This window comes from Eretmochelys imbricata, chromosome 4 (assembly GCF_965152235.1).
Source record: "Eretmochelys imbricata isolate rEreImb1 chromosome 4, rEreImb1.hap1, whole genome shotgun sequence".
Taxonomy (NCBI): Eukaryota; Metazoa; Chordata; order Testudines; family Cheloniidae; genus Eretmochelys; species Eretmochelys imbricata.
The window spans coordinates 1,115,477-1,259,655 of NC_135575.1; the positions used below are offsets into that span (position 1 = coordinate 1,115,477).

A 144,179-nucleotide genomic window follows, 5' to 3' on the forward strand; every position below is an offset into this window, starting at 1 on the left:
GGCAGCGGAGACTGCGGGAATTGCGGGATAGCTACCCACAGTGCAACGCTCCGGAAGTCGACGCTAGCCTCGGTCCTGTGGAAGCACTCCGCCGAGTGAATGCACTTAATGCACTTAGAGCATTTTGTGTGGGGACACACACAAATCGACTACCTAAAAAGGATTTCTAAAAAAATGACTTCTATAAATTCAACCTAATTTCGTAGTGTAGACATACCCTTAGAATTTAGTAAGTAATCTAGCTAGGTATGTGTCAGATTATGATTTCTTTAAATGGCTGAGAAAATAGCTGTGCTGAAGAGAATGAATATTCCTGTCTGTGTGTCTTTTTTGTAACTTAAGGTTTTGCCTAGAGGGATTCTTTATGTTTTGAATCTAATTACCCTGTAAGGTATCTACCATCCTGATTTTACAGGGGTGATCCTTTTTTTTTTTTTTACTGTTTCTTTTATTAAAATGTTTCTTTTCAAGAACTGAATGCTTTTTTCATTGTTCTAAGATCCAAGGGCTTGGGTGTGTGGTCACCTATGCAAATTGGTGAGGATTTTTACCAAACCTTCCCCAGGAAGTGGGGTGCAAGAGTTGGGAGGATTTTGGGGGGAAAGACGTTTCCAAACAGCGCTTTCCCAGTAACCCAGATAAACTTTGGGTGGTGGCAGTGGAAGTCCAAGGGCAAAGGGTAAAATAGTTTGTACCTTGGGGAAGTTTTATCCTAAGCTGGTAAGAGTAAGCTTAGGAGGTTTTCATGCAGGTCCCCACATCTGTACCCTAGAGTTCAGAGTGGGGAAGGAACCTTAACACCAGTGGATGCATCCGATGAAGTGGGTTTTAGCCCATGAAAGTTTATGCCCAAATACATTTGTTAGTCTCTAAGGTGCCAGAAGTACTCCTCGTTTTTCGGGGGTTTTTGCTGATACAGACTAACACGGCTACCACTCTGAAATAAATTAGTGCATCTCTCCCCAAAATCGATCTATAAGCACAAAGAACACCCTGGAGGCCAGGCCTTTAAACATTAGGAAACATCAGAGTTAAGGTGACGTGTATATACTTTGCGCAGTGCTGTTGTGCATGTGTGTTATGATATAGACTCACCAATGTAGCCTTGGGGTCAATTCCCTGCCCCCCACAGCATCAATTTCCTCCAGACTCCCAAGGGAAGTGGTGCTTCTTCCATCCCTTGATGAGATGCCTTTCTGGAGTCTGCTTTGGTCCAAAACGCGCTACTGCGCCATACAGGAGGCCTGTGATGTGTAGGGGGGCCAGATGAGATGATCTAACAGTCTCTTCTGGCCTTCAAGTCTCCAAATCTCTGCAAAACCGAGTGCGGCACATTGAGCATCCTCTGATGGTTCCACGTGTGGCCTGCGTGAACCCTTGCACAATCACTGAGAGTGTGGGGGTGACCCAGGGGGAGCAGCTCAAACATTCAGAGGAGCCGGCTCGGGGCAGGACATGAGCCCTGCAGGGCAGGGGTGGGGGTGGCAGTGACATCCCAAGGGCCTTTTGCAGCACTCAGCTGATTGGTGAAAGGAGGTTGGGAGGCGGTGACCTCACAGAGAGTCCACGACAACGGCCAGGGAGGACAGGCTGCAGGGCAGGGGGATCTCAGAGACCCCCGGGGCTTTGCTGCAGGGAGTCTCCTTCTTGAGGTATCTCCTTGAGGACTGAGAGAGAATTCAGGGTCTCGTATGTGAGCGCGAGGTGGAGCCTCTCTGGAGTTTTCTCCTTTCCCACTGCTCACTGAGCGAGAAGACAGACGTCCCTGTGGAGAAGGGAAGAGCCCCAGAGAGGTTGGGTACCGAGGCAGCCTGATCCGCCCGGTGCTGTCCAAATTCTCGGCATGGAAAACAGGAGGTTAAGGTGGGACAATTTTCCCCCAGCTAGGCCTTTGTCCCTTCGAGTCATTGGGGTTGTTGGTCTGTAGCTCATTGCAGGTGACTTTATTCTGATCATTCAGTGTGTGAAACTCCAGACTGATGGTTCGTTTGAAAGTCAGGACACCCGGGTCCTGTTCCCAACTCTATCCCGACAGGTTGTGTGATGGAAGACGAGGCCCTTCACCTTTCTCAGCCTTTGTTTCTCCCTCTGTCAGCTGGGGAGAACAATCCTCTCACACTTGCCTCCTGGTGGAGGGCGGCTGGGGAGCTGTGGGGACCTGTTTGAGAGCGTCACTCAGAGCAGTATATCGTAGGAGGTGTCCTATCGGGTTGAGTCATTCCAGAGGATGATGTTGTGCAGCAGAAGCCCGTTTTCCCAACCTGGCATGACACAGCTTTGCATGTGAACCGAACGAAGTGTGCACACAGGTCCAGAAGCTGGCGATTTCTCCTTTGGCCGCTAGATGGCGCTGCAGACTCCCACTTCCCCCTTCTCCTGGTCAGCACAATGGGGGTTAGTCTCCCCAAAAAGAACGCCCGTCTCGCTTTGAACGTTCCTTGATGTGCACCCTGTGGACTGTCGGGATACGTGTCCAGAAGTTGCAGGGCTTGTTTCATGGTCTCCACAACGACAATCTTTCTTCCTTTTTAGACGTGACAACCTTTTTGGTCAAGATCCTTGATTATTCGGGGACTTATCCCGGAAGACCCAAAGTATATGGGACATAAGACTTGTCTGGAAGGGCGCACAGAGCTAAATTGTTTTGGCCATAGCAGGTTCCTTGTCGCAAAAATGACGTCAATCCACCTTCCAAACAAGCCCCAAATGAGCTTTTACCAGAATTGCCCTTTACCTTGGGGTACGCCCATTTGTTAGGGTTACTCTTCTGGTAGGGGGAGATTTTGCAATTCTGTCAATGTGCTGCTTTTGTCACTTGTGTTTCCCTATGGATCGCTACTCCTTCCTTCTGCAAGTTCCCTCCCAATGGAGCTACCCTGCAGGACCTCGGTTCCCCAGGGCTGGGGTCTTCCAGCCCCCAAATGTGATGAACATGAACAGACACACAGGCACACACACATGAACATAGCATGTCAGAGAGGACTGGGTCATCAGCACTCGCAAGCTGACCCCTGGTGTGTCCCGGGACTCAGTCGGCTGGATTGAACAGCAATTTAAATCTGGTCCCCTAATACGTCCTTGGACTCAGCGGGCTGGGCTGAGCAACACCTTAATCTGCCACCCTCCTCTGCCCCCAGGTTCAGCACCTCCCTATCCCCACCTTCACCCCACAACCATTCTGCTAGTAACCCACTTGCTGAGCAAACCCCCAAAGATTTTTGGGGCTGTAGGGATCTTTAGCTTGAGTACAAGAAGCGTTGCTGCAGAGTGAATGGAGAAGCCAAAAACACCCATGGAGGTGGGGTGGGGGGCTAGCAAACTATAACTGATCACAGGAGGCAGGGTCAGGAGGCTATTCCTAGAGAGAGACAGAGGCACAGAAAGAGACAGATGGATCTCAGCACTCCTTGAAGCTGGAATCGATCAGGGTTCCCAGGTGGCCTTGGTAGTTGAGGGACGAGAGCGCTGGAGCCAGGCAGAGCCCCCAGCACAATCAGTCGGGAAAAGCGAATGAGGAGGACTTGTGGCACCTTAGAGACGAACCAATTTATCTCAGCATAAGCTTTCATGGGCTAAAGCCCACTTCATCAGATGCATGCAGGGGAAAATACAGCAGGAAGATATAGATATACATGCTATTTTATATCAATGTTTGTTTAAGAAGTTTGCTCTTGTGACTTCGCAGGAGTTACTAACTCCGCATACATGAGTGAAGTAGTTGAAGCCTTCGGCCGAGGTCGAGCTGACCTGCGAGGAAGGCTGGAGAAGCAGCTGCCAAACCAGGCGAGGCCGCCCGTTATCCCCGGAGCTAAGGGAGAAAGGCAAAAAGAAGAACTCATCGTCCTCAGGAGGCGTCTGGCACCCGCAACGGCCTGTCCACTCAGTCACAGAACTGCCCGGTCGGGAAGAGCAGAGACCCCGACTCAGATGAGGGGGTCGGACTTTGGAGGTGGGCGAGGGCAGTGTTACCAACCGTCGAGGGTACACACGCGTGCAGTGTCTGGGGGGCGGGGTCCCTCTCCGGAGGCACCCAGCTCGGGCTGTATTTCGGTGGCCTAATACAGGACGCTGGTGGAAACTGGACTCAGAGTTGAGAAGTTCGTGGGATCCTAGAGTCGAATCTAACACCTAAATTGGTGAGAGACCGGCTAACTCATTTTTCCTTTGACAGTCGTGTTGTCTGTGTTTGTGTGTGTGAGCTGTTTTGTGTCTCGTCTTGTGTGCGTCGTGATATGTGTGTGTGTGACAGGTTGTGTGTGTATGTGACGTCTTGTGTGTCGTGTTGTGTGTGTCTTGTGTGTCGTCTAGAGTGTTGTGTGGATTGCGTGTGTGGTGGTATGTTTGTGGTGACATGTGAAGTGGTGTGTGTGTGTGTGAGACGTGTTTTGTGTAGTGTTGTGTGTGTGTGTGATGTGTTGTGTGTCGTGTTTCTTTGCGTCTATCTGTGTGTCATGTTGTGTGTGTTTGTGTCTGTCTGTGTGACATGTGTGTTTTATTGTGTGTGACATGTGTGTAGTGTTTTGTGTCTGTGCGACGTGCGGTGTGCTGTGTGTGTGACATGTTGTGTGTGTGTCTTTGTGGTGTGGTGTGTGTGTGATGTGTTGTGTGTGTGTAATGTAGGCCGTTTTGTGTGTCATATTCAGTGTGTGTGTGGTGTTGTGTGTGTGCTGTCATGTTACATGTTTTCTGTGACATGGTGTGTGCAGTGTGTGTGTGGGTTGTGTTGTGTATCGTCTTGTGTTTGTTTGTGTGTGTGACATATGTGTGTGTGTGATGCGTTGTGTGACGTGTTGTATGTGTTGGGTGTCATCTAGAATGTTGTGTTGAGTGTGTGTGATGTTTTGTGTGTCTGTGTGTCTGTATGGGTGTCTGTGATGTGTTGTTTATAAGGTTGTGTGCCTGTGTTGTGTTGTGTGCTGTGCTGTCTGTGTGATGTGGTGTGTGTCGTATTGTGCGTGTGTGAGACGTGTTTGTGAGTGTGACGTGCGACGTGCTGTGCGTGCGTGCGACGCGCAACGTGTTGTATGACTGAAGTGCGATGTGCTGTGTGTATAACGTTCGATGCGACGTGTTGTGAGTGTCCATGCAATTATGTGATGTGCATCGTGCGACAGCTAACGTGTTGTGTGTGTGCGTGTGAGGTGCGATGTTTTGTGTGTGTGATGTGCACGTGTGTCGTGTTGCGTATGTGATGTGCGATGTGTTGTGTGTGCGTGCTGCACGCAACGTGTTGTGCATGTGACATGCGATGTGTTGTGTCTGTGCGTGCGACACACACCACGTCACACACAACACGTCTCATGACACCACAACCACACAACACACACTCAACATGACACACAACACGGCACACAAGTCAACACACACACACAACATGACACACAACACATCACAGACACACAACAGGTCACACAACACTCTAGATGACACACAACATACAACACGAAACACAACACATCACACACACACTGAACACAAGACTCTGCACGACACACAGCACACACACAAGACATCACACACACACAAACGTGTCTCACACACACACGTGGGCAAACGTGGCTGGTTGCTGTCAGGGTCTGCGTCTCCCTGCGGGTCCAGGGGCCTGGCTGCAGCTCCCGCCCCAGCCCTCCCCCCGGGGGCGTTTGCTGCTGCCCCTTCCCGTGTCCCGGCCCCTCCGGCCTGGGTGTGTGGCTGGGGGCTGGTCTGTGGAAACGCCTGTGGGATGCGGCTTCCTTCGAGTTCCCAAAGGGTTGGTTGGACTCGGGCACGAGTCTCCGTTCCCGTGCGAGAGATCCCGGCATCACCTTTCCACCACGTCCTTGCCAAGGCTCTGTGCGCAGCTGAGCCGGGAGGGTTTTTTCACCTGTGTTTTTCTCCACCATCCTGCCTGCAGAGGGAGAGCTGCATTCGGGTCTCACTGTGGTGTGTTGGTCAAGGGGTCGGATTCTCACTCGGGGCGGGAGAGAGTGTGGAGAAGACCTTGGAAAGGTGAAGTCGGGGGCAGGACTTTTCAGGTGCCTGTTTTTGTGGGGGTTCGTTGAATGTTGTTTTTTGCTGAAATGGAGAGAAAGGTTGTTGGCGTTTCAGCCTGAAGGCTTGTTCTGTCTAGCAGCCCAAAGTGCCAGCCTTGTTTCACCTCTTTAATGTTGGACGGGGACAGGGTCACGTGAGCACCTTTGACTCTTTTGGAGCCCCTTGAGTCTATTGAAATGACCACAAAAGTTCCCACCCCCTGTGTGAGTAGCATGTGGGACTGAGCCTCTTTTTTCCTTTCTCCCTTCTCGGATGTCAGAAGCACCCTAGACAGGTGCATGGCTCCTTCCCCTTCACATGGCATGATAGTGGGCAGAGGCTGAGAGAAAACAACTATCCCAGGGCCAAGTGCAAAGTGGGGAAGGTGACTGGTGGGGTCGGACTCTCCTTTGGGTTATTACAAACCCGGGGTTCCTGCATTTCCTCCAAAACAAAACCTGTTTTCTAAATCGCTTCTCTGCTAAGGCTGCGTCTACACTCCCCCTTGTGTCGGTAGAACGTATGTCGCTCAGGGGTGTGAAGAAGCCACCCCCCGAGTGAGACAAGTTACACCGACCTAAGTGCTGGTGTGGACAGTGCTCTGTCATTGATTTCCCTGCAGTAATAGGCTTCATCTCTCGCTCTGCAGAGCCAAGCCTCTCAAAGCCTTTCAAGGAATCCTCGGGTGCTTCAGGGGTGTCTATGCTGAGGACACCTGAATTAATGTGAACTGGCTGAGGCTTGGTTTTTCTCAGCTCAGGACCCTGATTTGTCTGGTGCTCTGGGTAGTTCCCCTGATCACACTTCCTCAGGCTCTTCCTTGAGCAGAGATTTATCATGGGAATTACGCGGCGAGGAATGATCCTGGGGAAATCAGTGCCGAGCCTCCCAAATCTGCACCTTTGTCTTTCTTTAATGAACAGATGGAAGATCAAATCATTGTATTCAATCCTTGAAGTGTCCATCCCATTTCTGTGCAGATTGGACTTGAAAAGTTGTCCTTCTTCGTCTGTACACCACACGTGTACATTTTAAATCAAAAGATGCATGATGAGCCATGGGCTACTTCCCTATGACACAGAGGGTCACAAGCATGGTAGTGAAGAGGACAGATTACTAAGTAATCACAGTGGGTTTCAGGCCCGTAGGATCACCTGGAAGGATTTTTCCTTCCTTTAAAAATGGCAGAACCCAAACCCCATTCACAAGCTGCAGGGAACCTTACAGTAAATTCTTCCCACATGGTCCCCTTCGTAAAACCCGTCTGTCAGAGCTTGCCTTAGCACAAGAAAATAACGCCAGGCAGTGGTAAGCACACAAACAAGACTTTATTTACGAGAGGGAAAAGGACTAGGCTAGGCTAGAGAAGGGGGGGATTAACAAAACTTGAACTGTGGAAGTGCTCCAGTCTCCCAAACAATTACACCCAGGAGGTCATGTTGATGTTCTCTCTCCCTTCGCTTGCAGGGACAGCGATGGACGGCTGCTGCTCTCTTGACATTGGACGCCAGGGAGGGACTCCATGATGGACACAGGAATGGGTGAGTAGACCTAACTAAAAACCCTCCCTATCCCTCTTTGCGTCGTCTCTGCCTGGATGTTAGACCCTGTCTACGCGGATTCAATCCGTGCGTGGGAGTGTGCTCCCCAACCCCAACCTCTTCCTTAGAGGTTTTTAAGGTCAGGCTTGACAAAGCCCTGGCTGGGATGATTTAACTGGGAATTGGTCCTGCTTCGAGCAGGGGGTTGGACTAGATGACCTTCAGGGGTCCCTTCCAACCCTGATATTCTATGATTCTATGATTCTATGAAACTAATATAGCAAATGGCTAAAGGTCACCAGCTTATTTTCCCAAGTCCAAGATGGCCACCTGACAGATAACCCAAAAGGTACGTGCCTTTCTTCCCTTCTTTTAGGAAAATTTGGCAGGGGCAAGCAGCATTTTACACACCCGGAGACTGGATTTGACCAATCAGGGGACGTTGCGGGGCAGGGTGACCCACGCAGAAGGGGGTTGTATATCCCCTCTGAGAACTCCTCCCTGTGTCCTCTACCAATTGAAGTGGGCGTCAGCCCCGTAGGACCACCCCGAGAGGGGATTTGACCAAAGAAGGGAAGTGCTGCAGTGGAGTGACCTGCCTGCAACAGGATCCCGTGGTCCCTCTAAAACGTCCCCACACCACCCTCTAGCGGTTGGCGAGGGTTTCACTCCCACCTTAGGCCCAACAACACTTCAATGGTCACTGAATGAGGGGCCTGTGGAAAAAAATAGTACAATTGTGCAATTAAAGACTGTGTCAAAATGCACGTGCACAGTACTCAGACTCCCTGAATCCTGGCATTTCCGAACTTTCCATTGCTCAGTTTTGCAAACTTACTAATTGTTATTTTAATGCAGATTTTTATATATTTGTTGGGCAACTAAAGATATAAAAACACAGACATCGATTCATATCATTGTCTTGCAAACATCCCCATTTCATTGTTTGTTTTTAAAGAAAAAAGTACAGGACTAGGTTCTGGCAATTTCTGTATTGATCTGTAAAGAAAGATATTTTTAAGGGTTTGAACTGTTGAAACAGAGGCACAGAGATTGTCTCACACAGGGAGGAGTGGGTGATGCAGTGCACACTTTCCCAAGCCAGCAGAGTTGCTGGACCCCTCTATTCCTGAGTCAACCTTTGCCAGAAGCAAGCAGACAGAAGGACAAAAGTAGCTCTCCATTTTAATAAAGGCTCTTGTAACTTCCTGGGTAAACTGGTCCCTTCCATTCTTTAGCTGACTATTACTCAGGCTCTTTTCTTACTGGCAAACTTGAATTTTGATTTTTCTACGTCATGGCCAGTCTTTATCGTCTCTCTTGTAAACTTGAATGTGCCAATCCCTGAGAGGACATGCTTTCTTGTTTTTTCCTGATTCAGCAATCATAGCTCTGGGGATTGAGCTCCCATTTAAGGTACTTTTAATGATGACCCCCAGTCCTTTATTTCATCTATCAGGATGTTCAAAGAGAGCAGCTCCCCTTCACTGAACGCTGACTCTGACTTTGGATTCCCTTGTAGAATGTGTGGGGCTGGGGTCGTTGTCTCAGCTGGATTCTTAATCCAGAGGAAAGACGCTCCCTCCTGTTCAATCAAGATCAGGAATGGCACATAGATTTGGGAGAAAAAGTACATTTTACTTTTACTCTATTTTCTTATTTCTCAAAAGGAACAGTACAACAAAGATAAAAACCCCATTGTGAATAATCAATATAGGTATTGATGTATCTTGTCTGAAATGGGACAGCTGCTCTCCTACTCTCGGGATGGATGCCATATCAATAGATAAGATAAAAAGACAGGCCTAACTGAGAGACTGAACCCATATTAGAGCCAAATTCTGCTCCTCGGTTACATGAGTACGTCGCTCTCTGACTAGGGCCCAAATCTGTGTAAAGAAGAGTAAATCTGGTCCCGAGGGAGTATCGAACAACTTCCAAACTGTTTAAGAAGGGTGTTTGAGTCTAAACTATAAAGACAGTTCCAAATATGGACCGCAGTTCAGGAAAGCAGCCTTATTCATCTGAGCATATGAATGATGTAAGAAAATTCTGAAAATGTGGATCTTAGATCATGGTCATAATTTAAAAAATTAATTGACACAGCTGGACACCATTCACATTTGAAACATAAAGTAGCTTAAAACTGTCCTAGCTTGAAGTGGTTTGAAACTGCTTCAGGAAATGTGGTCCTCTTACAAGTGTAGATGGGAGGTTGCATATATGGTAAAGCCATGGATACAGAATACATGCTGATTTTAATCCTACACATTTCCTAAACACTGTACAGACTATCTAATTGCTTATTTTTAAATCCTAATCAGAGAAAAATTAAAATGATTTGTGCAAATAATTGAATTCTAAGGATTGTGTAACAACAAACACTCTTATTTTCTAGATCTACTGAGAGCTAGCTCTGAGAGAACAAAACAGTATTTTCAGTGTTTATGGTTCTTTACTGAAGCAGGTCTATTCTTTATCTAAGAACAGGAAAACAAAAGAATTCACAATATTGTTATCCCTTTTGACCTGAGCAATTAGTGACTATTTTGGGTCTTGTGAGTTGTTTCCATGAGGGGGAGAAATGGATGATGGAGTCAGGTATTTTTTTGACACAATCCTGCTTATTTACAAAGAATGTACCCAAAGTTCTATTTCCCTAACGACAGCAGGAATAGTTTCTTGGCTCACAATTCCAAGCCTCTTTCTATCCAGCAGTCTACCCTAAAGCTCTCTCTCTCTCTCTCTCTCTCTCTCTCTCTCAACTTTTTCTGAGATCACACTACAAATACTTCTCTGGGGCTCCTTTGTGCTTCTGCGGTGTCACACTCCCTCTCTTCCTCCCCCCCGCCCCGAACCCCATCCCCCTGGATTTGCATTCAGACCCTAGTGAAAGCCCCTTCCACTGTATGGCTCAACTACTATTCCAGCTTCACTTGATGGTGACTTCTTTAAGTCAGCCATCTATTCCACAAAAGAGCTTTATTGTTTTACATTGATCCTGAATAAAGGACAACTGGTATGCCCACCAGCTTCAATAAGGCTTCCCCTTTCCCCAGCATAGCTATCTGTTTTCATGTTGTTTTTATAAATCTGTATCTTGTACACGTCCACAAAACCCACAGCATTCTTTTATTTTTACTAACCTGAAACAGGATATTGAATGCATAATTTCAGTTACACCAATGTAAATCTGTGGTAATTCATTAGAATTATTCCATCTTTATCCTGGTGGCAAAATATGTTAGCACGTCACTAGAGAAAACATGACACTTTTTGATAATTGTTATTGTTGCCGGCACGCAGTGCCGAGAGGCTAAACAACAGCTGGGGTTGGTTCGCTACCCGGTGTGCTACACCCAATAATCACAATGGGGTGGAGAAGCGGAAAAGTTTATTTGCAGCTGCAAAAAGATCCAGGGAGAATAGAATCTCAAATCCTGCACCCAGAGCAGGAAGTTACACAGGCTTTTATACATCCTTTTTCCCAGCATACCCTAAGTATCCATCTAGCCAGCCAATCCCGTTCCCAGCTAGTTCCCTTGTTCTCTGTATCATTTGTTAACTTATACATAAAGCTGCTTTATTCAGCATTGTTCTTCCATATCTGCCCTGTTTGGCCTTGTTTAGTTTCAGGCAGTCTGACTCTGCAACATATTGTTGCAGATCCTCAGCATAACTGCTGCGAGTGCCTCCAGGCGGGGGGGCCAAGGACACTTGGGCCTAGTGCGAGGGGGCTTCATCGACACTCGTGGTCTTCCATCCCCTCGAGTTACCCAGTGGCCATGCCCCAGGGTCCCCAACACTAGTGAAACAAAACTGCAGGAACTGAGGGGTGGGGTGTGTGTTTAGTGGCTTGGCAGCCCTGAGCCAATCCCCTGAGCCCCAAGGGCCGGCAGCGCTGGCAGGGCAAGGGCAGGGCTATCCTGCCCTCAAGCCTCTATCTTCATCCAGTGCCCTGCCGGGGCAGCCCCGGAGAGGGGAGCTCAGTCTCAGGGGCACATTCACCCCTTTGCTGTGGGACCCTGTCGGTGCCGCTCGTCGTGCTGGCTTCTGGGACACAAGTGCCCATCCTGCAGGGCTGAGCCCCCACCGACAGCTGATTTCACACAAAGACCCTAGCACCCGTCATCGCAAGCAGCTCTTCAGAGATCCCGCTCCCAGTCCAAACCCTGCCAGGGCTGAACCAGCAGAGCGGGTACCTCCGGGGGCAGGTCTCATCCCCAACCCAGGGTGAAGTGCCAGGGGCAATGGCAGATTAGCCACTGAGCCTGTGCCCAGGGGTTGCCAGGCAGGCAGGGCAAGGAAAGCCCCCACATTCTGATCCCACTCCCTGGCGGAAGCTGTGGGGGGAGGGCCGGAGAAGCCCCTAGTGCCCCCTGAGCCCGCCCCGTGCTGCAGCCCCGGGACTGGAAAACCTCTTGCTGCCTGCCCCGGCCTCAGCTTCTCCAATATGGGGCAAGCGGGGGTGGGGGGAGGCTGTCTAGAACAGGGGCAGGGCCCTGGGGAAGGGGCAGAAAGGGGTGGGGCCATGGGCAGGGCCACAGGCAGAATGGGGGCAGGACCACAGTTGGAAGGGGTGGGGAAGGGCCCCGCACTTGTTCTGGCCCAGAGCCCCAGGAAACCTTAATCGGCCTCTGGCTGTGGGGTGGCCCGTACAGGGCACTCAGTGCCCCCCTTCCCCGTTAAGGCAGGGCCCAGAGCAGACCCCAACCCTTTCAGCTCCCCTTAAAATCATAATGAGCTGCCTCTTTTGAGGCCCCAGGTTTGATCGTTGAGGCCATTGGGCCTGTTGTGGGGACCCAGGCCCTGGAGGCTAACACTGACATTTAAAGCACTCACATCCTCATCCCCTACAGGATTTGGCCGACCCCCACCGTGCCTCAGTGTTCTGTTAAATGGGCGCAGAGAAGGCAGAGGCCACCTCCCCGCTCCATCAGAGAGCTGGCTGCTCTGCACAGGCCCTGGCACCAGCCACTGGTCTCTGCTCCTCCTGCAGCACATGGCTGGGGAGGCACCAAAGCCCTAGAGGGGGCCCCACAAAATCACCTCCTTCTCCCAAAATTCTCTCACCAGGGCAGCAGGGTGCATTTACCAAAGTAACTGTGATGCCCTTGGGGCCAGCACCTCAGACCAGGGGAGCCCAGGACATGGCCAGCCCCACTCTGCAGACTGGGGGCAGCTGGCCCCAAGCTCTCCTGGCTGGCTCCTTGTCCCAGCTAGACTCAGGAGCTGTCACTGGAGTTTCCAGAGCTTGGGTATCTCTCAAGGCCAGGCTGATGGTGCCCCTGAGGGGCCGAGGAACCACCAGCAGCTAGCCCAGCCAGGAGCAGTTGTGGGGAGGGCAGGGTGGCAGGGGGCAGAGGTGCTGGCTTGGCCCAGCAATGGGATAAGGACATAGACCATCTGGCCACGGAGGCCCCATAACTGACTCCTCTGGGACCAGGTCCAGCCCGTGCAGAGCCTGGGGCTGGGACATGTGTGGGGAGGGAGGAAAGGGGGAGAGACAGGGCCTCTCAGCAAGGCAAGATTTGCTCTGCAGTTCTGGGGTTTGTCACCATACAGGGACATCCCTCGGTGGGTCCCTTGGCGACAGCCCCTGGTGGCTGCTCTTTGCCAGGCTCTCCTAGTGCTGCAGTCATTGCTCTATTGCCCTCGCCTCCCTTTGGGTCTGGCTGGGGTTTCCTGCCGGTCCTGAGGGAGCAGAGAGGAGAGGAGGGATGGGCCAGGCCTCTCCTCCCCAAGGGTAGTGTGGGCAGAACAGCTGGTAGTGGCCCCTACACCATGGCATGGCTAGCTGTGCCTCAAGCAACCAAGCCCCTTAGGCCTGTCAACACCACAGTTCGGCTGGCATACATTGCCTTGCATTCACCTCGCTGTGCCCAGGTCTGCACTCAAATTTGTCTTTGGCCAATGTAATTGCTCCCTTACGGTGATGCCGTAAAACCACCTCTCCAGATGGCATTGGCCTACATCTACCCGAACCATCCTCCAGCAGCTGTCCCGCAATACCCCATTCCCTGCAACAGTGACCACAGTGGCCATGTTGTAAACTCCACGCAGCACCCCTCGCCCCATGAAGTGATTCCTGCACTGCAGGGAGCCTGGTCTGCTCCCCGGGGTTCCCTAAACCCAAAGCTCATGGTAACTTTACTCTCTGTGAGGCCGTTGTGACGTTGCACTCATATCCTTTATGAAAATATGCTTATGACAGGAATATAACATGCCTGGAATATGCTTTATGCTACATGCCCCATGTAATATATCATTAGAAAGCTTAAAATCTACTAAGTGTGTACTACTAGGGGCAGATCGGGGGCATCCCAGGTGCTGGGGGAGGAGGCCCGGGACCCCACTGGTGCTGGGGAGGGGGCTGCAGTGCGCAGCCTGGGAGTGGGACCCCTGCTGGTCCTGGGGGGCGGGCACAGTTCCCATTGGCCAGGAACCTCAGCCAATGGGAGCTGCGGGGGCCAGGGCCTGCAGGCACGGGCAGAGTGATGTGGAGACACCCCCCCCCAACCCCTCTGCCACCTAGGAGCTGCAGGGCTATGCCGGTGGGAGCTGGGGAGCCCCCCATCCCGAGGTAAGCCGCCCCGCATCCCTCAACACCCTGCCCCAGCCCCCTCCCACACTCCTGTCAAGGTTCCTTCCCCACTCTGAATTCTAGGGTACAGATGTGGGGACCTGCATGCAAACCTCCTAAGCTTACTTTTACCAGCTTAGGTTAAAACTTCCCCAAGGTACAAACTATTTTACCCTTTTGCCCCTGAACTTCCACTGCCACCACCAAACTTTATCTGGGTTCCTGAGAAAACGTAGTTTGGACACGTCTTTCCCCCGCAAATCCTCCCAACGCTTGCACCCCACTTCCTGGGGAAGGTTTGGTAAAAATCCTCACCAATTTACATAGGTGACCACAGACCCAAATCCTTGGACCTTAGAACAATAAAAAAGCATTCAGTTTTCTTACAAGAAGACTTTTAATAGAAGTAAAAAGAATCACCTCTGTAAAATCAGGATGGTAGATATCTTACAGGGTAATTAGATTCAAACATAGAGAATCCCTCTACGCAAAACCTTAACTTACAAAAAAGACACACAGACAGGAGTAGTCATTCTATTCAGCACAGCTATTTTCTCAGCCATTTAAAGAAATCATAGTCTAACACCTACCTAGCTAGATTACTTACTAAGTTCTAAGACTCCATTCCTGTTCTGTCTCTGGCAAAAGCATCACACAGACAGACACAGGACCTTTGTTTTTCTCCCTCCTCCCAGCTTTTGAAAGTATCTTGTCTCCTCATTGGTCATTTTGCTAAGGTGCCAGCGAGGTTACCTTTAGCTTCTTAACCCTTTACAGGTGAGAGGATTTTTCCTCTGGCCAGGAGGGATTTTAAAGGGGTTTACCCTTCCCTTTATATTTATGACAACTCGCGACTGCGCCATGCAGGAGGCCTGTGATGTGTAGGGGGGCCAGATGAGATGATCTAAGAGTCTCTTCTGGCCTTCAAGTCTCCAAATCTCTGCAAAACCGAGTGCGGCACATTGAGCATCCTCTGATGGTTCCACGTGTGGCCTGCGTGAACCCTTGCACGACCACTGAGTGTGTGGGGGTGACCCAGGGGGAGCAGCTCAAACACGCACAGGAGCCGGCTCGGGGCAGGACATGAGCCCTGCAGGGCAGGGGTGGGGGTGGCAGTGACATCACAAGGGCCTTTTGCAGCACTCAGCTGATTGGTGAAAGGAGTTTGGGAGGCGGTGACCTCACAGAGAGTCCACGACAACGGCCAGGGAGGACAGGCTGCAGGGCAGGGGGATCTCAGAGACCCCCGGGGCTTTGCTGCAGGGAGTCTCCTTCTTGAGGTGCCTCCTTGAGGACTGAGAGAGAATTCAGGGTCTCGTATGTGAGCGCGAGGTGGAGCCTCTCTGGAGTTTTCTCCTTTCTCACTTCTCATTGAGCGAGAAGACAGACGTCCCTGTGGAGAAGGGAAGAGCCCCAGAGAGGTTTGGTACCTAGGCAGCCTGATCCACCCGGTGCTCGCCAAATTCTCGGCATGGAAAACAGGAGGATAAGATGGGACAATTTTCCCCCAGCTAGGCCTTTGTCCCTTCGAGTCCTTGGGGTTTGTCTTTTTTGGTTTCCCTTTTCCTGCTTTCCTCCCTCCATGGGCGAGGAGGGGGCTGCTCTGTAACCCTCATGGTGGGAGGCCTCCCAAAGAGATGGGACAGGAAGCGTGCTCTGAGAGTGATCCTCACCGGTGACCTGAGCCATCCCTGGGCCATCTGGGGAACCCTCAGGCCACCGCCAGAGTCTCCACGCTGATTGGCTGAGCAGGGGGTCTCGTGGCAGGGAGGAGACTCAGGACTTTGTTGTTCTCCTTTAAGGCCCAGCAAATAAGCCAGAACCAATCATCTGCTTGGTGAATTGTTCTCCTTCTCGCTGCTGATGGTCTCTGAGCTGTTCCTGGTTCTCGCTGGTGTTCTCGTGCTTCTGAAACACTTGCTGAAGAATCAGTGTGAATGGTTGTTGGTCTGTTGCTCATTGCAGGTCCCTTTATTCTGATCATTCAGTGTGTGAAACTCCAGACTGATGGTTCGTTTGAAAGTCAGGACACCCGGGTCCTGTTCCCAACTCTATCCCGACAGGTTTTGTGAGGGAAGAGAAGGCCCTTCGCCTTTCTCAGCCTTCGTTTCTCCCTCTGTCAGTTGGGGAGAACAATCCTCTCACACCTACCTCCCGGTGGGGGGAGGCTGGGGAGCTGTGGGGACCTGTTTGAGAGCGTCACTCGGAGCAGTGTATCGTAGGAGGTGTCCTGTCAGGTTGAGTCATTCCAGAGGATGATGTCGTGCAGCAGAACCCCGTTTCCCCAACCTGGCGTGACACAGCTTTGCATGTGAACCGAACCAAGGGCGCACACAGGTCCAGAAGCCGGCGATTTCTCCTTTGGCCGCTAGATGGCGCTGCAGGCTCCCACTTCCCCCTTCTCCTGGTCAGCGCAATGGGGGTTAGTCTCCCCAAAAAGAACGCCCGTCTCGCTTTGAATGTTCCTTGATGTGCACCCTGTGGGCTGTCGGGATACGTGTCCAAAAGTTGCAGGGCTTGTTTCATGGTCTCCACAACGACAATCTTTCTTCCTTTTTAGATGTGACGACCTTTTTCGTCAAGATCCGTGATTATTCAGGGACTTATCCCGGAAGACCCAAAGTATTTGGGACATAAGACTTGTCTGGAAGGGCGCACAGGGCTAAATTGTTTTTGGCCATAGCAGGTTCCTTGTCGCAAGAATGACGTCCATCCCCCTTCCAAAAAAGCCCCAAATGAGCTGTTACCAGAATTGCCCTTTACCTTGGGGTACGCCCATTTGTTAGGATTACTCTTCTGGTGGGGGGAGATTCTGCAATTCTGTCAATGTGCTGCTTTTGTCACTTGTGTTTCCCTATGGATCGCTACTCCTTCCTTCTGCAAGTTCCCTCCCAATGGAGCTACCCTGCAGGACCTCGGTTCCCCAGGGCTGGGGTCTTCCAGCCCCCAAATGTGATGAACATGAACAAACACACAGACACACACACATGAACATAGCATGTCAGAGAGGACTGGGTCATCAGCACTCGCAAGCTGACCCCTGATGTGTCCCAGGACTCAGTGGGCTGGATCGAACAGCAATTTAAAGCTGGTCCCCTCCTATGTCCTTGGACTCAGCGGGCTGGGCTGAGCAACACCTTAATCTGCCACCCTCCTCTGCCCCCAGGTTCAGCACCTCCCTATCCCCAGCTTCACCCCACAACCATTCTGCTAGTAACCCACTTGCTGAGCAAACCCCCGAGGATTTTTGGGGCTGCAGGGATCTTTAGCTTGGGTACAAGGAGCGTTGCTGCCAAGTGAATGGAGAAGCCAAAACCACCCATGGAGGTGGGGTGGGGGGCTAGCAAACTATAACTGATCACAGGAGGCAGGGTCAGGAGGCTATTCCTAGAGAGAGACAGAGGCACAGAAAGAGACAGATGGATCTCAGCACTCCTTGAAGCTGGAATCGATCAGGGTTCCCAGGTGGCCTTGGTCGCTGAGGGACCGGAGCGCTGGAGCCAGGCAGAGCCCCCAGCACAATCAGTCAGGAAAAGCTAATGAGGAGGACTTGTGGCACCTGAGAGACGAACCAATTTATCTGAACATAAGCTTTCATGGGCTAAAGCCCACTTCATCAGATGGAAAATATCATATAGCAGGAGAAAATACAGCAGGAAGATATAGATATAGCGATACAGAGAAGACGAGGAAATGGTGGTTGCCATAGCAACTCTTAACGAGACCAATCGATGAAGGTGGGCTGTTAGCAGCAGGAGAAACAAAATTTTGTTGTGATAATCAGGCTAATCTGGGGGGACTAAAACTGCAGGGCAGAGAGAGCAGTGAGTGTTGGGGGGTCCCGATCCAGTCCCCCAGCTTCTAGCCGCCCACCCCCTTAAGGCTGCCATTGCTGGGAGCCCCCTCCATCACAACTTCAACTTGTAAAGATTGTAGATAAAACCTGTACAGCTGTGTGCCTTTGGGCAAAAACTTACACACAGGTACATGAAATCCATGCAAAAGAAACCACAGTGGGTAAAACCAGGGAACAAAAGCCTGAGCAGCCAAAACCCCAGCCAGCTGTTGCTCCCACGAAGAGGGAACTGTTCCAATATCTCATCCTTCATATTTCTCATCGGAACTACCAGGGGCCGATTGAAAAGTGTGAAAATATTTTTTCAAAGTAAAAACATCCACAACTTGATTCCATTTTATTGACAGCATCATTATTCGTACTGGCCTGGCTTGCCTTCTGTGGCAGAAGAGAGGCTGACAGACGCGGATGAGGACCACCAGCTGTGCCCCCACAAGACTGGGCTCTGGGCCAATCCTCCAGATATCTGAGACCCACGTCCTTCCCCAGAGCAACCGCCTTCAAAGTGGACCAGAGCCACATCCCTCCCCAGAATGACCATCCGTGACCTGGACAGCGCCCCCAGCTCAGCCAGGAAGGAGAACTCTTGAAACTTTCTTTGGCTTTTCATCTCCCTGTTCTTCCCCTCATTGTTGGGGGCTGAAAATACCTGGCCGTGGGAAGCGAAGAGGCAGGCCCTGGATTCTACCTCTCGGGAGCCCACAGCTCACCCCCAGAGGGTCACCGACGGTCTGGTGAGACGCTAGAAGGGCCATTTGCAAGTGGTTCAATTTTCCAGCTCGATTTGGCGGTTGGTTTCTGGCCCAAAATGCGGAGGCCTGAGAGCGTCAGCACTGGGCAAATGTGGCTCGTTGCTGGAAGAGTCTGATTCTCCCGTCGTCTTCTCCCTTCCGAGGGATCCTCCGCGTCTCTCAGCAGCTCCTGGGTCCCCAGCCGCTGTCCCCCCAGCCCGGTGGCAGACTGACGGCAGGGCAAGAAAGCTGACGCCGAACCCTCTTTGCTGTTGGCCTCCGGGACATCGCAATCAGCTTGTGCAGAAACACACACAGACCCCACCCGGAGCAGATCGCACGTCACACACACAACACGTCCTGCGTCGCACATCACACACACAAAACATTGCATGTTGCACACACAACACGTTGCACGTCACACTTCAGACACAAAAAACGTTGCATGTTGCATGTTGCACTTCGCACACGCAAACAGAAGACGTCGCACGTCGCACATCATATGTGCGTGTTCTTGTTTGCTGTGTTGAGTGTATGTGTGATGTTGTGTTTGTGGTGTCATGTGACATGGTGTGTGTGTGTGTTTGAGATGTGTTTTGTGTAGTGTTGTGTGTGTGACATGTTGTGTGTCATGTGTGTGTTTGTGTCTATCTGTGTGACATGTTGTGTGTCGTGTTGTGTGTGTTTCTGTGTGTGTGATGTGTTGTGTGATGTGTTGTGTGTGTGTGATGTTGTGTTTGGGGTGTCATGTGACATGTGTGTGACGTGGTGGGTGGGGTTTTGTGTGTGACATGTGTGTCATTTTGTGTGTGTTTGTGTCTGTGTGACATAATGTGTGATGTTGTGTGTGTGTGACATGTTGTGTTTCATGTTGTGTGTGTCATGTTGTGTGTGTGTGACGTGTTGTGTTTCATGGTGTTTGTTTACGAGAGACCTGCTTGCGTTGTGTGTGTGTGTTTGTGCGACATGAGACGTGCGACATGTATGTGCGATGCGCAACGTGCAACATGTGTGTGGAACGTCCGACATTTTTGTGTGTGACGTGCGACACGCGACGTGTTGTGTCTTCGACATCCAGTGTGCCGAGTGTGCATGCGACGTGTTGTGTGTCTGACTTTCGTCATGTTCTGTGTGTGACATGCGTCGCGTGACAGATTGTGTGTGCAGGTGTGACGTGTGACATGCTACGTGCGATGTGTGATGTGTGAAGTGTTTGTGTTACGTGCGATGTGCGATGAGTTGTGTGTGTCCGTGCGACATGCGACATGCGACATGTGATGTGTTGTTTGTGTGTCATGTTGTGTGTGTTACGTGTTGTTTTTCGTGTAGTGTGTGTCTGTGTGTCTGTGTGAGACAGGTTCTGTGTCGTGTTGTTTGTGCCATGCTTGTGTGTGTGACGTGTTGTGTGTTGTGTTGTGTTTCGCATTGTGTGTGTTTCTGTGTGTGACGTGTTTCTGTGTGTGTGTTGTGCGACTTGCGTGCATGTGTTCTTGCGATGTGTTGTGTGTATCTGTGCAACGTGTGACGTGTTCTGCGGGACATGCAATTTGTTTCTGTGTGTGTCGTGTTGTGTTGTGTTGTGTGTGTGAGAGACGGGTTGTGTTTCGTGTTGTGTGTGTGTGAGACTTTTGTGTGTGTGTGTGCCATGTTGTGTGTGTGTGATGTGTTGTGTGTCGTGTTTTGTGTCATCTACAGTTGTGTGAATTGTGTGTGTGGTGTTGTGTTTGTAGTGTCATATAATGTGGCATGTGTGTGACGTGTTTTGTGTAGTGTTCTTTGTGTGTGTGTCATGTTCTATGTCAAGTTATGTGTGTTTGTATCTGTCTGTGTCACGTGTTCTGTGTCGTGTTGTGTGTGTTTGCGTGTGTCTGACATGTGTGTCGTGGAGTGTTTGTGTGATGTGTTGTGTGTCATATTGTGTGTGTCGTGTTATGTGTGTGTGTGTGAGACAGGTTGTGTGTCTTGTGTGTGTGTGTATGAGATGTTTCTGTGTGTGTGATGTGCTGTGTGTTGCGTTGTGTGTGTGAGAGATGTGTTTTTGTGTGTGTGTCGTGCAACATGCAACGTGTGACATGCATGTGTGCGACGTGTTCTGTGTATCCGTGCAAGATGCAAACTGTGACGTGTTGTGTGAGACGTGCGATGTGTTTCTGTGTGTGTCGTGTTGTGTGTGTTTCTGTGTGTGAGTCGTTTTGTGGGTCGTGTTGTGTGCATTGTGATATGTGTGTGTTGTGTGTCGTCTAGAGTGTTGTGTGGATTGTGTGTGTGGTGGTGTGTTTGTGGTGACATGTAACGTGGTGTGTGTGTGTGTGTGAGAGACATGTTTTGTGTAGTGTTATGTGTGTGACGTGTTGTGTGTCATGTTTCTTTGTTTCTGTCTGTGTGAATCATTTTGTGTGTCATGTTGTGTGCATTGTGATATGTGTGTGCGTGTGTGAGACAGGGTGTGTCTGTGTGTGACATGTTGTGTGTCGTGTTATGTGTGTGTTGTGTGTCATCTAGAGTGTTGTGTGGATTGTGTGTGTGGTGGTGTGTTTGTGGTGACATGTGACGTGGTGTATGTGTGTGAGACGTGTTTTGTATAGTGTTGTGTGTGTGTGACGTGTTGTGTGTCATGTTTCTTTGTGTCTCTCTGTGTGATGTGTTGTGTGTCATGTTGTGTGCCATGTAGAGTGTGTGTGTGGTGTTGTGTTTTGGGTGTCGTGTGATGTGTAGTGGGTGACGTGGTGTGTGTGTGTGAGATGTGGTGTGTGTTCTGTTGTGTGTGTTTGTTTCTGTCTGTGTGATGTTGTGTGTCGTATTGTGTGTGTGACGTGTGTAGTTTTTTGTGTCTGTTCAACGTGCGGTGTGCTGTGTGTGTGACGTGCGGCGTGTTGTGTGTGTGTGTCTTTGTGGTGTGTTCTGTGTGTGTGCTGTGTTGTGTGTGATGTGTGTGTGTTGTGTTCTGGGCCGTTTTGTGTGTCATGTTCAGTGTGCATGTGGTGTCATGTTCCATGTTTTGAGTGACGTGGTGTGTGTAGTGTGTGTATGTCGTGTGTGTGTTGCATTCTGTGTGTGTTGTGTGTCGTCTAGGGTGTTGTGTTGAGTGTGTGTGATGTGTTGTGTGTCATGTTGTGTGTCTTTGTGTGTGTTTGACATGTGTGTAGCGTTTTCTGTCTGTGTGACGTGATGTGTGTTGTGTTGTGCGTGTGTGAGACGTGTTTGTGAATGTGACGTGCAACGTGCTGTGCGTGCGACGTGTAACGTGTTGTGTGTATGAAGTGGGATGTGCTGTGTGTATGACGTTCAACATGCGACGTGTTGTGAGTGCGACGTGCGAAGTCTTGTGTGTGTCCGTGCTATGTGCGATGTGCATCGTGCGACAGGCGATGTGTTGTGTGTGTGTATGCGACGTGCGATGTTTTGTGGGTTCGATGTACAACGTGCTACGTGTTGTCTATGTGATGTGCCACGTGTTGTGTGTGCGTGCTACACACGATGTGTTGTGTGTGTGACATGTGATGTGTGTGTGCGTGTGACATGTGTGTGACGTGCAACATGTTGTGTGTGCGGTGTGTGATGGGTTGTGTCTGTGCGTGCGACACACACCATGTCACACACAACACGTCTCATGACACCACAACCACACAACACACACTCAACATGACACACAACACGGCACACATGTCAACAGACACACACAACACGACACACAAAAGATCACACACAACACAACATTCACCACACAGACACACATACAACATGACACACAACACATCACACAACACTACACACACACTACACACTGAACACAAGACTCTGCACGACACACAGCACACACACAAGACATCACACACACACAAACGTGTCTCACACACACACGTGGGCAAACGTGGCTGGTTGCTGTCAGGGTCTGCGTCTCCCTGCGGGTCCAGGGGCCTGGCTGCAGCTTCCGCCCCAGCCCTCCCCACGGGGGCGTTTGCTGCTGCCCCTTCCCCTGTCCCGGCCCCTCCGGCCTGGGTGTGTGGCTGGTGGCTGGTCTGTGGAAACGCCTGTGGGATGCGGCTTCCTTCGAGTTCCCAAAGGGTTGGTTGGACTCGGGCACGAGTCTCCTTTCCCGTGCGAGAGATCCCGGCGTCACCTTTCCACCACGTCCTTGCCAAGGCTCCGCGCGCAGCTGAGCCGGGAGGGTTTTTCACCTGTGTTTTTCTCCACCATCCTGCCTGCAGAGGGAGAGCTGCATTCGGGTCTCACTGTGGTGTGTTGGTCAAGGGCTCGGATTCTCACTCGGGGCGGGAGAGAGTGCGGAGAAGACCTTGGAAAGGTGAAGTCGGGGGCAGGACTTTTCAGGTGCCTGTTTTTGTGGGGGTTTGTTGAATGTTGTTTTTTGCTGAAATGGAGAGAAAGGTTGTTGGCTTTTCAGCCTGAAGGCTTGTTCTGTCCAGCAGCCCAAACTGCCAGCCTTGTTTCACCTCTTTAGTGTTGGACAGTGTTGCCGGCACCCAGTGCCGAGAGGCTAAACAACAGCTGGGGTTGGTTCGTTACCCAGTGTGCGTCACCCAATAATCACAACGGGGTGGAGAAGCAGAAAAGTTTATTTGCAGCTGCAAAAAGGTCCCAAGGACACCTGGGCCTAGTGCGAGGGGGCTTCATCGACACTCGTGGTCTTCCATCCCCTCGAGTTACCTAGTGGCCATGCCCTAGTGTCCCCAACAGCTCCCCCCTTTGAGAACACTCAACAGCCTTGGCTCTGAGTTTTCTCACTTGGGCTACTTATTTCTTTACAATAGGACTTTGCATAAGCACTTTGTGATAGCCCTGAAGAGAATGACTTATTAACTTTTGCAAAAGGGCCCTAACGCATGAGACTGCACAGCAAAATACCATTAATACAAGCAATACAGGAAAGAGAAGTTTCAATAACAGGCTAAATAAACCACCCAGCCAAGACGACAAACCCCAGCCTGAAAACAAGGTTTGCAACCAATCGCTCTCGGGGGCAATATAGGCAACCTGTGCTGTGGCTCGGGCCTGGGCCTCAGCCTGTACCACCTTCTCATAGATCTCATAACTGCTATCATTGACATATACACAACATCGGAGCCCGACGAGGGCACAAACCCCTCCTTGGGATGCCAAGAGATAGTCCAAAGCCAGCCTGTTTTGGAGGGAAAACGTCCTGAGCTGCTGAACCTCTTTATTTAATGTTTTTACTGCTGACCCTAAATCACTAACCAAGTCCTCTAACTCTAAGGCCACTTTCTCAAGTACCATTTGCAGCCTTACAGTATAGCGGCCTATGCCTGTCATGGCTGGCCCGGTAAACAGTGGCGCTATTCCCAGTACAGAGCACCCTACCAGCTTCTCGGTTGTGAGGGGATTCTTCATCTTGCCCTCCAATGCCGTAGTCAGTCGCCGCAGGGTCTTTTCTCGTGACTCAACAGTGGTGTCTCGGGCATTTCTAATCTTTCCTTTGGGCAGCGTGGCAGTTATGGAAAGATGAGGAACTCCACGAGCTATATAACAGCTACCTGTCCAGTTGGCTGGCAGCACCTTGTAAGCCTTTCGGCCACATACAAAGTAGTGACTCTGTAGGGCCCAGTAAGGACTGTTTCTTAAGGGGATTCCTGGGATATTTAAGGCTGCTTTGGCTGCTTTTCCAAAAAGTTCATATGCCCCTAAGGGGGCATCCCATCCTCCTGATTGGGTACAAGTGGGGGCGTTTCTAATTGTGCCGTTCAGATTACACTCGACAAAGGGACCACTACAAACCCACCATTGGCTTGCTACATTGGAGATATTAACTGGATGGCAAGTTACATTTCCAAACCTTTCTTTTGTGGTAAGATTATTTGTAAGAGTTTCCCTAAAAGGGGAGGAACCATTACACCCACACTGCTGGCCTCCCCTTTTGGTCTTTATCCAATACCCATCAGCCCACTGTGTAATAACAGAGGAGCTTTTTCCCACAGGACGCCCATAGTGATCAGATTGGTTTCGGGTAAAACATAACACTCCCTCAGTGAGTACTGCAACCGAATACTCCTGGTCCTGATAGGTGGCTTGCTGTAAAGAGGTCTTATTCCAGAATGGCGAGTCCGTTCTTTCCTGCTCTTTGGTGGCGGCTAATTCTGCTAGGGTCAAGGGCAGCATGTCAAGGGGCATTCCCGTTTTGGGGGACAGTGGAGTCGGAGCACATACCCAGCAATCAGTCTGGTTTGTTAAAGTAGCAACATGGTGCTCAAGCGAAACAAAGGAGTTATGCTCCCGATATGCACAGTTTGGAAATACCAATACAGAGAATAACAATGTTACCCAATTAATTATCACCAGGGTCTTCCCAAGCCAGGGTCTCCAGTACCTGGGTGAGCCCATTTTAGCATTAAGGTGCCTGCTATTTGTGTCTTTTAAACAGTAGCTTTAGCCCGAGATCGTCACTAGATGAGGAGTCAGCAGGTTGGACGGTCCACTGTTCTGCTGACGAGGGGGCGGGTACTGCCTTCAGACGAGAGTGATGGATCCGGTTCTCGTGTCCCTCGATCTTTGCCGCTGTATGGGAGATCAACAGGACGGCATAGGGTCCTTTCCACTTTTCCTGGAGAGGTTCGTCTTTCCAGGTACGAACAAGCACGGAGTCACTGGGCTGTAAGGAGTGGACGGGAGAGTCCAAGGGCAAAGGCTGGGAATCCTTGGTATACCTGTGAAGAGACAAGAGAACAGCAGACAGGGAACACATATACTGTAACAAAAAACCATTACCCAACTCCCATTCCCCTGACAGAACCGCGGTGCCATTCATAGGCCATGCCCTTCCAAACATAATTTCAAAGGGACTGAGCCCTAATCTACCCTTTGGAAGAACGCGGATATGGAGTAGGACGAGGGGCAAAGCATCAGGCCATCGCAGTGAGGCTTCTTGGCACACTTTTGAGAGATGCCGTTTAAGGGTCTGATTGGTCCGCTCCACTACCCCACTGGCTTGCGGTCTCCAGGGCCTATGGAGTTTCCAGGGGATCTGTAAGGCATGTGAGATGCTTTGGATGATTTTTGACGTGAAGTGTGTCCCGTTGTCAGATTCCATCCACAGGGGGAGTCCAAAGCGAGGAATGATCTCCTTAACAAACTTGAGGGCCACTGTCCTGGCAGTGCAATTACGGCATGGGAAGGCTTCCGGCCATCCGCTGAACCGATCCACTATGACAAGGAGATACTTGAACCCTTGGGTCTGGGGAAACTCAGTAAAGTCTATTTGCCACACTTGTCTGGGGCCCGGAGTGGGTTCTAGGGCAGCTGGTGGCACAGGATGTCCCGGTCGGGGGTTATTCTTTTGGCAGACTAAGCAGTCCGCTTGTACCTGGGCAGCCAGGGGTCGGAGTCTGAAAGTGATAAAGTATTTTCCCATTAGCTGGATAAGTGCTTCCCTGCCAGCATGAGTGGTTTGATGTAGTTTCTGCAGCACTGGCCGGATCAGGCCCTTTGGTAGGAGGACCTTCCCTTCCGGGGAATGGAGCCATCCCTCGTTTTCCCGGAGATCGAGTTTGTCAGTTAGCTGTCTCTCCTCCCCAGAGTACTGAGGGGTTGGAAGCTCCCCTACTGATGGGATAAGGGCAGCATATGGGCGTTCTCAGCCTGAGGGGATAGCAGGGTGGCAGCATGCTTAGCCTCTCTATCTGCCCGGGCGTTACCTCTGGCCACATTTTGATTTTCCCTTTGATGGGCCTTACAGTGTACCACTCATAATCTGCATTTGGGAGGGGTACATCCTTTAAATCCGGACGGCTGGAGTACTGGGCATCTATGATTTCTAAACAGTCATGTTTCTGTTTCTCTGTTTCTGGCAAGAGGGTGGCTGGGTTAAGGGAGGGGCAAGGCTGTAAGGTGACTTCAGAGTTCTCTAACAGCTTAGCCTGGTACCGAGCAATCCGAGCCTGGGTGAGCCAAAGCCCTCCCTTTGCATCCAATATGGCTTGGACCATATGGGGAGTAAAGATTTGCATAACCCCTCCCAATGTTAGCTTCTTGGCTTCCTCAAGCAATAGGGCAGTAGCTGCGACTGCCCATAAACATGCCGGCCAACCCTTTGCAACCTGATCCAGTTGCTTAGAAAAATAAGCCACGGGACATCTCCATGCTCCTAATAGCTGTGTGAGCACTCCTAGGGCCACCCCCTTTCGTTCATGTACATACAACTGAAACGGCTTAGAGAGATCCGGCAGGCCCACAGCCGGGGCTTCCATCAACTTCCTTTTCAGGATTTTAAATGCCCTGTCAGCCTCCGGGGTTCAATAAAAGGGGTCATGATCTGCTCCTTTTACACAGTCGTACAGGGGTTTAGCCCACAGTCCGAACTCTGGGATCGATATTCTGCAAAAGCCTGCCATACCCAGAAATGCCCTGAGCCACTTACGATTACTTGGAGTAGGAACTTGACAGATAGCTTCCTTTTTTTTTTTTTTTTGCGTGAACACTGACGCTCCCCTTGCCTTAGCTGTAACCTGATTCCTTTACCTTAGACAACAGAGTTCTTTGGAGGATATTACAGTTGTCTCAAACCGGCTTGTGACTACTGCGGCACCCCTCAAAGACTGAAATAAACCTGCTTGGGTTCGTTGAGAATTCCCCAGCCTGTGTTTTAAAAGCTGCTAAGTCTATTGGATTGAATGGCACATGGGTGTAAACTTGCATAGTGGTAGCCTGACGTCCGTCTGCCCCTGTGCAAGCCACAACAGTCTCGGTAATCATAGAATCATAGAATATCAGGGTTGGAAGGGACCTCAGGAGGTCATCTAGTCCAACCCCCTGCTCAAAGCAGGACCGATCCCCAATTAAATCATCCCAGCCAGGGCTTTGTCAAGCCTGACCCTAAAAACTTCTAAGGAAGGAGATTCTACCACCTCCCTAGGTAACGCATTCCAGTGTTTCACCACCCTCCTAGTGAAAAAGTTTTTCCTAATATCCAACCTAAACCTCCCCCACTGAAACTTGAGACCATTACTCCTTGTCATGTCCTCTTCTACCACTGAGAATAGTCTAGAACCATCCTCTCTGGAACCACCTCTCAGGTAGTTGAAAGCAGCTATTAAATTCCCCCTCATTCTTCTCTTCTGCAGACTAAACAATCCCAGTTCCCTCAGCCTCTCCTCATAAGTCATGTGTTCCAGACCCCTAATCATTTTTGTTGCCCTTCGCTGGACTCTCTCCAATTTATCCACATCCTTCTTGTAGTGTGGGGCCCAAAACTGGACACAGTACTCCAGATGAGGCCTCACCAATGTCAAATAGAGGGGGACGATCACGTCCCTCGATCTGCTTGCTATGCCCCTACTTATACATCCCAAAATGCCATTGGCCTTCTTGGCAACAAGGGCACACTGCTGACTCATATCCACCTTCTCGTCCACTGTCACCCCTAGGTCCTTTTCCGCAGAACTGCTGCCTAGCCATTTGGTCCCTAGTCTGTAGCTGTGCATTGGGTTCTTCCAACCTAAGTGCAGGACCCTGCACTTATCCTTATTGAACCTCATCAGATTTCTTTTGGCCCAATCCTCCAATTTGTCTAGGTCCCTCTGTATCCTATCCCTGCCCTCCAGCATATCTACCACTCCTCCCAGTTTAGTATCATCCGCAAATTTGCTGAGAGTGCAATCCACACCATCCTCCAGATCATTTATGAAGATATTGAACAAAACCGGCCCCAGGACCGACCCCTGGGGCACTCCACTTGACACGGGCTGCCAACTAGACATGGAGCCATTGATCACTACCCGTTGAGCCCGACAATCTAGCCAACTTTCTACCCACCTTATAGTCCATTCATCCAGCCCATACTTCTTTAACTTGCTGACAAGAATACTGTGGGAGACCGTGTCAAAAGCTTTGCTAAAGTCAAGAAACAATACATCCACTGCTTTCCCTTCATCCACAGAACTAGTTATCTCATCATAGAAGGCGATTAGATTAGTCAGGCATGACCTTCCCTTGGTGAATCCATGCTGACTGTTCCTGATCACTTTCCTCTCATGTAAGTGCTTCAGAATTGATTCTTTGAGGACCTGTTCCATGATTTTTCCGGGGACTGAGGTGAGGCTGACTGGCCTGTAGTTCCCAGGATCCTCCTTCTTCCCTTTTTTAAAGATTGGCACTACATTAGCCTTTTTCCAGTCATCCGAGACTTCCCCCGTTCGCCACGAGTTTTCAAAGATAATGGCCAATGGCTCTGCAATCACAGCCGCCAATTCCTTCAGCACTCTCGGATGCAACTCGTCCGGCCCCATGGACTTGTGCATGTCCAGCTTTTCTAAATAGTCCCTAACCACCTCTTTCTCCGCAGAGGGCTGTCCACCTAATCCCCATGTTGTGATGCCCAGCGCAGCAGTCTGGGAGCTGACCTCAAAGGATAGAGTCCCATCGAGGGGGCAATCTCTGTAACCCGAGGCATCCTACCCTTATAAGGTGGGGGTGTGGGGGCCGAAGGGGACACTGGCTCTGCCATTACAGTGGGGGTGGAGGTCTGGGGACTAACATTAGCTACTACCGAACCAGTTGGAGTCAAATTACAACTCTGCAGAATTACAGCTCTGTTCTACTTCTTAAAGCCATAAACGCTTGTGCATACAAATATTTATTTTATTTATTTATTTACTGACAAAACAAAACTAATTGGAGGATCGTGTTGTAATTAATTGACCCTCCTGGTGGCCACCACTTCTGGTCCTCTAGTTGATATTGAGGCCAGTCAACTGTACAGAATCATTTTAATTGGCTCTTAGTCATCGGATCCACACCAAATACCTTCCAGTTTGCTAGAATGCATTCTAGGGGCGTACACTGTCCCCTAACCCCCGAGCTCTGTCCCTGTCCCATACCTACAGGGTAACTCTGGGCGTCCCCAGGTTCCAACAGAGCATACAATCCGGATTTCGAAAGGTTCCTACCTTATCCAAGGGACGGGTTCCTCACCGTCGTCCGCAGCTGCTCCTCCCCCATGTCCAAGGGACCGGTTCCTCACCGTCATCCACAACTACTTCTCCACTATATGAATGCGTTGCACCGTTGTGCCCTCCGGGGTCGATCAAATCGCATCTCCTCTGAGGCCCCCGATGAACTCACCAGTGCGCGCTGGGCGTCGGTTCTCGCCGCAATCCTCGACCTCCAGGAGGGGTCCGGGCAAGGCTAAATAGCAGCCTCGTCACCCACCCAGGGACGCCAAAAGCTTTTGCCAGCACCCAGTGCCAAGAGGCTAAACAACAGCTGGGGTTGGTTTGCTACCCGGTGTGCTACACCCAATAATCACAACGGGGTGGAGAAGCAGAAAAGTTTATTTGCAGCTGCAAAAAGGTCCAGGGAGAATAAGATCTCAAATCCTGCACCCAGAGCAGGAAGTTACACAGGCTTTTATACATCCTTTTTCCCAGCATACCTATCCAATAGCAAGCTGCCCTAAGTATCCATATAGCCAGCCAATCCAGTTCCCAGCTAGTTCCCTTGTTCTCTGTTTCATTTGTTAAACTATACATAAAGCTGCTTTATTCAGCATTGTTTTTCCATATCTGCCCTGTTCGGCCTTGTTTAGTTTCAGGCAGTCTGACTCTGCAACATATTGTTGCAGATCCTCAGCATAACTGCTGCGAGTGCCTCCAGGCCGGGGGGCCAAGGACACTTGGGCCTAGTATGCAGAGCTGCTGTGAGTGCCTCCAGGCGGGGTGGGGGGGGCAAGGAAACCTGGGCCTAGTGCGAGGGGGCTTCATCAACACTCGTGGTCTTCTATCCCTCGACTTACCTAGTGGCCATGCCCCAGTGTCCCCAACAACTCCCCTGCTCAAAGCAGGACCAATCCCCAACTAACTCATCCCAGCCAGGGCTTTGTCAAGCCTGACCTTAAAAACTTCTAAGGAAGGAGATTCCACCACCTCCTAGGTAACGCATTCCAGTGTTTCACCACCCTCCGAGTGAAAAAGGTTTTCCTAATATCCAACCTAAACCTCCCCCACTGTAATATGAGACCATTACTCCTTGTTCTGTCATCAGCTACCACTGAGAACAATCTAGATCCATCCTCTTTGGAACCACCTTTCAGGTAGTTGAAAGCAGCTATCAAATCCCCCCTCATTCTTCTCTTCTGCAGACGAAACAATCCCAGTTCCCTCAGCCTCTTCTCATAAGTCATGTGTTCCAGTCCCCTCATCATTTTTGTTGCCCTCCACTGGACTCTTTCCAATTTTTCCACCTCCTTCTTGTAGTGTGGGCCCAAAACTGGACACAGCACTCCAGATCTCCAGAATAGATATGTGGACAGAGTTTACAACGGGTTTGTTGGAAGGATCGGTTCCTGGGTTAGTGTTTTTGTTGTGTGGTTGCTGGTGAGTATTTGCTTCAGGTTAGGGGGCTATCTGTAAGTGAGGGCTGGCCTGTCTCCCAAGATCTGTGAGAGTGAGGGGTCATCCTTCAGAATAGGTTGCAGATCCTTGATGCTGCGCTGGAGAGGTTTCAGTTGGGGGCTGAAGGTGACAGCTGGTGGCGTTCTGTTCCTTTCTTTGTTGGGCCTGTCCTGGAGTAGGTGACTTCTGGGTATTCTTCCCTTCAGCAGGTAGTTTTAAGATCGCTTGATAGAGATCCTGTAGGTGTTTGTCTCTGTCCGAGGGGTTGGAGCAAATGCGGTTGTACCCTAGAGCTCGGCTGCAGACAACGGATCGTGTGGTGTGGTCTGGATGAAAGCTGGAGGCTCACCACACGATCCCTTGTCTACAGCCGAGCTCTGCGATACACCCGCATTTGCTCCAAACCCTCGGACAGAGACAAACACCTACAGGATCTCTATCAAGCATTCTGACAACTACAATCCCCACCTGCGGAAGTGAAGAAACAGATTGACAGAGCCAGAAGAGTACCCAGAAGTCACCTACTACAGGACAGGCCCAACAAAGAAAATAACAGAACGCAACTAGCCGTCACCTTCAGCCCCCAACTAAAACCTCTCCAACGCATCATCAAGGATCTACAACCTATCCTGAACGACGGCCCATCACTCTCACAGATCTTGCGAGACAGGCCAGCCCTTGCTTACAGACAGCCCCCCAACCTGAAGCAAATACTCACCAGCAACCACACACCACACAACAGAACCACTAACCCAGGAACCTATCCTTGCAACAAAGCCCGTTGCCAACTCTGTCCACATATCTATTCAGGGGACACCATCATAGAGCCTAATAACATCAGCCACACTATATCAGAGGCTCGTTCACCTGCACATCCACCAATGTGATATATGCCATCATGTGCCAGCAATGTCCCTCTGCCATGTACATTGGTCAAACTGGACAGTCTCTACGTAAAATAATCAATGGACACAAATCAGACTTTAAGAATTATAACAGTCAAAAACCAGTTGGAGAACACTTCAATCTCTCTGGTTACTCGATTACAGACCTAAAAGTTGCAATTCTACAACTAAAAAACTTCAGAAACAGACTCCAACCAGAGACTGCTGAATTGGAATTAATTTGCAAACTGGATACAATAAACTGATGCTTGAATAGAGGCTGGGAGTGGATGGGTCATTTCACAAAGTAAAACTATTTCCCCATGTTTATTCCTCCCCACACCCACCCCCCACTGTTCCTCAGACTTTCTTGTCAACTGCTAGAAATGGCCCACCTTGATTATCACTACAAAAGGTCCCCCCATTCTCCGGCTGGTAATAGCTCACCTTAAGTGATCACTCTCGTTACCGTGTGTATGGTAACACCCATTGTTTCATGTTCTCTCTGTCTATAAATCTCCCCACTGTATTTTCCACTGAATGCATCCAGTGAAGTGAGCTGTAGCTCACGAAAGCTTATGCTCAAAGAAATTTGCTAGTCTCTAAGGTGCCAGAAGTACTCCTTTTCTTCAAGTGAGATGGTAATTCATTCATTCCCTGGGTTACTTCCTGGCCATTTGTGTTGCTTTAGTGCCATTGAGAAAACTGTTCTCAAAATCTCTGGGTCCCCTTGCCCTACGCTGTGGTTATGAAAGCTTCTTCTCAGCTCCTTTTACTTTCCTGCTTTCCAGTTACGGTAAATAAACCATTAACACAATTCTTCTTGTTTCTTCCACATTCATGTCCTAGTTCCAGTTGTCTGGGGCAGAGTCATGAGATGTGTTTGTGACACTCTACACCTTGAGGGAGTGTGCTATGCTGATAATTAGCACACTGGATCTTTTCAGGGGAAAAGGCAATACGCCGCATTTCTTGAATATACAACTCTTAGCATACGCATTTAATCACACACACACACACACACGTCCTGCAGATGGTCTAACAGTTACCAGTTTGCTGTAGCTCTTGTCAATCTAATGGCCAGTTAGATTGAACACAAGCGAGGAGCTGGGCTCCGTCGGTCGCGATCCCATGCTCCGAGGCTTTGCAGGACTGAACCCAGAGTCTGATGGCAAAACACCCCACTTTTAGACTTGTAAATTTCCACTTTCGTCGATGGATTTTGCAATGTCATTCTGTAATCGTTAGTCCTTAAGTGGGGTTAATCTCCGGGTTTTCCGCTATTATCATTTGATGGTTTTGTTGGCTTCCCATCCTTAGCTCTTCTTTGTTGTCTTGCATTCAGGGTACCTGCCTCGCCTTTGAGGTCATCAATGCTGCTAACATGTTTAGCGTCGGATACAATGGATGTTTTCTGATTGTCTCCTGCTGTTTCCAAGTCTCTCACGTCTTCTTGACCTTCTGGACATTTGCGATGGCTTTCCACCTTTATTTTGAACTATGCACACATTTCTCACTCACACCAAACAATTTCAGGGAGACTTTCAGACAGGATAACATTTTAGAAAGGATGATATGGTTTCTAAAGGGATTACAAAAGAACCTTAGGCAACTTAGTTTGCAATGCAGAGAAGAAACACAACTTAATTTGTAATGCAGAGAAGAAACAACACCTTGGAGCAAATACCGTAATGAAACCTTATCCTGAAACAAAAGGTGACCAGGACTGTTCTGGTCTATTCCTGCCTGAAATCAGCTTCAACCATCAGAATCTGGCTGATGCCTCTTTACCAATGGCCCACGAGGCCGTTCCTTCCTTCTCTCAGAAAGGGTGGCGGGCAGAATATGGTCAAATCCTATCATACATCAATCCATTTAATACATGATTATCCCTTATCTTTCATTATGCAAAATGCAAACATCGAATCATACTCCTCTAAGTGCCGTGTAACCCCCATATTCCTCAGCTTGGATTTAATTGTGATGTTACACGTAAACCAGGCCATGCAAGGGATCAGGGGAAAGGTGAGGAGCTGCCAAAAGTCACTCTTCTCTCTGTCTAGATCTGTGTCTCCTCAATGCCTATGAAATGAGAAGAATTGGACGGTTTTCACTGAAACATGCTGTAAGTTGTGGAATCAGCCCAAAATGAGCTTCCCTAGAGGTACCAGCAAGGAAGATCAGCAACCCCCGGGTGGGGTGTGATACAACCCATCAATAGCCATTGCCCAGCAAAGATGCTCCCATTCAATGATTCACCTGCATGAGGCCACAGCAAGGGAATTGCGCCACCTTGCTGGGAGATTGAGCAATGCCCCGACCCCACCCCAGACATGCCTGGACTGGGGTTTCCCAAGTACATGGACTGAGGGTACAAAAACCAATCCCAAACCCAGGGGCCCATGCTTGGCCTTTCTCCTTCCCCCACCTACACTGCAAGCAAGAAAGACACTGAAGACTTGCGACTCCAACTGAGGGGACTGGCCCAGATTCCAAGGGAGAAATCTGGGTGCTAGGGACTGCAAAATCCAGGAGGGGGAGAAAAACGGCTTCATCTCATTGTTGCTCAGTCTAGGAGGGTTGAGAGTTCAGACTGTGCACTTAGGTGTTTATTTCCTTTGGTAACTTACTTGGATTTTTTGCCTTTCACTTCATACCACTTAAAATCTCTATTTTGTAGCCAATAAACGTGTTGGCCTGTTTAACTTGACCAGTGAGTTTCCCTGAAGTGGATGGTAAATTCCTCAGTTATCAAAGGCTGGCATAGAGCCACTTTCCACTGCTGAAGTGGGGAAGCAATTCATACGATAGAGAGCCTACTCCTGAGATACAGGGCTGGGAGCTGGAGGGATCCGGCTGGTGCCTCCCTGTGTGACTCAGGAGTGGCTCGGGGAGCATTCATACGATCAAGCTGGGTGATAACAGCACCTGGCGGGGGTGCTGCTGGTCACTAGCAGGGCATTGGGAGAGACAGCCCAGGCTGGAGACGGTTCCGGGGGCACAGCGGTCCCTTAGGTCCCAGGCTGCACCTCAGGGGGATCCCATCACAGGGTCCCCCTCCAGCACCCACAGGCAATAGCGAGCCTCGAGGAGCAGCGTTTGGGCTTTGCTGAGAGGTGTCACTTTCCAGTCTGTGCTCTGTCTCTTGTCCTGGACACACCCCTGTCAATCAGGAATTGCTCAGCTGTGCTCTGCAGAGAGCTGACTGGTGACACAGGGTGCAGCCCAGGACGGGACGGAGGTGTGGCAATGCTGAGCGTCACAGGCCATGGGTTTAGACAGCTAGAAAATCACAGGAACAACACGGATCCACCAAGCGGAGTTAGGTGCCGAAACTCCCCGTGCAGTGCATGGGCCACACAGGCACCGTACAATACAACACACGAAAAACAGCTCACAGGGCAGGGAGCCAGCCAAGCCCTTGAGGGAGAGACTGACGAGGGGGAGGTGTCCTAGCCCGACCCTTCTCTCACAGCACTCACCTGGGCTGTGTCCAGCTGCCGAGCGTAGCTCGGGGCGTGAGTACCAACCTCAGGGCAGAGTGTTACACACCAGGGCACACACCCCATGGGGACGGGGAGCTCGATAGTTTGCTTTCACCCACCAACTCCCCAGGCACGGCAACAGCCTGAAGAGGGAGTCCCAGACACTCCGCTTGGGCCCTCTGCTCTGTCCTGCCACCGAGGCAAGCCTGCCTTTGGGCTCGATCTGTGGCTCAGGGAGGCCTGAGCAGGACCTGGTGCTGCCAGCATCACTCCCCACTGTCTGCAAGGGAGGAAGGATTGAACCAGGGTCCCCATGTTTCAGGTCAGTGTGTGAAGCACGGTGCTGTAGTGGGGCTCTCTCCAGCGCTCCTCTCGAAGTTGGTTCCCTGAGGCTAAATAATAAAAGAGCTCGGGCCAGGGGGATTGGATCACCGGGGTTTCCTATTTCCGACCTCTCCGGTGGGTTCCTGCTCCACTGGACAGTGTCATCCAAATAACATTGTTAGAAATCAATCATGAAATGATGTGGAATGACAGCAAGCCAGAGGGTTTCAGGACAGGGAGACCAATTCAGGCAATCAGAAGAGCAGATAGGACACATTTTGAGCTCCTATGAGGCTCCAAGCAGACACGTTATAGAGACGGAAACTAGCCAGGAATTCTTGGAAACTGGGTTAACACTTATCAAAGTATCCGTTTGCTTTATGATGAGGGGGTTTGGGGGTGGGTGTAAACTATTTCCCTGAATCAAGTTTCCACTGGCAGCTCAGTCCACCATGTCAGCGAGAGAAGAGCTGTGGTTCCTGGGCATTGGGCCCCCCGGGGCCTTTAACACCACAGCCCTGGGGAGGGTGTGCTGAGAGGGACCATCCAGTGAGGAACAGAAGTCCTTTGACCATCCACCACACCCTCTTTTGGAACGGCTGCTGATGTGTCCCCCCATCTGGGGTAACTGTTATCCCCTCTGCCACCTTCTATCTGGGGCTTTTCTCTTCTGCGCCTATCTGGCAGGGCAGCCCCCTGTCTGACCCCCTGATCCACTCCCAGTTTTGTCCCTCTGCCCAGCCCTCCCCTCCAGTTTCCCCCCTTCACGGGGATTTTCCCTGCCTTTGGTTGCAGGGAGCTGATGCTGGTGGTGAGTGAGGGCAGCAACTTGCAGATGTCACTGAGCAGGTGATAAGAACAGAAGAGCAAAGAACAGCCAGACGGGGTCAGACCAAAGGTCCATCTAGCCCAGTGTCCGTCTGCCGACAGTGGCCAATACCAGGTGCCCCAGAGGGAATGAACAGACAGGAATCATGCTGGGATCTATCCCTTGTCGCCCCTTCCCCAGCTTCTGACAAACAGAGGTTAGGGACACCATCCTGCCCATCCTGGCTAATCGCCATTGATGGACCGAGCCACCAGGAATCTCTCTAGTTCCCTGTCGAGCCTTTTGACCCCAGGACCCTGCTCAGGAACGTAGAAAGTTCTAATAAAGAAGCAGCTTCTGATACCGGGGAGCTCCTCTTCCTCCTCACCTCCCGTGGGGATGAGCAGGCCCCCCAGCTGTCTCTCTGCCCCGGCCCCTATACCTCATCACCCCTTCAGCCTCCCTCCAAATGTTCCCTTCCCCCTATCACCTCTTCAGCCCCCCTTCTGCCTCCCCCAACTGCCCCGGTCCCCTTCCCCTCATCGCCCCCCTCAGCCTTCCCCCCCTCCCAGGCTCCTCCCCAGCTGCCCTTTCAGTCTTCCTCCCCTACAACCAACTGCCCTCCTTCAGCCTTACCCCCAAACCTCTCATCTAGCTGCCCCACATTCCCCCTTTAGCTTCCCTCCCCTGCAACTGCCCCTTCACCCCCTCACCTACTCCCCTCCCTCTGCCTCTCCCCAAATTCCCAGCTCCACCACGCTGAAGTTCCCTTCCCCACAACCATCAACTTCCTTCCCATGGGGAACAGGAAATGCTTTTGAAAAAACCTTTTGTAAAGTAAAAAGTAAAGCAATCCAAGCAAGCCCCTCCCTTGCTTTGTGCTGGACGCCCAGCTGGGGGTTTCTGTGTGTTCGGCTGAGGAGGGGTTGTTCTGAGCACACTCCCTTCAGGGAAGGGGTGGAGTTGGCCAAAGGGGCACCTTGAATCCTTAGCAGAGAATTCCTTTCTCCACGATGTTAGCTGACTGTTGCTGTTACATGTCACCTGACGAATGCAGCATTTGAAACAATCTGACGGTAAATCCCTTGCCCTCTCAGTTGCTGGAGTTCTCACACCCTCTGCTCTTTGGAGCTCACCACAGGACACGGTGTCTTATTTCCAGAGCATCTTGGAGATTAGATGGAGGAACCTGTACCCCAAACCCCTCATCCTCAACCCCACCCCAGAGCCCGCACCCCCAGCCGGACCCCTCACACTCTTGCACCCCAACCCTCTGCCCTAGCCCTGAACCCCTCATCCCTGGCCCCACCCAACAGCCCACACCCCAACCCTCTGCCCCACCTGAGCCCCCTCCCACACGCCAAACCCTTCAGCCTACCACACACCGTCCATGTCCAGAATGAATTTTGGATTGAGCAGCAATGTACAGGGGAGGGGTCACCCCTCATTTCCATACTGGTGCACAGAACAACATTCATTCCACACTGTTACCCCCAAATCTCTGTCAGGAATAATAAGGAGATGACATATACAACAGGTCCGACTCCTACCAGCATCTATCAACTGGGAGCATTAGAAATCGCTGTGCCTCCCACCCATGTTGCACTGAAATAAAGGATAGAAAGAATATAACCTTAAACAGAAAGAAGATTTATTAAGGGATAGATACAACTGGGGGAAGATTCACTGTGGGGAACACTACAAATACCTCCCCATAGATTCCAGCAAGAGGCATAAAGCCCAGACCCTTAAACTGTCCTTTGGTTAAACTAATAAATGCCCAAAAAATAATGACTCTCTCTCTCCAAGCTGCAGAAGGAGGACCCCGACAACGGATGGTCCGTCTCAGGATCTCTGGAGCATCGGAGGATCTGGCTCTCTGCTGCCGAAGCAGGAGATCAACAGATCTGGGCCGACAGAAAAGCCTGCACTGGGGCCTTTGGTAGATGACAGGAGTCAGGTAAGTACCAGAGTCCTTGACAGATGTTAGTAGCCGGAGTCTTGATCCGATGCCGCGCAAAGAACCTGGCCATGGCTGCCTCCGTGCTGGACAGCTCCTGGGTCACCCCCGACCCTCCCTCGTACGCTCGCCGTGGCGCACATTCCTGAGGCACACGCCGACGGGCCCTGCCCCACCGGGCCCAGCCAGTTCTCTGCCCCTCCGGTTCCGTCACGGACACAGAGTTTTGGCGGGAAAATGACAGGAAGAAAGGGTACCAAGATGGAGTTCAAACCCTTCCAATCATGTGCGCCATCTTGAATTTCTAAACTCCATTCTTACTTGCAGCAACATTCATCACAGAATATGACCATGTACCAAAATCACCTTCCATATCCCCTCCTTGACAGGTGTGAACATTTTAACAAACATCTGGCATTATTGTTACATTAATACCATTGAACATTGAACCCATAATGAAGTTATGCAGGTTGACACATTACAAAAGGCATCACAGCCGAATTTTAGCTTTAAATTTCTTTTTGCACACACATACACAGATATAATTACTAGAGATATGACCATAACCACCTGTCTGATCAGTATTACTCCAATTGGATGGAGTGGAATTTCCCAAGCCTTTTTATCTTTACCTGATCGAGCTGTAAAACGATCTTCCCACCAGCTGGATGATTTGGTTTCATCACCGATTCTTTTTAACACCTTTCTGATTTGACCCACAGAATGATGTAACGTGAGGAAAGTGTGAGCTCCATGCTGTTGAAGCTGTTTTAGGTGGTCAACCTCTCCTTATGGTGCATTAAATGTTTCAGTGCTTGGAGGTCTGCTCCGATATGAATAGGTGGAAGATGGTCATATGTAGTGTAAGATGCTATTATGCTCCTCACTTCCACATCTGACAGATTCATGTCTGTAGCGCAGCCCCTCACAGAAAAAACTGCACGTAAACATCTATTATCTCCTGCATCGTGTTCAATATGATAAAAACCATTAATGAACATGGTTACATAAAGTTCTTATACACAAACAATGACTATCAATAACCACTATCGCTGAATTTTGAAAATGCATAGGATGGTGAAGCCGGTAGTTACATTTCCCTTTGATAAAGAAAAGAACCAGAAAACAACCCTATAATCATGTAAAGCTAGGCTTCTGTCTTTTTTCTCTGCTTATCTCTCCTTTCCCTGTGTTTATGGGTAGAAAGCATTTGAACTATGTGTAACCTGTACTCCCCGTTTGGGGAAAGAATTCCTTATACAGATGGGGCTCCATGTTCATACCTCAGGACTCAGACCAACAGGGGTTGACCGGTTTGAACTGGAAGAGATATCACAAAGTATGGTGAACCAAGCTATAAAAGCTCTACCTTGTTCTTTGTTCTGGGCTTCGCCATATTCCTCTGTGTAGGAATTGGTGAGCCCTTCAGCTGTCGTACTTGCTAGCATTAAAGTGCCTCATTTTATCTAAGAGTCCTGACTCTGTGGTTGTTTGGCTAATACAGAAGTCCAGGGAAGGCTACCCTCCCAACCCTAGATGGAGGGAAACCCCTTTTCCCTAACACCTTCATGGGGATCTAAACAAAGATGGGTCTCCTCCCATACCCCAGTGGTACAGGTAAAACCCACTTTCGCTTCCTCCACACAAGCTTGTAAATGTAAGGAATAATATTGCTCTCCTCTTACATGCACCCATTTGGTATTTTCCGCAGGAAGCATTAGGGAATTGTTTACAAACATTCCCAAAGTAATCAGGGGGTGAATTATTTCCTCTATGGCATCCCTTAAAGGAAGTATGGATGCCACAATAGTCTCATTAGCATGCTCATAGGTGAAATTCACCATTTTCCACCATTGCTGTTTTTCTTTCGCGAATTTGGTGGCATGAGACCAGAAAACGTGCTGAATTTCCTGCGGCCCGTTCCCATTCTCACCAGCCCTGGTTACGGCCTTTGCAATATTGAGAAGCAGCTGCTGCGCTTGGACACATGCAAGGGCTTCTGTCAGACCAGGCTCCAGTGTCTCCCGTGCTCCTGTCACCTGCAGGTGATCCATTTCCTGCACTTCTAACCACGCTGGTCACGTGTTAGCAATACGACAACCTAATTCACCCAAATCATTCAATGCTGCAGAGAGGGGATTGGCTAGTGAGGAGATATCATGTCCCACTTCACCTATACGTCATGCCAGGAACTGCTGATCCACCGTATTTAGCACTCCTAGTCCAGTCCCCACCCCTCCTAGGACCTTAGCAGCTAGATCTCTCTTAGTTCTGTGGGGAGATGGTGGTTGCAAGTCCTTACCTTGCACCCATGCCATCCACCCCATTAGCAAAGGGGTTAAATACCGGGCACATTCTGCATGCATAGGGATAACAGAAACTTGAACGTTTAAAACCAATTTTTTTCATACAAAGTGAGGGTTTATCATCAAAGTGCAAGATACATCCCTTTTTACTACAAGTAGTCCCACGAAACTAATGTATGGCACAGGGGCTACAAAAATTCTAAATCATAGAATCATAGAATTTCAGGGTTGGAAGGGACCTCAGGAGGTCATCTAGTCCAACCCTCTGCTCAAAGCAGGACCAATCACCAACTAAATCATCCCAGCCAGGGCTTTGTCAAGCCTGACCTTAAAAACTTCTAAGGAAGGGGATTCCACCATCTCCCTAGGTAACGCATTCCAGTGTTTCACCACCCTCCTCGTGAAAAAGTTTTTTTTTCCTAATATCCAACCTAAACCTCCCCCACTGCAACTTGAAACCATTACTCCTTCTTCTGTCATCTGCTACCGCTGAGAACAGTCTAGATCCATCCTCTTTGGAACCCCTTTCAGGTAGTTGAAAGCAGCTATCAAATCCCCCCTCATTCTTCTCTTCCGCAGACTAAACAATCCCAGTTCCCTCAGCCTCTCCTCATAAGTCATGTGCTCCAGTCTGCTAATCATTTTTGTTGTCTCCGCTGGACTCTCTCCAATTTTTCCACATCCTTCTTGTAGTGTGGGGCCCCAAACTGGACACAGTACTCCAGATGAGGCCTCACCAACGTCGAATAGCGGGGAATGATCACATCCCTCGATCTGCTGGCAATGCCCCTACTTATACATCCCAAAATGCAATTGGCCTTCTTGGCAACAAGGGCACACTGTTGACTCAGATCCAGCTTTTCGTCCACTGTAACCCCTAGGTCCTTTTCTGCAGAAATGCTGCTGAGCCATTCGGTCACTAGTCTGTAGCGGTGCATGGGGTTCTACCGTCTTAAGTGCAGGACTCTGCACTTGTCCTTGTTGAGCCTCATCAGATTTCTTTTGGACCAATCCTCTAATTTGTCTAGGGCCCTCTGTATCCTATCCCTACCCTCCAGCGTATCCACCTCTCCTCCCAGTTTAGTGTCATCTGCAAACTTGCTGAGGGTGCAATCCACACCATCCTCCAGATCATTAATGAAGATATTGAACAAAACCGGCCCCAGGACCGACCCTTGGGGCACTCCGCTTGATACCGGCTGCCAACTGGACATGGAGCCATTGATCACTACCCGTTGAGCCCGACGATCTAGCCAATTTTCTATGCACCTTATCATCCATTCATCCAGCCCATACTTCTTTAACTTGCTGGCAAGAATACTGTGGGAGACCATGTCAAAAGCTTTGCTAAAGTCAAGAAACAACGCGTCCACTGCTTTCGCCGCATCCACAGAGCCAGTTATCTTGTCACAGAAGGCAATTAGATTAGTGAGGCATGACTTGCCCTTGGTGAATCCATGCTGACTGTTCCTGATCACTTTCCTCTCCTCTGAGTGCTTCAGAATTGATTCCTTGAGGACCTGCTCCACGATTTTTCCAGGGACTGAGGTGAGGCTGACTGGCCTGTAGTTTCCAGGATCCTCCTCCTTCCCTTTTTTAAAGATGGGCACTACATTAGCCTTTTTCCAGTTGTCCGGGACTTCCCCCGATCGCCAGAAGTTTTCAAAGATAATGGCCAATGGCTCTGCAATCACATCTGCCAGCTCCTTTAGCACTCTCGGATGCAGCGCATCCAGCCCCATGGACTTGTGCACGTCCAGCTTTTCTAAATAGTCCCTGTCATAAATATAAAGGGAAGGGTAAACCCCTTTGAAATCCCTCCTGGCCAGGGGAAAGCTCCTCTCACCTGTAAAGGGTTAAGAAGCTAAAGGTAACCTCGCTGGCACCTGACCAAAATGACCAATGAGGGGACAAGATACTTTCAAAAGCTGGGAGGAGGGAGAGAAACAAAGGGTCTGGGTCTGTCTGCATGCTGCTTTTGCCAGGGACAGAACAGGAATGGAGTCTTAGAACTTTTAGTAAGTAATCTAGCTAGGTATGTGTTAGATTATGATTTCTTTAAATGGCTGAGAAAAGAATTGTGCTGAATAGAATAACTATTTCTTTCTGTGTATCTTTTTTGTAACTTAAGGTTTTGCCTAGAGGGGTTCTCTATGTTTTTAATCTAATTACCCTGTAAGATATCTACCATCCTGATTTTACAGGGGGGATTTCTTTATTTCTATTTACTTCTATTTTCTATTAAAAGTTTTCTTGTAAAAAACTGAATGCTTTTTCATTGTTCTCAGATCCAAGGGTTTGGGTCTGTGGTCACCTATGCAAATTGGTGAGGCTTTTTATCCAACATTTCCCGGGAAAGGGGGGGTGCAAGTGTTGGGAGGATTGTTCATTGTTCTTAAGATCCAAGGGTCTGGGTCTGTAGTCACCTAGGCAAATTGGTGAGGCTTTTTACCAAACCTTGTCCAGGAAGTGGGGTGCAGGGTTTTGGGAAGTATTTTGGGGGGAAAGACGCGTCCAAACAGCTCTTCCCCAGTAACCAGTATTAGTTTGGTGGTGGTAGCGGCCATTCCAAGGACCACGGGTGGAATACTTCGTACCTTGGGGAAGTTTTGACCTAAGCTGGTAAAGATAAGCTTAGGAGGTTTTTCATGCAGGTCCCCACATCTGTACCCTAGAGTTCAGAGTGGGGGAGGAACCTTGACAGTCCCGAACCACTTCTTTCTCCACAGAGGGCTGGTCACCTCCTCCCCATGCTATGCTGCCTAGAGCAGTAGTCTGGGAGCTGACCTTGTTCATGAAGACAGAGGCAAGAAAAGCATTGAGTACATTAGATTTTTCCACATTCTCTCTCACTAGGTTGCCTCCCTCATTCAGTAAGGGGCCCACACGCTCCTTGACTTTCTTCTTGTTGCTAACATACCTGAAGAAACCGTTCTTGTTACTCTTCACATCTCTTGCTAGCTGCAACTCCAGGTGTGATTTGGCCTTCCTGATTTCACTCCTGCATCCCCGAGCAATATTTTTATACTCTTCTCTGGTCCTTTGTCCAATCTTCCACTTCTTGTAAGCTTCTTTTTTGTACATAGATCAGCAAGGATTTCACTGCTAAGCCAAGCTGGTCGCCTGCCATATTTACTATTCTTTCTACACATCAGGATGGTTTGTCCCTGTAACCTCAATAAGGATTCTTCATAATACAGCCAGCTCTCCTGGACTCCTTTCCCCCTCATGTTTTTCTCCCAGGGGATCCTGCCCATCAGTTCCCGGAGGGAGTCAAAGTCTGCTTTTCTGAAGTCCAGGGTCCGTATTCTGCTGCTTTCCTTACTTCCCTGTGTCAGGATCCTGAACTCGACCATCTCATGGTCACTGCCTCCCAGGTTCCCATCCACTTTTGCTTCCCCTACTAATTCTTCCTGGTTTGTGAGCAGCAGGTCAAGAAGAGCTCTGCCCCTAGTTGGCTCCTCTAGCACTTGCACCAGGAAATTGTCCCCTACACTTTCCGAAAACTTCCTGGATTGTCTGTGCACCGCTGTATTGCTCTCCCAGCAGATATCAGGATGATTGAAGTCTCCCATGAGAACCAGGGCCTGCGATCTAGTAACTTCCATGAGTTGCCGGAAGAAAGCCTCGTCCACCTCATCCCCCTGGTCCGGTGGTCTATAGCAGACTCCCACCACGACATCACCCTTGTTGCTCACACTTCTAAACTTAATCCAGAGACTCTCAGGTTTTTCTGCAGTTTCATACCGGAGCTCTGAGCAGTCATATTGCTCCCTTACATATAGTGCTACTCCCCCACCTTTTCTGCCCTGCCTGTCCTTCCTGAACAGTTTATATCCATCCATGACAGTACTCCAGTCATGTGAGTTATCCCAACAAGTCTCTGTTGTTCCAATCACCTCATAATTCCTTGACTGTGCCAGGACTTCCAGTTCTCCCTGCTTGTTTCCCAGGCTTCTTGCATTTGTGTATAGGCACTTCAGATAACTCGCTGATCGTCCCTCTTTCTCAGTATGAGGCAGGAGCCCTGCCCTCTCGCGCGCTCCTGCTTCCTCCCGGTATCCCACTTCCCCACTTACCTTAGGGCTTTGGTCTCCTTCCCACAGTGAACCTAGTTTAAAGCCCTCCTCACTAGGTTAGCCAGCCTGCTTGCAAAGATGCTCTTCCCTCTCTTCGTTAGTGAAGCCCATCTCTGCCTAGCACTCCTCCTTCTTGGAACACCATCCCATGGTCAAAGAATCCAAAGCCTTCTCTCCGACACCACCTGTGTAGCCATTCGTTGACTTCCACGATTCGACGGTCCCTACCCAGGCCTTTTCCTTCCATGGGGAGGATGGACGAGAACACCACTTGCACCTCAAACTCCTTTATCCTTCTCTCCCCCTGAGGAGAGAGTCCCCGACCACCACCACCCGCCTCCTTCTCTTGGGAGTGGTGGTCGTGGAACCCCCAACCCTAGGACAGTGCATCTCATGCCTTCCAATCGGTGGAGTCTCCTTCTCTTCCCTTCCCTCAGATGTATCCTCTAGTCCACTCTCCGCATTAGTACCTGTGGAGAGAACATGAAAATGGTTCCTTACCTGTATCTGCGTTGCTCGTACATGGACGCTCCCCTTTCTTCTTCTGGAGGTCACATGCTGCCAAATTTCTTCACCATCCTCCTGTCCCCGCTGCGCAGCCTGCTCTGAATCTTCAGAACATTGTGTCCGTAGAAGCATATCCTGACGTCTGTCCAGGAAATCTTCAGTTTCTCTTATGCAATGCAGGGTCGATACCTGTTGCTCCAGATCTTGAACCTTCTCTTCCAATATGGAGACCAGCTTGCACTTTCTACAGACAAAGTCGTTTCTGTCCTGTGGAAGAAAGTCAGACATGGCACATCCAGTGCAGGTCACAACAGCTGAACACCCCCCATCCATATTGCCTTCCTTCTACGACCTTCCTCAGGAGTTGTAGTAACTACTCAGAGAATCCGGCAAGATGTAAGCCTCAGTGGGCTTTCCCCAGGCAAACTCCCAGGCAAACTCCCTCTGTTAGCCTCTCTGTTGTTCACTGCTCAACTGGTTCGCAGCTGACTGGCATTTTAGAACAGTCAGGCCCACTCAAGGCTCACCTGGAACAAAGCACTCCCAATTCACACTTTTCAAACAACCAGTCAAGCACACGGTCAAACTGTCAAACTGTCCCCACAACAGACACTCAGATACTCACCAACACAGCCTCCTTAATGCAGCCCCTAGCGTACCTCCTCTCAGGCAGATCCCAGGCAAACTCCCTCTGTAAGCCTCTCTGCTGTTCACTAAGCCAAAAGGACCTTTCAATTCCCAGTATCATTTACAGAAACATTTAGTTTTAACGAAGTGTGACATACTGCTCCAAAATTTCTAGGGTGTTCTTCCATTTCACAAAATGTTGATTTTACAACCTCCTTAGGAGCCTTATTGCAAAGAGCAGTACATTTTTGACATTTTAGTTCAGTATGATCCATTTGATGACTAGGGAGGAAGACCTTTACCTTTATTGAGGATACATTAGTGGGGGCAATACCCATGGTGATGGATATATTAAATGGACCTGATATATTAAATCACACCCAAACCTACTTAAAGCTTGTTCTAAAAGGACTCTAGCGGTGGTATTTGCAGTGCAGTTCTCTGTGGGACAGGCCTCTCTCCATTTGGTGAATGGCTCTATAAGCACTAAGCAGTATGGATTTTTTCGGCCTGTCCTTGGCAATGGACCTACAAAATCTGTTTGCACTCTTGTCCAAGAGCCATTGATAGGCTGGTGAAGTAATGGTCCCTTTTAGATCCTTGAATCTGGGTTACACGTGGCACTGCGAAGACAGTTGTATGTCCAGGATTCTACTTCCCTTGACCATTGAAGGCCACCATCCTAAGGTGAGTAGCAGCTTTAAGGTTTTCTCCATTCCATAATGACCTTGCTCGTGGGCTAATTTAATTAACTCTTGGCAGAGATAGGATGGAATTACTAACACAGGGATGCCTTCGATGCCTTCTGGTTGGTTTTCTTTTCTTGCCAGAATTAATCCTGTCTTATCTGTGGAGATGGTAAATCCTTTGCACCACTGCTTACTCAACAGCTCCATCACACTGGTATCCTTCTGCTGAAGTTGTCTTAAATCCTGATGTTGCAGGGTTTCAGTGGGATGGACAGTGTTTACAACATCTATTGGTACATTCCATTCAGCTTCTATACCCAATAAAGCAGCCTGTTTCGCCAATTTATCCATAGCTCTATTCAGGATGGAGATCTCTGACCGATTTTTCCTGTGAGCCTTGACCTTGAATAGAAAAGTTTTTCCTTGCCTTCCTTCTGCCAGCTTCCAAGCATACAGTAAATATGAAGCATGAGCTATTGGCCGTTGATCTGCCGAACACATGTTTCTCTCCCGCCAAACTGCCATCCAATCGATGAATGCCCTCAGGACCCAGTTGCAGTCTGTACACACTGAGGGACACTGTGATGTCCTTCTGTGGATCTGCTGATCTTAAAGCAGCTATCACTGCTGCGATTTCAGCCGCTTGCGCTGAGTGGTGGTGGATGGTGCCTTGCACTATCTTCCCTGAAGAAGCCTGCATAGCTGCAAAACCAGCAAGAGGGGATGCACTATGATGGGAACTGGATCCATCTACCACCCAAATTTCCTGAGAGTTTTCTTTAGCGTCCTCATATTTAGCTTCAAGGAGAAATGGAGTCTTAAATGCTGGTGCATGCATATCAGGTAATGGACATTCATGAGCTTCTTCCGCAGACATTAAAGCATCGGGTACAGCAGCCAAGTGTTGAAACTTTTGCACTTCTATCTCCCTATTTAAAAGGGTTAAAGTCCACGCTGCCAGTCTTGGATTGCTGACCTTCCCTGAATTCGCCTTTCCTGACAAGATGTACTGTACAGCAGTGTGTGCTGTTTTGAGCATTATAGGAGGCAGATCTATATAAATCAATGCTCGCTTCTGCAATTTTTTCTTGGGAACCGTCTTGCTTGCCAAATACCATCCCTACAATAGCTGCGATTTCCGTTGTGCTTCATCTCCCTGGAAAGCCCCTTCTTTCCAAGGCTTTTGAGATTTCCCAAAAACAGACACTGCATATTCCAAACGATTTTTATTAGACTGCCAGGACCATCCTTCTAGGTTGAAAACTTCTCCATCTAACCACGGATAAAATAGACAGCAATTATGTCAAAGCCGAATAGCCCACTGTCCTATACTTGTGGGGACGATTTGCCTGTGGTCAGTAATTCACAAGACCCCACAGTTGCCTCCTTTTGGAACCCAACAGTGCTCGGTGATGACAATGGACAGTTGTCCTAGAGGCGGACAGTTAGGGCCTTACTCTCCACCTCTGCCTTAGATTAAGGGACTGGCCAGGTCCACTTAACCCAGGACTTGCTGCAGGCTGCTTGGATCTGCTTCCCAAGCTACTGACGTCAGCAGAATCCTACACTGCAGGGAGCCTCGGCCTGTCGGCCTCTAGCTCACTCCACATAAACGACAACCAAGTGGGGATACAGCACCTGTCTGAACAGGCAGTGACCCGGGGAACCCGTCCCACCCACCGGTCGATGCCCTCACCGGCATTGTTCCAGACCCTTCCCTCCCCGAGTCTACGGACTGTTAGCTGGAATCTATGTAACCGAAGAACCCCAATCAGAGAGCTAAATCTCTGAGGTGTCCTGCCGCGGTCACCAATAGATGTAACCCCAAAATCTCTGTCAGGAATAATAAGGAGGTGACATTTTCAACAGGTCCGACTCCTACCAGCATCGATCAACTGGGAGCATTAGAAATCTCTGTGCCTCCCACCCATGTTGCACTGAAATAAAGGATAGAAAGAATATAACCTTAAACAGAAAGAAGATTTATTAAGGGATAGGTAAAACTGGGGGAAGATTCACAATGGGGAACACTACAAATACCTCCCCATATCTCTGCTCCTTGAGGTCTTCAAATCCTGATTTCAGGACTTCAATGGCTCGGACATAGGTAAGAGGTTTTGCACAGGAGTGAGATTCTGTGGTTTCCTTTGTACAGGAGGTCAGACTAGATGATCATGATGGTCCCTTCTGACCTCAATATCTATGAATCTATGAATTAAAAACAGGGAGATTATAGCAGGTCCTGCTGAAAGGTGAACTGTCAGGCTGGAGGGAGCTTAAAAGTGGAGTTCCTTAGGGATCAAGGATCTACAACCCATTCTGAAGGACAATCCCTCAATCTCACAGATCTTGGGAGACAGGCCAGTCCTCGCTGACAGACAGCCCCCCAACCTGAAGCAAATACTCACTAGCAACCACACAAGAAAAACACTTACCCAGGAACCTATCCTTGCAACAAACCCATTGCCAACTCTGTCCACATATCTAGTCTAGGGACACCATCCTCGGACCTAATCACATCAGCAACACCATCAAATGTGCCCAAATACATTTGTTAGTCTCTAAGGTGCCAGAACTACTCCTCGTTTTCTTTTGGTTTTTTGCTGATACAGACTAACACGGCTCCCACTCTGAACTAAATGATTGCATCTCTCCCCAAAATCGATCTAGAAGCACAAAGAACACCCTGGAGACCAGGCCTTTAAACGTTAGGAAACATCAGAGTTAAGGTGACGTGTACATACTTCGCGCAGTGCTGTTGTGCATGTGTGTTATGATACAGACTCACAAGTGTGGCCTTGGGGTCAATTCCCTGCCCCCCACAACATCAATTTCCTCCAGACTCCCAAGGGAAGTGGTGCTTCCTCCGTCCCTTGATGAGATGCCTTTCTGGAGTCTGCTTTGGTCCAAAACTCGCGACTGCACCATACAGGAGGCCTGTGATGTGTAGGGGGGCCAGATGAGATGATCTAAGAGTCTCTTCTGGCCTTCAAGTCTCCAAATCTCTGCAAAACCGAGTGCGGCACATTGAGTATCCTCTGATGGTTCCACGTGTGGCCTGCGTGAACCCTTGCATGACCACTGAGTGTGTGGGGGTGACCCAGGGGGAGCATCTCAAACACGCATAGGAGCCGGCTCGGGGCAGGACATGAGCCCTGCAGGGCAGGGGTGGGGGTGGCAGTGACATCCCAAGGGCCTTTTGCAGCACTCAGCTGATTGGTGAAAGGAGGTTGGGAGGCGGTGACCTCACAGAGAGTCCACGACAACGGCCAGGGAGGACAGGCTGCAGGGCAGGGGGATCTCAGAGACCCCCGGGGCTTTGCTGCAGGGAGTCTCCTTCTTGAGGTGTCTCCTTGAGGACTGAGAGAGAATTCAGGGTCATGTATGTCTGATATCTGCTGGGAGAGCAATACAGTGGTGCACAGACAATCCAGGAAGTTTTTGGAAAGCGTAGGGGACAATTTCCTGGTGCAAGTGCTGGAGGAACCAACTAAGGGCTGAGCTCTTCTTGACCTGCTGCTCACAAACTGGGAAGAATTAGTAGGGAAGCAAAAGTGGATGGGAACCTGGGAGGCAGTGACCATGAGATGGTCAAGTTCAGGATCCTGACACAAGGAAGAAAGGAGAGCAGCAGAATGCGGACCCTGGACTTCAGAAAAGCAGACTTTGACTCCCTCTGGGAACTGATGGGCAGGATCCCCTGGGAGAATAACATGAGGGGGAAAGGAGTCCAGGAGAGCTGGCTGTATTTTAAAGAATCCTTATTGAGGTTACAGGGACAAACCATCCCGATGTGTAGAAAGAATAGTAAATATGGCAGGCGACCAGCTTGGCTTAACAGTGAAATCCTTGCTGATCTTAAAGACAAAAAAGAGGCTTACAAGAAGTGGAAGATTGGACAAATGACCAGGGATGAGTATATAAATATTGCTCGGGCATGTAGGAATGAAATCAGGAAGGCTAAATCACACCTGGAGTTGCAGCTAGCGAGGAATGTCAAGAGTACCAAGAAGGGTTTCTTCAGGTATGTTAGCAACAAGAAGAAAGTCAAGGAAAGTGTGGGCCCCTTAATGAATGAGGGAGGCAACCTAGTGACAGAGGATGTGGAAAAAGCTAATGTACTCAATGCTTTTTTTGCCTCTGTCTTCACGAACAAGGTCAGATCCCAGACTACTGCACTGGGCAGCACAGCATCGGGAGTAGGTGGCCAGCCCTCTGTGAAGAAAGAAGTGGTTCAGGACTATTTAGAAAAGCTGGACGTGCACAAGTCCATGGGGCCGGATGCGTTGCCTCCGAGAGTGCTAAAGGAGTTGGCGGATGTGATTGCAGAGCCATTGGCCATTATCTTTGAAAACTCCTGGCGTTTGGGGGAAGTCCCGGACGACTGGAAAAAGGCTAATGTAGTGCCAATCTTTAAAAAAGGGAAGAAGGAGGATCCTGGGAACTACAGGCCAGGCAGCCTCACCTTAGTCCCTGGAAAAATCATGGAGCAGGTCCTCAAGGAAAAATTCTGAAGCACTTAGAAAGTGATCAGGAACAGTCAGCATGGATTCACCAAGGACAAGTCATGTCTGACTAATCTAATTGCCTTCTATGAAGAGATAACTGGTTCTGTGGATGAAAGGAAAGGAGTGGATGTGTTGTTCCTTGACATTAGCAAAGCTTTTGACACGGTCTCCCACAGTATTCTTGCCAGCAAGTTAAAGAAGTATGGGCTGAATGAATGGACTATAAGGTGGATAGAAAGTTGGCTAGATCGTCGGGGTCAATGGATAGTGATCAATGGCTCCATTTCTCGTTGGCAGCTGGTATCAGGCAGAGTGCCTGAAGGGCGGTCCTGGGGCCGGTTTTGTTCAATATCTTCATAAATGATCTGGAGGATGGTGTGGATTGCACCCTCAGCAAGTTTGCGGATGACACTAAACTGGGAGGAGTGGTAGATACGCTGGAGGGTAGGGATAGGATCCAGAGGGCCCTAGACAACTTAGAGGATTGGGCCAAAACAAATCTGATGAGGTTCAACAAGGACAAGTGCAGAGTCCTGCACTTAGGATGGAAGAATCCTATGCACTGCTATAGATTAGGAACCGAATGGCTAGGCAGCAGTTCTGCAGAAAAGGACCTAGGGGTTACAGTGGACGAGAAGCTGGATATGAATCAACAGTGTGCCCTTGTTGCCAAGAAGGCCAATGGCATTTTGGGGTGTATAAGTAGGGGCATTGCCAGCAGATGGAGGGACGTGATCGTTCCTCTCTATTCGACATTGGTGAGGCCTCATCTGGAGTACTGTGTCCAGTTTTGGGCCCCACACTACAAGAAGGATGTGGAAAAACTGGAAAGCATCGAGTGGAGGGCAACAAAAATGATTAGGGGACTGGAACACGTGACTTGTGAGGAGAGGCTGAGGGAACTGGGATTGTTTAGTCTGCAGAAGAGAAGACTGAGGGGGGATTTGATAGCTGCTTTCAACTACCTGAAAGGGGTTCCAAAGAGGATAGATCTAGACTGTTCTCAGTGGTAGCAGATGACAGAACGAGGAGTAAGGGTCTCAAGTTGCAGTGGGGGAGGTTTAGGTTGGATATTAGGAAAAACTTTTTCACTAGGAGGGTGGTGAAACACTGGAATGAGTTACCTAGGGTGGTGCTGGAATCTCCATCCTTAGAGCTTTTTAAGGCCAGCCTTGACAAAGCCCTGGCTGGGATGATTTAGTTGGGGATCGGTCCTGCTTTGAGCAGGGGGTTGGACTAGATGACCTCCTGAGATCCCTTCCAACCCTGATATTCTATGATTGTATGAAAATGGCAGGTGTAATTCAATGTGGATAAATGTAAAGTAATGCACATTGGAAAACATAATCCGAACTATACATACCAAATGATGGGGTCTAAATTAGCTGTTACCACTGAAGAAAGAGATCTTGGAGTCATTGTGGATAGTTCTCTGAAAACATCCACTCAATGTGCAGCAGCAGTCAAAAAAGCGAACAGAATGTTGGGAATCATTTGGAAAGGGATAGATCATAAAAAAAATCTGATTGCCTCCATATAAATCCATGGGATGCCCACATCATGGATACAGTGTGCAGCTGTGGTCACCCCATCAGAAAAAGGCGACAAACGTGATATGGGGTATAGAACAGCTTCCATTGGAGGAGAGATAAATAAGACTGGAACTTTTCAGCTTGGAAAAGAGATGAATAAGGGGGCTATGATCGAGGTCCATAAAGTCATGACTGGTGAGGAGAAAGTGAATCAGGAAGTGTTATTTACCCCCTTCACATAACACAAGAATTAGGGATCACCAGATGAAATTAATAGGCAGCAGGTGTAATACAAACAAAAGGAAGTATTTCTTCACACAACGCACAGTCAACCTGTGGAACTCCTTGCTGGAGGATGATGTGAAGGCCAAGAGTATAACAGGGTTCAAAAAAGAACTAGATAAGTTCATGGAGGACAGGTCCATTAATGGCTATTAGCCAGGATGGGTAAGGAAAGGTGTCCCTGGCCTCTGTTTGTCAGAGGGTGGAGATGGATGGCAGGAGAGAGATCACTTGATCATTACCTGTTAGGTTCACTCCCGCTGGGGCACCGGGCACTGCCCGCTGTCGGCAGACAGGATACTGGGCTAGATGCACCTTTGGACTGACCCAGTATGGCTGTTCTTATGTTCTGAATAAATTTATGGTAAATTGTGTGCACAGCTGGGGCCCTGTCTTCCATCTGCACCTTGGACACATTCGCCCTTCCACCCCCCTTTGTACCCCCAGCTTCAGCTCCTGCATGTCCTGCAGCCCTAGCCCTTCTCCTGCCCCACCCTCCCCCATAACATCCCCCTCCTGCTCCTCACATCCCCCTCCAGCTCTGCCCTTCCTCCTGGGACCCCTTTCCTTCTTCACACTCCCCTTCAGCTCCCCCATGTCCCCAGTACTCTCTCCCCATCTGCTCCCCTACTCCTCACACACTCCAACCACCACCCCCCCCCCCACCAGCCATCCTTGCCCCACTTTTCCTCCTACTCCAGCCACCGTTTCTCCCCGGTCAGGCTGTTCTGAGGGCCATTCCGCAGGTCTCCCTCCCACAGGAGCACTCCTGCCTCTCGTGTATTGCCAGGGGCTCCCTGGCAGGGTCTGGTTGGGTCTGACCTCCCTGCCCCCAATCTTTCCCCCCAGGCCTGCACACCAGGCGCATATTGAACACGGTGGTGTCCGAGCCCGGCCCGGGGCTGCCCTGGTTCAGCCGTGTGGGGTACGTGGACGATCAGGCCACCTTCGTCTACACCAGCGGGATGCAGAGGGTGGAGCCTCGCCCAGCATGGATGGCGGAGAACGAGGGTCCGGAGTTCTGGGACTATCGGCTCTTTTGGTCACGGCGCTGGGAGGCCTGGTTCAACGCGAGTCTGAACACCCTGGCTCAGCTCTACAATCGGACCGAGGGTGAGTGCGGGACAAAGTGGGGGATGGTGGTGTCAGTGTGAGCGGGGGGAGGGGACAGAGAGGCCCGCAGGGGCATTTTCTCACAGAAGTCAGTGTAAATGTGGGGGACAGAGGGACACCGGGGAGCGGGGGGGGGGGGGCGCAGGACTTAGATCCATGCGAAAGAGATTTTTGACACCCTCCAAAATGGGACTCTCATGCTGTTCCCTCCCCAAACACCCCAGATTTCTGCTACCAGTCCCACTTGCAGCTGCCTCTGCTGCCCTTCAGGGGACCCCCTGCCCCCCGTGTGTGGTCATTTCCCAGGCAGAGCAGCAGAGGTGCATAGGCCAGAAGGTCCCAAAGACCCTAGATCTAGAGCAGGGAGGGCTCTGAGACGTCTTGTCTCAATTCCCAGACACCGAGTGATGGGGGATCCCAGTATCGACAGTCCCAAGTGTTCAGACATCACGAGTCAGGCCTCCAAAATCCTGAATTTGGCTTAAATGTTGTGAGTATTTTGGGGATAATAGTGGAGCTTATTTTTATTTGCCCTCTGGTTTGAGCCTTTAGGGGACACATTTCCGGGGTTTTCCCTGCTCCTAGAAGGACTAGAAGTTAGTGCTGTAAGAAAAGAGATCTGAGACTCTCCCCTAATCCCATGAGTGCAGGAACTGGGGTTTTAATAACCCCCCCGCTATCATGAGACGCACGGTAAAGTCACAAGAGCAGGCAGTGCTGCATTCACCCAGCCCTGGGGAGAAGCTGCTCACCGGTGAGCCTCCTTCATTGTTCGCTTTGTCTTATTTCCCAGGTGAGTTTGTTTAAGGTCAGATTCCTCTTCACTCCGCAGAGTGAGAATCTGACATTGACTTGGGCTGGAGAGTTAGTGAGAGAATCAGCCCCTGTAACGTGCAGAGACTCCCGGGCTTCCTTACTCCTGGCAGCACAAACCCCAGCCCGTGTCCCCCAGTTGGAGCCCCCAGGGTCAGGCAGGTTCCCCTGCACACTATCGATAGATGTGTAAAGAGCCGTTCTTCCTGCTCGGTCCCTGATGTGTGGGGCTGTAGCTGCCTGGCCAGGCCCCCGGATTGTGCTGTGTCCCCAGCCCGTCGTGTTACCCTTCCCCCCGACTCCCCTCCCCAAATCCCTCCTGGCTCCCAGCACTGAGACAGCAGCAATGAGAACTAATTCCCATCCTACCCTGGACACCTGGGTTCCCGGTGGCCCTGCCCCGGGACTAAGCGACAGGGCGGAGGGTTGCCAAGTGTCTGCCCCCCAGCGCGCCCCCTCTGTAACTAGTTTAACCCTTTCCTGACTAGTCTCGCCCATTGATCCCCTGCTGCTGAGCCTGTCCAGCCTGACCTGCTCACATGGACACTGGCCTCCCCAGTGCTGAGAGAGGGGCTCCGCTCGCCTGCCCCTAAGCCTGCCCTGGGGATCTGCTGTTCTGTCCCCGCCGCCCCCTCCCCAATCACTGTCCCGACTGTCCCCTCCTGCCCTCCTCCCCCCATTTACCCCCTCCTCGCAGTCCTGGGGCTGCCAGCTCGCCGGAGACTGTCCTGAGTCCTGCATCTTGGCCACCAACAGTGTTGCCCTCTCTAGCTATGTCTGCCCCCAACACGCACATGGGGGAATTCGGGGTCTGGTCCCTCTGAGACCCCATCGGTGCCCCCACCCTGCTCATCCCTGTGGAGTGCAGCACAGAGGAGAAGAGGGGTGGGTGGGGAGGCCTGACCCACCCCACTCCTCTCGGGTGCCTGGCTTGGGATCTCTGCGTGTCTGTGACCAGCCGCCCTGCACCTCTCGAGCTTCTCTCGTTGTTACTCCATCCCTTTTCCTCCCTGTTGTTTTCTCACCTTTTGACTTTAGTTGATTGGTGTAAATAGTTAGTTGGACTCTCGTAGCGAAGTTTCCTCTGCTCCTGGAACTGGGTATGTCTCTATCTCCGGGCTTCAAACCCGGGGCGTCCTGCGGCGAGCCCATGCCTTTGAGCGACCAGCACTCTAGCTGTCTAAAGTGCGTGGATGAGACTCCTCTTGCGGATTGTGGTCAGCTCTGCCACCGTTCAGTGCACATGTGAAACAGGACAGGGAGGCCAGGCTGAAGTCCCTCCTGAGGGAAGCCGCACTCAGACCTTCTTCGGAGCCGAGCCAGTCAAACTTGGCACCGTGTACCTCAGTGCTGGTACGAAGAGCTGCTGCAGAGAGAGTCCGTACGGGACTCTTGGCACCGTTCCCCATGCCCAGGGCCAGGAAAGAAGCATAAGCAGCAGCTGCCTGAGAGGTTCCCCGTCTCTCAGAATGGACAAGCATGGGGAGTGCCGGGGAGTGCGACCAGCGTCTGGCCACTCCTCTGCCCCTGCTCCGCGGGCGATACCATCGACTCCGCCCTGTCCACAGGCCCTGTGGAGTCCGGTGCCCGACCAGCCGCCGGCACCAGAGGGGCAGAGAGGCACAGCAGGGTCGCGGTGCCGTCCATCCCGGAGGGGTTTGCGGTGGCCAGGGACTGGCTGGCATGGTTGCTACCACCCTTGCTGGCAGTACAAGAGTTGGTGCCAGCAGTAGGGGAAGCAGAAGGGAGCATGTTGCCCCGAGCTCCCGTCTGGTACCAGGCCCCTTGCTCTCTGCTTATGTCGAAGCAGGCTTCCCCATCTCGGCCCGATCCCTGGATCCTCAGCACCGTCCCTTGCAGCCGACGGGTGCCACACCCCCATCGTCCCCACAAGATGACTCATCAACCAAGTTGGAGTTTGAATCTTGCACCAGCCAAGGGACTGGTACCAGTACCCCAGCAACCAGCCCTATGCAATGGTGGGTCCCGGGGTGGGGGTTCCTCCGAGCGCCTGGCTCAGTGGGCAATGGCCCATGCAGATACCGTGGCCTTTTCAGAACCCCTAGGGTTTTCCTCCACTGCCTGGCCTCCCGTCTAGGTGCTCCTACTCAGTGGTGTCTGAGAGAAGGCTGCCTCCTCCTCCCCAGAAGAGGCAGGGATGGGTGTTTTGCCACCCCAGGACACTTCAAGGCTCACCAGGAGTTATGGAAGAAGGTGGCCTCAAACTTAGGGCTGAAAGTGGAGGTAGTTTAAAAAAAAATCCTCCAACAGCTTTGTCAACATCTGGGCTGCAGTGGTCCTGTTGAAGGTAGCTCTGCCTTTCAATGAGGCCATAGTGGGTCCAGTTAAAACCCTATGGCAGACCCCTTCCTCACTGCCCCCCCACGTCAAAGAAGGCAGATAGGAAGTACTATGTTTCCACCAAAGGGTAGGAGTACATATGTTCCCATCCCCCACCCGGATCCTTGGTCGTCTCGGCAGCCAATAAGAGGGAAAGGAAAGGGTTATGAGGGGCCACCCCCAAGTCAAAAAACTAAAAAAAGCAGGACTATTTTGGTAGGAAAATGTATTCTACCAATGGTCTATAGCTCCACAGCGCCAGCCAACAGGCACTGCTGGGCAGATATGACTTTCACTCCATGTTGAAATTTAAAGACTCGTTTCCCCAAGAGTCCAGGCAGAGGATTGTTGCTGTGGTGGAAGAAGGGAAGGCAGTGGCCAGGGCTTCCCCATAAGCCACCCTTGACAGAGTGAATGCGGCAGCCGGGGCTATGCCGTCACCAGTGGCCATGCAAAGGGGCTCCTGGCTTCAGTCCTCTGGCCTACAGACAAAGGTACAGCAGTCTGTTCAAGACCGTCTGTTTGAAGGGACTTTGCTCTTCTCAGAGCAAACGGATGCCAGACTCCACTGCCTGAAGGACTCCAGAGCCATCCTCAAGTCCTTGAATCTCCATGTCCCGGTGCCTTTGAGGAAAGAATTCAAACCCCAACAACCTGCCCACTTCCCAGGCCCGCCGCCTTGTCAAGACCTGTTCAAAAAGCAAAACAGCAGTTGTAGATGCAGACAGTCGCCCCCATCTGCATTAGCCTCGCTGTTTGGCCCTCATGGATACTCAGGGGGCTCCAAGCAAAACTTTTGATGTGGCACCCAAGGGCATTACACCAGTCCACATACCAGATCCTGCCCCACTTTTGTTTTTGGACCATCTCTCCTGCTTCAGTTTGGCATGGTCCCTTATCACCACAGATCATTTGGTGCTGAGTACGGTGGAGGCAGGATTATACAAAGAAGTTTGTTTCCATTCCTCCCTCCTACCCCTCATCCCTGTCCCTTTTCAGGGACCCTTCTCATAAGTAACTTTTAGCCCAGGAGGTGCAAGTCCTTCTGTGGCTTGGAGCCATGAAGGAGGTGCCTTGGAACTTAAGAGGGAAAGGGTTTCACTCCTGTTATTCCTGTGATGGGTTCTGTCACAGAGATCCCCTTGGGACTGTCACTGATATACTGAAATCGTCTCTGAGCCAGTTTTCCCTGCCAGCTTGGGAATTCCAGAACCCTGTCTTGTTGAGCCAGACATGCTAGTCTGTTTACACAGACCCAGGGTCTGGGCCACGCTCCCAAAGCTGCAGGCTTTAGCTGAAAACTGTTCTGCAGGTTACCTGTCTCCAGTGCCCAGACACCCAGTTCCCAATGGGATCCAAACCCCAGATAAATCTGTTTTACTCTGTATAATGCTTATACAGGGTAAATTCATAAATTGTCCGAACCCTATAACACTGATAGCGAGATACGCACAGCTGTTTGCTCCTCCAGGTATTAATCACCTACTCTGGGTTTATTAAAAAACAACAGTGATTTTATTAAGTATAAAAGGTAGGATTTAAGTGATTTCAAATAATAACAGACAGAACAAAATGAAACAAAACACGCAAGTCTAAACCTAATACATTAAGAAACTGATTACAGGAAATATCTCACCCTCAAAGATGTTCCAATAAGTTTACTTCACAGACTGGACTCTTTCCTCGTCTGGGCCCAGTCCTTTTCCCCTGGTACAGTCTTTGTTAGACCCAGCAGACATCTCAGGTGATAAGCAGGGGTTTTCTCGTGACTGGCACCCCATTTTATAACTTTGGCACAAGGCGGGAATCTTGTGTGTCTCTGGGTCCCCGCCCCTCCTGCTAAATGGAAAAGTACCAGATTTAAGATGGATTTCACGACCGGGTAACATGGTCACCTGTCTCTGAGACCTCAAGTCTCCATTCCTCCTGGAAAAAGAAAAGGAATACTTGTGGCACCTTAGAGACTAACCAATTTATATGAGCATGAGCTTTCGTGAGCTACAGCTCACTTCATCGGATGCATATGCATCTGATGCATTAGTCTCTAAGGTGCCACAAGTACTCCTTTTCTTTTTGCGAAGACAGACTAAGACGGCTGTTACTCTGAAACCTGTCATTCCTCCTGGGTTGTCCCCCAGGTACACAGGAAGGCTTTCAGGTAGATAAACCATTTACCATCAATTGTTCTAATTAATTGGAGCCATCATGTTCCTAATGCCCCATTGACGACCCTCACCTGGTGTGACTACAACTGTGATACAAGTTTATATCTTATTTCCCCAACTCCAGACATAGAAATAATACATGCAAACAAATAGGATGAACACACTCAGTAGATTACAAGCTTTCTAATGACATCATACAAGAGCCCTTTTGCGTAAAGCATATTCCAGATACATCATATTCACATTCATAAGTGTATTTCCATAAAGCATATGGAGAGCAAAATCACAATTCATTAATCCTGAGTGTCATAGGGCGTCTCTGACCCATTCTAGTCCTGCAACACCTCAAAGGCTGAAGTTGTGCATTGTCTCCCTGGCCTCCATCATTCCTTCCCTGGATCCAGGGGACGGGTACGCTGCCCTCGATTTGAAAGATGCCTATTTCTACATCTCTATTTTCTGAGACCACAGAAGGTTTCTCAAGACTGTTGTGAACCAGGCTCATTACCAGTTTGCCATCCTCCTGTTCATCCTGTCAGCAGCCAAAGGGGTCTTTATGAAATGCATGGTAATAGTGGCAGCCTTCCTGAGAAGGTGAGGGGTGCAGGTGTATCCGTATCTCAGTGACTGGCTGGTCAAGGGCCAGTCCAAGTGCCAGGTAGAAGCCAGTATCCACCTCGTCCAAGCAACCTTTCGAGCACTGGGCCTGCTGATAAACGAGCAGAAGTTTATTGAAGCAGTGCTCTATTATACCCAGGCCAGGGCCTTCCTCCCAGAAGCCCACTTCCAGTCAGTGTCGTCACAGGTCAAGGCCCTCTCAGGCTGTTGGGTCATAAGGTCTTCTACATATACGTGGTGCGATATGCGAGGTTGCACCTCAGACCCCTTCAGGCTTGGCTGGCCTTGGTGTACTGGCCAAACAGCCATCATTTGGACTCGGTGCTCATGGTGCCTGCCCATCTCAGGCACCTCAGGACACAAGGTCGGTGGTCCCAGCAGGAAGTCTTGCTACGGATGAACATCAGAGAGCTCAGGGCGGTCCGCCTAGCACGTCAGGCGTTCTTACCCCCCATCGCAAGCAAGGTGGTGCAAGTTCTTACAGAGAATATGGCAGCCATGTTTTACATCGACAGGCAGAGAGCGGCCCGCTCTTCTCCCCCCGTGTCAGGAGGCCATTTGCTTGTGGGAGTTCTGCATAAAGCACTCGAGCCACCTCGAAGCTTCTCACCTTTCGGGAGCCCAGAACGAGCTGGCAGATCAGCTCTTCTCACTGTGAATGGTCCCTATGCCCCGACATAGCAAGGGCCATTTTCCAGTGGTGGGGTGCTCCCCTCGTAGAACTGTTCACAACCAGACAGGAAGGGGAAATGTCAGCAGTTCTGCTGTCTGCATGACTGCAATCTGGGCTCGCTCCCAGACGCCTTCTTACTCCCTTGGAGAAAGCACCTGTTCTGCGCCTTCCCCCCCCATTCCTTTAGTGCACAAGGTCTTGCAGAGGTCAGGGGCGAAGGTTATTCTCATAGCCTCAGCCTGGCCACGTCAGCACGAGTCTGGCTTATTTCTAGACCTGTCAGTAGCTACTCCAATGCCGCTCCCTCCCCTTCTGGACCTGATCTCGCAAGATCATGGCCAAATGCTCCATCTGCCTGACAGCTCCATGGTGAAGCCTGAAGAACTGGCCTGTGCGGAGCAGGTCTGCTAGGTCTTGCTAGGCAGTCGGAAACCATTTACCAGAGCTACTTACCTCCTCGAGTAGAAGCGTTTCTCCATTTGGTCGACCCAGCAAGGCCTCTCACGGGGGTGCCAGAACCTCCCTATGAGTCGGGGGCCACCGGTGCTGAAACTGTGACACCGCCTCTTCCCCTGATGCCCCCCCATGCTCCGCCTCTTCTCTTGAGGCTCTGCCCCCTCCCCCCTGCTGCTGAAGTGGCGGGGCCATGGCCCCTCGGTCCCCCTGTTCCGGCACCCCTGCCTCTCACCGGCTGAGTCATCTTTCAGATGAAGCAGATTCTCCAGAACAGTCTGGGAACAGCCAGGTCTAGCGATTCCATCTGTTTAGGTGCACCTAGCCGCCATCTCCGCATTCGACCCCCAGGTGGGTGGGTGGTCAGTTTTTTCACATGAAATGTCCCTTCACTTCCTGAAAGGCTTTGAAAGGCTTTATCCGCGAATCTGGGAACCCGTCTGTGATAAATGAGGGTGGGTAGCACCCTTATGTAACTCCCCAACCATTCAGTTAGCCTTAGAATCCTCCTTAGCCGCTGCACCCTAATTGCCTTACCTGTGAAGGGTTAAGAGGTAAACGTCAAATGAGTTGGCACCTGACCAGGGGAACCAATAAGGAAGCTGTACCCTCTCAAATTGGGAAAGGCTGCTGGGTGTGTGGGTCTTTTGTTCTCTCGGCTGCAGAGGGACAGGGCAGCAGTCATGCTGTAAAAAGCTCTGGGCCAGGTATGAAAAGTCATCTGGATCATGCCTAGAAACTACTCATTTGGAACCACAGATATGGAAGTAGAACAGGAAATGGTCAGGTAGACGCAATTAGGCTTGTGTCTTTTTATGGCTTGTGGACTCCTCTGTGCTGACCCCAGGTGCTTTTGTTTTGTTGTAACCTTTAATCTGGACCCCAAGAAAGCTACTCTCAGTGATTAATCCTTGCGGTTGCTCTTTTAAGATCTAGCAATAACTTAAGTTTTCCAAACGTGTTTTCTTTCTTTTTTATTTTTTAATAAAATTTCCTTTTTTTTAGAACATGATTGGATTTCTATGTCTTTTGAGGTGAGGAGGTTGTGCATATCTTAATCTGCCAATACAACAGCTGGGTTCCCCTTTTCTTTTGTTTCCTTTCTTGGCTTCCCCGAGGAAGGGGTGGAAAAGCCGAGGGGCCCCAGAAAATCTTCCCAAGTGAGTTTTTCTGGATTGGCAAAAGGCAGATTTTCACTTGGGTGGTGGCAGCATTACCAGCCTGGAGTGGCCAGTATTAATTTTTAGAGTCCTTGCAGGCCCCCACCTTCTGCACTCAAAGTGCCAGAGTGGGGAATCAGCCCTGACACCATCCCCCTGGGGGACTTAAACATGGTCCTGTCAGAGCTCACAGGGCCTCCCTTTGAGCCACTGGCATTGTGCCCTCTGTTGTACCTTTCCTGGAAGGTCGCCTTTCTGGTAGCAATTACCTCAGTCAGGAGGGTCTCAGAGATCAGAGCTCTTATGTCAAAATCTCCGTATACAGTGTTCTTTAATGACAAGGGTTGCCCCCACCCTTGTTCCTCCCGAAGGTAGTCTTGGAGTTTCAGAGTAATCAGGCTATTTTCCTGCCCATTTTCTTCTCGAAGCTGCACAAGAATAGGGAGGAAAGACATCTCCATACTCTTGGATGTTAGGCAGGGCATCCTAGTGTTCTGTATAGAAAGGACTATATAGAAAGTCGATCCATAAATCCACACAGCTCTTTGTGGCAGTAACTGTTAGGATGAAAGCCCCACCCATTTCAGCTCAGAGAATTTCATTGTGGATCACGCTGTGTATTCACATGTGGTACGAGCAGGCAGGTGTCCCACCACCCGCCTTCCTGGCGGCCCAGTCTGTGAGAGCACAAGCTTCCTCCGTGGTGTTCATGGCCCAGGCTTGATCCAGGACATTTGTAAAGCAGCGATCTGGGCGTCAGGACACACTTTTTCTTCCAACTACGCCATCACCCAGCAAGCTAGAGATGACACTGGCTTTGGTTGGCCACCTCTTACGGTACTGCAAGGGAGTCACCGAACGTGGCATGAACGTGTGCAAGCAGTTGAAGAAGAAAAAATGGTTACTAACCATTCTGTAACTCTTGGTCTTAGAGACGTGTTGCAAACGTCCATTCCACGAGCCACCATCCTCCTCCTCTGTTGGAGTTGCTGGCAACAAGGAACTGAGAAGGTGCGGGGTCGACTGGTCCTCTTATACTGCGCCATGAGCGCATGGTACCAGAGGGCACGAGAGGCGACCTGACGGGTACCACTGAGAGAGAAATTTCTGGCGACTGTGTGCAGGGCCCGCACACCTACCGCGGCATGGACGTGTGCAGCACAGCTCTGAGAACAGCCGTCACAGGAAGGTTAGTAACCGGTTTTTGCCCAAGCCTGGGGCACGGTTCAGGGACACAGCTCAGTGGGCTCGGCTCTCACCTGTGGCTGTGACCCCAAGTGGTATTTTAATCCCTTGGCCGACGTTTTTCCAAACGTGATTCGTGATTTTTTGGGTGTCTGAGATTCAGCGGCCGGGTGCCCCCATGTTCTGATCAGGCCCCTTTAAAAGGTCTCAGGTGGGCACCCAAAATCACTAGTGATTGCTGAAAATCTAGGCATTTACCTCGGTGTATCTAATGCATGATGGGGAAGGGGTGTAAATACTTGGGACCCTGTGTGGGGTATTTTTGTGCCCCCACATTCTGCCCTGTTTGCCAAGCAAGGGGTCTGATCCATTCCCCACGCGTTTCAGTCTTCCTCGTGATCCTCACAGTGTTCTCTGTTCATCACAGCCTCCCTCCCTCTCTCCTAAATTCTCCTTCCTGTCCCCATCTCCCTTCCCTCCCCCCTAGTCTCCCTCCCTGCCTCCTCTCAGGCCGGGGGTGGCTGTATTAACTGAGTCTGCTCTTGGTTGTGTGCGAGATGGTGGCCGTTGTTGTGAAGATTAGCCTGGCTGTGGGAAAATGGTGGCCAGTTGAACTAAAGGCCGTCAATGGCCTGATCCTTACAGGGAATCACCTGGAGACAGTGGCCGTGTGAAAAAGAGGCCAAGCATCCGAAGTCGGTGCTTTGCCGTTCCTAGATTGAGCTGGAGGCAAGGGGAAGATGGGGCAGGGAAACAGAGGGACCCTGGGGATTCTGTGAGGTCATTAAACCAGAGCAGAAGTTAGTGTGGGGGACAGATCTCCTGTACCCCTTCCCTACAGGGACATGCGGGTAATGTGAATGGAGGAGGTGGGGGACCAAGTCACCCTGAGGATCCTGCAAAATTAATACAACCAGAGCAGGAGAGAGTGGGGTATAGACACCCCGAACTCTCTCTCTTCTCCAGAATGACCCTGATTACCAGAACTGGGGGACTCCTCAGAGAGCAGAATAGAGCTGGAGGGGATAGACCTCTGCAATATGGACTATATGGTGGATAGAAAATTGGTCCTCGGGCCGGTTTTGTTCAATATCTTCATAAATGATCTGGAGGATGGTGTGGATTGCACCCTCAGCAAGTTTGCAGATGACACTAAACTGGGAGGAGAGGTAGATACGCTGAAGGGTAGGGATATGATACAGAGGGACCTAGACAAATTGGAGGATTGGGCCAAAAGAAATCTGATGAGGTTCAACAAGGACAAGTGCAGAGTCCTGCACTTAGGACGGAAGAATCCCATGCATCGCTACAGACTAGGGACCGAATGGCTCGGCAGCAGTTCTGCAGAAAAGGACCTAGGGGTTACAGTGGACGAGAAGCTGGAGATGAGTCAACAGTGTGCCCTTGTTGCCAAGAAGGCCAATGGCATTTTGGGATGTATATGTAGGGGCATTGCCAGAAGATCGAGGGACGTGATCGTTCCCCTCTATTCGACATTGGTGAGGCCTCATCTGGAGTCCTCTGTCCAATTTTGGGCCCCACACTACAAGAAGGATGTGGACAAATTGGAAAGCATCCAGCGGAGGGCAACAAAAATGATTAGGGGACTGGAACACATGACTTATGAGGAGAGGCTGAGGGAACTGAATCATAGAATCATAGAATATCAGGGTTGGAAGGGACCCCTGAAGGTCATCTAGTCCAACCCCCTGCTCGAAGCAGGACCAATTCCCAGTTAAATCATCCCAGCCAGGGCTTTGTCAAGCCTGACCTTAAAAACCTCTAAGGACGGAGGTTCTACCACCTCCCTAGGTAACGCATTCCAGTGTTTCACCACCCTCTTAGTGAAAAAGTTTTTCCTAATATCCAATCTAAACCTCCCCCACTGCAACTTGAGACCATTACTCCTCGTTCTGTCATCTGCTACCATTGAGAACAGTCTAGAGCCATCCTCTTTGGAACCCCCTTTCAGGGAGTTGAAAGCAGCTATCAAATCCCCCCTCATTCTTCTCTTCTGCAGACTAAACAATCCCAGCTCCCTCAGCCTCTCCTCATAAGTCATGTGTTCTAGACCCCTAATCATTTTTGTTGCCCTTCACTGGACTCTCTCCAATTTCTCCACATCCTTCTTGTAGTGTGGGGCCCGAAACTGGACACAGTACTCCAGATGAGGCCTCACCAATGTCGAATAGAGGGGAACGATCACGTCCCTCGATCTGCTCGCTATGCCCCTACTTATACATCCCAAAATGCCATTGGCCTTCTTGGCAACAAGGGCACACTGCTGACTCATATCCAGCTTCTCGTCCACTGTCACCCCTAGGTCCTTTTCCGCAGAACTGCTGCCTAGCCATTCGGTCGCTAGTCTGTAGCGGTGCATTGGATTCTTTCATCGTAAGTGCAGGACCCTGCACTTATCCTTATTGAACCTCATCAGATTTCTTTTGGCCCAATCCTCCAATTTGTCTAGGTCCTTTTGTATCCTCTCCCTCCCCTCCAGCGTATCTACCACTCCTCCCAGTTTAGTATCATCCGCAAATTTGCTGAGAGTGCAATCCACACCATCCTCCAGATCATTTATGAAGATATTGAACAAAACCGGCCCCAGGACCGACCCTTGGGGCACTCCACTTGATACCGGCTGCCAACTAGACATGGAGACTGGGATTGTTTAGTCTGCGGAAGAGAAGAATGAGGGGGGATTTGATAGCTGCTTTCAACTACTTGAAAGGGGGTTTCAAAGAGGATGGTTCTAGACTATTCTCAGTGGTGGCAGATGACAGAACAAGGAGTAATGGTCTCAAATTGCAGTGGAGGAGGTTTAGTTTGGATATTAGGAAAAACTTTTTCACTAGGAGGATGGTGAAACACTGGAATGCGTTCCCTTGGGAGTTGGTGGAATCTCCTTCCCTAGAAGTTTTTAAGGTCAGGCTTGACAAAGCCCTGGCTAGGATGATTTAGTTGGGGATTGGTCCTACTTTGAGCAGGGGGTTGGACTAGATGACCTCCTGAGGTCCCTTCCAACCCTGATATTCTATGATTCTATTAATATCCAGAGTACTCCCTTTGGGGTTGTGCCACCCTGCACCCCCTACAGGGAACATACAAGAACAAGCAGCAGTGAGGTGATCCTTGAAGATTGTGAGCTCTCTATAGTGGAGGGTCTTTAGTGTACAAAGACCCAACAGATGGAGCGTGGGCCCCCTGTGGGTTTGGCTTCCCTCCTGAAAGGAGCTGGGAGGGTGTAGGACCCAGCAGCATAAGTGGGAACCCCATTTCTTGGGGGAGGGAGGGCCCAGTAGCAAGGGGAGGACCCAGTGGTCTACCTGCAATGGGGTCTTGGTGAGATTTCAGAGAGAGGCTGCTGCTGACCCTCAGCTGTGTTTCAGGGTTTCACATTATCCAGACGATATACGGCTGTGATCTCCGGGAAGACAACACCACTTGGGGGTTTTACCAGGATTCATATGACGGACGCGACTTTCTTACCTTCGATAAGGAGACCATGACTTGGGTAGCAGCAGATATTGGGGCTCAGATCTCCAAGAGGAGATGGGATGCTGAAGTACTTGACAACCAGCGGTGGAAACGCTACCTGGAGGAGAAATGTATTCCCTGGCTAAGGAGTTCTCTAGAGTACGGGAAGGAGACTCTGCAGAGGAAAGGTAAGATGGGGGACAAGCCCCACCCAAGAGGTCACTACAAGTTACATCTCCATTCCCCAGCCCCAGTTCCAAAATGGAGCAGGGGAGTAAGGGGCAATTCAGCGAACCTTGCACCAGGGATGGGTGGGGAAACAACCCCTTCCCCGCCAGCGCTGCTGGAAAAAAAGATAAGAAATTGAAAATGTTAAAAGCAGCTCACTGTAGAGAAGCTGATCAAATGAGCCCAAATTTGCAGCACACATTCTAGCTCTTCCCCTGGTGTGACACAGCAGTTATCAAGGCAATCTGCCAATGCGTGTGCATGTTAGAGCACTTTACTTAATTATGGAAGAGCCACCACTTCTCTGGACACCAGCTTCATTCACCATGTAACTCTTCCTCATTCACTGTCTGCACCATCATATTTTCTTGTGTTACCCCCAGCCCCTGTGTTCCACCAATGGCGGTAGCTTTGTTCTTGTTGCCTTTGTCCAGACTTCTCCCACAGTCATTTATGTGCTTTCTTCCATGCCATCCCCTACATGTGGAATTGCCCTCCCCATACTAATCTGGAAGAAGGCTCCCCTTGTCCTTAAAGTTTTCCCCCTCAAGACCTACCTTTGCTGCAACACCCTCTTACTTATTCCTTGATTCTTTTATCAATAAGACATCTGATAATCACACTCAAATTTATCAAAGTTTTTTCAGTAAAGATTAATCAGCACAAACATAGAAGGGAAGAGGTTAAATGGTTTACCACTCCGACTCAGGAGGACAGTTGCAGCGTAGTCTGCTTCAAAATGTTAACTCGCTATTACCCACATATGTACCTTGTGTGTTACCATGTACACACATTTCCCAGATTAGTTAGCATCATTACACATCCTAATCTTTCCCTTCCCAAACAGTTTGCACTTGCTGTTCAAAGTTACTTGAAATTTGTACCCAGTTTTTTGCAACATACTAGTTACTTATTTCTCTCAGGAACCTCAGCAGAACATTATCTTGTCAATTGCCATCTTTACAAATGCCAAGAAGTAAAAGCCATACACAGCAGTCTAATGTATATTTCAGTGCCAACGGGCTGGGAAACTGATTTTTCAACATAAGAGTAAATGCATTTGAAATCCATAATATTGGGGTAAATAGATTTGGTAACAACCTACAAGAAATTAGCCAATTAATATTAGTTAATTTGAGGGGCAATTTAGCACTGTCACTTTTTGTTTAATGGGCCCTTTCCATCTTTAATTGGTCATTTTATCTAGTTCATTTTTTTGCTCCCTGGCCAGGGCAAGATTCTTCTCTCTTTCATATCCAGGGACTGAGAGGAGATGGGCACAAACCTAGCACATGATTGACACCTGTATGTGGAGCTTAGTGAAGCCTTTCAAGGTACTTGTGTCACTGTGGTTGGGAGCAGAGGCCAGGTCAGGGACCTGGATTTGTGGTTCACCATTGCTGATGCTGTGAATTGGGCACAGGAATTCTCTAACATGGTGGCTCTCTCTCATCAGAGGGATTCCGTCTCATGGACTTTCGTCCTCTCCCACTCCTGGGGTCTCAGAATTTCATGCTGCAAAGCTCCAGCAAAGGCTGCCTGGATTAGAGCTTGAAAATAACTAACTTCAGTTTCTTCTTTTTCCCAGTGCGCCCAACAGCTAGAGTGAGGGACAGGTCATCTCATGACGGCCTCACCACCCTCTCCTGTAAGGTCAGTGGGTTCTACCCCCGGGACATCACCGTGACCTGGCTGAGAAATGGGGAGAGCAGACAGCAGGAGACCTACTCTGAAGGCATCCTACCCAGTGGGGACAGGACCTACCAGACCTGGGTGACAATGGAGATTGATCCCAAGATCAAAGGCCATTATTCATGTCACGTGGAGCATGAAAGCCTTTTAGAGCCACTCTCCGTCTCCTGGGGTAAGGCATTTGTGTGTGTGTGTCTTTTTTCCTTGTGGGAGAGGGGGAATCCATTAAACTCAACCCCTGAAAAATTCTCATTTGGATTTATAGGCTGAAGCTGGAATTTCCTCAGGGTCTGTGAGGCCCTGTCCCCTTTGGCCCTGTCCCTCTGCATCAAGTTCTTGTGCTAGAGTTGGGACCCACAGTGCCTGGGGCTCATGCCTTGCTCTCCAGTTTGCTGCCTCTGGGGCTGTTCGATACATCTCAGCAATACACTGTCTCTGAAGGGAGAAGATTAGTAATCGGACATTAAGGCCTGAAGGGACCATTCTAATCATCTGATCTGAGCTCCTGCATAGCCCAGGGCAGGGGGGAATCACACCAGGGACCCCAGCATCCAGTCTGGTCATCTGTGAGCAAACTAGAGCTCATCCTTCAGAAAGAGATGCCCATTCCAGATGTAAAGTCTCCAAGGGATGGAGAATTCACCACATCCCAGGGGAAGCTCAAATCTGCTCCTTATTTCCAGACAGAATTGGTCTTGCTTCAGCTTGCAGCCTGGTGTCAGAGAAAAACACAGTTCTCACTCTCAGGTTGGGTGCAGCAAGTCAGATACACTTTATTATCTCAAGCAATTGCACAGAGGGAGAGAGTGCCCTAGGACACAGGGTTTCCCACACCTAGGCAGGTCTCTCTACAGATAAACAATTAGAGCAAGTATTTATACCTTTATTACAGACAATAATAAGCAACAGCTGCATATTGTTTATACATATTCCTTCATGATATCTCATTTTGCTCAATTTCTCTTATAGTCTACGTTCTATTCTTATCTAATACAAGGTCACAACAGCCTCTTTCACAGTTCTTTTCCACTCGCTTTGCACTATCCCCGCTTCTACAAATCTTGCGTTATTAAGGCTAGAGTTAGCCTGACTTCTGTTCATTTCAGAGGCCTGCATCCAAATTCCCTTTATATACTTTCACATCGGTCTCAACTTCATGCACTTGTGGTCCTGCCATGAGTGCAGGGGACGGGACTAGATGACGTCTCGAGGTCCCTTCCGGTCCTCTGATTCAGCAGGTTCTCAGAAACATGGCTCTACGGGCCCTTCATTCTTGCCCATGTGGCCAGAGAGAGAGGTTTAATGTTGGGAGCAGCTTGTTTCTGTGCGCAGTGATGCTGGAAGGGAGGTATGGCCTTGGAATGGAGCGAGGAGGCAGATTAGAGCCCAGCATCACAGGGGAGAGACTCCTATGCCCCTAGCACAAGAAAGTCTAGGAAGAATTTATTACCCATGGAGCTGCCTTCCAGCCATCTTTTTGCTTGGTTAAATGGGATGTGCAAAAATGCACCACTTGGAAGTGCAAACAATTTCTGAGAGGGCAGCCTGCACCGGGACTCTCGTCAGCAGACGGTTTCACATCACAATCCTGCTACCATGTCCCCTGCCAATTTTTGTGTCATAAACCACATTTCCTTATTCTCTTTGAAATATTTTTCTTTTTGCTGTTTTATTATGCGGCTCTTTCAGACAACAGGAGAAACTGATTAGTGAAACGGAAAGTGTATACAGAACTCGGGGTTTAACAGGTTTATATAAACCAAAAACAGTATTAATATTTCTATCCTCCCCTCTTCACTTCCTGCCCCCTCAAAAAACACGCATTGTGTCTGTAACACCATTCATGGCAGAGAAATCCAGAGCTTTGAGGTCAGTTTCCAGTTTGGCACCAGACTCCCACAATGGGACTGTTCCATTAGTCGTGAAAGTCAGCCTGGTCAAGAAGGGTTAGGGGCTGGGAGCCAGGACTCCTGGGTTCTGTCCTTGGCTCTAGGAGGTAAGTGGAGGCAAGTGGGTTAGAGCAAAGGGGCTGGGAGCCAGAATTCCTGGGTTCTGTCTCTGGAAGGGGAGTTGGGGTTAGGAGGTTAGAGCAGGAGGGGCTGAGAGCCAGGATTCCTGGGGTCGATTCCTGGCTCTTGCACTGCCTCACTGTGTGATCTTCAGCAAGTCTCCCCCCTTTCCCGTGTAGGGATGATACTGACATCCATGCTCTCCCACAGTTCTGAGGATTGGTTAATGTTATAAAAGTCTTCGACTTTAAGTGCTAAATATTTATTATGACTGGAAGTGGTAGAGACTGTGTCCAGGACTTCCTATGGTGGGTGCAATGCATGGTGGATGCACTGGAAGGGATGGAGGGTTGCAGGACTCAGCCCTAACTTGGGGAGCTGACTGACAGATCCCTGCAGTGGGATGAAAGGGGGATTTTAGTGGTTGGGGGAAGGAGATTTTTCCCCAATGATCATTCTTTCCATTCCATTTCAGAACCAAATAACAATCTGATTCCCACTGTGGCTGGAGTTATCACTGCAGCTGTCCTGATTGGTGTTATAATCGGAGTAGTAGTCGTCTGGAAAAAGAAACGCCCAGGTAAAGAGCCTGGGATGGGGGGATTCTCTGGACTTGCCGGGCCCTGCACACCCGCCTAAGGGCAACAGCAGTTCAGGAGCCTGTGTCAGTCCGGTGTAACTGCCCCATTGTGGGACTGAGCTAATGACCCCCAATGGGAGCTGCTGGAGGGCCAGACCCAGAAACTGGGTGCAGGTTACAGTTTATATGGGGCTAGGATTTCCAAAGAGCTCAGCACCCAGTGCGCCGAGGTCTTTGGAAACTGTCTCATTGTGTCTTTCTCTCCTGCCAATTGTGAGCGCCTGGGACCTTGAGTCCATTACTGAGCGCCAGGGAGCTGTGCTGGGCCAGGGGCTCGGTTTCTGAGCCGTGGACACAGATCAGAGTCGGTTCCTGCCTTGGGAGCTGAATTCACTGAAATTTGCCTTCTCTCTGCAGGGAAGAAGGGAGATGGCTATGCTGTAGCTCAGGGTAAGTGACAAGAGACCCATCGCCTCTTTTCAAGTGGCCATCTCTGAATGGCCATCAGTATTTGCTTGTGGATTTTAGCCTGGAGCCACTGACAGGAGATCCTCGCTTCCACTCATAGGCCTTGTCTACACTGAGAATTTTAGGGAAATCTCCAACTATTGCTCTAGTACCATAGAATCGTAGGACCGGAAGGGACCTTGAGAGGACACCTCGTCCTGTTCCCTGCACTCATCGCAGGACTAGGTATTATCTAGACCATCCCTGAGTAACCTGCTCTTAAAACCCTCCAATGAGGGAGATTCCACAACCTCTCTAGGCAATTTATTCCAGTCCTTTCTCCCATCTTCCATGACTTTTCAGAGCTATTGACTCAGATATCTCCTCTCTCAGTTCCTTGACTATTCTAGGATGCTTTTCATCAGGCCTTGGTGACTTGAAGACATCTAACTTGTCTAAATAATTTTTAACTTGTTCTTTCCCTATTTTAGCCTCAGATTCTACCTCAATTTTACTGGTGTTCACTATGTTAGACATCCAGTCACTATGACACGTTTGGGTGAAAACTGAAACAAAAAAGTCATTAAGCCCTTTTCCCATTTTCACATGTTCTGTTATTGTCTTTCCTTCCTCATTGTCTAATGGGCCTATCCTGTCCTTGGTCGTCTTCTTGCTTCTAATGTATTTGTAGAATGTTTTCATAGAATCATAGAATCATAGACTATCAGGGTTGGAAGGGACCTCAGGAGGTCATCTAGTCCAACCCCCTGCTCAAAAGCAGGACCAATCCCCAATTAAATCATCCCAGCCAGGGCTTTGTCAAGCCTGACCTTAAAAACTTCTAAGGAAGGAGATTCCACCACCTCCCTAGGCAACGCATTCCAGTGTTTCACCACCCTCCTAGTGAAAAAGTTTTTCCTAATATCCAACCTAAACCTCCCCCACTGCAACTTGAGACCATTACTCCTTGTCCTGTCCTCTTCTACCACTGAGAATAGTCTAGAACCATCCTCTCTGGAACCACCTCTCAGGTAGTTGAAAGCAGCTATCAAATCCCCCCTCATTCTTCTCTTCTGCAGACTAAACAATCCCAGTTCCCTCAGCCTCTCCTCATAAGTCATGTATTCCAGACCCCTAATCATTTTTGTTGCCCTTCGCTGAACTCTTTCCAATTTATCCACATCCTTCTTGTAGTGTGGGGCCCAAAACTGGACACAGTACTCCAGATGAGGCCTCACCAATGTCGAATAGAGGGGGACGATCACGTCCCTCGATCTGCTCGCTATGCCCCTACTTATACATCCCAAAATGCCATTGGCCTTCTTGGCAACAAGGGCACACTGCTGACTCATATCCAGCTTCTCGTCCACTGTTACCCCTAGGTCCTTTTCCGCAGAACTGCTGCCTAGCCATTCAGTCCCTAGTCTGTAGCTGTGCATTGGGTTCTTCCTTCCTAAGTGCAGGACCCTGCACTTATCCTTATTGAACCTCATCAGATATCTTTTGGCCCAATACTCCAATTTGTCTAGGTCCCTCTGTATCCTATCCCTGCCCTCCAGCATATCTACCACTCCTCCCAGTTTAGTATCATCTGCAAATTTGCTGAGAGTGCAATCCACAGCATCCTCCAGATCATTTATGAAGATATTGAACAGAACCGGCCCCAGGACCAACCCCTGGGGCACTCCACTTGACACCGGCTGCCAACTAGACATCGAGCCATTGATCACTACCCGTTGAGCCCGACAATCTAGCCAACTTTCTACCCACCTTATAGTGCATTCATCCAGCCCATACTTCCTTAACTTGCTGACAAGAATACTGTGGGAGACCGTGTCAAAAGCTCTGCTAAAGTCCAGAAACAATACATCCACTGCTTTCCCTTCATCCACAGAACCAGTAATCTCATCATAGAAGGCGATTAGATTAGTCAGGCATGACCTTCCCTTGGTGACTCCATGCTGACTATTCCTGATCACTTTCCTCTCATGTAAGTGCTTCAGGATTGATTCTTTGAGGACCTGCTCCATGATTTTTCCGGGGACTGAAGTGAGGCTGACTGGCCTGTAGTTCCCAGGATCCTCCTTCTTCCCTTTTTTAAAGATTGGCACTACATTAGCCTTTTTCCAGTCATCCGGGACTTCCCCCGTTCGCCACGAGTTTTCAAAGATAATGGCCAATGGCTCTGCAATCACAGCCGCCAGTTCCTTTAGCACTCTCGGATGCAACTCATCCGGCCCCATGGACTTGTGAACGTCCAGCTTTTCTAAATAGTCCCTAACCACCTCTTTCTCCACAGAGGGCTGGCCATCTATTCCCCATGTTGTGATGCCCAGCGCAGCAGTCTGGGAGCTGACCTTGTTCGTGGAGACAGAGGCAAAAAAGCATTGAGTACATTAGCTTTTTCCACATCCTCTGTCACTAGGTTGCCTCCCTCATTCATTAAGGGGCCCACACTTTCCTTGGCTTTCTTCTTGTTGCCAACATACCTGAAGAAACCCTTCTTGTTACTCTTGACATCTCTCGCTAGCTGCAGCTCCAGGTGCGATTTGTCCCTCCTGATTTCATTCCTACATGCCCGAGCAATATTTTTATACTCTTCCCTGGTCATATGTCCAACCTTCCACTTCTTGTAAGCTTGTTTTTTATGTTTAAGATCCGCTAGGATTTCACCGTTAAACAAGCTGGTCGCCTGCCATATTTACTATTCTTTCGACACATCGGGATGGTTTGTCCCTGTAACCTCAACAGGGATTCCTTGAAATACAGCCAGCTCTCCTGGACTCCTTTCCCCTTCATGTTAGTCCCCCGGGGATCCTACCCATCCGTTCCCTGAGGGAGTCGAAGTCTGTTTTCCTGAAATCCAGGGTCTGTATCCTGCTGCTTACCTTTCTTCCCTGTGTCAGGATCCTGAACTCAACCAACTCATGGTCACTGCCTCCCAGATTCCCATCCACTTTTGCTTCCCCTACTAATTCTTCCCTGTTTGTGAGCAGCAGGTCAAGAAAAGCTCCCCCCGTAGTTGGCTCCTCTAGCACTTGCACCAGGAAATTGTCCCCTACGCTTTCCAAAAACTTCCTGGATTGTCTATGCACCGCTGTATTGCTCTCCCAGCAGATATCAGGAAAATTAAAGTCACCCATGAGAACCAGGGCGTGCGATCTAGTAGCTTCTGCGAGCTGCCGGAAGAAAGCCTCACCCACCTCATCCCCCTGGTCCGGTGGTCTATAGCAGACTCCCACCACGACATCACTCTTGTTGCTCACACTTCTAAACTGAATCCAGAGACACTCAGGTTTTTCTGCAGTTTCATACCGGAGCTCTGAGCAGTCATACTGCTCCCTTACATACAGTGTACTCCCCCACCTTTTCTGCCCTGCCTGTCCTTCCTGAACAGTTTATAACCATCCATGACAGTCCTCCAGTCATGTGAGTTATCCCACCAAGTCTCTGTTATTCCAATCACGTCATAATTCCTTGACATCACCAGGACCTCCAGTTCTCCCTGCTTGTTTCCAAGGCTTTGTGCATTCGTATATAAGCACTTGAGATAACCTGTTGATCGCCCCTCATTCTCAGTATGAGGCAGGAGCCCTCCCCTCACAGACATTCCTGCCTGTGCTTCCTCCCGGTATCCCGCTTTCCCACTTACCTCAGGGCTTTGGTCTCCTTCCCCCGGTGAACCTAGTTTAAAGCCCTCCTCACTAAGTTAGCCAGCCTGCTCGCAAAGATGCTCTTCCCTCTCTTGGTTAGGTGGAGCCCGTCTCTGCCTAGCACTCCTCCTTCATGGAACACCATCCCATGGTCAAAGAATCCAAAGCCTTCTCTCCGACACCACCTGCGTAGCCATTCGTTGACTTCCACCATTCGACGGTCCCTACCCAGGCCTTTTCCTTCCACGGGGAGGATGGACGAGAACACCACTTGCGCCTCAAACTCCTTTATCCTTCTTCCCAGAGCCACATAGCCCGCAGTGATCCGCTCAAGGTCATTCTTGGCAGTATCATTGGTGCCCATGTGTAGAAGCAGGAAGGGGTAGCGATCCGAGGGCTTGATGAGTCTCGGCAGTCTCTCTGTCACATCGCGAATCTTAGCCCCCGGCAAGCAGGAGACTTCTCAGTTTTCCCGGTCAGAGCGGCAGATAGATGACTCAGTCCCCCGGAGTAGAGAGTCCCCGACCACCACCACCCACCTCCTTCTCTTGGGAGTGGTGGTCGTGGAACCCCCCCATCTCAGGACAGTGCATCTCATGCCTTCCAACCAGCGGAGTCTCCTTCTGCTTTCTCCCCCCAGACATATCATCTGGTCCACTCTCCGCAACGGTACCTGTGGAGAGAACATGAAAGCGGTTAGTTGCCTGTGTCCGCGTTGCTGGAGTCCTGGCTCCAGCCCCCTGCTCTACCCACTAGATCCCACTTTCACCCCCCCACACCCACCCCTGGGGAAGAGCTGAGAAAAGGAAAAGAAAAAGAAATCAGCTGCCACCAACCAACTGAAAAAAGTGCACGGACCTCGAAAGACACAGAAATCCAAGCATGTACTTAAAAAAGGTAAATTTTATTAAGAAAGAAAGAAAGAAAGAAAGAACATGTGGAAAATCAGGCAGTTGCTAGATATTAAAAGAGCGACTGCAAGGATTCAGCATCATGAACAGCGTTCTTGGGGTCCAGCTTAAAGGTTACAAAAACACCTGTGTTTAGCACAGACGAATCCACAAGCCCAAAATAAAGAGATAAACTGATCACGTCTAAACTAAACGTTTCCTGTTCTACTTCCATGTCTGTGGTTCCAAATGACTGATTTCTAGGTATGATGCTGATGATTTTTCATACGTGGTCCAAGCTTTACAGCATACCCTGCTACTCTCTGTGTCTCTCCAGCCAAGAGAACAACAACAACACAGACAAAAAGAACAGGAGGACTTCTGGCACCTTAGAGACTAACAAATTTATTTGAGCATAAGCTTTCATGGGCTACAGCCCACTTCATCGGATGCATCCACTGGAAAATACAGTGGGGAGATTTTATATACACAGAGAACATGAAACAATGGGTGTTATCATACACACTATAACGAGAGTGATCAGGTAAGGTGAGCTATTACCAGCAGGAGAGAAGGAAAAAAAAAAACCTTTTGTCGTGATAATCAAGGTGGGCCATTTCCAGCAGTTGACAAGAACCTGTGTGGACCAGTAGGGGAGAAAAATAAACATAGGGAAATAGTTTTACTTTGTGTAATGACCCATCCACTCCCAGTCTTTATCCAAGCCTAATTTAATGGTGTCCAGTTTGCAAATTAATTCCAATTCAGCAGTCTCTCGTTGGAGTCTGTTTTTGAAGTTTTTTGTTGTAAGTTTGCGACTTTTCGGTCTGTAATCGAGTGACCAGAGAGATTGAAGTGTTCTCTGACTGGTTTATGAATGTTATAATTTTTGACATCTGATTTGTGTCCATTGATTCTTTTACGTAGAGACTGTCCAGTTTGGCCAATGTACCTGGCAGAGGGGCATTGCTGGCACATGATGGCATACATCATATTGGTAGATATGCAGGTGAACAATCCTCTGATAGTGTGGCTGATGTGATTAGGCTCTATGATGGTGTCCCCTGAACAGATATGTGGACACAGTTAGCAATGGGTTTTGTGGCAAGGATAGGTTCCTGGGTTAATGTTTTTGTCGTGTGGTTGCAGGTGAGTATTTGCTTCTGTCTGTAAGCGAGGACTGGCCTGTCTCCCAAGATCTGTGAGAGTGATGGGTCACCCTTCAGGATATGTTGTAGATCCTTGATTATGCGCTGGAGAGGTTTTAGTTGGGGGCTGAAGGTGACGGCTGGTGACGTTCTGTTATTTTCTTTGTTGGGCCTCTCCTGGAGTAGGTGACTTCTGGGTATCCTTCTGGCTCTGTCAATCTGTTTCTTCACTCCAGCAGGTGGGTACTGTAGTTGTAAGAATGCTTGATAGAGATCTTGTAGGTGTTTGTCTCTGTTTGAGGGGTTGGAGCAAATGCGGTTGTGTCGTAGAGCTTGGCAGTAGACAATGGATCATGTGGTGTGGTCTGGATGAAACTGGAGGTATGTTGGTAAGTATAGTGGTCAGTAGGTTTCCGGTATAGGGTGGTGTTTATGTGACCATCGTTTATTAGCACTGTAGTGTCCAGGAAGTGGATCTCTTGTGTGGACTGGCCCAGGCTGAGGTTGATGGTGGGATGGAAATTGTTGAAATCATGGTGGAATTCCTCAAGGGCTTCTTTTCCATGGGTCCAGATGATGAAGATGTCATCAATATAGCGCAAGTAGAGTAGGGGCGTTAGGGGACGAGAGCTGAGGAAGCGATGTTCTAAGTCAGCCATAAAAATGTTGGCATACTGTGGGGCCATGTGGGTATCCATAGCAGTGCTGCTGATTTGAAGATATACATTATCCCCAAATTTAAAATAGTTATGGGTGACGACAAAGTCACTAACTTCAGCCACCAGGTTTGCCGTGACATTCTCAGGGGTACTGGTCCTGACGGCTTGTAGTCCATCTTTGTGTGGAATGTTGGTGTAGAGGGCTTCTACATCCATAGTGGCCAGGATGGTGTTTTCAGGAAGATCACCGATGGACTGTAGTTTCCTCAGGAAGTCAATAGTGTCTCGAAGATAGCTGGGAGTGCTGGTAGCGTAGGGCCTGAGGAGGGAGTCTACATAGCCAGACAATCCTTCTGTCAGGGTGCCAATGCCTGAGATGACGGGGCGTCCAGGATTTCCAGGTTTATGGATCTTGGGTAGCAGATAGAAGACCCCTGGTTGGGGTTCCAGGGGCGAGTCTGTGCAGATTTGTTCTTGTGCTTTTTCAGGGAGTTTCTTGAGCAGATGGTGCAGTTTCTCTTGGTCGCCCTGAGTGGGATCAGAGGGGAATGGGCTGGAGAATGTGGAGTTGGAGACCTGTCGAGCAGCCTCTTGTTCATATTCCAACCTATTCATGAAGACGACAGCACCTCCTTTGTCAGCCTTTTTGATTGGGATGTCAGAGTTGTTCCTGAGGCTGTGGACGGTGTTGTGTTCTGCACGGCTGAGGTTATGGGCCAAGTGATGCTGCTTTTCGACCACTTCAGCCCGTGCTTGTCGGCTGAAGCACTCAAGTTGAAGTCCAGTCTGCTGTTTCGGCCTTCAGGCAGAATCCTTCTTTTTGTCATGTTGGTAGGAAGGTCTCTGTGGATTAGTGTGTTGTTCAGAGGAGTGTTGGAAATATTCCTTCCGTCGGAGACGTGGAAAGTCGCATTCCAGGTCACTGCAGAACTGTATCATGTTCATGGGGGTGGAGGGGCAGAAGGGGAGGCCACACAAGACACCCACTTCCTGGACACTACAGTGCTAATAAGTGATGGTCACATAAACACCACCCTATCCTGGGCCGCTATACTTACCTACATGCCTCGAGCTTTCATCCAGACCACATCACATGATCCGTTCTTGCTGATACAGACTAACACTGCTCCCACTCTGAACTAAATGATTGCATCTCTGCCCAAAATCGATCTATAAGCACAAAGAACACCATAGAGACCAGGCCTGTAAACGTTAGGAAACATCAGAGTTAAGGTGACGTGTACATACTTCGCGCAGTGCTGTTGTGCATGTGTGTTATGATACAGACTCACAAGTGTGGCCTTGGGGTCAATTCCCTGCCCCCCACAGCATCAATTTCCTCCAGACTCCCAAGGGAAGTGGTGCTTCCTCCATCCCTTGATGAGATGAATTTGTCGAGTCTGCTTTGGTCCAAAACTCGCGACTGCGCCATACAGGAGGCCTGTGATGTGTAGGGGGGCCAGATGAGATGATCTAACAGTCTCTTCTGGCCTTCAAGTCTCCAAATCTCTGCAAAACCGAGTGCGGCACATTGAGCATCCTCTGATGGTTCCACGTGTGGCCTGCGTGAACCCTTGCACGACCACTGAGTGTGTGGGGGTGACCCAGGGGGAGCAGCTCAAACATTCAGAGGAGCCGGCTCGGGGCAGGACATGAGCCCTGCAGGGCAGGGGTGGGGGTGGCAGTGACATCACAAGGGCCTTTGGCAGCACTCAGCTGATTGGTGAAAGGCGGTTGGGAGGCGGTGACCTCACAGAGAGTCCACGACAACGGCCAGGGAGGACAGGCTGCAGGGCAGGGGGATCTCAGAGACCCCCGGGGCTTTGCTGCAGGGAGTCTCCTTCTTGAGGTGTCTCCTTGAGGACTGAGAGAGAATTCAGGGTCTCGTATGTGAGCGCGAGGTGGAGCCTCTCTGGAGTTTTCTCCTTTCCCACTGCTCATTGAGCGAGAAGACAGATGTCCCTGTGGAGAAGGGAAGAGCCCCAGAGAGGTTTGGTACCGAGGCAGCCTGATTCGCCTGGTGCTGGCCAAATTCTCGGCACGGAAAACAGGAGGTTAAGGTGGAACAATTTTCCCCCAGCTAGGCCTTTGTCCCTTCGAGTCCTTGGGGTTGTTGGTCTGTAGCTCATTGCAGGTGACTTTATTCTGATCATTCAGTGTGTGAAACTCCAGACTGATGGTTCGTTTGAAAGTCAGGACACCCGGGTCCTGTTCCCAACTCTATCCCGACAGGTTGTGTGATGGAAGACAAGGCCCTTCTCCTTTCTCAGCGTTCGTTTCTCCCTCTGTCAGTTGGGGAGAACAATCCTCTCACACCTGCCTCCCGGTGGGGGGCGGCTGGGAAGCTGTGGGGACCTGTTTGAGAGCGTCACTCGGAGCAGTGTATGGTAGGAGGTGTCCTGTCGGGTTGAGTCATTCCAGAGGATGATGTCGGGCAGCAGAACCCCGTTTTCCCAACCTGGCGTGACACAGCTTTGCATGTGAACTGAACCAAGGGCGCACACAGGTCCAGAAGCCGGCGATTTCTCCTTTGGCCGCTAGATGGCGCTGCAGGCTCCCACTTCCCCCTTCTCCTGGTCAGCGCAATGGGGGTTAGTCTCCCCAAAAAGAACGCCCGTCTCGCTGTGAACGTTCCTTGATGTGCACCCTGTGGACTGTCGGGATACGTGTCCAAAAGTTGCAGGGCTTGTTTCATGGTCTCCACAACGACAATCTTTCTTCCTTTTTAGACGTGACGACCTTTTTGGTCAAGATCCTTGATTATTCGGGGACTTATCCCGGAAGACCCAAAGTATTTGGGACATAAGACTTGTCTGGAAGGGCGCACAGGGCTAAATTGTTTTTGGCCATAGGAGGTGCCTTGTCGCAAGGATGACGTCCATCCCCCTTCAAGACGTGTTTTGTGTAATGTTGTGTGTGTGATGTGTTGTGTGTCATGTTATGTGTGTTTGTCTGTCTGTGTGACGTGTTGTGTGTCATGTTGTGTGTGTGAGACGTGTTGTGTGTCGTGTTGTGCAACGTGTTGAGTGTGTGTGTGTGGTGAGGTGTTTGTGGTGTCATGTGACGTGTTGTGTGTGACGTGGTGTGTGGGGGTGTGTGTGTGACATATTGTGTGTCATGTTGTGTGTGTCGTGTTGTGTGTGTGATGTGTTGTGTGTCGCGTTGTGTGTGTGCTTGTCCGACGTGCGACGTATTGTGTGTTTGATTCGCGATGTGCGATGTGCTGTGTGCGCGTGCGACGTGCAACATGTTGTGTGTCCGACATTCGACGTGTTGTGTGTGTGACATGCGACGCGTGATGTGTTGTGTGTGCAGGTGTGACGTGCAACGTGCGATGTGCCATGTGCGAAGTGTTTGTGCAGCTTGAGGCATGCGATGTGTTGTGTGTGTCCATGCAACGTGTGACATGCGGTGTGTTGTATGTGTAACGTGTTGTATGTCATGTTGTGTGTGTTGTGTTTCATGTTATGTTTGTCATATTGTATGTGTTCTGTGGCATGTTGTGTGTGAGAGAAACATTTTTGTATATCTGTGACATGTTGTGTGTGTTTGATGTGTTTTGTGTCTTGTTGTGTGTCGCGTTGTTACCTTTATCTTCTTAACCCTTTACAGGTGAGAGGATTTTTCCTCTGGCCAGGAGGGATTTTAAAGGGGTTTACCCTTCCCTTTATATTTATGACAGCATTCTTCAAACTACAATCCCCACCTGCTGAAAGGAAGAATACCCAGAAGTCACCTACTCCAGGACAAGCCCAACAAAGAAAGGAACAGAACGCCACTAACCATCACCTTCAGCCCCCAACTAAAAGATCTCCAGGGCAGGATCAAAGATCTACAATCTATTCTTAAGGACGATCCCTCAATCTCACAGGCCAGTGCCCACTTACAGACAGCCCTCCAACCTGAAGCAAATACTCACCAGCAACCACACAACAAAAACACTAACCCAGGAACCTATCCTTGCAACAAACCCATTGCACATATCTAGTCTAGGGACACCATCCTCGGACCTAATCACATCAGCCACACCATGAAATGTGCCCAAATACATTTGTTAGTCTCTAAGGTGCCAGAACTACTCCTCGTTTTGTTTTTTGTGTGTGTTTGTTTGTTTGTTTTTGCTGATACAGACTAACACGGCTCCCACTCTGAGCTAAATGATTGCATCTCTCCCCAAAATCGATCTATAAGCACAAAGAAAATCCTGGAGACCAGGCCTTTAAACGTTAGGAAACATCAGAGTTAAGGTGATGTGTACATACTTTGCGCAGTGCTGTTGTACATGTGTGTTATGATACAGACTCACAAGTGTGGCCTTGGGGTCAATTCCCTGCCCCCCACAGCATCAATTTCCTCCAGACTCCCAAGGGAAGTGGTGCTTCCTCCATCCCTTGATGAGATGCCTTTCTGGAGTCTGCTTTGGTCCAAAACTCGCGACTGCGCCATGCAGGAGGCCTGTGATGTCTAGGGGGGCCAGATGAGATGATCTAAGAGTCTCTTCTGGCCTTCAAGTCTCCAAATCTTTGCAAAACCGAGTGCGGCACATTGAGCATCCTCTGATGGTTCCACGTGTGGCCTGCGTGAACCCTTGCACGACCACTGAGTGTGTGGGGGTGACCCAGGGGGAGCAGCTCAAACACACACAGGAGCCGGCTCGGGGCAGGACATGAGCCCTGCAGGGCAGGGGTGGGGGTGGCAGTGACATCCCAAGGGCCTTTTGCAGCACTCAGCTGATTGGTGAAAGGAGGTTGGGAGGCGGTGACCTCACAGAGAGTCCACGACAACGGCCAGGGAGGACAGGCTGCAGGGCAGGGGGATCTCAGAGACCCCCGGGGCTTTGCTGCAGGGAGTCTCCTTCTTGAGGTGTCTCCTTGAGGACTGAGAGAGAATTCAGGGTCTCGTATGTGAGCGCGAGGTGGAGCCTCTCTGGAGTTTTCTCCTTTCCCACTGCTCATTGAGCGAGAAGACAGACGTCCCTGTGGAGAAGGGAAGAGCCCCAGAGAGGTTTGGTACCGAGGCAGCCTGATCCGCCCGGTGCTGGCCAAATTCTCGGCACGGAAAACAGGAGGTTAAGGTGGGACAATTTTCCCCCAGCTAGGCCTTTGTCCCTTCGAGTCATTGGGGTTGTTGGTCTGTAGCTCATTGCAGGTGACTTTATTCTGATCATTCAGTGTGTGAAACTCCAGACTGATGGTTCATTTGAAAGTCAGGACACCCGGGTCCTGTTCCCAACTCTATCCCGACAGGTTGTGTGATGGAAGACAAGGCCCTTCGCCTTTCTCAGCCTTCGTTTCTCCCTCTGTCAGTTGGGGAGAACAATCCTCTCACTCCTGCCTCCCGGTGGGGGGCGGCTGGGAAGCTGTGGGGACCTGTTTGAGAGCGTCACTCGGAGCAGTGTATCGCAGGAGGTGTCCTATCGGGTTGAGTCATTCCAGAGGATGAATTCGTGCAGCAGAACCCCGTTTTCCCAACCTGGCGTGACACAGCTTTGCATGGGAACCGAACCAAGGGCGCACACAGGTCCAGAAGCCGGCGATTTCTCCTTTGGCCACTAGATGGCGCTGCAGGCTCCCACTTCTCCCTTCTCCTGGTCAGCGCAATGGGGGTTAGTCTCCCCAAAAAGAACGCCCGTCTCGCTTTGAACGCTACTTGATGTGCCCCCTGTGGGCTGTCGGGATACGTGTCCAAAAGTTGCAGGGCTTGTTTCATGGTCTCCACAGCGACAATCTTTCTTCCTTTTCAGACGTGACGACCTTTTTGGTCAAGATCCTTGATTATTCGGGGACTTATCCCGGAAGACCCAAAGTATTTGGGACATAAGACTTGTCTGGAAGGTCGCACAGGGCGAAAGTGTTTTTGGCCGTAGCAGGTGCCTTGTCGCAAGGATGACGTCCATCCCCCTTCAAGACGTGTTTTGTGTAATGTTGTGTGTGTGATGTGTTGTGTGTCATGTTATGTGTGTTTGTCTGTCTGTGTGACGTGTTGTGTGTCATGTTGTGTGTGTGAGACGTGTTGTGTGTCGTGTTGTGCAACGTGTTGAGTGTGTGTGTGTGGTGAGGTGTTTGTGGTGTCATGTGACGTGTTGTGTGTGACATGGTGTTTGGGGTGTGTGTGTGACATATTGTGTGTCATGTTGTGTGTGTCGTGTTGTGTGTGTGATGTGTTGTGTGTCGCGTTGTGTGTGTGCTTGTCCGACGTGTGACGTATTGTGTGTTTGATTCGCGATGTGCGATGTGCTGTGTGCGCGTGCGACGTGCGACATGTTGTGTGTCCGACATTCGATGTGTTGTATGTGTGACATGCGACGCGCGACGTGTTGTGTGCGCAGGTGTGACGTGCAACGTGCGATGTGCCATGTGCGAAGTGTTTGTGCAGCTTGAGGCATGCGATGTGTTGTGTGTGTCCATGCAACGTGTGACATGCGGTGTGTTGTATGTGTAACGTGTTGTATGTCATGTTGTGTGTGTTGTGTTTCATGTTATGTTTGTCATATTGTATGTGTTCTGTGGCATGTTGTGTGTGAGAGAAACTTTTTTGTATATGTGTGACATGTTGTGTGTGTTTGATGTGTTTTGTGTCTTGTTGTGTGTCGCGTTGTGTGTTTTTGTGTGTGTGATGTGTTTCTGTGTGTGTGTCGTGCGATGTGTTGTATGTATCCGTGCAACATGCGACGTATTGTGTGGGACATTAAGTGTGTTTCTGTGTGTGTCATGGTGTGTGTCGTGTTCTGTTTGTCATGTTATGTTTGTGTGTGAGATGGGTTGTGTGTTGTGTTTTGTGTGTGTGTGAGACGTTTTGTGTGTGTGTGTCGTTTTGTGTGTGTGTGACGTGTGTCATTTTGTGTGTCATCTAGAGTTGTGTAGATTGTGTGTGTGGTATTGTGTTTGTAGTGTCATATGACATGGTGTGTGTTTGTGAGATGTGTTTTGTGTAGTGTTCTGTGTGCGGGACAAGTTCTGTGTCATGTGTGTTTGTGTCTGTCTGTGTGGCGTGTTCTGTGTTGTGTTGTGTGTGTTTGTGTGTGTGTGACATGTGTGTGTCGTGTTATGTGTGTATGTGTGAGACGGGTTGTGTGTCTTGTGTGTGTGTGCATGAGACATTGTGTGTGTGATGTGTTGTGTGAGTGTTTGTATGTGTGACAGGATTTTGTGTGTGTCGTGCGGCATGCAATGTGCGACATGTGTACATGGGTGTGTGTGACAATGTGCAACATGTTTTGTGGGACGTGTGATGTGTTTCTGTGTGAGTCATTTTCTGTGTCGTGTTGTGTGTGCCGTGATATGTGTGTGTGTGACGGGTTGTGTGTGTGTGTGATGTCTTGTGTGTGGTGTTGTGTGTCGTCTAGAGTGTTGTGTGGATTGTGTGTGTGGTATTGTGTTTGTGGTGACATGTGATGTGGTGTGTGTGTGAGACGTGTTTTGTGTAGTGTGTGTGTGACATTGTGTGTCGTGTTTGTGTCTGTCTGTGTGATGTGTTTTGTCATGTTGTGTGCCATGTTGAGTGTGTGTGTGGTGTTGTGTTTTTGGTGTCATGTGATGTGTGGTGTGTGTCATGTGTGTGTTTGTGTCTGTCTGTGTGACGTATTCTGTGTTGTGTGTGTGACATGTGTGTAGTGTTTTGTGTCTGCGTGACATGGCGTGTGTCGTGTTGTGTGTGTGTGAGATGTGTTTTTGAGTGTGACGTGCAATGTGCTGTGCGTGCAATGCGCAATATGTTGTGTGTGTCCGTGCTATGTGCAATGTGCATCATGCGACATGCGACGTGTTGTGTATGTGCCTGTGACATGCGATATTTTGTGTGTGATGTGTAACATGTGACATCTTGTGTGTGTTACGTGTGACGTGTTGTGTGTCCGTGCTACACACAACGTGTTGTGCATGACATACAATGTGCTGTGTGTGCGTGTGTGACAAGCGTGGGACATGTGTGACTTGCTGGGAGTGACATGACATGCGACGTTTTGTGTGTATGTGTGCAACGTATAACGTGTTGTGTGTGTCTGATGTGCGACGTGTTGTGTGTCTATGTCCAATGTGTGACAAGCGACGTGCGACGTGTTGTGTGTGCGGCGTGTGGCATGAGGCGTACGATGTGTTGTTTCTGTACGTGCGACACACACCATGTCACACACAAAATGTCTCATGACACACAACACGACACACAACCCATCACACACACACAACACACCACTCAGCACACAGACACACACACAACACGTCACACAACACTCTAGATGACACACACAACACGTCACAAAACACCACACACACACCACACCACACACAACACGAAACACAACACATCACACACACACGGAACACAACACTCTGGACGACACACAGCACACACACAACACATCGCACACACACAAACACGTCTCACACACATGTGTTGTGTGTCGTGCAGTGTGTTTGTGTGATGCTGTGTGTGTGAGATGTGCGATGCGCAATGTACTGTGTGTGTGACGTGCTATGTGAGCGTGCGACGTGTTGTGTGTGTGAGGTGAGATGTGTTGTCTCTGTGCGTGCGACACACACCACACAAACGGCACACAACACAAAACAAACACACAACATTGCACACAACACACCACACACACAACACAACACACAGACACAACACAACACACAACACGTCCCACACACACTGAATACAACACTCTGTACGACAGACAACACATGCACAACACATCACACACACACAAACACGTCTCACACACACAAGTGTTGTGTGTCGTGCTGTGTGTGTGTGACGTGTTTGTGTGAGATATGCAAAACGCGACGTGCTGTGTGTTTGATTTGCGATATGCGATGTGCTGTGTGGGCGTGCGACATGTGACGAACGACATTGTGTGTGATGCACAGCACTTTGTGTGTGTGATGTGCGACGTGTGACGTGTTGTGTGAGTGAGACGTGTGACATGAGATGTGTGGTGTGCGTGACTGTGACGTGCGAAATGCGACATGCTGTGTGTGCATGCGAATTGTGATGTGCGGTGTACGACATGCGTCGTGCGGTATGTTGTGTGCGACATGTGACCTTTGTGTGTGAGGTGCGACGTGTGACATGTTCTGTGTGTGTGTCTGTGTGGTGTGTTGTGTGATCTGTTGTCTGTCGTCTTGTGTGTGTTGTGTGCCATTTTGTGTGTCGTGTTAAGTGTGTGTGTGGTGTTGTGTCTGTGGTGTCATGTGACGTGTTTTGTGTGATGTGGTGTGTGTAGTGTTTTCTGTCTGTGAGACGGGTTGTGTGCCGTGTTTTGTGTGTGTGTGAGACGTGTTTGTGTGTCTGACATGCGACGTGCTGTGAGCGCGACGTGCGATATGTTCTGTGGGTGTGACGTGCGAGGAGTTTTGGGTGCGAGATTCGACATTTTGTGTGTGACGTATGACGTGCTGTGTGCGTGCGACGTGTTGTGTGTCCGGGCCCGTCCCCTCAGTTGGAGTCTCAAGTCTTCAGTGTCCTTCTTGCTGGCAGTGTCGGCTGGGGGAGGAGAAAGGCCAAGCGCGGGCCCCGGGTTTGGGTTTGGGTTTTTGCCCCCTCAGCCCGTGTGCTTGGGAAGCCCCAAGTCCAGGCGTGTCTGGGGGGGGCGGAAGCGTGGGGGGGCATTGCTCAATCTCCCAGCTCGGTGCAGCAATTCCCTTGCTGTGGCCTCAGGCAGGGGAATCATTGAGTGGGAGCTTCCTTGCTGGGCAACGGCTGTGGATGGGCTGTTTCACACCCCGCCCGGGGGTTGCTGACCTTCCTTGCTGGTATCTCCTAACCTTTCCCCGGATACATGGAAACCATGCCGTGCAAGGTAACAACACAATTCAATCCAAGGCGAGGAATATGGGGGTTACAGGTTATCTAGAGGAGGAGGATTTGATGTTTGCATTTTGCATAATAAAAGAGAAGGGATAATCATGTATTAAATGGATTGATGTAGGATAGGATTTGACCATATTCTGCCAGCCACCCTTTCTGAGAGCAGGAAGGAAAGGCCTCGTGTCCATTGGTAAAGGTGCATCAGCCAGATTCTGATGTCTGTGAAAAGGCCTCACAAATGTCCAGATGGTCAGGAAGACGTGAGAGACTTGGAAACAGCAGGAGACAATCAGAAAACATCCACCGTATCCGACGCTAAACATGTTAGCAGCATTGATGACCTCAAAGGCGAGGCAGGCACCCTGAATGCAAGACAAAGAAGAGCTCAGGATGGGAAGCCAACAAAACCACCAAATGATAACGGCAGAAAACCCGGAGATTAACCCCACTTAAGGACTAACGATTACAGAATGACATTGCAAAATCCATCGACGAAAGTGGGAATTTACAAGTCTAAAGCTGGGGTGTTTTGCCATCAGACTCTGGGTTCAGTCCTGCAAAGCCTCAGAGCATGGGATTGCGACCGACGGAGCCCAGTTCCTCGCTTGTGTTCAATCTAACTGGCCATTAGATTGACAAGAGCTACAGCAAACTGGTAACTGTAAGACCATCTGCAGGACGTGTGTGTGTGTGTGTGTGTCTGTGTGATTAAATGCGTATGCTAAGAGTTGTATTTTCAAGAAATGCGGTGTATTGCCTTTTCCCCTGAAAAGATCCCGTGTGCTTCTTCTAAGCATAAGATGCTCCCCCAAGGTGTAGAGTGTCACAAACACATCCCATGACTCTGCCCCCAACAACTGGAACTAGGACATGAATGTGGAAGAAACAAGAAGAATTGTGTTAATGGTTTATTTACAGTAACTGGAAAGCAGGAAAGTAGAAGGAGCTGAGAAGGAGCTTTCATAACCACAGCGTAGGGCAAGGGGACCCAGAGATTTTGAGAACAGTTTTCATAATGGCACTAAAGTCACAGAAGTGGCCAGGAAGTAACCCAGGGAATGAATGAATTACCATCTCACTTGAAGAAAAGGAGTACTTGTGGCACCTTAGAGACTAGCAAATTTCTTTGAGCATAAGCTTTCGTGAGCTACAGCTCACTTCATTGGATGCATTCAGTGGAAAATACAGTGGGGAGATTTCTATACATAGAGAACATGAAACAATGGGTGTTACCATACACACGGTAACGAGAGTGATCACTTAAGGTGAACTATTACCAGCAGGAGAACGGGGGGGGGGAGGGGGGGAAACTTTTGTAGTGATAATCAAGGTGGACCATTTCTAGCAGTTGACAAGAAAGTTTGAGGAACAGTGGGGGGTGGGGGTGGGGAGGAATAAACATGGGGAAATAGTTTTACTTTGCGAAATGACCCATCCACTCCCAGTCTCTATTCAAGCATCAGTTAATTGTGTCCAGTTTGCAAATTAATTCCAATTCAGCAGTCTCTGGTTGGAGTTTGTTTTTGAAGTTTTTTAGTTGAAGAATTGCAACTTTTATGTCTGTAATCGAGTGACCAAAGAGATGGAAGTGTTCTCCGACTGGTTTTTGACTGTTATAATTCTTGACGTCTGATTTGTGTCCATTGATTCTTTTACATAGAGACTGTCCAGTTTGACCAATGAACATGGCAGAGGGTCATTGCTGGCACATGATGGCATATATCACATTGGTGGATGTGTAGGTGAACGAGCCTCTGATAGTGTGGCTGATGTGATTAGGCTCTATGATGATGTCCCCTGAATGATATGTGGACAGAGTTGGCAACAGGCTTTGTTGGAAGGATAGGTTCTTGGGTTAGTGGTTCTGTTGTGTGGTGTATGGTTGCTGGTGAGTATTTGCTTCAGGTTGGGGGGCTGTCTGTAAGCAAGGGCTGGCCTGTCTCTCAAGATCTGTGCGAGTGATGGGCCGTGGTTCAGGATAGGTTGTAGATCCTTGATGATGCGTGGGAGAGGTTTTAGTTGGGGGCTGAAGGTGACGGCTAGTGGCGTTCTGTTATTTTCTTTGTTGGGCCTGTCCTGGAGTAGGTGACTTCTGGGTACTCTTCTGGCTCTGTCAATCTGTTTCTTCACTTCAGCAGGTGGGTAGTGTAGTTGTCAGAACGCTTGATAGAGATCCTGTAGGTGTTTGTCTGTGTCTGAGGGGTTGGAGCAAATGTGGTTGTATCGCAGAGCTCGGCTGTAGACAAGGGATCGTGTGGTGCACCTCCAGCTTTCATCCAGACCACACCACACGATCCCTTGTCTACAGCCAAGCTCTACGGTACAACCGCATTTGCTCCAACCCCTCGGACAGAGACAAACACCTAAAGGATCTCTATCAAGCGATCTTAAAACTACCTGCTGAAGGGAAGAATACCCAGAAGTCACCTACTCCAGGACAGGCCCAACAAAGAAAGGAACAGAATGCCACCAGCCGTCACCTTCAGCCCCCAACTGAAACCTCTCCAGTGCAGCATCAAGGATCTGCAGCCTATTCTGAAGGATGATCCCTCACTCTCACAGATCTTGGGAAACAGGCCAGCCCTCACTTACAGATAGCCCCCCAACCTGAAGCAAATACTCACAAGCAACCACACCACAAAAACACGAACCCAGGAACCGATCCTTCCAACAAACCCATTGCCAACTCTGTCCACATTTCTATTCTGGAGATCTGGAGTACTGTGTCCAGTTTTGGGCCCACACTACAAGAAGGAGGTGGAAAAATTGGAAAGAGTCCAGTGGAGGGCAACAAAAATGATGAGGGGACTGGAACACATGACTTATGAGAAGAGGCTGAGGGAACTGGGATTGTTTCATCTGCAGAAGAGAAGAATGAGGGGGGATTTGATAGCTGCTTTCAACTACCTGAAAGGTGGTTCCAAAGAGGATAGATCTAGACTGTTCTCAGTGGTAGCTGATGACAGAACAAGGAGTAATGGTCTCATATTACAGTGGGGGAGGTTTAGGTTGGATATTAGGAAAAACTTTTTCACTAGGAGGGTGGTGAAACACTGGAATGCATTCCCTAGGAGGTGGTGGAATCTCCTTCCTTAGAAGTTTTTAAGGTCTGGCTTGACAAAGCCCTGGCTAGGATGATTTAGTTGAGGATTGGTCCTGCTTTAAGCAGGGGAGTTGTTGGGGACACTGGGGCATGGCCACTAGGTAAGTCGAGGGATAGAAGACCATGAGTGTCAATGAACGATGAAGCCTCCTCGCACTAGGCCCAGGTGTCCTTGCCCCCGCCCCCCCACCTGGAGGCACTCGCAGCAGCTCTGCGTACTAGGCCCAAGTGTCCTTGGTCCCCCAGCCTGGAGGCACTTGCAGCAGTTATGCTGAGGATCTGCAACAATATGTTGCAGAATCAGACTGCCTGAAACTAAACAAGGCCAAACAGGGCAGATATGGAAGAACAATGCTGAATAAAGCAGCTTTATGTATAGTTTAACAAATGATACAGAGAACAAGGGAACTAGCTGGGAACTGGATTGGATGTCTATATGGATACTTAGGGCAGCTTGCTATTGGATAAGTATGCTGGGAAAAAGGATGTATAAAAGCCTGCCGGCAACAGCTTTTGGCGTCCCTGGGTGGGTGACGAGGCTGCTATTTAGCCTTGCCTGGACCCCTCCTGGAGGTCGAGGACTGCGGCGAGAACCGACACCCAGCGCGCACTGGTGAGTTCATCGGGGGCCTCAGAGGAGATGCGATTTGATCGACCCCAGAGGGCACAACAGTGCAACGCACTCATATAGTGGAGAAGTAGTTGTGGACGACGGTGAGGAACCGGTCCCTTGGACATGGGGGAGGAGCAGCTGCGGACGACGGTGAGGAACCGGTCCCTTGGATAAGGTAGGAACCTTTTGAAATCCGGATTGTATGCTCTGTTGGAACCTGGGGACGCCCAGAGTTACCCTGTAGATATGGGACAGGGACAAAGCTCAGGGGTTAGGGGACGGTGTACACCCCTAGAGTGCATTCTAGCAAACTGGAAGTTATTTGGTGCGGATCCGATGACTAAGAGCCAATTAAAATGATTCTGTACAGTTGACTGGCCTCAATATCAACTAGAGGACCAGGAGTGGTGGCCACCAGGAGGGTCAATTAATTACAACACGATCCTCCAATTAGTTTTGTTTTGTCAGTAAATAAATAAATAAAATAAATATTTGTATGCACAAGCGTTTATGGCTTTAAGAAGTAGAACAAAGCTGTAATTCTGCAGAGCTGTAATTTGACTCCGACTGGTTCAGTAGTAGCTAATGTTAGTCCCCAGACCCCCACCCCCACTGTAATGGCAGCGCTGGTATCCCCTTCGGCCTCCACACCCCCACCTTATAAGGATAGGATGCCTCGGGTTACAGAGATTGCCCCCTCGGTGGGACTCTATCCTTTGCTTACCGAGACTGTTGTGGCTTGCCCAGGGGCAGACGGACGTCAGGCTACCACTATGCAAGTTTACACCCATGTGCCATTCAATCCAATAGACTTAGCAGCTTGTAAAACACAGGCTGGGGAATTCTCAATGAACCCAAGCAGGTTTATTTCAGTCTTTGAGGGGTGCCTCGGTAGTCACAAGCCAGATTGAGACAACTGTAATATCCTCCGAAGAACTCTGTTGTCTAAGGTAAAGGAATCAGGTTACAGCTAAGGCAAGGGGAGCGTCAGCATTCAAGCGAAAAAAAAAAAAATGAAAGGAAGCTATCTGTCAAGTTCCTACCCCAAGTAATCATAAGTGGCTCAGGGCATTTCTGGATATGGCAGGCTTTTGCAGAATATGGATCCCAGAGTTTGGACTGTGGGTTAAACCCCTGTACGACTGTGTAAAAGTAGCAGATCATGACCCCTTTGATTGAACCCCAGAGGCTGACAGGGCATTTAAAATCCTGAAAAGGAAGTTGATGGAAGCCCTGGTACTGGGCCTGCCGGATCTCTCTAAGACGTTTCAGTTGAATGTACATGATGAAAGGGGGTGGCCCTAGGAGTGCTCACACAGCTGTTAGGAGCATGGAGATGTCCCGTGGCTTATTTTTCTAAGCAACTGGATCAGGTTGCAAAGGGTTGGCCGGCATGTTTACGGGCGGTCGCAGCTACTGCCCTAGAGCTTGAGGAAGCGGAGAAGCTAACATTGGGAGGGGTTATGCAAATCTTTACTCCCCATATGGTCCGAGCCTTATTGGATGCAAAGGGACGGCTTTGGCTCACCCAGGCTCGGATTGCTCGGTACCAGGCTAAGCTGTTAGAGAACTCTGAAGTCACCTTACAGCCTTGCCCCTCCCTTAACCCATCCACCCTCTTGCCAGAAACAGAGAAACAGAAACATGACTGTTTAGAAATCATAGATGCCCAGTACTCCAGCCGTCCGGATTTAAAGGATGTACCCCTCCCAAATGCAGATTATGAGTGGTACACTGTAAGGCCCATCAAAGGGAAAATCAAAATGTGGCCAGAGGTAACGCCCGGGCAGATAGAGAGGCTAAGCATGCTGCCACCCGGCCATCCCCTCAGGCTGAGAACGCCCATATGCTGCCCTTATCCCATCAGTAGGGGAGCTTCCAACCCCTCAGTACTCTGGGGAGGAGAGACAGCTAACTGACAAACTCGGTCTCCGGGAAAAGGAGGGATGGCTCCATTCCCCAGAAGGGAAGGTCCTCCTACCAAAGGGCCTGATCCGGCCAGTGCTGCAGAAACTACATCAAACTACTCATGCTGGCAGGGAAGCACTTATCCAGCTACTGGGAAAATACTTTATTACTTCCGGACTCCGACCCCTGGCTGCCCAGGTACAAGCGGACTGCTTAGTCTGCCAAAAGAATAACCCCCGACCGGGACATCCTGTGCCACCAGCTGCCCTAGAAGCCACTCCAGGCCCCGGACAAGTGTGGCAAATAGACTTTACTGAGTTTCCCCGGACCCAAGGGATCAAATATCTCCTTGTCATAGTGGATAGATTCAGCGGATGGCCAGAAGCCTTCCCATGCCGTAACTGCACTGCCAGGACAGTGGCACTCAAGTTTGTTAAGGAGATCGTTCCTCGCTTTGGACTCCCCCGTGGATGGAATCTGACAACGGGACACACTTCACGTCAAAAATCATTCAAAGCATCTCACATGCCTTACAGATCCCCTGGAAACTCCATACGCCCTGGAGACCGCAAGCCAGTGGGGTAGTGGAGCGGACCAATCAGACCCTTAAACAGCATCTCTCAAAAGTGTGCCAAGAAACCTCACTGCGATGGCCTGGTGCTTTGCCCCTCATCCTACTTCGTATCCGTGTTCTCCCAAAGGGTAGATTAGGGCTTAGTCCCTTTGAAATTATGTTTGGAAGGACATGGCCTATGAATGGCACCGCGGTTCTGTCAGGGGAATGGGAGTTGGGTAATGGTTTTTTGTTACAGTATATGTGTTCCCTGTCTGCTGTTCTCTTGTCTCTTCACAGGTATACCAAGGATTCCCAGCCTCTGCCCTTGGACTCTCCCGTCCACTCCTTACAGCCCAGTGACTCTGTGCTTGTTCGTACCTGGAAAGACAAGCCTTTCCAGGAAAAGTGGAAAGGACCCTATACCGTCCTGCTGGTCTCCCATACAGCGGCAAAGACCGAGGGACACAAGAACTGGATCCATCACTCTCGTCTGAAGACAGTACCCGCCCCCTCGTCAGCAGAACAGTGGACCGTCCAACCTGCTGACTCCTCATCTAGTGACGATCTCGGGCTAAAGCTACTGTTTAAAAGACACAAATAGCGGGCACCTTAATGCTAAAATGGGCCCACCCAGGTACTGGAGACCCTGGCTTGGGAAGACTCTGGTGATAATTAATTGGGTAACATTGTTATTCTCTGTATTGGTATTTCCAAACTGTGCATATCGGGAGCATAACTCCTTTGTTTCGCTTGAGCACCATGTTGCTACTTTAACAAACCAGACTGATTGCTGGGTATGTGCTCCGACTCCACTGTCCCCCAAAACGGGAATGTCCCTTGACATGCTGCCCTTGACCCTAGCAGAATTAGCCACCACCAAAGAGCAGGAAAGAACGGACTCGCCGTTCTGGAACAAGACCTCTTTACAGCAGGCCACCTATCAGGACCAGGAGTATTCAGTTGCAGTACTCACTGAGGGAGTGTTATGTTTTACCCGAAACCAATCTGATCACTATGGGCGTCCTGTGGGAAAAAGCTCCTGTGTTATTACACAGTGGGCTGATGGGTATTGGATAAAGACCAAGAGGGGAGGCCAGCAGTGTGGGTGTAATGGTTCCTCCCCTTTTAGGGAAACTCTTACAAATAATCTTACCACAAAAGAAAGGTTTGGAAATGTAACTTGCCATCCAGTTAATATCTCCAATGTAGCAAGCCAATGGTGGGTTTGTAGTGGTCCCTATGGCGAGTGTAATTTGAACGGCACAATTAGAAACGCCCCCACTTGTACCCAATCAGGAGGATGGGATGCCCCCTTAGGGGCATATGAACTGTTTGGAAAAGCAGCCAAAGCAGCCTTAAATATCCCAGGAATCCCCTTAAGAAACAGTCTTTACTGGGCCCTACAGAGTCACTACTTTGTATGTGGCCGAAAGGCTTACAAGGTGCTGCCAGCCAACTGGACAGGTAGCTGTTATATAGCTTGTGGAGTTCCTCATCTTTCCATAACTGCCACGCTGCCCAAAGGAAAGATTAGAAATGCCTGAGACACCTCTGTTGAGTCACGAGAAAAGACCCTGCGGCGACTGACTACGGCATTGGAGGGCACTATGAAGAATCCCCTCACAACCGAGAAGCTGGTAGGGTGCTCTGTACTGGGAATAGCGCCACTGTTTACCGGGCCAGCCATGGCAGGCATAGGCCGCTATACTGTAAGCCTGCAAATGGTACTTGAGAAAGTGGCCTTAGAGTTAGAGGACTCAGTTAGTGATTTAGGGTCAGCAATAAAAACATTAAATAAAGAGGTACAGCAGCTCAGGACGTTTTCCCTCCAAAACAGGCTGGCTTTGGACTAATCTCTTGACATCCCAAGGAGGGGTTTGTGCCCTCGTCGGGCCCCGATGTTGTGTATATGTCAATGATAGCAGTTATGAGATCTATGAACAGGTGGTACAGGCTGAGGCCCATGCCCAAGCCGGAGCACAGGTTGCCTATACTGCCCCCGAGAGCGATTGGTTGCAAACCTTGTTTTCAGGCTGGGGTTTGTCGTCTTGGCTTGGTGGTTTATTTAGCCTGTTATTGAGACTTCTCTTTCCTGTATTGCTTGTATTACTGGTATTATGCTGTGCAGTCTCATGCGTTAGGGCCCTTTTGCAAAAGTTAATAAGTCCTTCTCTTCAGGGCTATCACAGAGTGCTTATGCAAAGTCCTATTGTAAAGAAATAAGTAGCCCAAGTGAGAAAACTCAGAGCCAAGGTTGTTGAGTGTTCTCAAAGGAGGGAGTTGTTGGGGACACTGGGGCATGGCCACTTGGTAACTGGAGGGGATAGAAGACCACAAGTGTCGATGAAGCCCCCTTGAACTAGGCCCAGGTGTCCTTGGGACCTTTTTGCAGCTGCAAATAAACTTCTGTTCTCCAGCCCGTTGTGATTATTGGGTGATGCACACCGGGTAGCGAACCAACCCCAGCTGTTGTTTAGCCTCTCGGCACTGGGTGCCGGCAACACTGTCCAACATTAAAGAGGTGAAACAAGGCTGGCAGTTTGGGCTGCTGGACAGAACAAGCCTTCAGGCTGAAAAGCCAACAACCTTTTTCTCCATTTCAGCAAAAAACAACATTCAACAAACCCCAACAAAAACAGGCACCTGAAAAGTCCTGCCCCCGACTTCACCTTTCCAAGGTCTTCTCCGCTCTCTCTCCCGCCCCGAGTGAGAATCCGACCCCTTGACCAACACACCACAGTGAGACCCGAATGCAGCTCTCCCTCTGCAGGCAGGATGGTGGAGAAAAACACAGGTGAAAAACCCTCCCGGCTCAGCTGCACACGGAGCCTTGGCAAGGACGTGGTGGAAAGGTGACGCCGGGATCTCTCGCACGGGAAAGGAGACTCGTGCCCGACCCCAACCAACCCTTTGGGAACTCGACGGAAGCCGCATCCCACAGGCGTTTCCACAGCCCAGCCACCAGCCGCACACCCAGGCCGGAGGGGCCGGGACACGGGAAGGGGCAGCAGCAAACGCCCCCGGGGGGAGGGCTGGGGCGGGAGCTGCAGCCAGGCCCCTGGACCCGCAGGGAGACGCAGACCCTGACAGCAACCAGCCACGTTTGCCCACGTGTGTGTGTGAGACACGTCTGTGTGTGTGATGTCTTGTGTGTGTGCTGTGTGTCGGCCAGAGTATTGTGTTCAGTGTGTGTGTGCTGTGTTGTGTTTCGTGTTGTGTGTGTGTTGAGTTGTGTGCCGTTTTGTGTGTCATGTTGAGTGTGTGTTGTGTGGTTGTGGTGTCATGAGACGTGTTGTGTGTGATGTGTGTGTCGAATGCACAGACACAACACATTGTACGCCGCATGCACAACACGTCACGTGTAGCACGTCCACACACGTCGCACATCGCACACACAACATGCTGTGTGTAGCACGCACACACACAAAACATTGCACATCGCATGCACACATACAACACGAAGCACATCGCACATAGCACGGACACACACAACACGTTGTGCGTCACACGCACAGCACCTCATACTCACAAACACAAAACACGACACACACCGCATCACACAGACAGAAAAAACTACACGCATGTCACGCATACACAAACACAGACAACATGACACACAACACGTCACATACACAGCACAACACACAAAATGGCACACAACATAAGACAGGCGCACAACCTGACAGACAACACATCACAGACATTCACACAGACAGACACACACAACACAACACACAACACGTCTCACACACACTCAACACAACACTCTAGACGACACACAACACACACAGAATGTGACACACAACATGTCACACACACACACAACACGTCACAAAACATGTCTCACACACACAAATACACACAAGACGACACACACTTCACACAAAACATGACACCACACACACAACACCATACACATACTGAACACGATACAGAAAACGGCCCACAATACATCACACACACACACACACACACACCACACCACAGAGACACACACACAGTATGTCACACACACAACACTACACAAAACACGTCTCACACACCCACACCCACACACCACGTCACATGTCACCACAAACACACAACCACACACAATCGATACAACACTCTAGACAACACACACACGACACACAACCCATCACACAAACACACATAACATGACACACAACATGACACAAACACACACAAAAACATTTCACACACACAACATGACACACAACCCGTGTCACACACACACATAACACAACATGACAAACACACAACATGACACACACAGAAAAAAATTGCATGTCCCTCACAACACGTTGCACGTTGCACGGATACACACAACACATCACATTCACACATGCATGCAAGTCGCACGACACACACACAGAAAGACGTCACACACAAACACACACGTGAAACACAACATGACACACAACACATCACACACACAAAACACCTCTCTCACACACACACAAGACGACACAGAACCCGTCTCACACAGACACACACAATATGACACACACAACACAACATGTAACACACACAACATGACACACAAGTCACACATACAACAGATTGCACATCGCACATAGTGCGGACACACACAACACATTGCACGCCGCACATCGCACAAACACTTTGCACATCGCACGTCACATGTTGCACGTCACACCTGCACACACAACACATCGCACATCGCACGTCATACACACAACACGTTGAATGTGGGACACACAACACGTCGCACGTACACTCAGCACGGCACACATCGCACATTGCACGCCACACTTTGAACACACAACACGTCGCATGTCGCACGTCACACACAAAAATGTTGCATGTCGCACACACATGTTGCACGTCGCACATCGCACACACAACACGTTGCATGTCGCACAAACAAACACACAATGCGTCACAAACACAACACGTCACACACACAAACAGGTCTCACATACGCACAACATGAAACACAACACGTCACACATACACAACACAACACACAACACGTCACACAGACACAAATACACACAACATGGCATACATGTCACACACACACCCCCACACATCACATGAAACCACAAACACACCACATACACACAGCACGTCACACACACACAAACACACAACATGACACACAACACGTTACACAGATAGACACAAACACATACAACATGACACACAACACGACACACCCAACACACATCTCACACATACACACACACCCCATGTCACATGACACCAGAAACACAACACCACACACACACTCAACACGGCAAACAAGAAGACACGCACATGTGAAGTGTGAGGTGCGACATCTTCTGTTTGCGTGTGCGACGTACAACATACAATGTGCAACGTGAGGCGTGTTCTGTGTGTGTGACGTGCCATGTTTTGTGTGTGTGATGTGCGACACAGGACGCGTTGTGTGTGTGATGTGCGATGTGCTCCGGGTGGGGTCTGTGTGTGTTTCTGCACAAGCTGATTGCGATGTCCCGGAGGCCAACAGCAAAGAGGGTTCGGCGTCAGCTTTCTTGCCCTGCCGTCAGTCTGCCACCGGGCTGGGGGGACAGCGGCTGGGGACCCCAGGAGCTGCTGAGAGACGCGGAGGATCCCTCGGAAGGGAGAAGACGACGGGAGAATCAGACTCTTCCAGCAACGAGCCACATTTGCCCAGTGCTGACGCTCTCAGGCCTCCGCATTCTGGGCCAGAAACCAACCGCCAAATCGAGCTGGAAAATTGAACCACTTGCAAATGGCCCTTCTAGCGTCGCACCAGACCGTCGGCGACCGTCTGGGGGTGAGCTGTGGGCTCCCTCTTCATGGGAGCAACAGCTGGCTGGGGTTTTGGCTGCTCAGGCTTTTGTTCCCTGGTTTTACCCACTGTGGTTCCTTTTGCATGGATTTCATGTACCTGTGTGGAAGTTTTTGCCCAAAGGCACACAGCTGTACAGGTTTTATCTACAATCTTTACAAGTTGAAGTTGCAGATGGAGGGGGCTCCCAGCAATGGCAGCCTTAAGGGGGTGGGCGGCTAGAAGCTGGGGGACTGGATCGGGACCCCCCAACACTTACTGCTCTCTCTGCCCTGCAGTTTTAGTCCCCCCAAATTAGCCTGATGATTACAGCAAAAGTTTTGTTTCTCCTGCTGCTAACAGCCCACCTTCATCGATTGGTCTCGTTAAGAGTTGCTATGGCAACCCCCATTTTCTCGTCTTCTCTGTATCGATATATCTATATCTATATCTTCCTGCTGTATTTTCCCTGCATGCATCTGATGAAGTGGGCTTTAGCCCATGAAAGCTTACACTCAGATAAATTGGTTCGTCTCTAAGGTGCCACAAGTCCTCCTCATTCGCTTTTCCCGACTGATTGTGCTGGGGGCTCTGCCTGGTTCCAGGACTCCGGTCCCTCAGCTACCAAGGCCACCTGGGAACCCTGATCGAATCCAGCTTCAAGGAGTGCTGAGATCCATCTGTCTCTTTCTGTGCCTCTGTCTCTCTCTAGGAATAGCCTCCTGACCCTGCCTCCTGTGATCAGTTATAGTTTGCTAGCCCTAATTTTCTCATCAAATTTAAATTACATTTAATAGTGGAACGGTTTTTTTGTTTGGCTCCCCTTGTAAGGTTACTAACTGGGAATAAATAACTTTCATGCTTAAGCTGATTGCTCTCCCCCCCACCCCACCTCCATGGGTGTTTTTGGCTTCTCCATTCACTCTGCAGCAACGCTCCTTGTACCTAAGCGAAAGATCCCTGCAGCTCCCAAAATGGGCAATTCTGGTAACAGCTCATTTGGGGCTTGAATTGAAGGGGAATGGACGTAATTCTTGGGACAAGTAACCTGCTATGGCCAAAAACACTTTAGCCCTCTGCACCCTTCCAGACAAGGCTTATGTCCCAAATACTTTGGGTCTTCCTGGATATGTCCCTGAATAATCAAGGACCTTGACCAAAAATGTCATCACGTTAAAAGGAAGAAAGATTGTCGTTGTGTAGACCATGAAACAAGCCCTGCAACATTTTGAAACATATCCCAACAGTCTATGTCAAGGTTCCTTCCCCACTCTGAACTCTAGGGTACAGATGTGGGAACCTGCCTGAAAAAAATCCTAAGCTTATTTTTACCAGCTCAGGTTAAAATTTTCCCAAGGTACAAACTATTTTACCTTTTGTCCCTGGACTTTATTGCTGCCACCACCAAGTGTCAAAGAAATATAACAGGGAAAGAGCCCGCTTGGAAACCTCTTTCCCCCACAAATCCCCCCAAGCCCTACACCCCCTTTCCTGGGGAAGGCTTGATAAAAATACTCACCAATTTGCATCGGTGAACACAGACCCAACCCTTGGATCTTAAGAACAATGAAAAAGCAATCTGGTTCTTAAAAGAAAAATTTTAATGAAAGAAAAAGTAAAAGAATCACCTCTGTAAAATTAGGATGGGAAATACCTTCAAGGGTAATCCGATTCAGAACAGAGAATCCCTCTAGGCTAAACCTTAAGTAACAAAAAGACACAAAAATTAGGAATATACATTCCATTCACCACAACTTCTTTTATCAGCCATTTCAACAAAACAGAATTGAACGCATATCTAACTAGATTGCTTATTAACCCTTTGCAGGAGTTCTGACCTGCGTTCCTGCTCTGGTCCCGGCAAAAGACAACACACAGACAGAGAGAACCCTTTGTTTTCCGCCCCCTCCAGCTTTGAAAGTATCTTGTCTCCTCATTGGTCATTTGGTCAGGGGCCAGCGAGGTTACCTTAGCTTCTTAACCTTAAGAGGTGAAAGGGTTTTTCCTCTGGCCAGGAGGGATTTCAAGGTGGTTAGACTTCCCTTTATATTTATGACAGTCCACAGGGTGCATATCAAGGAACGTTCAAAATGAGACGGGCGTTCTTTTTGGGGAGACTAACCCCCATTGCGCTAAACAGGAGAAGGGGAAAGTGAGAGGCTGCAGCGCCATCTAGTGGCCAAAGGAGAAATCGCTGGCTTCTGGACCTGTGTGCACGGTTGGTTCGGTTCACATGCAAAGCTGTGTCACGCCAGGTTGGGAAAACGGGGTTCTGCTGCACGACATCATCCTCTGGAATGACTCAACCCAATAGGACACCTCCTACGATACACTGCTCCGAGTGACACTCTCAAACAGGTCCCCACAGTTCCACAGCCTCCCCCCACCAGGAGGCATGTGTGAGAGGTTTTTTCTCCCCAACTGACAGAGGAAGAAACGAAGGCTGGGAAAGGCGAAGGGCCTCTTCTCCCATCACACAACCTGCCGGGATAGAGTTGGGAACAGGACCCGGGTGTCCTGACTTTCAAACGAACCATCAGTCTGGAGTTTCACACACTGAATGATCAGAATAAAGGGACCTGCAATGAGCTATAGGCCAACAACCATTCACACTGATTCTTCAGCAAGTGTTTTAGAAGCACGAGAACACCAGCAAGAACCAGGAACGGCTCAGAGACAATCAGCAGCGAGAAGGAGAACAATTCACCAAGCAGATGATTGGTTCTGGCTTATTTGCTGGGCCTTAAACGAGAAGAACAAAGTCCTGAGTCTCCTCCCTACCACGAGACCCCCTGCTCAGCCAATCAGCATGGAGACTCTGGCGATGGGCTGAGGGTTCCCCAGATGGCCCAGGGATGGCTCAGGTCACCGGTGAGGATCACTCTCAGAGCACGCTTCCTGTCCCATCTCTTTGGGAGGTCTCCCACCATGAGGGCTACAGAGCAACCCCCTCCTTGCCAGTGGAGGGAGGGAAGCAGGAAAAGGGAAACCAAAAAAGACAAACCCCAAGGACTCAAAGGGACAAAGGCCTAGCTGGGGGAAAATTATCCCACCTTAACCTCTTGTTTTCCATGCCGAGAATTTGGCCAGCAGCCAGGTGGATCAGGCTGCCTAGGTACTAAACCTCTCTGGGGCTCTTCCCTTCTCCACAGGGACGTCTGTCTTCTCGCTCAATGAGCAGTGGGAAAGGAGAAAACTCCAGAGAGGCTCCACCTCGCGCTCACATAGAATCATAGAATAACAGATTTGGAAGGGACCTCTGGAGGCCATCTAGTCCAACCCCCTGCCCAGAGCAGGACCAATCCCAGCTAAATCATCCCAGCCAGGGCTTTGTCAAGCCTGACCTTAAAAACTTCCAAGGAAGGGGATTCCACCACCTCCCTAGGGAACGCATTCCAGTGTTTCACCACCCTCCTAGTGAAAAAGATTTTCCTAATATCCAACCTAAATCTCCCCCACTGCAACTTGAGACCATTACTCCTCGTTCTGTCATCTGCTATCACTGAGAATAGTCTAGATCTATCCTCTTTGGATCCACCTTTCAGGGAGTTAAAAGCAACTATTAAGTCCCCCTCATTCTTCTCTTCCGTAGACTAAACAATCCCAGTTCCCTCAGCCTCTCCTCATAAGTCATGTGTTCCAGACCCCTAATCAATTTTGTTGCCCTCCACTGGACGTTTTCCAATTTCTCCACATCCTTCTTGTAGTGTGGGGCCCAAAACTGGACACAGTACTCCAGATGAGGCCTCACCAATGTCGAATAGAGGGGAACGATAACGTCCCTCGATCTACTGGCAATGCCCCTAATTATACACCCCAAAATGCCATTGGCCTTCTTGGCAACAAGGGCACACTGTTGATTCATATCCAGCTTCTCGTTCACTGCCACCCTGAGGTCCTTCTCTGCAGAACTGCTGCCTAGCCATTCGGTCCCTAGTCTGTAGCGGTGCATGGGATTCTTCTGTCCTAAGTGCAGGACTCTGCACTTGTCCTTGTTGAACCTCATCAGATTTCTTTTGGCCCAATCCTCCAATTTGTCTAGGTCCCTCTGTATCCTATCCCTACTCTCCAGCATATTTACCACTCCTCCCAGTTTAGTGTCATCCGCAAACTTGCTGAGGGTGCAATCCACACCATCCTCCAGATCATTTATGAAGATATTGAAAAAAAACGGCCCCAGGACTGACCCTTGGGGCACTCCGCTAGATACCGGCTGCCAACTAGACATGGAGCCATTGATCACTACCCGTTGAGCCCGACAATCTAGCCAACTTTCTACCCACCTTGTAGTGCATCCATCCAGCCCATACTTCTTTAATTTGCTGACAAGAATACTGTGGGAGACCATGTCAAAAGCTTTGTTAAAGTCGAGGAATAACACGTCCACTGCTTTCCCTTCATCCACAGAACCAGTTATCTCATCACAGAAGGCAATTAGATAAGTCAGGCATGACTTGCCCTTTGTGAATCCATGCTGACTGTTCCTGATCACTTTCCTCTCCTCTAAGTGCTTCAGAATTGATTCCTTGAGGACCTGCTCCATGATTTTTCCGGGGACTGAGGTGAGGCTGACTGGCCTGTAGTTCCCAGGATCCTCCTTCTTCCCTTTTTAAAAGATGGGCACTATATTAGCCTTTTTCCAGTCTTCTGGGACTTCCCCCGGTCGCCATGAGTTTTCAAAGATAATGGCCAATGGCTCTGCAATCACATCCGCCAATTCCTTTAGCAATCTCGGATGCAACGCATCCGGCCCCATAGACTTGTGCACATCCAGTTTTTCTAAATAGTCCCGAACCACTTCTTCCTTCACAGAGGGCTGGCCACCTCCTCCCCATGCTGTGGCTGCCCAGTGCAGTAGTCTGGGAGCTGACCTTGTTCATGAAGACAGAGGAAAAAAAATCATTGAGTACATTAGCTTTTTCCACATCCTCTGTCACTAGATTGCCTCCCTCATTCAGTAAGGGGCCAAAGTTTCCTTGGCTTTCTTCTTATTGCCAACATACCTGAAGAAACCCTTCTTGGTTCTCTTAAAATCCCTCGCTATCTGCAACTCCAGGTGTGATTTAACCTTCCTGATTTCATTCCTACATGCCCGAGCAATATTTATATACTCATCCCTGTTCATTTCTCCAATCTTCCACTTCTTGTAAGCCTCTTTTTTGTATTTAAGATCAGCAAGGATTTCACTGTTAAGCCAAGCTGGTCACCTGCCATATTTACTATTCTTTCTACACATCGGGATGGTTTGTCCCTGTAACCTCAATAAGGATTTTTTAAAATACAGCCAGCTCTCCTGGACTCCTTTCCCCCTCATGTTATTCTCCCAGGGCATCCTGCCCATCAGTTCCCAGAGGGAGTCAAAGTCTGCTTTTCTGAAGTCAAGGGTCCGTATTCTGCTTCTCTCCTTTCTTCCCTGTGTCAGGATCCTGAACTCAACCATCTCATGGTCACTGCCTCCCAGGTTCCCATCCACTTTTGCTTCCCCTACTAATTCTTCCCGGTTTGTGAGCAGCAGGTCAAGAAGAGCTCAGCCCCTAGTTGGTTCCTCCAGCACTTGCACCAGGAAATTGTCCCCTAAAGTTTCCAAAAACTTCCTGGATTGTCTGTGCACCGCTGTATTGCTCTCCTAGCAGATATCAGACATACATGACCCTGAATTCTCTCTCAGTCCTCAAGGAGACACCTCAAGAAGGAGACTCCCTGCAGCAAAGCCCCGGGGGTCTCTGAGATCCCCCTGCCCTGCAGCCTGTCCTCCCTGGCCGTTGTCGTGGACTCTCTGTGAGGTCACCGCCTCCCAAACGCCTTTCACCAATCAGATGAGTGCGGCAAAAGCCCCTTGTGATGTCACTGCCACCCCCACCCCTGCCCTGCAGGGCTCATGTCCTGCCCCGAGCCGGCTCCTGTGCGTGTTTGAGCTGCTCCCCCTGGGTCACCCCCACACACTCAGTGGTCATGCAAGGGTTCACGCAGGCCACACGTGGAACCATCAGAGGATGCTCAATGTGCCGCACTCGGTTTTGCAGAGATTTGGAGACTTGAAGGCCAGAAGAGACTCTTAGATCATCTCATCTGGCCCCCTACACATCACAGGCCTCCTGCATGGTGCAGTAGCGAGTTTTGGACCAAAGCAGACTCGAGAAAGGCATCTCATCAAGGGATGGAGGAAGCACCACTTCCCTTGGGAGTCTGGAGGAAATTGATGCTGTGGGGGGCAGGGAATTGACCCCAAGGCCACACTTGTGAGTCTGTATCATAACACACATACACAACAGCACTGCGCGAAGTATGTACATGTCACCTTAACTCTGATGTTTCCTAACGTTTAAAGGCCTGGTCTCCAGGGTGTTCTCTGTGCTTATAGATCTCTTTTGGGGAGAGATGCAATCATTTAGTTCAGAGTGGGAGCCGTGTTAGTCTGTATCAGGAAAAAAATAACAAAAACAAAAAACAAAACGAGGAGTAGTTCTGGCACCTTAGAGACTAACAAATGTATTTGGGCACATTTGATGGTGTGGCTGATGTGATTAGGTCCGAGGATGGTGTCCCTATACTAGATATGTGGACAGAGTTGGCAATGGGTTTGTTGCAAGGATAGGTTCCTGGGTTAATGTTTTTGTTGTGTGGTTGCTAGTGAGTATTTGCTTCAGGTTGGGTGGCTGTCTGTAAGCGAGGACTGGCCTGTCTCCCAAGATCTGTGAGTTTGAGGGATCGTCCTTCAGAATAGATTGTAGATCCTTGATGCCTAAGGAACTCCACTGGTAACCTCCCTCCAGCCTGACAGTTCACCTTTCAGCAGGACCCGCTATAATCTCCCTGTTTTTAATTCATAGATTCATAGATATTGAGGTCAGAAGGGACCATCATGATCATCTAGTCTGACCTCCTGCACAAAGCAAGCCACAGAATCTCACTCCTGTGCAAAACCTCTCACCTATGTCTGAGCCATCGAAGTCCTCAAATCAGGATTTGAAGAGCTCAAGGAGCAGTAAATCCTCCAACCAGTGACCCGTGCCCCATGCTATAGAGGAAGGCGAAAAACGTCCAGGGCCTCTTCCAATCTGCTGCAGAAAAATTCCTTCCTGATCCCAATTATGGCAACAGCTAAACCCTAAGCATTTGGGCAAGATTCACCAGCCAGATACCCAGGAAAGAATTCTCTTTAGTAACTCAGATCCCACCCCATCTAACATCCCATCACAGCCATTGGGCCTATTAACCATGAATATTTACAGATCAATTAATTGCCAAAATCATGTTATCCCATCATCCCATCTCCTCCATAAAATTACCGAGTTTAATCTTAAAGCCAGATAGGTCTTTTGCCCCCATTGCTTCCCTTGGAAGGCTATTCCAAAACTTCACTCCTCTGATGGTTAGAAACCTTCGTCTAATTTCAAGTCTAAACTTCCCAGTGACCAGTTTATAGCCATTTGTTCTTGTGTCCACATTGGTACTGAGCTTAAATTTTAATTCCTATCCCTCTCTGGTATTTATCCCTCTGATATATTTATAGAGAGCAATCCTATCTCCCCTAAACCTTCTTTTAGTTAGGCTAAACAAGCCAAGCTCCTTGAGTCTCCTTTCATAAGACAGGTTTTCCATTCCTCGGATCATCCTAGTAGCGCTTCTCTGTACCTCTTCCAGTTTGAATTCATCCTTCTTAAACATGGGAGACCAGAACTGCACACAGTATTCAAGGTGAGGTCTCACCAGTGCCTTTTAGAATGGTACTAAAACCTCCTTATCTCAACTGGAAATACCTCGCCTGATGCATCCCAAGACCGCATTATCTTTTTTCACGGCCATATCACATTGGCGGCTCATAGTCATCCTATGATCAACCAATACTCCAAGGTCCTTCTCCTCCTCCGTTACTTCTAACTGATGTGTCCCCAGTTTATAACTAAAATCCTTGTTATTAATCCCTAAATGCTTGACCTTACACTTCTCATGATTCAATTTCATCATATTACTATTACTCCAGTTTATAAGGTCATCCAAATCTTCCTGTACGATATCCCGGTATCTCTCTAAATTAGCAATACCTCCCAGCTTTGGATCATCGACAAACTTGATTAGCACACACTCACTTTTTGTGCCGAGATCAGCAATAAAAAGATGAAATAAGATTGGTCCCAAAGATTGATCCCTAAGGAACTCCACTTGATCCTGCCCTGGAGATCTTTTAGTTTGGGGCTGAAGGTGATAGCTGGTGGCGTTCTGTTCCTTTCTTTGTTGGGCCTGTCATGGAAGACACAATGAAGATGACTGGATGTGGAAGCTGCCGTATGTCCATGATCCTGGAGGGGGGACCTGGTAATAGTTTTGTCTGCATGAAATGCCATCTGCTCGAGCTGATGGAGGAGAAGATCTGAGGTTTGGAGATGCAGATGGAAAGTCTGGTTGAGTTTAGAAAGGGGTTTGAGCAGATGATGGAGCAAAGACATGAGGTATCTGAAGGGAAAAGGTCAGACTTGCAGATGGAAGCAGGACTGGGGAATTCTGAGGGGAGACTGCTGGGTGAGGAAAGTGGTCAGTGGAAGCATGTGATGAAAAGAACCAGGCAGAGGAAAAGACGGGCTAGTGAAGGAGAAATAGAGCTCAGGAATAGGTTTTGAGAGTTGGCAAATGAAGAAGGGGCTCAACAGGTAGTCACTGAAGGTGGAGGGGCAAGGAAGAAGAGAAGAGCGGCTAGTCCTATAGGAAAAGGGGAAGAGTCAATGGAGACTACACCAAATATGAGCCCCAGGAGGATACAGGATGGGTTGAAGAGAATTAGAAGGGAGAATAGGAATGGAAAGAACTTGCAGCCAGAGGGAACAGGGAATAGACAGGAGAATAGCATCATCACCAGGGAAAGGCAGGTCTACGTTATCGGGGACTCTTTACTGAGAAGACTAGACAGACCTGTAACCAGGCCTGGAGAAGGGCAACAAAGGCGTGACAAGATTATGACTGTCAACAGATGGCTCAGGCAGTGGTGCTAGAAGGACGGCTTTGGGATGAATGGCCACTGGGAGGCATTCCTGGACAGAGGACAGTTCTCTCGGGATGGACTTCATCTGAGTAGGGAAGGAAATAGACTTCTAGGATGGAGGCTGGCACAACTGATTAAGAGAGCTTTAAACTAGGAATCTGGGGGAGATGGTTGGTTGGGGGATGTCCAGGTAATCTCCACGCCGGATTTGAGCCTTGAGAGGGAAGAAAAGAAAGTAAGAAAGGATACAGCCATGGGTAGGAGAATGGCTATAAGGGGGAAGGGCAGTGTGGATACCAGTCTATTAGGTTCTACTGGCTGTAGAATGACCGTGCCTCATTGGGTAAAGAACGTGAGGGAGGCCAAACAGCAAAAATGAAGATGTTTGTACACCAATGCGAGGAGCCTATGTGACAAAATGGAGGAACTAGAGGTACTGGTGCAGGAAGTGAAACCAGATATTCTAGGGATAACAGGAACAGGGTGGAATAGTTGTCATGACTGGACTACGAGTATTGAAGGGTATGTGCTGTTTAGGAAAGACCGAAATAAAGGTAAAGGTGGTGGAGTAGCATTGTCTATCAATGAGGAGGTCGAATGTAAAGCAATAAGAAGCGATGGAATGGATAAGACAGAGTCCATCTGGGCAAATATGACATTGGGGAAGAAAACTACTTGAGCCTCCCCTGGGATAGTGCTTGGAGTGTGCTAGAGACCACCGGGATCTCATTTGGATATGGATAGATCCCTCTTTAATGTTTTTAATGAAGTAAAATACTCATGGAAACTGCATGATCATGGGAGATGTTAACCTCCCAGATAGAGACTGGAGGATGAATGCTAGTAATAATAATCGGGCTCAGATGTTCTTAGATGCGATAGCTGATGGATTCCTTCATCAAGTAGTTGCTGAACCGACAAGAGGGGGTGCCATTCTAGATTTGGTTTTGGTGAGAAGTGAGGATCTCCTAGAAGAAATGGTTGGAGCGGACAATCTTGGTTCGAGCGATCATGAGCTAATTCAGTTCAAACTGAATGGAAGGATCAACAAAAAATAAATCTGCAACTAGGGTTTTTCATTTCAAAAGGGCTGACTTTGAAAAATTAAGGAAATGAGTTAGGCAAGTGGATTGGACTGAAGAGCTTTAGGGATCTAAAGGCAGAGGAGGCCTAGGATTACTTTAAATCAAAGCTGCAGAAGCTATCAGAAGCCTGCATCCCAAGAAAGGGGGGGAAATTTGTAGGCAGGAGTTGTAGACCAAGCTGGATGAGCAAGCATCTCAGAGAGGTGATTAAGAAAAAGGAGAAAGCATACAGGGAGTAGAAGATGGGAGGGATCAGCAAGGAATACTACCTTCTTGAGGTCAGAACATGAAGGGATAAAGTGAGAAGGACCTTGCAAAGAGAATTAAAACCAATCGTAAAAGGTTCTATAGCCATGTCAATCAGAAGAAAATCAAGAAAGAAGAAGTGGGACCGCTAAGCACTGAACATGGAGTGGAGGTCAAGGATAATCTAGGCATGGCCCAATATTGAAACAAATACTTTGCCTCAGTCTTTAATAAGGCTAATGAGGATCTTAGGGATAATGGTAGCATGACAAATAGGAAGGAGGAGATGGAGGTAGATATTACCATATCTGAGGTAGAAGCGAAACTCGAACAGCTTAATGGCACTAAATCGGGGGGCCCAGATAATCTTCATCCAAGAATATTAAAGGAACTGGCACATGAAATTGCAAGCCTATTAACAAGAATTTTTAATGAATCTGTCAACTCAGGAGTTGTACCGTTTGATTGGAGAATTGCCAACAGAGTTGCTATTTTTAAGAAAGGGGGGAAAAAAGGTGATCCAGGTAACTACAGGCCTGTTAGTTTGACATCTGTAGTATGCAAGGTCTTGGAAAAAATTTTGAAGGAGAAAGTAGTTAAGGACATTGAGGTCAGTGGTAAATGGGACAAAATACAAGATGGTTTTACAAAAGGTAGATCATGCCAAACGAACCTGTTCTCCTTCTTTGAGAAAGTAACAGATTTTTTAGACAAAGGAAACGCAGTGGATCTAATTGACCTAGATTTCAGGAAGGTGTTTGATACGGTGCCACATGGGGAATTATTAGTTAAACTGGCAAAGATGGGGATCAATATGAAAATTGAAAGATGGATAGGGAAATGGTTAACAGGGAGATTATAGCGGGTCCTGCTGAAAGGTGAACTGTCAGGCTGGAGGGAGGTTACCAGTGGAGTTCCTCAGGGATCAATCTTTGGGACCAATCTTATTTCAACTTTTTATTGCTGATCTCGGCATAAAAAGTGGGAGTGTGCTAATCAAGTTTGCCGATGATCCAAAGCTGGGAGGTATTGCTAATTTAGAGAGAGACCGGGATATCGGACAGGAAGATTTGGATGTCCTTGTAAACTGGAGTAATAGTAATAGGATGAAATTGAATCGTTAGAAGTGTAAGATCATGCATTTAGGGATTAATAACAGGGATTTTAGTTATAGGATGGGGACACATCAATTAGAAGTAACGGAGGAGGAGAAGGACCTTGGACTATTGGTTGATCATAGGATGACTATGAGCCACTAATGTGATATGGCCGTGAAAAAAGCGAATGCTGTCTTGGGATGCGTCAGGCGAGGTATTTCCAGGTATTTCCAGTCAAGATAAGGAGGTTTTAGTGCTATTCTACAAGGCACTGGTGAGACCTCACCTGGAATACTGTGTGTAGTTCTGGTCTCCCATGTTTAAGAAGGATGAATTCAAACTGGAAGAGGTACAGAGAAGGGCTACTAGGATGATCCGAGGAATGGAAAACCTGTCTTATGAAAGGAGACTCAAGGAGCTTGGCTTGTTTAGCCTAACTAAAAGAAGGCTGAGGGGAGATAGGATTGCTCTCTATAAATATATCAGAGGGATAAATACCGGAGAGGGAGAGGAATTAAAATTTAAGCTCAGTACCAATGTGGACACAAGAACAAATAGATATAAACTGGTCACTGGGAAGTTTAGACTTGAAATTAGACGAAGGTTTCTAACCATCAGAGGAGTGAAGTTTTGGAATAGCCTTCCAAGGGAAGCAGTGGGGGCAAAAGACCTATCTGGCTTTAAGATTAAACTCGGTAAGTTTATGGAGGAGATGGGATGATGGGATAACATGATTTTGGCAATTAATTAATCTGTAAATATTCATGGTTAATAGGCCCAATGGCCTGTGATGGGATGTTAGATGAGGTGGGATCTGAGTTACTACAGAGAATTCTTTCCTGGGTATCTGGCTGGTGAATCTTGCCCAAATGCTCAGGGTTTAGCTGTGGCCATAATTGGGGTCGGGAAGGAATTTTCCTGCAGGGCAGATTGGAAGAGGCTTTGGACGTTTTTTGCCTTCCTTTGTAGCATGGGGCACGGGTCACTGGCTGGAGGATTCTCTGCTCCTTGAGGTCTTCAAATCCTGATTTGAGGACTTCAATGGCTCAGACATAGGTGAGAGGTTTTGCGCAGGAGTGAGATTCTGTGGCTTGCTTTGTGCAGGAGGTCAGACTAGATGATCATGATTGTCCTTTCTGACCTTAATATCTATGAATCTATGAATTAAAAACCCCACAGTGTTGGTTAGGGCCTCCTGGAGCCGTGGTCCCTACCTGGTAATGCTGAAATCTCTCTCTCGTCTGTCTCCTCCTGCCTTCAGCTCCGAGTCAGGCACTGAACAGTTACGTGAACTGATGATAGTGGAAGGAAAAAATCAAAACCCAAAAGTGAAGCCAAAAGTGCAAGCCGGGCAGGCAAGGCAAATCGCACGCTGTTGCCATAGACTAGTCCTCCCCTCCTCCAATAACCCACCCAAACCGGGACAACACAGATCCCATGGACCTCAAACCAACAACCTGAAAGCAACAGCAAAAGGGCAGCAACGACACAGGCCGACAGATAGTGGAAGGAAAATCAAAAGTGAAAGAGTCCAGTCTTTGAAAGCTTTTTTAGTTCTCTGCACACGCTCCCAGAAGAGGATGGGGCAACCGACAGCCAATCATGCTCTTGGGCAGGGGAAAAAAAAGCTACTCCTGGACCAACAACAAAGCAAAAGGAGAAGGAACAGGACAGTGAGCGGGACAGAGAGATTTATTCAAGTGAGCTGGTAATTCCTTAATTCCCTGGGTTACTTCCTGGACATTTCTGTCACTTTAGTGCCATTAAGAAAAGTGTTCTCAAAATCTCTGGGTCTCCTTGCCATATGTTGTGCTTATGAAAGCCCCTTCTCAGCTCCTTTTACTTTCCTGCTTTCCACTTACTGTAAATAAACCATTTACACAATTCTTCTTGTTTCTTCCACATTCATGTCCTAGTTCCAGTTGTTGGGGGCAGAGTCATGAGATGTGTTTGTGACACTCTACACCTTGGGGGAGCGTGTTATGCTGATAAGAAGCACATGGGATCTTTTCAGGGGAAAAGGCAATATGCCGCATTTATTGAAAATACAACTGTAAGCATACACATTTAATCACACAGACACACACACACACATCCTGCAGATGGTTTTACAGTTACCAGTTTGCTGTAGCTCTTGTCAATCTAATATTAGACTGAACACAAGCGAGGAGCTAAGCTCCGTCGGTCGTGATACGATGCTCCAAGGCTTTGCAGGACTGAACCTAGAGTCTTATGGCAAAACACCCCAGCTTTAGACTTGTCAATTCCCACTTTCATCTATGGATTTTGCAATGTAATTCTGCAATCATTAGTTCTTAAATGGGGTTAATCTCTGGGTTTTCCGCTGTTATCATTTGGTGGTTTTGTTGGCTTCCCATCCTTAGCTCTTCTTTGTCTTGCATTCAAGGTGCCTGCCTCGCCGCTGAGGTCATCAATGCTGCTAACATGTTTAGCGTCGGATACGGTGGATGTTTTCTGATTGTCTCCTGCTGTTTCCAAGTCTCTCACTCACGTCTTCTAGACCATCTGGACATTTGTGAGGCCTTTTCACAGATATCAGAATCTGGCTGATGCACCTTTACCAATGGCCCACGAGGCCGTTCCTTCCTGCTCTCAGAAAGGGTGGCTGGCAGAATATGGTCAAATCCTATCCTACATCAATCCATTTAATACATGATTATCCCTCCTCTTTCATTATGCAAAATGAAAACATAAAATCCTCCTCCTCTAGGTGCCCTGTAACCCCATATTCCTCATCTTGTATTGAATTGTGATGTTACCTTGCATGGCATGGTTTATATGTATCAGGGGAAAGGTTAGGAAATACCAGCAAGGAAGGTCAGCAACCCCCGGGTGGGGTGTGATACAACCCATCAAGAGCCATTGCCCAGCAAGGAAGCTCCCACTCAATGAGTCCGCTGCCTGAGGCCACAGCAAGGGAATTGCTCCACCTTGCTGGGAGATTGAGCAATGCCCCGCCCCCACCCCAGACATGCCTGCACTGGGGCTTCCCAAGCACACAGGCTGAGGGGGCAAAAACCAAACCCAAACCCGGGGCCCATGCTTGGCCTTTCTCCTTCCCCCACCGACACTGCAAGCAAGAAGGACACTGAAGACTTGAGACTCCAACTGCGGGGACTGGCCCAGATTCCAAGGGAGAAATCTGGGTGGTCTGGACTGCAAAATCCAGGAGGGGGAGAAAAACGGCTTCATCTCATTGTTGCCCAGTCTAGGAGGGTTGGGAGTTCACACTGTGTACCTAGGTGTTTATTTCCTTTGGTAACTAACTCGTATTTTTTGCCTTTCACTTAATACCACTGAAAATCTCTATTTTGTTGCCAGTAAACTTGTTGACCTGTTTAACTTGACCAGTGAGTTTCCCTGAAGTGGATGGTAAATTCCTCAGTCATCAAAGGCTGGTGTCGAGCCACTTTCCATTGCTGAAGTGGGGAAGCAATTCATACGATAGAGAGCCTACTCCTGAGATACAGGGCTGGGAGCTGGGGGGATCTGGCTGGTGCCTCCCTGTGTGACTCAGGAGTGGCTCGGGGAGCATTCATGCGATCAAGCTGGATGATAACAGCACCTGGCGGGGGTGCTGCTGGTCACTAGCAGGGCATTGGGAGAGACAGCCCAGGATGGAGAGGGTTTCGGGGGCACAGCGGTCCCTTGGTCCCAGGCTGCACCTCAGGGGGATCCCATCACAATGTCCCCCTCCAGCACCCACAGGGAATAGCGAGCCTCTAGGAGGAGCATTTGGGCTTTGCTGAGAGGTGTCCTTTTCCAGTCTGTGCTCTGTCTCTTGTCCTGGACACACCCCTGTCAATCAGGAATCGCTCAGCTGTGCTCTGCAGAGAGCTGACTGGTGACACAGGGCGCAGCCCAGGATGGGACGGAGGTGTGGCAATGCTGAGCGTCACAGGATATGTGTTCAGACAGCTAGAAAATCACAGGAACAACACGGATCCACCAAGCGGAGTTAGGTGCCTAAACTCCCCCTACAGTGCATACAATACAACTCACGAAATCCAGCTCACAGGGCAGGGAGCCAGCCAAGCCCTTGAATGGCAGAGACTGACAAGGGGGAGGTGTCCTAGCCCGACCCTTCTCTCACAGCACTCACCTGGGCTGTGTCCAGCTGCCGAGCGTAGCTCGGGGCGTGAGTACCAACCTCAGGGCAGAGTTTTACACACCAGGGCACACACCCCATGGGGATTGGGAGCTCGATAGTTTGGTTTCACCCACCAAGAGCCAACTCCCCAGGCACGGCAACAGCCTGAAGAGGGAGTCCCAGACACTCCCCTTGGCCCCTCTGCTCTGTCCTGCCACCGAAGCAAGCCTGCCTTTGGGCTCGATCTGTGGCTCAGGGAGGCCTGAGCAGGAGCTGGTGCTGCCAGCATCACCCCCCCCCCCGCACTGTCTGCAAGGGAGGAAGGATTGAACCAGGGTCCCATGTTTCAGGTCAGTGTGTGAAGCACGGTGCTGTGGTGGGGCTCTCTCCAGCGCTCCTGTGGAAGTTGGTTCCCTGAGGCTAAATAAGGAAAGAGCTCGGGCCAGGGGGATTGGATCACCGGGGTTTCCTAATTCCGACCTCTCCGGTGGGTTCCTGCTCTACTGGACAGTGTCATCCAAATAACATTGTTAGAAATCAATCATGAAAAGATGCGGAACGGCAGAAATCCAGGGGGTTTCAGGACAGGGAGACCAATTCAGGCAATCAGAACAGCAGATAGGACACATTTTGAGCTCCTATGAGGCTCCAAGCAGACATCTTATAGAGACGGAAACTGGCCAGGAATTCTTGGAAACTGGGTAAACACTTATAAAAATATTCATTTGCGTTATGATGAGGGGGTTTGGGGGGAGGGTGTAAATTATTTCCCTGAATCAAGTTTCCACTGGCAGCTCAATCAGAGGCCAGACCAACCTGCTTGTTCCAATAAGAACAATTACTTAGATGCACCATTCCTTATTGGAACCCTCAGTGAAGTCCTGCCTGAAATACTCCTTGATGTAAAGCCACCCCCCTTGTTGATTTTAATTCCCTGTAAGCCAACCCTGTAAGCCATGTCGTCAGTCGCCCCTCCCTCCGTCAGAGCAACGGCAGACAATTGTTCCACGCCTTTTTTTCTGTGTGGACGCCATACCAAGGCAAGCATGGAGGCCGCTCAGCTCACTTTGGCAATTAAGAGCACATTAAACACCACATGCCTTTTCCAGCAGTATATGCAGCACCGGCAAAGCGATACCGGGCGAGGAGGCGACGTCAACGCGGTCACGTGAGTGATCAGGACATGGACACAGATTTCTCTCAAAGCACGGGCCCTGGCAATGTGGGCATCATGGTGTTAATGGGGCAGGTTCGTTCAGTGCAATGCCAATTCTGGGCCTGGGAAACAAGCACAGACTGGTGGGACCGCATAGTGTTGCAGGTCTGGGACGATTCCCAGCGGCTGCGAAACTTTCGCATGCGTAAGGGCACTTTCATGGAACTTTGTGACTCACTTTCCCCTGCCCTGAAGCGCATGAATACCAAGATGAGAGCAGCCCTCACAGTTGAGAAGCGAGTGGCGATAGCCCTGTGGAAGCTTGCAATGCCAGACAGCTACCGGTCAGTCGGGAATCAATTTGGAGTGGGCAAATCTACTGTGGGGACTGCTGTGATGCAAGTAGCCCACGCAATCAAAGATCTGCTGATATCAAGGGTAGTGACCCTGGGAAATGTGCAGGTCATAGTGGATGGCTTTGCTGCAATGGGATTCCCTAACTGTGGTGGGCCCGTAGACGGAACCCATATCCCTATCTTGGCACCGAAGCACGAAGCCGGCGAGTACATAAACCGCAAGGGGTACTTTTCAATAGTGCTGCAAGCACTGGTGGATCACAACGGACGTTTCACCCACATCAAGGTGGGATGGCCGGGAAAGGTACACAACGCTCGCGTCTTCAGGAACTCTGGTCTGTTTCAAAAGCTGCAGGAAGGGACTTTACTCCCAGACCAGAAAATAACTGTTGGGGATGATGAAATGCCTATAGTTATCCTTGGGGACCCAGCCTAACCCTTACTGCCATGACTCATGAAGCTGTACACAGGCAGCCTGGACAGTAGTCAGGAGCTCTTCAACTACAGGCTGAGCAAGTGCAGAATGGTGGTAGATTGTGCATTTGGACGTTTAAAGGCACGCTGGCGCAGTTTACTGACTCGCTTAAACCTCAGCAAAACCAATATTCCCACTGTTATTACTGCTTGCTGTGCGCTCCACAATATCTGTGAGAGTAAAGGGGAGACGTTTATGGCGGGGTGGGAGATTGAGGCAAATCGCCTGGCTGCTGGTTACGCACGGCCAGACACCAGGGCGGTTAGAAGAGCACAGGAGGGTGCGGTACGCATCAGAGAAGCTTTGAAAACCAGTTTCATGACTGGACAGGCTACGGTGTGAAAGTTCTGTTTGTTTCTCCCTGATGCAACCCCTGCCCCTTGGTTCACTCTACTTCCCTGTTAGCTAACCACCCTCCCCTCCTCTCTTCGATCACCACTTGCAGAGGCAATAAAGTCATTGTTGTTTCACATTCATGCATTCTTTATTCATGCATCACACAAATAGGGGGATGACTACCGAGGTAGCCCAGGAGGGGTGGTGGAGGAGGGAAGGAAAATGCCACACAGCACTTTAAAAGTTGACAACTTTAAAATTTATTGAATGCCAGCCTTCTGTTGCTTGGGCAATCCTCTGTGGTGGAGTGGCTGGTTGCCCGGTGGCCCCCCCACCGCGTTCTTGGGCGTCTGGGTGTGGAGGCTATGGAACTTGGGGAGGAGGGAGGTTGGTTACACAGGGGCTGTAGCAGCGGTCTGTGCTTCAGCGGCCTTTGCTGCAGCTCAACCATACACTGGAACATATTGGTTTGATCCTCCAGCAGCCTCAGCATTGAATCCTGCCTCCTCTCATCATGCTGCCGCCACATTTGAGCTTCAGCCCTGTCTTCAGCCCGCCACTTACTCTCTTCAGCCCGCCACTTACTCTCTTCAGCCCGCCACTTCTTCTCCCGGTCATTTTGTGCTTTCCTGCACTCTGACATTGTCTGCCTCCACGCATTCGTCTGTGCTCTGTCAGTGTGGGAGGACAGCATGAGCTCAGAGAACATTTCATCTCGAGTGCGTTTTTTTTTCTTTCTAATCTTCACTAGCCTCTGGGAAGGAGAAGATCCTGTGATCATTGAAACACATGCAGCTGGTGGAGAAAAAAAAAGGGACAGTGGTATTTAAAAAGACACATTTTATAAAACAGTGGCTACACTCTTTCAGGGTAAACCTTGCTGTTAAGGTTACATACAGAGCACATGTGCTTTCGTTACAAGGTCGTATTTTGCCTCCCCTCACCGCGTGGCTACCCCCTCAACCCTCCCCCCTCCCCGTGGCTAACAGCGGGGAACATTTCTGTTCAGCCACAGGTAAACAGCCCAGCAGGAACGGGCTCCTCTGAGTGTCCCCTGAAGAAAAGCACCCTATTTCAACCAGGTGACCATGAATGATATCTCACTCTCCTGAGGATAACACAGAGAGATAAAGAACGGATGTTGTTTGAACGCCAGCAAACATACACTGCAATGCTTTGTTATACAATGATTCCCGAGTACGTGTTACTTGCCTGGAGTGGTAAAGTGTCCTACCATGGAGGACGCAATAAAGCTGCCCTCCCCAGAAACCTTTTGCAAAGGCTTTGGGAGTACATCCAGGAGAGCTGCGAATGCCAGGGCAAAGTAATCCTTTCACATGCTTGCTTTTAAACCATGTATAATATTTTAAAAGGTACACTCACCGGAGGTCCCTTCTCCGCCTGCTGGGTCCAGGAAGCAGCCTTGGGTGGGTTCGGGGGGTACTGGCTCCAGGTCCAGGGTGAGAAACAGTTCCTGGCTGTTGGGAAAACCGGTTTCTCCGCTTGCTTGCTGTGAGCTATCTACAACCTCATCATCATCTTCTTTGTCCCCAAAACCTGCTTCCGTGTTGCCTCCTGTCATAAATATAAAGGGAAGGGTAAACCCCTTTGAAATCCTTCCTGGCCAGGGGAAAGCTCCTCTCACCTGTAAAGGGTTAAGAAGCTAAAGGTAACCTCGCTGGCACCTGACCAAAATGACCAATGAGGAGACAAGATACTTTCAAAAGCTGGGAGGAGGGAGAGAAACAAAGGGTCTGGGTCTGTCTATAGTTTGTCTTTGTCGGGGATAGACCAGGAATGGAGTCTTAGAACTTTTAGTAAGTAATCTAGCTAGGTATGTGTTAGATTATGATTTCTTTAAATGGCTGAGAAAAGAATTGTGCTGAATAGAATAACTATTTCTGTCTGTGTATCTTTTTGTAACTTAAGGTTTTGCCTAGAGGGGTTCTCTATGTTTTTGAATCTAATTACCCTGTAAGATATCTACCATCCTGATTTTACAGGGGGGATTTCTTCATTTCTATTTACTTCTATTTTTATTAAAAGTCTTCTTGTAAGAAACTGAATGCTTTTTCATTGTTCTCAGATCCAAGGGTTTGGGTCTGTGGTCACCTATGCAAATTGGTGAGGCTTTTTATCCAACATTTCCCAGGAAAGGGGGGGTGCAAGTGTTGGGAGGATTGTTCATTGTTCTTAAGATCCAAGGGTCTGGGTCTGTAGTCACCTAGGCAAATTGGTGAGGCTTTTTACCAAACCTTGTCCAGGAAGTGGGGTGCAAGGTTTTGGGAAGTATTTTGGGGGGAAGGACGCGTCCAAACAGCTCTTCCCCAGTAACCAGTATTAGTTTGGTGGTGGTAGCGGCCAGTCCAAGGACAACGGGTGGAATATTTTGTACCTTGGGGAAGTTTTGACCTAAGCTGGTAAAGATAAGCTTAGGAGGTTTTTCATGCAGGTCCCCACATCTGTACCCTAGAGTTCAGAGTGGGGGAACCTTGACACCTCCATCTCCATTGAAGGAGTCAAACAACATGGCTGGGGTAGTGGTGGCTGAACCCCCTAAAATGGCATGCAGCTCATCATAGAAGCAGCATGTTTGGGGCTCTGACCCGGAGCGGCCGTTCGCCTCTCTGGTTTTCTGGTAGGCTTGCCTCAGTTCCTTAAGTTTCACGCGGCACTGCTTCGGGTCCCTGTTATGGCCTCTGTCCTTCATGCCCTGGGAGATTTTGACAAAGGTTTTGGCATTTCGAAAACTGGAACGGAGTTCTGATAGCACGGATTCCTCTCCCCAAACAGCGATCAGATCCCGTACCTCCCGTTCGGTCCATGCTGGAGCTCTTTTGCGATTCTGGGACTCCATCATGGTCACCTCTGCTGATGAGCTCTGCATGGTCACCTGCAGCTTTCCATGCTGGCCAAACAGGAAATGAGATTCAAAAGTTTGCAGTTCTTTTCCTAGAGTTGAGAGTGCTGTCCAGAGCGGTCACAATGGAGCACTCTGGGATAGCTCCCGGAGGCTAATACCATCGAATTGTGTCCACAGTACCCCAAATTCAACCCGGCAAGGCCGATTTAAGCACTAATCCATTTGTCAGGGGTGGAGTAAGGAAATCGATTTTAAGAGCCCTTTAAGTCAAAATAAAGGGCTTCATCGTGTGGACGGGTGCAGGTTTACATCGATTTAATGCTGCTACATTCGACCTAAAGTCCTAGTGTAGACCAGGGCTCAGGAAAAATAAATCCCGTCCCCTCCCCCAGTCCCAACCCGGCCCCACCAGAGCTGCTGCGGCCATGAGAGAGGTGCCTCTCACATGGCCCTGAGCTGCTACGGTGAGAGAGGGCTGGGGGGAATCCTCTCTCCCTGGGGCAACCTGCATCCTAAACCCCTCATCCCCAGCCCGCACCCTCAGCCGGCGCCCTAACCCCCCCCCCCCGGCACTGCAAACCTCTGTCCTAGCCCTGAGCCCCTCATCCCTAACCCCACACAACAGCCCACACCCCAACCCTCTGCCCCAACTGAGCTGCTCCCACACTCTGAACCCTTCAGCCACACCCTGCCACATTTCTCATTTGTTCTGTCCATGTGCAGAATGAATTTTGCGATCTGCACCCAGAGACAGGGGAGGGGTCACCCCTCACTTCCATATTGGTGCACAGAACAAAATTCATTCTGCACACGGACAGAACAAATGAGAGGAAACACTGCTCCTGACTTTCAACCTGTCTGCCACATCTTGAATTTCATACATTGACCGATGACAATAAAGGGCTCTCAGGTGACCAACAGACCAACAGTTGTTCACAGGAATTATTCAGCAAGTATTTTAGAAGACCTAGAACACTGGAGGAAATCATCAACAGCTAAGAGACAATTAATGGACAGAAGCAGCAAGATGAATCCCATACTTTGGATTGGTTGTGTCTTATTTCCCTGATTTGAAAAGAGACCAAAAGGACCTGAGTTTCCTCGCTGTGGATAGCCCCCTGCTCGGCCAGTCAGCATTGAGACGCTGAGCGGTGGGAGGCTGAGAGGTCTCACCAGATGTCTCAAAGGACGGCCCAGGTCACCATCAGAGGGGATCACTCTCAGATCCAGACCCTCCCCTTTGGGAGGACCTCCCACATTGTGAGCAACACCCCCCTCGCCCGCACTCCACACACACGCCTCCTTGGTAGATGGAGGAAGCAGGGAAAAGAAGCAAGAGAGAGGAGAAAAGAGGAAAAGGGAAACCAAAAAGGATAAACCCCCAGGTCCCCAGTGATTCCAAGGGTCAAAGTCCGAGGTAGGAAATCAAATTCTGCCCCCTTAAGCCAGTGTTTTCTGTGCCGAGAATTCTGCCTGCAGCAGGTGCATCAGACCCAACAGGTTCCAGACCTCTCGGAGCCTCTGCCCTTGTCCAAGGGACGTTCGTTTTCTGGCACAACCAGGGGTAGGAAAGGAGAAAACTCCACAGAGGCTCCTCCTCACGCTCACAGACGGGAATCCTAATTCTCTCCCCGTCCTCGAGGGGAGACCTGGAGAAGGAGACGTGCGGCAGCAAAGCCGGGGGGGGGTCTCAGCAACTGCCCTGGCCCTGAACCTCGGCCCTGCCCGGCTGATGTCGGGGTCTCTCTGCGAGGTCACCCCCTCCCCACCACCTTTGCCCAATGGGCTGAGTTCCTGCAAAAGGCCTTGGTGATGTCACTGCCCCCCCACCCCTCCCCTCCAAGCTGATGTCCTGCCCCTGCCCAGCCTCTTTGGAGGTTGGAGTTGTTGCCCCTGGATCTCAGGTTGCCAACTTTCGCACCCAACAAAACTGAACACCCTTGTGCCCCCCTTCGCCGAGGTCCCAGCCCGATCACGCCATCTCCCTCCCCTCCGTCGCTCCCTCTGCCCCACGCTCCCTCACTCGCTCATTGTCACCGTGCTGAGGAGGGCTGGGGAGGGCCCCTTTTCAACTGGGTGTTGTCGGGACGCACCTGGGAAGGAGGGCTGCCTGCCAAGCACCTTTAGGAGGAGGCGTCCCTCCCTGTCAGAAAATCATCTCCCTCCCTCAGCTCAGGGACGGCCTGAATTGCCCCTTCTCCCAGCAGAGCCAGAGGATTGGAAGCAGCAACATCAGACCCCTGTGTGGCTCGCAGGAATGAACACAAACACGCCCTTGTAGCTGGACAGACGGTTAGTTTTACCCCTGGGATACGACAAGGCTCAAGAGAAAGGTGGTGGCCCCACATCTAAGGAATGAAACACAACACAGTCATCATCGTTACGCCCGTCCTTGCCCCTTTATACTTCTACTGTCTCGCTCCCGCCACCCTCGCCCTCTGTGGGTTCAGGGAGAGAGCCGCACTCAGTGCTTCCAACACACACAGACTCACACACACATCTTGCAAGGAAAACCTCACCACGGAGTCACATGCACCTGTTGCTTCCCTGCCCCCCTGCTCTCCAGAATCCAATCCCAAGGAAAGCTTGTCGGGCCCAGAGCTGGCGGGCGTCCGGTGCTGGAGTATTGACATGACGGCACTCAGAGGAAAGATGCGGAGAGAGGGCAAGTTAAGAATTGGCCGGTCAGGTTTCCAGACCCCTCACAGGTCATTCCCTCACTCGAGCAAAGGGGCACATCTCAAGTCTCAGCTGGCTCAGTCGAGCTGCATCGTTCTTGTTCCCGCTCAGTCAGGTTTGAGGCCTGTTTCGCACCCTGTCTTTGAGAAGACAGTCAGAAACTACTCTCTGAAACAGCCAATGCAGGAGGACGTGTTATCGCTCCTGCCCCAACACAGACAGACAAAGAGAGAAATGTTCTCGCTTTGAGGGTGGGACTCCCTGCCCTGGGCCAAAGACGACACCGACACCGAGACACACGACGTCTCACACGCCCACGACACGACACCGACATGTCACAGGACACACAAGAGGGCAGAGGACACGACACCGAAATCACACCCCTGGAGACGACCCCCCGCGGGGGCGAGAGCAGAGCGGGGACGGTCGGGGGAACTCGGTCTCTGGGCGGCGCGTGGGGCCGGTGTGGGCGGGAGGGAAGAGGGCGGCGGGGCCGAGGGCGAGATTCCCAGCCCCCGTCGAGCGCTGGGGAGCGAGGGCTCCGGCTCGGCTCTCGCAGCGGCTCTGGCGAGGAATGGTGCCGGAGCTCTCGCCGGAGGGGAACGCGGCAGGAGGGGCCTGAGCCGCTGGGGCCTCTTTCCAAGGAGGCGGAACCAGGCCTCCGCTCTCTGCCCGCTGCAGACCCGGCTGCCAGGTCGGCGCTTCCAGTTCCTCGTCTGCACTCGCCGTCGTCCTCCTCACCGGCCGTGGGCGTCCTCGCTGGGGACGGGGCTCGGGGGGATGAAGGCTGGGGAGGGGCCAGAGTCTCCTGAGCCGAGTGACTCTGTGGGGGGCCGTTAGAAAAGGGGCTTTTTGGTTGTGATGCTCAAGGTAAGTGTCTGGTTTGGTGAGGACTCTGCTCACACTCCACCTGAGTCCAGGTAGGGAAGCCCCGTAAATTAGGGTTCGGTTTGTAAGAAAAGGTTCCTGATCAGCTGTGGTTACGAGGGAGAAAAGGTCCCATTTTCAGAGGCTGCTCGTTTCTCTGGTCAGGAATGGTGTCTTCTCCGCAGCTGAAGGTTGGATCCAAGAGGATGACTCCAGGTGGTGAGTGGCTTGCCCAGCTCTCATGTTTCTCTGTCTTCTCTTGTGTGTTCGCCAACTCTCTCTCTCTCTTCTCTCCTCTTCTCTCCTCGTGCCGTGTCCCTTCACAGGACACGGGTAGGTGTGCATTCCCACAGGTGAGGTCTCGGGAGCCATGGAGAAGTCGGAGCTGAGGAAAATCATGCCGGGCAGTGGGTGCGAGCGTGGAGTGGTGACTGTCGGGATTAACTCTGTCTCGGTTCATCACGTGGGGCCGATGCGCGGAGGAAGGCAAGATTTCCAGCACCAATAGGGCTCTGTATCATGATAGCCGACGCGATGTGGCCCACTGAGATGGTAACTTCTTTGTTTTTCCTCTTTGGTCTGGGTTTAGTACAAACCATTGACTCCCCTCATCGGATGGACAGCGAGCGAGAGCGGTGAGCCCGCGAGCACTGTTGATGCAGCCAGGAGTCGTCCGGTTGGCAGCGGAGCAGTCGCGAATGTCAGTGAGATAAGTGTCTGGTTTGGTTATGGCTTTGCTCACGGCCCGCCTGGCTCCAGGTAGGGACTCCCCATTAGCTGGGGCTGGGTTTGTAAGAAAAGGTTCCTGACCAGCTGTGGTTAGGAGAGAGACAAGGTCCCCATTTTCAGGGGCTGCTCATTTCTCTGGCCAGGAACGCAGGAGAAGGTGGCATCTAGGAGGATGACTCCAGCTGGTGAGTTGCTTGCCTTCCTCTCATATTCTTCTCTCTTCTCTTGTGTGTTGGCCAAATTTCTCAGTCTCTCTCTCCTCTGCTCTCCTGGTGCCGTCTCCCTTTGCAGGACACGGGTAGGTGTGCATTCCCACAGGTGAGGTCTCGGGAGCCATGGAGAAGTCGGAGCGGACGAAAATCATGCAGGGCAGTAGAAAGGCTGCTGAAAGTACCTGAAGAGACAAAGGAAATGAGAAGGGGGAAGTCTAGACTAAGACAGGAGTCTAGTCTGTAAAGAGAAACAACGGGAAGTCTAAGCTACAGAAACTCTTCAAGTTGCCAAAAGACACTTAGGATGGGAAATTACTTCTTGAATCCAGTCTCTTTAAGATCTTAGGCTTAGTATGTGTGTGTATTTGTATTTGCTTAGTAATCTGCCTTCTTCTGTTTGCTATCCCTTATAATCACTGAAAATCTGCCTTTTCTCGTGAAACTATTTTTTGTTTATTATTAATTATTATTAATAATAAACTCAGTTTGTGCAAGGGGTGCTCCGTGAGGAAATGATTTGTGTGTTACTCCAAGGGGCCGCCCGGTGTCACTGTTGCTCCATAAGGGAAATGCTTTGTGCAATACCTGGTTTAGCCACCCACTGTCGCTGTTGGGCCAGGAGGGAAATGATTTGTGCAATACCTGAACTGGCCACGCAGTGTCACCATTGCTCCGTGAGGAAATGCTTTCTGCATTACTCCAAGTGGCCACACGGTGTCACTGTTGCTCCGTTAAGGAAATTATTTGTGCAATACCGTGAGTGGCCACCGAGTGTCACTGTTGCTCCGTGAGGGAAATGGTTTGTGCATGACCTGAATTGGCCACACACATCACTGTTGCTCCGGGAGGGAGGAGGGGGATTGTTTGTGTGTTACTCCTGAGTGGCCACGTTGTGTCACTCTTCCTCCATGAGGGGAATGCTTTGTGCCTTACCCTGTGTGGCCACCCAAGACAACACACACATCACACACAAAACATCACACACACAAAACACGACAGACGACACTGACACACACACACACAACACAACACCGACACACACAGAGAGAACACGTCACACATACAGAAACACGTCTCTCACACACACAACACAGGACACCGACACACACAAACAACATGACACACAAAATGACACACAAAACAGCACACAACACGACACACAAAAATCACACACAACACATGACACTGACACACACACACACACACGAGACGAGGCACAAAACGGCAGACAACGTGACACAGAAATCACACGACACCGACACCCACACACAATACGACACACAACACCTCACATGACACACAAAATGGCACACGTGACACACACACACAACACGATGCACAAAACATCGCTCACAAAATATCACACACCCACACACATGACACACACACAGACAACACGACACAAGACACACAAAACGGCACACAACACGAGACACAAAAATCTCACACAACACATGACACCGACACACACAACATGCACACAAAAAGGCACACAACACGGCACACACCATCACATGCACACAAGACGGCATACAACATGGAACACACACACTCAACATGGACCACAACACGCACACATAAACACATCTCACACACACAAAACAACACACAAGTCACACACACAACACGTCACACGACACATGCAACAGGACACACACAACACGTCACACGGCAGAAGGTTTCATCGAGGAGGAGGATGTCCCGGGGTCCCCGGGCCATGCTCTGGGACTGCTCCCCAGGAAGCCAGGCAGGACTCTGGGGAAGTCTCCTCTCGGGGAGCAGCCTGTCTGCAGGACACACAGCTCCCCCGGCTCCACCTTCCTGGCTCTGACCTCGCAGCCTTCAGCCTCCTCTGCCCCCCCCTGCGCTTCCCACAGCCAGTCCGCCCAGGCGGGGTCCTGGGGGGGGCAGAGGGTCCTGCCCCCCAACTCCGCAGTCAGACGGGACTCTCAGCCAGCCAGGAAAACAGAGGTTTATTAGACGACAGGGACATGGTCTAACACAGAGCTTGTAGGTTCAGAGAACAGGACCCCTCAGCCGGGTCCATTTTGGGGGGCAGTGAGCCAGACAACCCCGTCTGCCCTTCACTCCATGTCTCCAGCCAGCCCCCAACTGAAACTCCCCCCAGCCCCTCCTCCTCTGGGCTTTGTCCCTGTCCCCACAATCACATACCACACAACAGAAACACTAACCCAGGAACTTATCCTTGCAACAAAGCCCGTTGCCAACTGTGCCCACATATCTATTCAGGGGACACCATCACAGGGCCTAATAACATCAGCCACACCATCAGAGGCTCGTTCACCTGCACATCCACCAATGTGATTTATGCCATCATGTGCCAGCAACGCCCGTCTGCCATGTACATTGGTCAAACTGGACAGTCTCTACGTAAAAGAATAAATGGACGCAAATCAGATGTCAAGAATTATAACATTCATAAACCAGTCGGAGAACACTTCAATCTCTCTGGTCACACGATTACAGACATGAAGGTCGCTATCTTAAAACAAAAAAACTTCAAATCCAGACTCCAGCGAGAAACTGCTGAATTGGAATTCATTTGAAAATTGGATACTATTAATTTAGGCTTAAATAGAGACTGGGAGTGGCTAAGTCATTATGCAAGGTAGCCTATTTCCTCTTGTTTTTTCCTACCCCCCCGCCCCCCCAGATGTTCTGGTTTAACTTGGATTTAAACTTGGAGAGTGGTCAGTTTGGATGAGCTATTACCAGCAGGAGAGTGAGTTTGTGTGTGTGTGTGTGTCCCTGGGAAAAGCGGGGGTGGGGGGGGGTGAGAAAACCTGGATTTGTGCTGGAAATGGCCCAACCTGATGATCACTTTAGATAGGCTATTGCCAGCGGGAGAGTGAGTTTGTGTGTGTATGGGGGTGGGGGGGGGTGAGAAAACCTGGATTTGTGCTGGAAATGGCCCACCTTGATTATCATGCACATTGTGGGGAGAGTGGTCACTTTGGATAAGCTATTACCAGCATGAGAGTGAATTTGTGTGTGTGGTTTTTGGAGGGGGGTGAGGGAGTGAGAGAACCCAGATTTGTGCAGGAAATGGCCCACCTTGATTATCATACACATTGTGAAGAGAGTTGTCACTTTGGATGGGCTATTACCAGCAGGAGAGTGAGTTTGTGTGTGGGGGGGCGGAGGGTGAGAAAACCTGGATTTGTGCTGGAAGTGGCCCAACTTGATGATCACTTTAGATAAGCTATTACCAGCAGGACAGTGGGGTGGGAGGAGGTATTGTTTCATGGTCTCTGTGTATATAATGTCTTCTGCAGTTTCCACGGTATGCATCCGATGAAGTGAGCTGTAGCTCACGAAAGCTCATGCTCAAATAAATTGGTTAGTCTCTAAGGTGACACAAGTACTCCTTTTCTTTTTGCGAATACAGACTAACACGGCTGTTACTCTGAAACCTGTGATTGTATTCATTGTTTGTCTAGGAAATACTATCCACCATTACTGTGATTTGTTGTCTGAAACAGTGAATGAAGATGGCATCTCCCGCCTGTATGAAGGTAAGGAAATACCTCTGTATGTTTGGGCCTCTGTGGGAAGCACAGGGGTGCAGCACAGGGCCTGAACACAGCTTTGAATGTGTCCCTCTCAGTCTAAGGACAGCGTTGAAGGAAGAAGGATGGTCACGTGAGCTTTCATCGAGGTCCCACAATCTGTGTACGGGAGCAGGGGAATTCCATCCCGAGCTCCTAGTGTAGACGTAGCCTTAGAGCTGTGTGGGGAGACTGTCTTCATCAAGGTCAGAAAGTCTCTAAAGGAAGGCCTGACCCAACTGAAAAGGGCTGTTGGTATTAAGGATGATGATGATGATGATGATGATGATGACGATTCCCCTCTGTAGGGAAAGATTCATCACCTGGCCTCCCTGGAATGGAGTGATTGCAGGCCAGGGACCTTCACTCCGAGATTGGTTATCAGCTCCTAGGAAATCCCATGAGGGCACATGGGTGACAATTTTCCCTGTGAGCTCTTCAGGAATAAAGGCACAGGGCCACAAAGGATTTCAGGAGACGTTAGGAGCCTAAATCCCTTTGTGGATCTCGGCCTAAATGTTGTATGGTTTAACGTGGCTGCCGCTGTCACTTTCCTGTTCCATCCAAAAAACAAGTGCCCCCAACCGTCTGTGTGTACGGGTGTGTGGAGGAGTGTCTGCCAGCAGAGGGGGAAGTTAGGCAAGAATGGGGTCTCCTCTCTGTCCAGGGCTATTTTGGGAGGAGCGGAGTTGTTGTTCTTGTGCCCTTAGACTCTTGGGGAGCTAATAGCAGGGGGCAGTGGCCATCGGAAGTGGAGGTTTCCTAGGTAACAGTCACATCAGCATCACGGGGTTTTCAACCCATTTCCTCTTGGTTTCAGCTTTTCACGAAGTGCCTTTGAAATCAGACAGGACCACGTGGTACATCCTCAACAGATATTATAAATGGTTGCAGAAGCTTGGAAATCTCGTGTCGGGTTCTGCATTTGACTAGGGAACCGGGACCGACACAGACGAGCTCTTTGTCCTGCTATGGTAAATACAACAGACGCTTCTCAACTTTTTGGTGTCCCTGGCCTCTGTTTGCCAGAAGCTGGGAATGGGGGCCAGGGGACTGATCACTAGATGATTGCCTGTCCCTTCATTCCCTCTGGGGCACCTGGCATTGGCCACTGTCGGAAGACAGGATACTGGGCTAGATGGACCTTTGCTGTGGCCTTTCTTATGTCCTTATGTTTGGAACCGGGGCTGAACAACGAGGTGGATATCAGCAGAGGACCCAAAATTATGTCGATTAGTCGGGCCTAGAGAAGAGTTGAAAGAAGTTCAAAGGAATCAAAGAAAGCCATGTCACTGGGCAGCCCCATGGCAGATGAAAACCAGCACTGACCAAGGCAGGGCCATACACATGGAAAGCAGTGAGGTGAACGACTCCTCCATAGCGCTGGTGTCAGAGGCCAAAGCACGGCTGGTTGGGCCCAGTGGTTGGAGCAGTGGCTCTGGGGCCTCGTGCTCAGAGTGGTGGAGGCCGAGCCGAGGGGAGCCAAGGGTTGGAGCCGGAGTCAGGAGTCAAGAGCAGGATTGGAACAGGCTGGGGAATAGGGCAAGGGCCGGATAAACGATCCCCGGCCAATGGGAGCTGCGGGGGGGCAGAGCCTACAGGCAAGATCAGCCCCCGGGACAGAGGTTCCCGGTGCGGTGCTCGTCGTGGTGACGTGGCTGGCGGGGATGAGGAACGGCTGCGTGCGGAGCCTCCTCACCCTCACCCCAGCCAGGCAGAGCCGGCCCGGCCGCAACGCAGCACGCAGGGGTTTTGTGACTGCAGCCTGGGCCCCCCTTAGTCCTACTCCTTTCCTGAGTGCACCATTGCCCCACTTCTGCCCCATTCCCACACACTGGTACAGGGCAGAAACCTGGAGCTGATCTCTGAAATCTCTCTCACTAGAAGGAAGTCACTGCAAAGGCAGGACAACCCCACCTTTGGGCACCATGGAGGACATCTCATCCCACTGCACAGAGCCCTACATTCACACAGCTTCTCGCATGTGGTTCCCTCACTCATCAGAGCCAGGTGGAGAGAGGAAAAATTCTCCCAGACTCCCTTTTACCATTGCCAGCCCACAGGGTAGCGGAGGTTGCAGGGGGTTGGGTGCTCTCTTTAAGAAATGCCAGCTCTCAGGGAAGTTGCCAACGAGCATCAGCAAAGTGGGGTGGGGTTGTGCTGTGGAAACTACCCTGCTTGAAGGTTTTGTTCTTCTCATTTGGGTTCCTGCCCTTTCTCCCTCTTCCAGACATCGAGAGGCCAACAGGAGCCAATTGAGCCCACCACTGATCCCATCTCTTGTGAGATGGCAAAGCAGCTTTGCATGGGAAGGAGGAGACAGAAGAGGCCGAGCAGCATGTGCCGGGCTGAACCAGCCACACAGAACCCCATAGTCTAGGTGGAGAAAGCCAAGCCCCGCCCCAGCCCTGCCGGACATGCTCCAACTGGAGCACCAGTGTGTAAGTGAGCAGCTCAGACTGATGAAAATGGAGAATGCACACTGTAGGCCCCAGTCCAGAAGCAGCTCAAGCCCCTGACTGCAGAGCTCTGAGGTGCCGAGACCCAGCCACGTCCCCGGGGGCCTGCAGACATGCAAGGGAGATTGGAGACTCTGGGAGTTTCCCACGCCGGGAACCCAGAGACCCCCAGCCCATGGCCTAGAGACATCTCCAAGGAAGTAACCTGGGTGAACTAGCCATTGTCATCCTCAGTGCTGGATCCCCACTGACTCAATGGCACTGAAGGGCAGCTATACTGACTCCGGCCGTTGGGCCACACAGCATTGAGGGAGAGAGTAGCCATATTGTCCGTTGCCATCGGGCCACACGGGCGTAAGAGACAGGATAGACATATGGACTCTGAGCGTTGAGCCACACAGCCCCCACGGAGAGGGCAGCCGCACGGACTCTGGTCACTGGGCCACACAGGACCGACAGAGAGGGCAGCCGCACGGACCCTGGTCGCTGGGCCACACAGCCCGGACGGAGCGGGCGGCCGCACGGACTCTGGTCGCTGGGCCACACAGCCCCGACGGAGCGGGCGGCCGCACGGACTCTGGTCGCTGGGCCACACAGCCCCGACGGAGCGGGCGGCCGCACGGACTCTGGTCGCTGGGCCACACAGCCCCGACGGAGCGGGCGGCCGCACGGACTCTGGGTGTTGGGACACACACACTGCGTGGGAGGGCAGCCATTTTGACACTGGGCATTTGGCCAAACTACCCTGAGGCTTAGGGAAGTTATTTGATGTCAACCATGGGACCTCGCCCCTTCACTCCTCAGACATCGCTCATCTGTCACCATGAGACCGACCCCATGACAGAAGACTTTTGGGGTCAAGATGCAAACAGGAGTCGAAGCAAGGAGTGGCATGTGACCCCTCTAAGAGATCCTCCCACTCCTTTACCAATCTGGGGGTGTTTTATCTCCATCCACCTGCCTCAGGAATGGATTTGAGCAATTGGGGAATGTTCTGGGGCAGAGTGACCCATCCGGAAGTGGGTCACGTGACCCTCCGAGAGCTCCTCCCACTTGGGGTGCCCTCAGCCCCTTAGGACCCACCAAAGTGGGGATTTCACCAAACAGGTTAAGTGCTGTGGTGGGGTGACCTGCCCGCAAGAGGGGTCCATCACCCCTCCATGAAATCCCCGCACCGTCCTCTGCTAATCAGTCAGGGTTTCACACACACGCTTTAGGCCATCCCAGAAGGGAAACGTAACAATCAGAATAGGCAGTGCCCGAAGGTCTAGGCCAGAAGCCGCCGATCTCTGGAGCTCCATGTTTGCGTGGCTGGCAGCATCGTCCGGGAAGTCGCAACACAACACTGCGGGGAAGAGCCCGTCTCGTTCCAAGGATGTCTTTTGAAGAAACCATGGCCTAGACCTTCGGGCTATACCTCTTCTGGATTGGTACACATTTCCCTTCTGAGATGGCCTAAGGTGGGAGTGAAACCCTCGCCAACTGCTAGAGGGTGGTGTGGGGACGTTTTAGAGGGACCACGGGATCCTGATGCGGGCAGGTCACTCCACTGCAGCACTTCCCTTCTTTGGTCAAATCCCCTCTCGGGGTGGTCCTACGGGGCTGACGCCCACTTCAATTGGTAGAGGACACAGGGAGGAGTTCTCAGAGGGGATATACAACCCTCTTCAGTGTGGGTCACCCTGCCCCGCAACGTCCCCTGATTGGTCAAATCCAGTCTCCGGGTGTGTAAAATGCTGCTTGCCCCTGCCAAATTTTCCTAAAAGAAGGGAAGAAAGGCATGTACCTTTTGGGTTTTCTGTCAGGTGGCCATCTTGGACTTGGGAAAAGAAGCTGGTGACCTTTAGCCATTTCCTATATTAGTTTGGGTTGGGAAGCACACTCCCACGCACGGATTGAATCCGCGTAGATAGGGTCTAACATCCAGGCAGAGACGACGCAAAGAGGGATAGGGAGGGTTTTTAGTTAGGTCTACTCACCCATTCCTGTGTCCATCATGGAGTCCCTCCCTGACGTCCAATGTCAAGAGAGCAGCAGCCGTCCATCGCTGTCCCTGCAAGAGAAGGGAGAGGGAACATCAGCATGACCTCCTGGGTGTAATTGTTTGGGAGACTGGAGCATTTCCAGACTTCAAGTTTTGTTAATCCACCCCTTCTCTAGCCTAGCCTAGTCCTTTTCCCTCTCGTAAATAAAGTCTTGTTTGTGTGCTTACCACTGCCTGGCGTTATTTTCTTGTGCTCAGGCAAGCTCTGACAGACTGGCTTTACAGAGGGGACCATGTGGGAAGAATTTACTGTAAGATTCCCTGCATCTTCTGAATGGGGTTTGGGATCTGCCCTTTTGAAAGGAAGGAAAAATCCTTCCAGGTGATCCTACGGGGCTGAAACCCACTGGGATTACTTAGTAATCTATCCTCTTCACTACCATGTTTGTGACCCTCTGTGTCATAGGGAAGTAGCCCATGGCTCATTATGCATCTTTGGATTTAAAATGGACACGTGTGGTGTACAGACGAAGAAGGACAACTTTTCAAGTCCAGTGTGCACAGAAATGGGATGGACACTTCAAGGATTGAATACAATGCTTTGATCTTCCATCTGTTCATTAAAGAAAGACAAAGGTGCAGATTTGGGAGGCTCGGCACTGACTTCCCCAGGATCATTCCTCTCCGTGTAATTCCCATGATAAATCTCCTCTCAAGGAAGAGCCTGAGGAAGTGTGATCAGGGGAACTACCCAGAGCACCAGATAAATCAGGGCCCTGAGCTGAGAAAAACCAAGCCTCAGCCAGTTCACATTAATTCAGCTGTCCTCAGCACAGACACCCCTGAAGCACCCGAGGATTCCTTGAAAGGCTTTGAGAGGCTTGGCTCTGCAGAGCGAGAGATGAAGCCTATTACTGCAGGGAAATCAATGACAGAGCACTGTCCACACCAGCACTTAGGTCGGTGTAACTTGTCTCACTCGGGGGGTGGCTTCTTCACACCCCTGAGCGACATACGTTCTACCGACACAAGGGGGAGTGTAGACGCACCCTTAGCAGAGAAGCGATTTAGAAAACAGGTTTTGTTTTGGAGGAAATGCAGGAACCCCGGGTTTGTAATAACCCAAAGGAGAGTCCGACCCCACCAGTCACCTTCCCCACTTTGCACTTGGCCCTGGGATAGTTGTTTTCTCTCAGCCTGTGCCCACTATCATGCCATGTGAAGGGGAAGGAGCCATGCACCTGTCTAGGGTGCTTCTGACATCCGAAAGGGGAGAAAGGAAAAAAGAGGCTCAGTCCCACATGCTACTCACACAGAAGGTGGGAACTTTTGTGGTAATTTCAATAGACTCAAGGGGCTCCAAAAGAGTCAAAGGTGCTCACGTGACCCTGTCCCTGTTGTTGGGGACACTGGGGCATGGCCACTAGGTAACTCGAGGGGATGGAAGACCACGAGTGTCGATGAAGCCCCCTCGCACTAGGCCCAAGTGTCCTTGGCCCCCCCGCCTGGAGGCACTCGCAGCAGTTATGCTGAGGATCTGCAACAATATGTTGCAGAGTCAGACAGCCTGAAACTAAACAAGGCCAACAGGGCAGATATGGAAGAACAATGCTGAATCAAGCAGCTTTATGTGTAGGTTAGCAAATGATACAAAAAACAAGGGAACTAGCTGGGAACTGGATTGGCTGGCTAGATGGATACTTAGGGCAGCTTGCTTTTGGATAAGTATGCTGAAGAAAGGATGTATAAAAGCCTGTGTAACTTCCTGCTCTGGGTGCAGGATTTGAGATTCTATTCTCCCTGGACCTTTTTGAAGCTTCACATAAACTTTTCTGCTTCTCCACCCCGTGGTGATTATTGGGTGACGCACACCGGGTAATGAACCCTTCCCCCCTGCTGTTGTTTAGCCTCTCGGCACTGGGTGCCGGCAACACTGTCCAACATTAAAGAGGTGAAACAAGGCTGGCAGTTTGGGCTGCTGGACAGAACAAGCCTTCAGGCTGAAAAGCCAACAACCTTTCTCCCCATTTCAGCAAAAAACAACATTCAACAAACCCCCACAAAAACAGGCACCTGAAAAGTCCTGCCCCCGACTTCACCTTCCAAGGTCTTCTCCGCACTCTCTCCCGCCCCGAGTGAGAATCCGACCCCTTGACCAACACACCACAGTGAGACCCGAATGCAGCTCTCCCTCTGCAGGCAGGATGGTGGAGAAAAACACAGGTGAAAAACCCTCCCGGCTCAGCTGCGCACGGAGCCTTGGCAAGGACGTGGTGGAAAGGTGACGCCGGGATCTCTTGCACGGGAAAGGAGACTCGTGCCCGACCCCAACCAACCCTTTGGGAACTCGAAGGAAGCCGCATCCCACAGGCGTTTCCACAGCCCAGCCCCCAGCCACACACCCAGGCCGGAGGGGCCGGGACACGGGAAGGGGCAGCAGCAAACGCCCCCGGGGGGAGGGCTGGGGCGGGAGCTGCAGCCAGGCCCCTGGACCCGCAGGGAGACGCAGACCCTGACAGCAACCAGCCACGTTTGCCCACGTGTGTGTGTGAGACACGTTTGTGTGTGTGTGATGTCTTGTGTGTGTGCTGTGTGTCGTCCAGAGTCTTGTGTTCAGTGTGTGTGTGTGATGTGTTGTGTTTCGTGTTGAGTGTGTGATGTGTTGTGTGTCATGTTGTGTGTGTGTCCGTGTGGTGAGTGTTGTGTTTGTAGTGTGATGTGTTGTGTTTCGTGTTGAGTGTGTGATGTGTTGTATGTCGTGTTGTGTGTGTGTTGAGTTGTGTGCCGTTTTGTGTGTCATGTTAAGTGTGCGTTGTGTGGTTGTGGTGTCATGAGACGTGTTGTGTGTGATGTGTGTGTCGCACGCACAGACACAACACATCGCATTTCACACACACAACACGTCGCACATCACATACACAACACGTCGCGCGTTGCACATCACACACACAAAACATCGCACCTCACACGCACACACACAACACGTCGCCTGTCGAATGATGCACATCGCACATTGCATGGACAAGCACAACACTTCGCACGTCACACTCACAACACGTCTCATCGAATGTCATACACACAGCACATCGTACTTCACACACACAACACGTTGCACGTTGCACGCACAGCACGTTGCACGTCACACTCACAAATACGTCTCACATACGCACAACACGACACACACCACGTCACACACACAGCACAACACACAAAACGGCATACAACACAACACAGGCACTCAACCTGACAAACAACACATCACAGACACCCACACAGACACACACACACAACACATCACACACACCCAACACAACACTCTAGACGACACCCAACACACGCAATGCGTCACACACACACATGTCACACACACAAGATGACACACACACACTGCACACATCATTTCACACAAAACATGACAGCACACACACAACACCACACACACACTGAATCTGACACACAAAACAGCCCACAACACTATAGACATACACACAACATCACACACAACACATCACACACACCACACCACAAACACACACACAACACATCACACACACAGCACACCACACGTCGCACAGACACAAAACACTACACACAACATGTCACACACACAATAAAACACACATGTCACACAGACAGACACAAACACACAGAACATGACACACACCACCTCTCACACACACACACTACGTCACATACAACACATCACATGACACCAAAAACACAACACCACACACACACTCAACATATCACACAACATGACACACAACACGTCACACAGACAGACACAAAGAAACACCACACACAACACGTCACACACACACAACACTACACAAAACACGTCTCACACACACACCCCACACACGTCACATGTCACCGCAAACATACCACCACACACCCAATCCACAAAACACTCTAGAGGACACACAACACACACACAACACGACACACAAGACGTCACAAACACACATATCACGATGCATACAAGACGAGACACAAAACGGCTCACACACACAAAGACACACCACACGACTGTCAAAGGAAAAATGAGTTAGCCGGTCTCTCACCAATTTCGGTGTTAGATTCGACTCTAGGATCCCACGAACTTCTCAACTCTGAGTCCAGTTTCCACCAGCGTCCTGTATTAGGCCACCGAAATACAGCCCGAGCTGGGTGCCTCCGGAGAGGGACCCCGCCCCCCAGACACTGCAAGCGTGTGTACCCTCGACGGTTGGTAACACCGCCCTCGCCCACCTCCAAAGTCCGACCTCCTCATCTGAGTCGGGGTCTCTGCTCTTCCCGACCGGGCAGTTCTGTGGCTGAGTGGACAGGCCGTTGCGGGTGCCAGACGCCCCCTGAGGACAATGAGTTCTTCTTTTTGCCTTTCTCCCTTATCTCCAGGGATAACGGGCGGCCCCGCCTGGTTTGGCAGCTGCTTCTCCAGCCTTCCACACAGGTCAGCTCGACCTCGGCCGAAGGCTTCAACTACTTTACTCACGTACGCGGCGTTAGTAACTCCTGCGCAGTCACAAGAGCAAACTTCTTAAACAAACATTTATACAAAATAGCATGTAAGCCCTTTCTTATCACAACGACACACACAGGAACACGTCGCACGTCCCACACAACACGTCGCAGGTGGCAGGTTGCACGGATACACACAACACGTCGCACACACGCATGTCACACATTGCACATTGCACGAAACACGCACAAAAACACGCAACACAAACACACACACAACACAACACACAACACATCACACAAACACAACATGTCACACACGCACAAAAACATCTCATGCACACACAACCCATCGCACACACACACACAACACAACACACACAACACGACACACAATGTCACACACACAAACACACACAACATGACACACACAGAACGCTACACAAAACACGTCACACAAACACAACATGTCACACACGCACAAAAACATCTCATGCACACACACAAGACACACAACCCATCGCACACACACACACATAACACGACACACACAACATGACACACAATATGTCACACACACAAACACACAACATGACACACAAGACGTCACACAGACAGACACAAACACACACAGCATGACACACAACATGACACACACAGAACACTACACAAAACACATCACACACACACGCCACGTCATATGACACTACAAACACAACACCACACACACAAATCACACAGCTCTAGATGACACAAAACAAGACACACAACACGTCATGCACACAACACGACACACACACAAAAATGTCTCACACACAACATGACACACAACCCATCTCACACACACATAACACAACATGACACACACACAACACAACACCGACAGAAACAAATCGCATGTCCCACACAACATGTCGCAGGTTGCATGTTGCACGGATACACACAACACACTGCACCCACACATGCAAGAAAGTCACACAAAAACACACGTCACATGCACAAACACACAGAATGTGACACACAACACAACACACAAGATGTCACACACACAAACACGTCTCTCAGACACACACAGCACGACAAAGAACCCGTCTCACACAGACACAGGCACACACAACACGAAACACAACATGTAACACACACAACGTGACACACAACACGTCACACATACAACGCATCACATGTTGCACGTCGCATGGACACACACAACACATCACATGCCGCACATTGCACAGACGCTTTGCACATCACACGTTGGAAGTTGCACGTCACACCTGCGCACACAACACATTGCGTGTCACACGTAACACACACGACACATTGAATGTCGGACACACAACACGTCGCATGCACACTCAGCACATCACATGTCACGCTTTGCTCGCCGCACGTCGAACACACAACACGTCACATGTCGCACGTCACACACAAAAACGTCGAACGTTGCACACACAACATGTTGCACGTTGCACGTCGCGGATCGCACAGACAACACATCACATGTCGCACAAACACACACAAGGCGTCACACAGACAACACGTCACACACACACACAAACAGGTCTCACACACAACATGAAACACATGTGACACACAACACGACACACAACACGTCACACAGACAGACACAAACACACACGACACACATGTCACACACACACCACGTCACACACCTTCATCGATTGGTCTCGTTAAGAGTTCGTATGGCGACCCCTATTTTCTCGTCTTCTCTGTATCGCTATATCTATATCTTCCTGCTGTATTTCCCCTGCATGCATCTGATGAAGTGGGCTTTAGCCCATGAAAGCTTATGCTGAGATAAATATGTTCGGCTCTAAGGTGCCACAAGTCCTCCTCGTTCGCTTTTCCTGACTGACTGTGCTGGGGGCTCTGCCTGGCTCCAGCGCTCCGGTCCCTCCGCGACCAAGGCCACCTGGGAACCCCGATCAATTCCAGCTTCAAGGAGTGCTGAGATCCATCTCTCTCTTTCTGTGCCTCTGTCTCTCTCTAGGAATAGCCTCCTGACCCTGCCTCCTGTGATCAGTTATAGTTTGCTAGCCCCCCACCCCACCTCCATGGGTGTTTTTGGCTTCTCCATTCACTCGGCACCAACGCTCCTTGTACCCAAGCTAAAGATCCCTGCAGCCCCAAAAATCCTCGGGGGTTTGCTCAGCAAGTGGGTTACTAGCAGAACGGTTGTGGGGTGAAGATGGGGATAGGGAGGTGCTGAACCTGGGGGCAGAGGAGGGTGGCAGATTAAGGTGTTGCTCAGCCCAGCCCGCTGAGTCCAAAGACATAGGAGGGGACCAGCATTAAATTGCTGTTCGATCCAGCCCACTGAGTCCCGGGACACATCAGGGGTCAGCTTGCGAGTGCTGATGACCCAGTCCTCTCGGACATGCTATGTTCATGTGTGTGTGCCTGTGTGTCTGTTCATGTTCATCACATTTGGGGGCTGGAAGACCCCAGCCCTGGGGAACCGAGGTCCTGCAGGGTAGCTCCATTGGGAGGGAACTTGCAGAAGGAAGGAGTAGCGATCCATAGGGAAACACAAGTGACAAAAGCAGCACATTGACAGAATTGCAGAATCTCCCCCCACCAGAAGAGTAATCCTAACAAATGGGCGTACCCCAAGGTAAAGGGCAATTCTGGTAACAGCTCATTTGGGGCATGTTTGGAAGGGGGACTGACGTCATTCTTGCAACAAGGCACCTGCTATGGCCAAAAACAATTTAGCCCTGTGCGCCCTTCCAGACAAGTCTTATGTCCCAAATACTTTGGGTCTTCTGGGATAAGTCCCCGAATAATCAAGGATCTTGACCAAAAAGGTCGTCACATCTAAAAAGGAAGAAAGAGTGTCGTTGTGTACACCATGAAACAAGCCCTGCAACTTTTGGACACGTATCCCGACAGTCCACAGGGTGCACATCAAGGAACGTTCAAAGCGAGACGGGCGTTCTTTTTGGGGAGACTAACCCCCATTGCGCTGACCAGGAGAAGGGGGAAGTGGGAGCCTGCAGCATCATCTAGCGGCCAAAGGAGAAATCGCCGGCTTCTGGACCTGTGTGCGCCCTTGGTTCGGGTCACATGCAAAGCTGTGTCACGCCAGGTTGGGAAAACGGGGTTCTGCTGCCCGACATCATCCTCTGGAATGACTCAACCCGACAGGACACCTCCTACGATACACTGCTCCGAGTGATGCTCTTGAACAGGTCCCCACAGCTCCCCAGCCTCCCCCCACCGGGAGGCAGGTGTGAGAGGATTGTTCTCCTCAACTGACAGAGGCAGAAACAAAGGCTGAGAAAGGCGAAGGGCCTTGTCTTCCATCACACAACCTGTCGGGATAGAGTTGGGAACAGGACCCGGGTGTCCTGACTTTCAAACGAACCATCAGTCTGGAGTTTCACACACTGAATGATCAGAATAAAGGGACCTGCAATGAGCTACAGACCAACAACCCCGATGACTCGAAGGGACAAAGGCCTAGCTGGGGGAAAATTGTCCCACCTTAACCTCCTGTTTTTCATGCCCAGAATTTGGCCAGCACCGGGCGGATCAGGCTGCCTCGGTACCAAACCTCTCTGGGGCTCTTCCCTTCTCCACAGGGACGTCTGTCTTCTCGCTCAATGAGCAGTGGGAAAGGAGAAAACTCCAGAGAGGCTCCACCTCGCGCTCACATACGAGACCCTGAATTCTCTCTCAGTCCTCAAGGAGACACCTCAAGAAGGAGACTCCCTGCAGCAAAGCCCCGGGGGTCTCTGAGATCCCCCTGCCCTGCAGCCTGTCCTCCCTGGCCGTTGTCGTGGACTCTCTGTGAGGTCACCGCCTCCCAACCGCCTTTCACCAATCAGCTGAGTGCTGCAAAAGGCCCTTGTGATGTCACGGCCACCCCCACCCCTGCCCTGCAGGGCTCATGTCCTGCCCCGAGCCGGCTCCTGTGCGTGTTTGAGCTGCTCCCCCTGGGTCACCCCCACACACTCAGTGGTCGTGCAAGGGTTCACGCAGGCCACACGTGGAATCATCAGAGGATGCTCAATGTGCCGCACTCGGTTTTGCAGAGATTTGGAGACTTGAAGGCCAGAAGAGACTCTTAGATCATCTCATCTGGCCCCCTACACATCACAGGCCTCCTGCATGGCGCAGTAGCGAGTTTTGGACCAAAGCAGACTCCAGAAAGGCATCTCATCAAGGGATGGAGGAAGCACCACTTCCCTTGGGAGTCTGGAGGAAATTGATGCTGTGGGGGGCAGGGAATTGACCCCAAGGCCACACTTGTGAGTCTGTATCATAACACACATGCACAACAGCACTGCGCGAAGTATGTACACGTAACCTTAACTCTGATGTTTCCTAACGTTTAAAGGCCTGGTCTCCAGGGTGTTCTTTGTGCTTCTAGATCGATTTTGGGGAGAGATGCAATCATTTAGTTCAGAGTGGGAGCCGTGTTAGTCTGTATCAGCAAAAAACAAAAACAAAACGAGGAGTAGTTCTGGCACGAGACAAACAAATGTATTTGGGCACATTTGATGGTGTGGCTGATGTGATTAGGTCCGAGGATGGTGTCCCTAGACTAGATATGTGGACAGAGTTGACAATGGGTTTGTTGCAAGGATAGGTTCCTGGGTTCGTGTTTTTGTTGTGTGGTTGCTGGCGAGTATTTGCTTCAGGGTGGGGGGCTGTCTGTAAGCGAGGACTGGCCTGTCTCCCAAGATCTGTGAGATTGAGGGATCGTCCTTCAGAATAGATTGTAGATCCTTGATCCTGCCCTGGAGATCTTTTAGTTGGGGGCTGAAGCTGATGGCTGGTGGCGTTCTGTTCCTTTCTTTGTTGGGCCTGTCCTGGAGTAGGTGACTTCTGGGTATTCTTCCCTTCAGCAGGTGGGGATGTAGTTTGAAGATCGCTTGATAGAGATCCTGTAGGTGTTTGTCTCTGTCCGAGGGGTTGGAGCAAATGCGGTTGTACCGTAGAGCTCGGCTGTAGACAACGGATCGTGTGGTGTGCTCTGGATGAAAGCTGGAGGCTCACCACACGATCCATCGTCTACAGCCGAGCTCTGCGATACAACCGCATTTGCTCCAACCCCTCAGACACAGACAAACGCCTCTAGGATCTCTATCAAGCATTCTTACAACTACAATCCCCACCTGCTGAAGTGAAGAAACAGATTGACAGAGCCAGAAGAGTACCCAGAAGTCACCTACTCCAGGACAGGCCCAACGAAGAAAATAACAGAACGCCTCTCGCCGTCACCTTCAGCCCCCAACTAAAACCCCTCCCACGCATCATCAAGGATCTACAACCTATCCTGAATGATGGCCCATCACTCTCACAGATCTTGCGAGACAGGCCAGCCCTTGCTTACAGACAGCCCCCCAACCTGAAGCAAATACTCACCAGCAACCACACACCACACAACAGAACCACTAACCCAGGAACCTATCCTTGCAACAAAGCCCGTTGCCAACTGTGCCCACATATCTATTCAGGGGACACCATCACAGGGCCTAATAACATCAGCCACACTATCAGAGGCTCGTTCACCTGCACATCCACCAATGTGATATATGCCATCATGTGCCAGCAACGCCCCTCTGCCAAGTACATTGGTCAAACTGGACATTCTCTACCTAAAAGAATCAATGGACACAAATCAGATGTCAAGAATTATAACATTCAAAAACCAGTTGGAGAACACTTCAATCTCTTTGGTCACTCGATTACAGACCTAAAAGTTGCAAATCTTTAACTAAAAATCTTCAAAAACAGACTCCAACCAGAGACTGCTGAATTGGAATTAATTTGCAAACTGGATACAATTAAATGAGGTTTGAATAAAGACTGGGAGTGGAAGGGTCCTTACACAAAGTAAAACTATTTCCCCATGTTTATTCCCCCCCCACCCCCACCCCCCACTGTTGCTCAGACTTTCTTGTCAACTGCTGGAAATAGCCCACCTTGATTATCCCTACAAAAGGTTCCCCGCCCCACCCCCCCGTTCTCCTGCTGGTAATAGCTCACCTTAAGTGATCACTCTTGTTACCGTGTGTATGGTAACACCCGTTGTTTCATGTTCTCTCTGTATAGAAATCTCCGCACTGTATTTTCCACTGAATGCATCCAATGAAGTGAGCTGTAGCTCACGAAAGCTTATGCTCAAAGAAATTTGCTAGTCTCTAAGGTGCCACAAGTACTCCTTTTCTTCAAGTGAGATGGTAATTCCTTAATTCCCTGGGTTACTTCCTGGCCACTTCTGTGACTTTAGTGCCATTATGAAAACTGTTCTCAAAATCTCTGGGTCTCCTTGCCCTACGCTGTGGTTATGAAAGCTCCTTCTCAGCTCCTTTTACTTTCCTGCTTTCCAGTTACTGTAAATAAACC

At 50.0% G+C, this 144,179-nt stretch overlaps 1 protein-coding gene and 1 long non-coding RNA gene across 3 annotated transcripts; both read left to right on the forward strand.

Moving 5' to 3' along the window:
• Positions 1 to 54,020: 54,020 nt before the first annotated feature.
• Positions 54,021 to 107,100, forward strand: LOC144263805 (class I histocompatibility antigen, F10 alpha chain-like). 2 transcript variants are annotated; one of them, XM_077814778.1, is made up of 6 exons: positions 54,021 to 54,183; positions 66,980 to 67,255; positions 68,884 to 69,159; positions 71,472 to 71,576; positions 71,994 to 72,026; positions 76,317 to 77,371. In XM_077814778.1, exons 1-6 carry the CDS (start codon positions 54,036 to 54,038, stop codon positions 76,364 to 76,366), a joined length of 888 nt encoding a protein of 295 aa, XP_077670904.1. In that variant the 5' UTR covers positions 54,021 to 54,035; the 3' UTR covers positions 76,367 to 77,371. The 2 variants fall into 2 exon arrangements, with proteins under 2 accessions (XP_077670904.1, XP_077670903.1); XM_077814777.1 differs by lacking the exon at positions 76,317 to 77,371 and adding an exon at positions 106,970 to 107,100 and having other exon boundaries at positions 54,036 to 54,183.
• Positions 107,101 to 128,816: 21,716 nt separating this feature from the next.
• On the forward strand, positions 128,817 to 131,308 carry LOC144263434 (uncharacterized). The gene is made up of 3 exons (XR_013345818.1): positions 128,817 to 128,864; positions 129,718 to 129,871; positions 131,128 to 131,308. It is a non-coding gene; the product is annotated as an uncharacterized LOC144263434 (long non-coding RNA).
• Positions 131,309 to 144,179: the final 12,871 nt, after the last annotated feature.

Coding starts and splice junctions, on each gene's coding strand:
- LOC144263805 (XM_077814778.1), top strand. CDS start 54,036: ATGCAGAGGGTGGAGCCTCGCCCAGCATGGATGGCGGAGAACGAGGGT. Junction 69,160..71,471: donor GCCACTCTCCGTCTCCTGGG/GTAAGGCATTTG, acceptor ATTCCATTTCAG/AACCAAATAACAATCTGATT. Junction 71,577..71,993: donor CTGGAAAAAGAAACGCCCAG/GTAAAGAGCCTG, acceptor TTCTCTCTGCAG/GGAAGAAGGGAGATGGCTAT.